This window comes from Coregonus clupeaformis, chromosome 34, assembly GCF_020615455.1.
Source record: "Coregonus clupeaformis isolate EN_2021a chromosome 34, ASM2061545v1, whole genome shotgun sequence".
NCBI classification, from domain to species: domain Eukaryota; kingdom Metazoa; phylum Chordata; class Actinopteri; order Salmoniformes; family Salmonidae; genus Coregonus; species Coregonus clupeaformis.
The window spans coordinates 26,565,650-26,709,828 of record NC_059225.1 but is presented as its reverse complement, the minus strand read 5'-3'; the positions used below and the strand labels follow the sequence as shown (position 1 = coordinate 26,709,828).

Below are 144,179 nucleotides of genomic sequence, written 5' to 3'. Positions count from 1 at the left end.
ACTAACTTCACAGAGAAAGTTGAAGACACCACAAAAAACAACCACAACTGGGCTAGAAAACAAGATTAATTAATATTGTGTGTGTGTCTCTCTCTCTCTCTCTCTCTCTCTCTCTCTCTCTCTCTCTCTCTCTCTCTCTCTCTCTCTCTCTCTCTCTCTCTCTCTCTCTCTCTCTCTCTCTCTCTCTCTCTCTCTCTCTCTCTCTCTCTCTCTCTCTCTCTCTCTCTCTCTCTCTCTCTCTCTCTCTCTCTCTCTCTCTCTCTCTCTCTCTCCACATATATATATATATACAGTTGAAGCCGGAAGTTTACATACACCTTAGCCAAATACAATTCAATTCAGTTTTTCACAATTCTTGACATTTAATCCTAGTAAAAATTCCCTGTTTTAGGTCAGTTAGGATCACCACTTTATTTTAAGAATGTGAATTGTCAGAAAAATAGTAGAGAGAATTATTTATTTCAGCTTTTATTTCTTTCATCACATTCCTAGTGGGTCAGAAGTTTACATGCACTCAAAAAGTATTTGGTAGCATTGCCTTTAAATTGTTTAACTTGGATCAAACGTTTCGGGTAACCTTCCACAAGCTTCCCACAATAAGTTGGGTGAATTTTGGCCCATTCCTCCTGACAGAGCTGGTGTAACTGAGTCAGGTTTGTAGGCCTCCTTGCTCGCTACACGCTTTTTCAGTTCTGCCCACAAATGTTCTATAGGATTGAGGTCAGGGCTTTGTGATGGCCACTCCAATACCTAGACTTTGTTGTCCTTAAGCCATTTTGCCACAACTTTGGAAGTATGCTTGGGGTCATTGTCCATTTGGAAGACCCATTTGTGACCAAGCTTTAACTTCCTGACTGATGTCTTGGGATGTTGCTTCAATATATCCACATAATTTTCCTTCCTCATGATGCCATCTATTTTGTGAAGTGCACCAGTACCTCCTGCAGCAAAGCACCCCACAGCATGATGCTGCCACCCCCCGTGCTTCACGGTTGGGATGGTGTTCTTCGGCTTGCAAGCGACCCCCCTTTTTCCTCCAAACATAACAATGGTCATTATGGCCAAACAGTTCTATTTTTGTTTCATCAGACCAGAGGACATTTCTCCAAAAAGTACGATCTTTGTCCCCATGTGCAGTGGCAAACCGTAGTCTGGCTTTTTTATGGTGGTTTTGGAGCAGTTGCTTCTTCCTTGCTGAGCGGCCTTTCAGGTTATGTTGATATTGTCACGAGTTACAAAGCCAGAACCCAGAAGCAGACCAGGACAAGGTAAGTTGAAACGAAGGTGAGTGTTTATTTACAAGTTCAAGAGTGATGCTGAATAATCCAGGGAACAGAGCGGGCGGCGTTGATTAGTTGTTGGGGGTGCAGTGGTTGATCCAATCATGGCTCGGCAGCCGCCGACCACCAGGCAGAGGTTGGATGAAGGTTCCGGGACGAGTGACTGCAGATGGAACAAAACGGAGGTAAGTAAACAACAAACCAACAAGGTGCAAAACAACAAAACTAACGCTAGAAGCTCTACGACTGATACTCTGGTAAACCTACTGTTCATGGCTAACGATCCGGCAGGGAATGGATGTTAGGCCAGAGCCTAAGAAGGGTGATGATCAGGACCAGGTGTGCAGATTGCTGATGGGATGCAGGTGCGGAAATCAAGAGAGCTCCCCGGAGCGTTCCAGAACCCTCGGGAAACTGGAGATCACGAGCAGAAAAACTAGTCCACAGACAGGACCCGACTCAGACTGCCGGGATCGTTACAGTACCCCCCTCCGGCAACGCCACCGGGCGGACTCCCCGGAGCGCCAGGATGGAGGCGGTAGAAGTCACGGATGAGGTCAGCATCTAGGATCTGTCGCTCGCGGAATCCAACTCCTCTCTTCAGGACCATACCCCTCCCAGTCCACGAGATACTGGAAACCCCGGCCCCGCCGTCTGGAATCCATGATGCGTCGCACCGTGTAGGCAGGACCACCTCCGATCATCCGAGGAGGAGGAGGAGGAGGCGGAGGAGGCAACAGAGGACTGAGGAAAACAGGCTTGAGGCAGGAGACATGAAAGGTGGGATGGACTCTGAGCGTCCTCGGGAGTTTGAGTCGAACTGCCACCGGATTGATCACCTTCTCCACCACAAACGGACCAATGAACTTCGGTAACAACTTCCTAGACTCAGTCCGTAAAGGAAGATCCCGTGTGGCCAACCAGACCCTATCTCCGATGGTATAGGTGGGAGGCGGGGATCCGGCGACGATTCGCCTGGAGCTGATACCGGTCCGAAACTCTAAGGAGTGCCTTTCTGGCCCGATGCCAGGTCCGGTGGCAACGACCGAATATGGGCCTGAACAGAAGGCACTGAGAGCTCCTTCTCCTGAGAAGGGAACAAGGGGAGGTTGGTAGCCATACAGGCACTGGAAGGGAGACATCCCAGTGGCAGATGTAGGGGAGAGTATTGTGGGCATACTCAACCCAAGGCAACTGAGAGACCCAGGAGGTGGGGTTGGAAGAGGCCAGGCAGCGTAGCGTGGATTCCATCTTCTGGTTGGCTCTCTCCGCCTGACCATTAGATTGGGGGTGAAAACCAGATGTGAGACTGACTGTAGCTCCAATGGCCAAACAGAAGGACTTCCAGACAGCAGAGGTAAACTGAGGGGCCACGGTCGGAAACGATATCACTGGGCAAACCGTGGACCCTGAAAACCTCCCTAACCAGGATCTCGGACGTCTCCGAGGCAGAGGGAAGCTTGGCAATTGGCACAAAGTGGGCGAACTTGCTGAATCTGTCCACGATAGTCAGAACGACCGTGTTCCCCTCAGAAGCGGGCAACCCAGTGACAAAGTCCAGGGCCAGATGCGACCATGGTCGCCGGGAATAGGAAGGGGGTGAAGTAGTCCAGAGCTGGGCCGATTGGTACTCTTATTCTGCGCACACACTGGACAGGCAGCAACATAACCCCGAGTATCCTCGGCCATGGCAGGCCACCAAAAGCGTCTGCGAAGAAACGCCATCGTCCGAGCCACGCCAGGGTGACAAGCCATCTTGCTGGCGTGGGACCATTTGAGGACCGCAGGACGAACCGACTCAGGCACAAACAACCGACCGGGTGGACCGTTACCGGGACCGGGCTGCGTCCGAAGGGCCGCCATCACCTCCTCCTCAATCTTCCACCTAACAGCTCCCACGACGCAGTTCCGGGGGAGAATTGTCTCGGTCTTGGACCCACTCTCCTCCGTCTTGGAGAACATCCGAGACAAGGCGTCCGCCTTGCCGTTCTTAGATCCAGGTCGGAACGTCAGGGAAAAATTGAATCGTCCGAAAAACAACGACCACCTGGCCTGACGGGAGTTGAGAACGTCTAGCCGATTGCACGTAAGCAAGATTCTTGTGGTCAGTCCAGACAATAAACGGTTGCTCCGCCCTCCAACCAGTGGCGCCACTCCTCCAAGGCAAGTTTCACCGCGAGAAGCTCCCGGTTACCCACATCGTAATTCCTCTCCAGGCGAAAGGCGACGAGTAGTAGGCGCAGGGATGGAGTTTACTGTCCGTGGAGCATCGCTGCGACAGGATGGCGCCAACTCCCACATCAGACGCGTCCACTTCAACGACGAACTGACGGGCCGTGTCCGGTTGAGAGAGAATCGGTGCGTTGGTGAATCGCCTCTTCAAATCCAGAAACGCTCGATCCGCCTCCAGATTCCACTTGAAGCTCCTGATACTGGAAGTCAAGGCAGTTAACGGAGCGGCCACACGGCTGTAATCCCGGATGAATCTGCGGTAGAAATTCGCAAACCCCAAAAATCTCTGGAGCTGCAATCTCGTACCGGGCTGGGCCCATTCCAGAACCGCTCTAACCTTCTCCTGGTCCATCCTAATCTCTCCCCTGGAGATGATGTACCCGAGAAAAGGATGTCGTGTGGGCGTGAAACTCGCACTTCTCGGCCTTCACGAACAGGCGATTCTCCAACAATCGCTGCAGAACCTGCCGGACATGCTGGACGTGGTCGGAAGGTTCCTTCGAGAAGATCAGAATGTCATCCAGATAAACAAACACAAAGAGACCCGATCATATCTCTCAGGACGTGCGTTCACCATACTCTGGAATACCGCTGGAGCATTGGTCAGTCCAAACGGCATCACCTGATACTCGAAGTGACCCATCGGTGTATTGAAACCCGTCAACCACTCGTCTCCCTCTCTGATCCGGACCATGTGATACGCATTGCGTAGGTCTAGCTTGGTGAACACCGTAGCACCCTGTAAGGAGTCGAAGGCAGAACTCATCAAGGGCAGGGGATACTTGTTCTTGACCGTGATGTCATTCAACCCCCGATAATCAATACACGGTCGAAGAGAGCCATCCTTCTTACCCACAAAGAAGAATCCTGCCCCCAGGGGTGATGACGAGGGACGAACGAGACCAGCAGCTAGGGACTCCTTGATGTAGGTCTCCAAAGCCTCACGTTCAGGGCGGGAGATACTGTATAACCTTCCCTTGGGGTAGACAGCTCCAGGGAACAGGTTGATGGCACAATCATATGGTCGGTGGGGAGGGAGTGACAGAGCCTTCTGCTTACTGAACACTTCCCCAAATCGTGATATGTCTCGGGGACCAGGGACAAATCTGGGGGGTTTAGCCTCAATCACCTGACTGGGAACCGAATGGGGACAGGCAGTCTTGAGACAGTTAGCATGACAATCAAGGCTCCAACTCGTTACCTTGCCCGTCACCCAATCGAACGTGGGATTGTGTTCCTTCAGCCAGGGGTATCCAAGGACCAGAGGAACATGGGAAGACGGCAGAATGAAGAATGAAATCATCTCCGAATGATTCCCCGACAACAGCATCTTAACCGGTTCAGTCCTCATCGTGATACGTGCCAGACTACTGCCGTTCAGAGTGGTCGCTTCAATGGCTTCCGGCAATTGCTCCTTGGAAAGCCCCAGCTGTTCCACCAACTCGGCATCAAGAAAGCTTCCATCGGCACCTGAATCGATAAAGCGTTAATCGCTAAGCTCTGATTCCTGTTCACAAGGGTAGCCGGAAACGGGGGTCTGACAGAGGTATTGAGAGGTCGAAACTGGCTCGCTAAAAGTCCTCCCAACTTTAGCGAGCCGCGCGAGTTTGACGACCGCCGGGAACAGGTGGCGAGGTAATGTCCCGAACCACCACAGTAGAGGCAACAGTTAGTCCTACGTCTGAGTTGGCGTTCCTCCTTGGTTAACCCGTGCCGCCCTACTTGCATTGGTTCCGAATCGGGAGACAGGACCTCTCCACTAATCCTGTGTGGTGGACGATGATCGACGTATTCTGGTCCAATCCCCGACCCGACTGGAACCTGAGAAGCTGATCGATTGGACGGACCCCATTGCTTCTCCCTCCTTCGCTCTCGGACTCGATTATCCACCCGAATAGACAAGGCTACCAAGCTGTCCAGGTCACTAGGCTCCGGATAGGAGATCAACTCATCCTTGAGCTGCTCCGACAGACCCTGGTAAAAGGCCGCTTGCAGAGACTCCTCATTCCACCCACTCTCCACAGCCAACGTCTTGAACTCGATCACGAAGTCGGCCACGCTGCGAGTTCCTTGGTGAAGCGAAAACAGGCGCCTAGCTGCGTCCCTCCCTCGGACGGAATGGTCGAAAAGCTTCCTCATCTCGGCCGTGAACCCCTGGTATGAAGCCATGCAGGGGTCTTGTCGTTCCCAAACGGCTGAAGCCCACTCCAGCGCTCGACCACGCAGCAACTCAATCACAAAGGCTATCCCTAGCCTTGTCTGTGGCATAAGAGTAGGGCTGTAGATCGAACACTAACCCACACTGCATAAGGAAAGAACGGCATCTTCCCAGCTCCCCTCATATTTATCCGGCGTCGGAACCTTGGGCTCACGGAAGGACACCGCTCCAGACGCGGCAGGCGAGATGGGTGAAACCGGTAGTGGATCTTCCACCGGAAACTTGCGCTGGTTCTGGACCTCCGTCAGACCGGTAGAAAGGTTCGAACTGCCAACGCGATCTCCTGTAGCTCCGTGCTATGATGGCCCAACATCTTCTCCTGATGGGTAATGGCATGGCGAACAGAGTCCAGGTCCGCTGGGTTCATTACTGGCCGGATCGTTCTGTCACGAGTTACAAAGCCAGAACCCAGAAGCAGACCAGGACAAGGTAAGTTGAAACGAAGGTGAGTGTTTATTTACAAGTTCAAGAGTGATGCTGAATAATCCAGGAACAGAGCGGGCGGCGTTGATTAGTTGTTGGGGGTGCAGTGGTTGATCCAATCATGGCTCGGCAGCCGCCGACCACCAGGCAGAGGTTGGATGAAGGTTCCGGACGAGTGACTGCAGATGGAACAAAACGGAGGTAAGTAAACAACAAACCAACAAGGTGCAAAACAACAAAACTAACGCTAGAAGCTCTACGACTGATACTCTGGTAAACCTACTGTTCATGGCTAACGATCCGGCAGGGAATGGATGTTAGGCCAGAGCCTAAGAAGGGTGATGATCAGGACCAGGTGTGCAGATTGCTGATGGGATGCAGGTGCGGAAATCAAGAGAGCTCCCCGGAGCGTTCCAGAACCCTCGGGAAACTGGAGATCACGAGCAGAAAAACTAGTCCACAGACAGGACCCGACTCAGACTGCCGGGATCGTTACAGATATAGGACTCGTTTTACTGTGGATATAGATACTTTTGTACCTGTTTCCTCCAGCATCTTCACAAGGTCCTTTGCTGTTGTTCTGGGATTGATTTGCACTTTTTGCATCAAAGTACGTTCATCTCTAGGAGACAGAACGCGTCTCCTTCCTGAGCGGTATGACGGCTGTGTGGTCCCATGGTGTTTATACTTGCGTACTATTGTTTGTACAGATGAAAGTGGTACCTTCAGGCATTTGGAAATTGCTCCCAAGGATGAACCTTTTTTGAGGTCTTGGCTGATTTCTTTGATTTTCCTATGATGTCAAGCAACGAGGCACTGAGTTTGAAGGTAGGCCTTGAAATACATCCACAGGTACACCTCCAATTGACTCAAAGTATGTCAATTCGCCTATCAGAATCTTCTAAAGCCATGACATCAATTTCTGGAATTTTCCAAGCTGTTTAAAGGCACAGTCAACTTAGTGTATGTAAACTTCTGACCCCACTGGAATTGTGATACAGTGAATTAGAAGTGAAATAATCTGTCTGTAAACAATTGTTGGGAAAATTACTTGTGTCATGCATAAAGTAGATGTCCTAACCGACTTGCCAAAACTATAGTTTGTTAACAAGAAATTTGTGGAGTGGTTGAAAAACAAGTTTTAATGACTCCAACCTAAGTGTATGTAAACTTCCTCTCTATATATATTTTACTTTGTGTGTGGTTTGTGGTGTGTTCACTTATGACATTAGATCAGTGTTGGCTGCTAACTTGACCCTTATCTTAAATAGTTCACTTCATAGCATTTTGTATGTTTTCTACAGTTATGTCCTTGAAAATGTTTCAATTTACCAATTAGCCCACTTGGAGGCCGCTTGGGAACATTTGGACAAATTCGAAAGGGACACCTGGGTAACTTCATACTAAATGTTATGTAGCTTCCTCATTCTTGAAGGTATCAGTCTGAAACTTTGCGCAAACACTGTTGCCCTGTTGTAGACAACATCTACATTACCTCCAGCTTCCTATCTGAATGTATGGCTTTTCTTTGTTTTATCTTTTACCAGATCTATTGTGTTATGTTCTCCTACATTAATTTCACATTTCCACAAACTTCAAAGTGTTTCCTTTCAAATGGTAACAAGAATATGCATGTCCTTGCTTCAGGTCCTGAGCTACAGGCAGTTAGATTTGGGGATGTCATTTTAGGCAGAAATGGAAAAAGAATGGTTGGATCCTTACGAGGTGAAGACAATTGAGTGTGTTGTTGGTGCCATGCTCTCGTCCCCTGATCTCTGCTAACATTCTTTACGATTCTTCACAGATAAATAATAGATCCCAGATTGACCGTAGCAAGCACCATACAAGCATTTCTGGTCAGGAGGCACTTGAGGCAACTACTCTAAGAGAGACTGTCTACTGCTTCCTTTTGCTGCTTTGAGCAATTGTCCTTTGAGTTCCTCCTTGATACTGTAGCCCACATGAAGACCTCCTCCTCCTGCCCCTTAGACGTGGTCCCTACTAGACTACTAAGAGGTTATACCTACTGTTGGCCCTGCCCCTTAGACGTGGTCCCTACTAGACTACTAAGAGGTTATACCTACTGTTGGCCCTGCCCCTTAGACGTGGTCCCTACTAGACTACTAAGAGGTTATACCTACTGTTGGCCCTGCCCCTTAGACGTGGTCCCTACTAGACTACTAAGAGGTTATCCCTACTGTTGGCCCTGCCCCTTAGACGTGGTCCCTACTAGACTACTAAGAGGTTATACCTACTGTTGGCCCCTTAGACGTGGTCCCTACTAGACTACTAAGAGGTTATCCCTACTGTTGGCCCTGCCCCTTAGACGTGGTCCCTACTAGACTACTAAGAGGTTATACCTACTGTTGGCCCCGCCCCTTAGACGTGGTCCCTACTAGACTACTAAGAGGTTATACCTACTGTTGGCCCCTTAGACGTGGTCCCTACTAGACTACTAAGAGGTTATCCCTACTGTTGGCCCTGCCCCTTAGACGTGGTCCCTACTAGACTACTAAGAGGTTATCCCTACTGTTGGCCCTGCCCCTTAGACGTGGTCCCTACTAGACTACTAAGAGGTTATCCCTACTGTTGGCCCTGCCCCTTAGACGTGGTCCCTACTAGACTACTAAGAGGTTATACCTACTGTTGGCCCCTTAGACGTGGTCCCTACTAGACTACTAAGAGGTTATCCCTACTGTTGGCCCTGCCCCTTAGACGTGGTCCCTACTAGACTACTAAGAGGTTATACCTACTGTTGGCCCCGCCCCTTAGACGTGGTCCCTACTAGACTACTAAGAGGTTATCCCTACTGTTGGCCCTGCCCCTTAGACGTGGTCCCTACTAGACTACTAAGAGGTTATACCTACTGTTGGCCCTGCCCCTTAGACGTGGTCCCTACTAGACTACTAAGAGGTTATCCCTACTGTTGGCCCTGCCCCTTAGACGTGGTCCCTACTAGACTACTAAGAGGTTATACCTACTGTTGGCCCTGCCCCTTAGACGTGGTCCCTACTAGACTACTAAGAGGTTATCCCTACTGTTGGCCCTGCCCCTTAGACGTGGTCCCTACTAGACTACTAAGAGGTTATACCTACTGTTGGCCCTGCCCCTTAGACGTGGTCCCTACTAGACTACTAAGAGGTTATCCCTACTGTTGGCCCTGCCCCTTAGACGTGGTCCCTACTAGACTACTAAGAGGTTATCCCTACTGTTGGCCCTGCCCCCTTAGACGTGGTCCCTACTAGACTACTAAGAGGTTATACCTACTGTTGGCCCTGCCCCTTAGACGTGGTCCCTACTAGACTACTAAGAGGTTATCCCTACTGTTGGCCCTGCCCCTTAGACGTGGTCCCTACTAGACTACTAAGAGGTTATCCCTACTGTTGGCCCTGCCCCTTAGACGTGGTCCCTACTAGACTACTAAGAGGTTATACCTACTGTTGGCCCCGCCCTTAGACGTGGTCCCTACTAGACTACTAAGAGGTTATACCTACTGTTGGCCCTGCCCCTTAGACGTGGTCCCTACTAGACTACTAAGAGGTTATACCTACTGTTGGCCCTGCCCCCTTAGACGTGGTCCCTACTAGACTACTAAGAGGTTATACCTACTGTTGGCCCCTTAGACGTGGTCCCTACTAGACTACTAAGAGGTTATCCCTACTGTTGGCCCTGCCCCTTAGACGTGGTCCCTACTAGACTACTAAGAGGTTATCCCTACTGTTGGCCCTGCCCTTAGACGTGGTCCCTACTAGACTACTAAGAGGTTATCCCTACTGTTGGCCCTGCCCCTTGGACGTGGTCCCTACTAGACTACTAAGAGGTTATACCTACTGTTGGCCCCTTAGACGTGGTCCCTACTAGACTACTAAGAGGTTATCCCTACTGTTGGCCCTGCCCCTTAGACGTGGTCCCTACTAGACTACTAAGAGGTTATACCTACTGTTGGCCCCGCCCCTTAGACGTGGTCCCTACTAGACTACTAAGAGGTTATCCCTACTGTTGGCCCTGCCCCTTAGACGTGGTCCCTACTAGACTACTAAGAGGTTATACCTACTGTTGGCCCTGCCCCTTAGACGTGGTCCCTACTAGACTACTAAGAGGTTATACCTACTGTTGGCCCTGCCCCTTAGACGTGGTCCCTACTAGACTACTAAGAGGTTATACCTACTGTTGGCCCTGCCCCTTAGACGTGGTCCCTACTAGACTACTAAGAGGTTATCCCTACTGTTGGCCCTGCCCCTTAGACGTGGTCCCTACTAGACTACTAAGAGGTTATACCTACTGTTGGCCCTGCCCCTTAGACGTGGTCCCTACTAGACTACTAAGAGGTTATACCTACTGTTGGCCCTGCCCCTTAGACGTGGTCCCTACTAGACTACTAAGAGGTTATCCCTACTGTTGGTCCTGCCCCTTAGACGTGGTCCCTACTAGACTACTAAGAGGTTATCCCTACTGTTGGCCCTGCCCCTTGGACGTGGTCCCTACTAGACTACTAAGAGGTTATACCTACTGTTGGCCCTGCCCCTTAGACGTGGTCCCTACTAGACTACTAAGAGGTTATCCCTACTGTTGGCCCTGCCCCTTAGACGTGGTCCCTACTAGACTACTAAGAGGTTATCCCTACTGTTGGCCCTGCCCCTTAGACGTGGTCCCTACTAGACTACTAAGAGGTTATACCTACTGTTGGCCCTGCCCCTTGGACGTGGTCCCTACTAGACTACTAAGAGGTTATCCCTACTGTTGGCCCTGCCCCTTGGACGTGGTCCCTACTAGACTACTAAGAGGTTATACCTACTGTTGGCCCTGCCCCTTAGACGTGGTCCCTACTAGACTACTAAGAGGTTATCCCTACTGTTGGCCCCTGCCCCTTGGGACGTGGTCCCTACTAGACTACTAAGAGGTTATCCCTACTGTTGGCCCTGCCCCTTAGACGTGGTCCCTACTAGACTACTAAGAGGTTATACCTACTGTTGGCCCTGCCCCTTAGACGTGGTCCCTACTAGACTACTAAGAGGTTATCCCTACTGTTGGCCCTGCCCCTTAGACGTGGTCCCTACTAGACTACTAAGAGGTTATCCCCTACTGTTGGCCCTGCCCCTTAGACGTGGTCCCTACTAGACTACTAAGAGGTTATACCTACTGTTGGCCCCGCCCCTTAGACGTGGTCCCTACTAGACTACTAAGAGGTTATACCTACTGTTGGCCCTGCCCCTTAGACGTGGTCCCTACTAGACTACTAAGAGGTTATACCTACTGTTGGCCCTGCCCCTTGGACGTGGTCCCTACTAGACTACTAAGAGGTTATACCTACTGTTGGCCCCTTAGACGTGGTCCCTACTAGACTACTAAGAGGTTATCCCTACTGTTGGCCCTGCCCCTTCAGACGTGGTCCCTACTAGACTACTAAGAGGTTATCCCTACTGTTGGCCCTGCCCCTTTGGACGTGGTCCCTACTAGACTACTAAGAGGTTATCCCTACTGTTGGCCCTGCCCCTTAGACGTGGTCCCTACTAGACTACTAAGAGGTTATACCTACTGTTGGCCCTTAGACGTGGTCCCTACTAGACTACTAAGAGGTTATCCCTACTGTTGGCCCTGCCCCTTGGGACGTGGTCCCTACTAGACTACTAAGAGGTTATACCCTACTGTTGGCCCCGCCCCTTAGACGTGGTCCCTACTAGACTACTAAGAGGTTATCCCTACTGTTGGCCCTGCCCCTTAGACGTGGTCCCTACTAGACTACTAAGAGGTTATACCTACTGTTGGCCCTGCCCCCTTAGACGTGGTCCCTACTAGACTACTAAGAGGTTATACCTACTGTTGGCCCTGCCCCTTAGACGTGGTCCCTACTAGACTACTAAGAGGTTATCCCTACTGTTGGCCCTGCCCCTTAGACGTGGTCCCTACTAGACTACTAAGAGGTTATCCCTACTGTTGGCCCTGCCCCTTAGACGTGGTCCCTACTAGACTACTAAGAGGTTATACTACTGTTGGCCCTGCCCCTTAGACGTGGTCCCTACTAGACTACTAAGAGGTTATCCCTACTGTTGGCCCTGCCCCTTAGACGTGGTCCCTACTAGACTACTAAGAGGTTATCCCTACTGTTGGCCCTGCCCCTTAGACGTGGTCCCTACTAGACTACTAAGAGGTTATACCTACTGTTGGCCCTGCCCCTTAGACGTGGTCCCTACTAGACTACTAAGAGGTTATCCCTACTGTTGGCCCTGCCCCCTTGGACGTGGTCCCTACTAGACTACTAAGAGGTTATCCCTACTGTTGGCCCTGCCCCTTAGACGTGGTCCCTACTAGACTACTAAGAGGTTATCCCTACTGTTGGCCCTGCCCCTTAGACGTGGTCCCTACTAGACTACTAAGAGGTTATACCTACTGTTGGCCCTGCCCCTTAGACGTGGTCCCTACTAGACTACTAAGAGGTTATACCTACTGTTGGCCCCGCCCCTTAGACGTGGTCCCTACTAGACTACTAAGAGGTTATACCTACTGTTGGCCCTGCCCCTTAGATGTGGTCCCTACTAGACTACTAAGAGGTTATCCCTACTGTTGGCCCTGCCCCTTAGACGTGGTCCCTACTAGACTACTAAGAGGTTATCCCTACTGTTGGCCCTGCCCCTTAGACGTGGTCCCTACTAGACTACTAAGAGGTTATCCCTACTGTTGGCCCTGCCCCTTAGACGTGGTCCCTACTAGACTACTAAGAGGTTATACCTACTGTTGGCCCTGCCCCTTAGACGTGGTCCCTACTGGACTACTAAGAGGTTATACCTACTGTTGGCCCTGCCCCTTAGACGTGGTCCCTACTAGACTACTAAGAGGTTATACCTACTGTTGGCCCCTTAGACGTGGTCCCTACTAGACTACTAAGAGGTTATCCCTACTGTTGGCCCTTCCCCTTAGACGTGGTCCCTACTAGACTACTAAGAGGTTATCCCTACTGTTGGCCCTGCCCCTTAGACGTGGTCCCTACTAGACTACTAAGAGGTTATACCTACTGTTGGCCCTGCCCCTTAGACGTGGTCCCTACTAGACTACTAAGAGGTTATCCCTACTGTTGGCCCTGCCCCTTAGACGTGGTCCCTACTAGACTACTAAGAGGTTATCCCTACTGTTGGCCCTGCCCCTTAGACGTGGTCCCTACTAGACTACTAAGAGGTTATACCTACTGTTGGCCCTGCCCCTTAGACGTGGTCCCTACTAGACTACTAAGAGGTTATCCCTACTGTTGGCCCTGCCCCTTAGACGTGGTCCCTACTAGACTACTAAGAGGTTATCCCTACTGTTGGCCCTGCCCCTTAGACGTGGTCCCTACTAGACTACTAAGAGGTTATCCCTACTGTTGGCCCTGCCCCTTAGACGTGGTCCCTACTAGACTACTAAGAGGTTATCCCTACTGTTGGCACTGCCCCTTAGACGTGGTCCCTACTAGACTACTAAGAGGTTATCCCTACTGTTGGCCCTGCCCCTTAGACGTGGTCCCTACTAGACTACTAAGAGGTTATACCTACTGTTGGCCCTGCCCCTTAGACGTGGTCCCTACTAGACTACTAAGAGGTTATCCCTACTGTTGGCCCTGCCCCTTAGACGTGGTCCCTACTAGACTACTAAGAGGTTATCCCTACTGTTGGCCCTGCCCCTTAGACGTGGTCCCTACTAGACTACTAAGAGGTTATACCTACTGTTGGCCCTGCCCCTTAGACGTGGTCCCTACTAGACTACTAAGAGGTTATCCCTACTGTTGGCCCTGCCCCTTGGACGTGGTCCCTGCTAGACTACTAAGAGGTTATACCTACTGTTGGCCCTGCCCCTTAGACGTGGTCCCTACTAGACTACTAAGAGGTTATCCCTACTGTTGGCCCCCGCCCCTTAGACGTGGTCCCTACTAGACTACTAAGAGGTTATCCCTACTGTTGGCCCTGCCCCTTAGACGTGGTCCCTACTAGACTACTAAGAGGTTATCCCTACTGTTGGCCCTGACCCTTAGAGGTGGTCCCTACTAGACTACTAACAGGTTATACCTACTGTTGGCCCTGCCCCTTAGACGTGGTCCCTACTAGACTACTAAGAGGTTATCCCTACTGTTGGCCCTGCCCCTTAGACGTGGTCCCTACTAGACTACTAAGAGGTTATACCTACTGTTGGCCCTGCCCCTTAGACGTGGTCCCTACTAGACTACTAAGAGGTTATCCCTACTGTTGGCCCTGCCCCTTAGACGTGGTCCCTACTAGACTACTAAGAGGTTATCCCTACTGTTGGCCCTGGCCCTTAGACGTGGTCCCTACTAGACTACTAAGAGGTTATACCTACTGTTGGCCCCGCCCCTTAGACGTGGTCCCTACTAGACTACTAAGAGGTTATCCCTACTGTTGGCCCTGCCCCTTAGACGTGGTCCCTACTAGACTACTAAGAGGTTATACCTACTGTTGGCCCTGCCCCTTAGACGTGGTCCCTACTAGACTACTAAGAGGTTATCCCTACTGTTGGCCCTGCCCCTTAGACGTGGTCCCTACTAGACTACTAAGAGGTTATCCCTACTGTTGGCCCTGCCCCTTAGACGTGGTCCCTACTAGACTACTAAGAGGTTATACCTACTGTTGGCCCTGCCCCTTAGACGTGGTCCCTACTAGACTACTAAGAGGTTATCCCTACTGTTGGCCCTGCCCCTTAGACGTGGTCCCTACTAGACTACTAAGAGGTTATACCTACTGTTGGCCCTGCCCCTTAGACGTGGTCCCTACTAGACTACTAAGAGGTTATCCCTACTGTTGGCCCTGCCCCTTAGACGTGGTCCCTAATAGACTACTAAGAGGTTATCCCTACTGTTGGTCCTGACCCTTAGAGGTGGTCCCTACTAGACTACTAACAGGTTATACCTACTGTTGGCCCTGCCCCTTAGACGTGGTCCCTACTAGACTACTAAGAGGTTATCCCTACTGTTGGCCCTGCCCCTTAGACGTGGTCCCTACTAGACTACTAAGAGGTTATACCTACTGTTGGCCCTGCCCCTTAGACGTGGTCCCTACTAGACTACTAAGAGGTTATCCCTACTGTTGGCCCTGCCCCTTAGACGTGGTCCCTACTAGACTACTAAGAGGTTATCCCTACTGTTGGCCCTGGCCCTTAGACGTGGTCCCTACTAGACTACTAAGAGGTTATACCTACTGTTGGCCCCGCCCCTTAGACGTGGTCCCTACTAGACTACTAAGAGGTTATCCCTACTGTTGGCCCTGCCCCTTAGACGTGGTCCCTACTAGACTACTAAGAGGTTATACCTACTGTTGGCCCTGCCCCCTTAGACGTGGTCCCTACTAGACTACTAAGAGGTTATCCCTACTGTTGGCCCTGCCCCTTAGACGTGGTCCCTACTAGACTACTAAGAGGTTATCCCTACTGTTGGCCCTGCCCCTTTGACGTGGTCCCTACTAGACTACTAAGAGGTTATACCTACTGTTGGCCCTGCCCCTTAGACGTGGTCCCTACTAGACTACTAAGAGGTTATCCCTACTGTTGGCCCTGCCCCTTAGACGTGGTCCCTACTAGACAACTAAGAGGTTATCCCTACTGTTGGCCCTGCCCCTTAGACGTGGTCCCTACTAGACTACTAAGAGGTTATCCCTACTGTTGGCCCTGCCCCTTAGACGTGGTCCCTACTAGACTACTAAGAGGTTATACCTACTGTTGGCCCTGCCCCTTAGACGTGGTCCCTACTAGACTACTAAGAGGTTATACCTACTGTTGGCCCTGCCCCTTAGACGTGGTCCCTACTAGACTACTAAGAGGTTATACCTACTGTTGGCCCCTTAGACGTGGTCCCTACTAGACTACTAAGAGGTTATCCCTACTGTTGGCCCTGCCCCTTAGACGTGGTCCCTACTAGAATACTAAGCGGTTATCCCTACTGTTGGCCCTGCCCCTTAGACGTGGTCCCTACTAGACTACTAAGAGGTTATACCTACTGTTGGCCCTGCCCCTTAGACGTGGTCCCTACTAGACTACTAAGAGGTTATCCCTACTGTTGGCCCTGCCCCCTTAGACGTGGTCCCTACTAAACTACTAAGAGGTTATCCCTACTGTTGGCCCTGCCCCTTAGACGTGGTCCCTACTAGACTACTAAGAGGTTATACCTACTGTTGGCCCCTTAGACGTGGTCCCTACTAGACTACTAAGAGGTTATCCCTACTGTTGGCCCTGCCCCTTAGACGTGGTCCCTACTAGACTACTAAGAGGTTATACCTACTGTTGGCCCCGCCCCTTAGACGTGGTCCCTACTAGACTACTAAGAGGTTATCCCTACTGTTGGCCCTGCCCCTTAGACGTGGTCCCTACTAGACTACTAAGAGGTTATACCTACTGTTGGCCCTGCCCCTTAGACGTGGTCCCTACTAGACTACTAAGAGGTTATACCTACTGTTGGCCCTGCCCCTTAGACGTGGTCCCTACTAGACTACTAAGAGGTTATCCCTACTGTTGGCCCTGCCCCTTAGACGTGGTCCCTACTAGACTACTAAGAGGTTATCCCTACTGTTGGCCCTGCCCCTTAGACGTGGTCCCTACTAGACTACTAAGAGGTTATACCTACTGTTGGCCCTGCCCCTTAGACGTGGTCCCTACTAGACTACTAAGAGGTTATCCCTACTGTTGGCCCTGCCCCTTAGACGTGGTCCCTACTAGACTACTAAGAGGTTATACCTACTGTTGGCCCTGCCCCTTAGACGTGGTCCCTACTAGACTACTAAGAGGTTATCCCTACTGTTGGCCCTGCCCCCTTAGACGTGGTCCCTACTAGACTACTAAGAGGTTATCCCTACTGTTGGCCCTGGCCCTTAGACGTGGTCCCTACTAGACTACTAAGAGGTTATACCTACTGTTGGCCCCGCCCCTTAGACGTGGTCCCTACTAGACTACTAAGAGGTTATCCCCTACTGTTGGCCCTGCCCCTTAGACGTGGTCCCTACTAGACTACTAAGAGGTTATACCTACTGTTGGCCCTGCCCCCTTAGACGTGGTCCCTACTAGACTACTAAGAGGTTATCCCTACTGTTGGCCCTGCCCCCTTAGACGTGGTCCCTACTAGACTACTAAGAGGTTATCCCTACTGTTGGCCCTGCCCCTTTGACGTGGTCCCTACTAGACTACTAAGAGGTTATACCTACTGTTGGCCCTGCCCCTTAGACGTGGTCCCTACTAGACTACTAAGAGGTTATCCCTACTGTTGGCCCTGCCCCTTAGACGTGGTCCCTACTAGACAACTAAGAGGTTATCCCTACTGTTGGCCCTGCCCCTTAGACGTGGTCCCTACTAGACTACTAAGAGGTTATCCCTACTGTTGGCCCTGCCCCTTAGACGTGGTCCCTACTAGACTACTAAGAGGTTATACCTACTGTTGGCCCTGCCCCTTAGACGTGGTCCCTACTAGACTACTAAGAGGTTATACCTACTGTTGGCCCTGCCCCTTAGACGTGGTCCCTACTAGACTACTAAGAGGTTATACCTACTGTTGGCCCTCTTTAGACGTGGTCCCTACTAGACTACTAAGAGGTTATCCCTACTGTTGGCCCTGCCCCTTAGACGTGGTCCCTACTAGAATACTAAGCGGTTATCCCTACTGTTGGCCCTGCCCCTTAGACGTGGTCCCTACTAGACTACTAAGAGGTTATACCTACTGTTGGCCCTGCCCCTTAGACGTGGTCCCTACTAGACTACTAAGAGGTTATCCCTACTGTTGGCCCTGCCCCTTAGACGTGGTCCCTACTAAACTACTAAGAGGTTATCCCTACTGTTGGCCCTGCCCCTTAGACGTGGTCCCTACTAGACTACTAAGAGGTTATACCTACTGTTGGCCCCTTAGACGTGGTCCCTACTAGACTACTAAGAGGTTATCCCTACTGTTGGCCCTGCCCCTTAGACGTGGTCCCTACTAGACTACTAAGAGGTTATACCTACTGTTGGCCCCGCCCCTTAGACGTGGTCCCTACTAGACTACTAAGAGGTTATCCCTACTGTTGGCCCTGCCCCTTAGACGTGGTCCCTACTAGACTACTAAGAGGTTATACCTACTGTTGGCCCTGCCCCTTAGACGTGGTCCCTACTAGACTACTAAGAGGTTATACCTACTGTTGGCCCTGCCCTTAGACGTGGTCCCTACTAGACTACTAAGAGGTTATCCCTACTGTTGGCCCTGCCCCTTAGACGTGGTCCCTACTAGACTACTAAGAGGTTATCCCTACTGTTGGCCCTGCCCCTTAGACGTGGTCCCTACTAGACTACTAAGAGGTTATACCTACTGTTGGCCCTGCCCCTTAGACGTGGTCCCTACTAGACTACTAAGAGGTTATCCCTACTGTTGGCCCTGCCCCTTAGACGTGGTCCCTACTAGACTACTAAGAGGTTATACCTACTGTTGGCCCTGCCCCTTAGACGTGGTCCCTACTAGACTACTAAGAGGTTATCCCTACTGTTGGCCCTGCCCCTTAGACGTGGTCCCTACTAGACTACTAAGAGGTTATCCCTACTGTTGGCCCTGCCCCTTAGACGTGGTCCCTACTAGACTACTAAGAGGTTATCCCTACTGTTGGCCCTGCCCCTTAGACGTGGTCCCTACTAGACTACTAAGAGGTTATCCCTACTGTTGGCCCTGCCCCTTAGACGTGGTCCCTACTAGACTACTAAGAGGTTATACCTACTGTTGGCCCTGCCCCTTAGACGTGGTCCCTACTAGACTACTAAGAGGTTATACCTACTGTTGGCCCCGCCCCTTAGACGTGGTCCCTACTAGACTACTAAGAGGTTATACCTACTGTTGGCCCTGCCCCTTAGACGTGGTCCCTACTAGACTACTAAGAGGTTATCCCTACTGTTGGCCCTGCCCCTTAGACGTGGTCCCTACTAGACTACTAAGAGGTTATCCCTACTGTTGGCCCTGCCCCTTAGACGTGGTCCCTACTAGACTACTAAGAGGTTATCCCTACTGTTGGCCCTGCCCCTTAGACGTGGTCCCTACTAGACTACTAAGAGGTTATACCTACTGTTGGCCCTGCCCCTTAGACGTGGTCCCTACTAGACTACTAAGAGGTTATACCTACTGTTGGCCCTGCCCCTTAGACGTGGTCCCTACTAGACTACTAAGAGGTTATACCTACTGTTGGCCCTTAGACGTGGTCCCTACTAGACTACTAAGAGGTTATCCCTACTGTTGGCCCTGCCCCTTAGACGTGGTCCCTACTAGACTACTAAGAGGTTATCCCTACTGTTGGCCCTGCCCCTTAGACGTGGTCCCTACTAGACTACTAAGAGGTTATACCTACTGTTGGCCCTGCCCCTTAGACGTGGTCCCTACTAGACTACTAAGAGGTTATCCCTACTGTTGGCCCTGCCCCTTAGACGTGGTCCCTACTAGACTACTAAGAGGTTATCCCTACTGTTGGCCCTGCCCCTTAGACGTGGTCCCTACTAGACTACTAAGAGGTTATACCTACTGTTGGCCCTGCCCCTTAGACGTGGTCCCTACTAGACTACTAAGAGGTTATCCCTACTGTTGGCCCTGCCCCTTAGACGTGGTCCCTACTAGACTACTAAGAGGTTATACCTACTGTTGGCCCTGCCCCTTAGACGTGGTCCCTACTAGACTACTAAGAGGTTATCCCTACTGTTGGCCCCGCCCCTTAGACGTGGTCCCTACTAGACTACTAAGAGGTTATCCCTACTGTTGGCCCTGCCCCTTAGACGTGGTCCCTACTAGACTACTAAGAGGTTATCCCTACTGTTGGCCCTGACCCTTAGACGTGGTCCCTACTAGACTACTAAGAGGTTATACCTACTGTTGGCCCTGCCCCTTAGACGTGGTCCCTACTAGACTACTAAGAGGTTATCCCTACTGTTGGCCCTGCCCCTTAGACGTGGTCCCTACTAGACTACTAAGAGGTTATACCTACTGTTGGCCCTGCCCCTTAGACGTGGTCCCTACTAGACTACTAAGAGGTTATCCCTACTGTTGGCCCTGCCCCTTAGACGTGGTCCCTACTAGACTACTAAGAGGTTATCCCTACTGTTGGCCCTGGCCCTTAGACGTGGTCCCTACTAGACTACTAAGAGGTTATACCTACTGTTGGCCCCGCCCCTTAGACGTGGTCCCTACTAGACTACTAAGAGGTTATCCCTACTGTTGGCCCTGCCCCTTAGACGTGGTCCCTACTAGACTACTAAGAGGTTATACCTACTGTTGGCCCTGCCCCTTAGACGTGGTCCCTACTAGACTACTAAGAGGTTATCCCTACTGTTGGCCCTGCCCCTTAGACGTGGTCCCTACTAGACTACTAAGAGGTTATCCCTACTGTTGGCCCTGCCCCTTAGACGTGGTCCCTACTAGACTACTAAGAGGTTATCCCTACTGTTGGCCCTGCCCCTTAGACGTGGTCCCTACTAGACTACTAAGAGGTTATACCTACTGTTGGCCCCCCCCTTAGACGTGGTCCCTACTAGACTACTAAGAGGTTATACCTACTGTTGGCCCTGCCCCTTAGACGTGGTCCCTACTAGACTACTAAGAGGTTATACCTACTGTTGGCCCTGCCCCTTAGACGTGGTCCCTACTAGACTACTAAGAGGTTATACCTACTGTTGGCCCTGCCCCTTAGACGTGGTCCCTACTAGACTACTAAGAGGTTATCCCTACTGTTGGCCCTGCCCCCTTAGACGTGGTCCCTACTAGACTACTAAGAGGTTATCCCTACTGTTGGCCCTGCCCCTTAGACGTGGTCCCTACTAGACTACTAAGAGGTTATACCTACTGTTGGCCCTGCCCCTTAGACGTGGTCCCTACTAGACTACTAAGAGGTTATACCTACTGTTGGCCCTGCCCCTTAGACGTGGTCCCTACTAGACTACTAAGAGGTTATACCTACTGTTGGCCCTGCCCCTTAGACGTGGTCCCTACTAGACTACTAAGAGGTTATCCCTACTGTTGGCCCTGCCCCTTAGACGTGGTCCCTACTAGACTACTAAGAGGTTATCCCTACTGTTGGCCCTGCCCCTTAGACGTGGTCCCTACTAGACTACTAAGAGGTTATACCTACTGTTGGCCCTGCCCCTTAGACGTGGTCCCTACTAGACTACTAAGAGGTTATCCCTACTGTTGGCCCTGCCCCTTAGACGTGGTCCCTACTAGACTACTAAGAGGTTATCCCTACTGTTGGCCCTGCCCCTTAGACGTGGTCCCTACTAGACTACTAAGAGGTTATACCTACTGTTGGCCCTGCCCCTTAGACGTGGTCCCTACTAGACTACTAAGAGGTTATCCCTACTGTTGGCCCTGCCCCTTAGACGTGGTCCCTACTAGACTACTAAGAGGTTATCCCTACTGTTGGCCCTGCCCCTTAGACGTGGTCCCTACTAGACTACTAAGAGGTTATCCCTACTGTTGGCCCTGCCCCTTAGACTTGGTCCCTACTAGACTACTAAGAGGTTATCCCTACTGTTGGCCCTGCCCCTTAGACGTGGTCCCTACTAGACTACTAAGAGGTTATACCTACTGTTGGCCCTGCCCCTTAGACGTGGTCCCTACTAGACTACTAAGAGGTTATACCTACTGTTGGCCCTGCCCCTTAGACGTGGTCCCTACTAGACTACTAAGAGGTTATCCCTACTGTTGGCCCTGCCCCTTAGACGTGGTCCCTACTAGACTACTAAGAGGTTATCCCTACTGTTGGCCCTGACGTTCTGTCTATTGTAAATAGCTCCCTGACCACTGGCTCCTTTCCAGCCTACTTTAAAACTGCTCTGGTCCAGCCTCTCCTTAAAAGCCCAATCTACACCGCTCCTCGCTGAGTAATTATAGACAAATCTCTAAACTGTGTTTTTTATCCAAGATTTTAGAAAAAGTTGTGATCAAGCAATTGGTGTCTTATTTGAGTATGAACAACTTATTCGAAAATGTCCAGTCGGGCTTCCGCTCACTTCACAGCACTAAAACTGCTTTATTGAAAGTCAGTAAGGACCTTCTGTTGGCTGCTGATGCCAGTGAACGCTCTATCCTAGTTCTTCTGGATCTCAGTGCAGTGTTTGATACTATTAATCATAACAAACGGCTGGAGAGGTGGGTGGGAATCTCCGGTGTTGCTCTCCGCTGGTTCACTTCATATCTATGTGGCAAACGTTTCTCAGTGAGTGTAGCTTCCCTACACACGTGTCTTGCTGACATCAAATGTTGGATGTCTGACCATTTTCTCCAGCTCATTGATACGAAATCAGAGGTTGTTATATTTGCCCTCCAGCTTGCTAAAACACAGATTGTAGATTACCTTGGTCAGTTGTCCACCAATGTAAAGCCTTCGGCAAGAAACCTTGGTGTCTTCTTTGACCCTGACCTAAACCTTGAGCTGCATGTAAAAAAGGTTGTCCAGTCCTGCGTTTATCATCGAAGAAATATAGATCAAGTCAAGTCTTTTATTTCAGTCACTGATCTGGAGAAAGTTATGCATGCTTTTATTTCCTCATGCCCAGATTACTGTAACAGTTTGTATACAGGTCTGCAGCTCACCTTGTCCAGGCAATGTAACCATATCACACCTGTTTTAGCTTCTCTACACTGGCTACCAGTCACTTTTAGAATAGATATTAAAATAGTATGAATCACGTTAAAGGCTTGGTTTAGCCCCGTCCTATATCGCTGATCTTTTATCTCCCTATGAGCCAGGACGCAGCCTGAGATCCGCTGGTAGGGCACTGTTGACCATTCCAAAGTCTAGGTTGAAAACTAAAGGACACCGGGCATTTGCCAAAGGGCCCCTAGACTTTGGAAGGGTCTGCCAGAGGAGGTCAGGCTGCAGATTCAGAGACTCTTTACATCCCTGCTGAAGACAAACTTTTAGAAAGATGCTTTTAATGTCTGATTTTAATGTCTGGTTTGAATGAGCTTATCTCTTTCATTCTCCTTCCTTAGGGGTTGACAGCACAGCATAGACATGGTCAGATAACTCCAGCATAGATTGGTCACTTGTTTTCTAATTTGGCACACAGAAACTAGAGCCCATGAGTAACTTGGTCAAAAAGAATGGCACAGATTGGCCTGTAGGTGGCGCTGTTATAAGCAGTCTCACTTAAACCCTCATATCCGTCTCCCCGTTTGACTTAGAGACTTGACGTTGTATGTAGGGGTCTTTCCTCATGCTGAACACATTTGCCTCAAGGACCCAGAAAGTCCGTCAAGACAGAATTTACTCCATCTTGGAAACTTTGAAAAACGTATTCTCATTAACCTCTTCTTTTCATGGACTAAAAGTCAGATTCACTCCAAAATGTGGTCTTTGGATTCATCACAATAACAAAGAGTTTGAGAAAGGAATGTTGATGCCACACTATGCCAGTAGACATATACACAAAAACATATACATAATATAATAATAATTTTATAATATGCTAAAACCATATGACACCATTGGGCTTGGAAGTGATGCAGACAGGTACATTGATGGAAGCTACAATCTATCTGCATTATTAAAGTTGATCTACCCCCTACATTTGTATTATATTTTTTATAACAAAAAGGACACCCGATGTACTGTAGGTGTCACGATCGTCAGGGAGAGACCAATGCGCAGCGTTGAAGGTGAACATATTTATATTTATTAAATGATCACACGATCAAAACAACAAACGAAAACGTGACGTCTACGGTTTAAACACAAACGAACACGAACAAGAAACCACAAACACAAAGTGAAAGACAGACAGTTAAATATGGCTCCCAATCAGAGACAACCAGCTGACACTCGTTGCCTCTGATTGGGAGTCACTCAGGCCAACATAGATAGACAACGACTAGAACCTAAACAAAATAAACACCCTGGCTCAACATACGAGAGTCCCCAGAGCCAGGGCGTGACAGTACCCCCCCCTAAAGGCGCGGACTCCGACCGCGCCAACCAACAACAACAGGGGAGGGACCGGGTGGGCACTCCGCCTCGGCGGCGGATCCGGCTCCGGACATGACCCAGGCACGGGTTGTGCTGGACTGACGACGCGTACCCTTGGCTTGGTGCGTGGAGGAGGAACGGGCCTTACCAGGCTGACAACGCACACCGTAGGCTTGGTGCGTGGAGCAGGGACAGGCCGGACTGGGCTGACGAAGCACACCACTGACTTGGTGCGGGGAGCAGGAATGGGCCGGACCGGGCTGACGACGCGCACCACTGACTTGGTGCGGGGAGCAGGAATGGGCCGGACCGGGCTGACGACGCGCACCACTGACTTGGTGCGGGGAGCAGGAATGGGCCGGACCGGGCTGACGACGCGCACCACTGACTTGGTGCGGGGAGCAGGAACGGGCCGCGCCGGGCTGACGAAACGCACCACTGACTTGGTGGGAGTGGCAGGAACAGGCCGGACCGTACTGGGAACACACACCACTGGCCCTACGTGGGGATCAGGAACAGGCCGGACCGGACTGGCAACACACGCCAGTACCTCTCGCCGTGCCTCTACAACCTCCTTCCCCCTGGTGACCAGTGACTCCCGTAACCTGGCGGCCTCCTCTGCCAACCCGCTGGACCGCTCTATCGCGGCCTCCTGCTGCCCCGACGTCGTGAGCCCCCCCCCTAAAAATTTTCTGGGGGTCTCTCCTCCCCGTGGGCCAGGCCTCCATCGTTCTCGCCCAACTCTCGCTCCTCTGTCTCCAACTCCCGCCATTCAGCTCCTCAATGGGCTTGACCCAGTCGAAGCTCTTCCTCAACTGGTCCCAAGTCCACCCTCTCTGCTCCTCACTAGGCTTGACCCAGTCGAGGTTGCCACGGAGATCTGCTAGCGACAGCTCCTGGACACGCTGCTTGGTCTGGTTTTGGTGGTTTCTTCTGTCACGATCGTCAGGGAGAGACCAATGCGCAGCGTTGAAGGTGAACATATTTATATTTATTAAATGATCACACGATCAAAACAACAAACGAAAACGTGACGTCTACGGTTTAAACACAAACGAACACGAACAAGAAACCACAAACACAAAGTGAAAGACAGACAGTTAAATATGGCTCCCAATCAGAGACAACCAGCTGACACTCGTTGCCTCTGATTGGGAGTCACTCAGGCCAACATAGATAGACAACGACTAGAACCTAAACAAAATAAACACCCTGGCTCAACATACGAGAGTCCCCAGAGCCAGGGCGTGACAGTAGGCCCACGGCACATGACTTGATTTAGTTTGAGAAAAGCTAAGGTATTGGTCAAACAATGATTTATTGACAAATATCAAATCTGATTTTATGTGTCCATTTAAACCACTTCAAATCTACTTCACAGTGACCACAGTGACCACAGTGACCAAAGAGACCACAGTGACCACAGTGACCTATCAACGTGAAACTTGACATCTCTATCATGGACGTTCTTAAGATGAACCACGCTGAATGTGGCATTGATATCTTAAACAACAAGGAAACTATTAACAACTAATTCTTTGCATACAGTGGCTTGCTAAAGTATTCATACCCCTTGGCATTTTTGGGGGGTTTGTATCATTTGATTTACACAACATGCCTACCACTTTGAAGATGCAAAATATTTCTATTGTGAAACAAACAAGAAATAAGACAATAAAACAGAAAACTTGAGCGTGCATAACTATTCACCCCCCCCAAAGTCAATATTTTGTAGAACCACCTTTTGCAGCAATTACAGCTGCAAGTCTCTTGGGGTATGTCTCTATAAGCTTGGCACATCTAGCCACTGGGATTTTTGCCCATTCTTCAAGGCAAAACTGCTCCAGCTCCTTCAAGTTGGATGGGTTACGCTGGTGTACAGCAATCTTTAAGTCATATCACAGATTCTCAATTAGATTGAGGTCTGGGCTTTGACTAGGCCATTCCAAGACATTTAAATGTGTCCCCTTAAACCACTCGAGTGTTGCTTAGCAGTATGCTTAGGGTCATTGTCCTGCTGGAAGGTGAACCTCCGTCCCAGTCTCAAATCTCTGGAAGACTGAAACAGGTTCCCCTCAAGAATTTCCCTGTATTTAGCACCATCCATCATTCCTTCAATTCTGACCAGTTTCCCAGTCCCTGCCGATGGAAAAACATCCCCACTGCATGATGCTGCCACCACCATGCTTCACTGTGGGGATGGTGTTCTCGGGGTGATGAGAGGTGTTGGGTTTGCGCCAGACATAGCGTTTTCCTTGATGGCCAAAAAGCTCAATTTTAGTCTTTGTCCCTGACCTGTATGGAGAGCCCTTAGTCTTCATGGTGCCCCTTGCTTAGTGGTGTTGCAGACTCTGGGGCCTTTCAGAACAGGTGTATACAGTATATACTGAGATCATGTGACACTTAGATTGCACACAGGTGGACTTTATTTAACTAATTATGTGACTTCTGAAGGTAAATGAAGGTAAATGGTTGCACCAGATCTTGGTTGCAAAGGGGGTGAATACATATGCATTTATCACTTTTCCGTTATTTTTTTAAAGAATTTTTGGAAAAAAGTTATTTCTTTCATTTCACTTCACCAATTTGGACTATTTTGTGTATGTCCATTACATGAAATACAAATAAAAATCCATTTAAATTACAGGTTGTAATGCAACAAAATAGGAAAAACACCAAGGGGGATGAATACTTTTGCAAGGAACTGTATGTAACGCTAATGCTCAGAATCATCTGCAATCTTCTGCTCCTCATGAACCATACGTCAGAATCATTCCAGATGTTGTATTTAGACTCATGACTGCACATAAAGGTTCCTACATGATGGAGTGCTTGGTTTGTTTGTTTCCAACTGATCTGGTTCTTTCTGTCATCCTGTGAACCCCGTCACATAAAGGAAGATAGTTCTGGTTCTTTCTGTCATCCTGTGAACCCCCGTCACATAAAGGAAGATAGTTCTGGTTCTTTCTGTCATCCTGTGAACCCCGTCACATAAAGGAAGATAGTTCTGGTTCTTTCTGTCATCCTGTGAACCCCGTCACATAAAGGAAGATAGTTCTGGTTCTTTCTGTCATCCTGTGAACCCCGTCACATAAAGGAAGATAGTTCTGGTTCTTTCTGTCATCCTGTGAACCCCGTCACATAAAGGAAGATAGTTCTGGTTCTTTCTGTCATCCTGTGAACCCCGTTCATTGCTGCTCTTGGCTATATTTTAATTAAATTATTTTATGACTTGAAACACCTTCTTACATGTATTGAAAAGCGCTTAACAAATAAAGTGTATTATTATTATTATTATTATTATTGTTAAGACACTTTGCTGGTGTTTCCTTTATTTTGGCAGTTACCGGTCTATTTCCACACTCTGAGGTTGGAATAACATTGTGAACATTATGATAATGCCCTTTTCGTGTAAGAGCTGTCTGAAAAGACCGCCTGAAATGTCAGCTTGATTGCCTGGTGACATTACCAATAGTTAATAGACCAATAACGAGAGTTTGCCCTCCTCTCTCCTCTCTGCCAATAACAGTATAGTCTTCAGGTTGCACATCCCTCCGATTAGGCCCCTCCGATTAGGCCCCTCCGATTAGGCCCCTCTCTCAGACCAGGACATCTGTAACAATGTGTTGACTCTTAAGACTTTTGCAGCCATCAAGAATACAGCAGGACAACAACAAGAAGTTAATTCCAGATTTATTCCAAAACAGAATGCACCCAAAGCTATCACTTTAACCTGGGGACAGGGCCCAGGGTCTTAGTTGAAGGATGTGACAAGAAGAACAGAAGGAAGTACAGTGTCTTACAGATAACTATCAACTTTATGATTACTCAAGATTACTTATCAATACTTATAACTAATTATTAAACTAATTTACGTCATTTAGCAGACGCTCTTATCCAGAGCGACTTACATGAGCAATTAGGGTTAAGTGCCTTGCTCAAGGGCACATCAGCAGATTTTTCACCTAGTCGGCTCGGGGATTAGAACCAGCGACCTTTCGATTACTGGCACAACGCTCTTATCCACTAAGCTACCTGCCGCCCCACTTATCAGTAATGACTTATTAAAAGTTAGTTGAAAGTTGACCTAGGTAGGTCTGAAGAGTCCTAGTAAGGAGTAGAAAAGCAGAAAGGAGCAGAGACAGTGAGTGAATGTCTGCTCTCCTCTACATATTGTTGTTGGTCCACTCTCTCATTCCATTGTAGGCGTCACTTTGTTGCTTGGCGTTGGCCCCTGTGGTATTTTTCAGATAGCCCTGGAACTGGCCTTGGTCTCGACCACTCACCAGGTACTGGCCCAACATCTGGTCAGCCCTTTGGAGAGACAAAACGGGGTAATTTACTGTTAAGTTCTGGTAAAGTTTTCTGAAACTATGTATAGCTCTTGTATAGGTATATTTTTGGGAAATGCTTAAACTTATTTTCAACAGCTTTAACTTCTGGTTGATCAAACCAACTTGTATTTGTTACATACTTCATAAACCACAGGTGTAGACTAACAGTGAAATGCTTACGGGCCCTTCCCAACGACGCAGAGAGAAAGAAAATAGAGGAAGAATGTCATGAGCCTCTCACTCCACCGGGTTACCACCTTAATTTTCTTCCACTCTGCTCACCACTCTCTCTACTCAGCCTAACTAGCTCCACCTGTCCCTGCTCTGCTCGGCTCTAATTACTCTGCCAGCTGCGCTGCATTACCCACTAACCTCTCCCAGTATTTATAGCCCTGTCTTTCAGCTCTCCTTTGTCAGATCGTCTGCAAAGCTCACACCCGGAACCTGTTTGCTCGCGCTTCTGGCTCACCCTGGTTTTGTGACCCCCGGACCTGCCTGGTTTTTGGATACTCTTCTGCCTCAGGAGATCCAGACCTGCTTCTGCCATTACGACTCCTGACTACTCTTCAATCCCGGTAACTCTGACCAGCCTTCTGCCTTGCTACTACGTATTTTGGATTTCCCTTGAACTGTACTGCTGCCTGGTTTCATTCCGCCCCCGTTGTGTCTGTGTTTCCTCCCCCCCAGGACTTCTGGACCACCAACCACCGGCGTCATCGGACGATCGCTGCCACTGGGGGAGGCACAGACCCAGCACATCGGACGGGATAACCCCTGGAGCCTTCACTCACTCCCTACATCCCTTTCCCCTTAAGTTTAAATAAACTTTCTGGTGTGACGCAATTGTGGTCCTCTTGTCGTCTGTCTGAACCGTGACAGTACGATCTGACCATCATGGACTCAGCGCACACTTCCCCCGACATGGAAACCGAAGAGCCTGAGCAACCCACCGCCATGCTACGCCTGGAACACACTGAGAGAGAGCTAGGCCGCATGAGCGGCGTCATCTCCTCTCTGCTTCAGGTCGGCCACCAACAGCATCAGCAGTTCCAGCAGCACCAGCAGCAGTCCCAGCAGCAGCAACAACAACTCGCCATGATCATTCAACTCCTCACCAACCTGACCCCAGCCAGTCTGCCCACCAGCCCTGCCCCCGAGTTACCTGCCCCGGTCATTGCAGCCGCTGCTCGGAACCCAAGATTGGAAACCCCGAGCGGTTCAACGGCGATTCAACCCAGGTCCGGCCATTCCTGACTAGCTGCCGACTTCAGTTCTCCTTGCAGCCAAGGACCTTCGCCACGGAGGGGCTAGAGTTGGGTATGCCATCACTCACCTGACGGGCCGAGCTCGACTCTGGGGAACAGCAGAGTTCGAACGTCAAACCCCGCATGTGCAACCTTCGACCTGTTTGCTGAGGAGATGCTGAAGGTGTTTGACCTGGATTCACCAACCGCAGAGGCGTCTCGTGAACTGTTCAGTATTCGACAAGGCAGACGTACAGTCGCAGACCATTCCATCGACTTCCGAACCCTGGCTAGACGAAGTTCTTGGAACACACCATCGTTGGTGGACGCGTTCTTCCATAGTTTGGCTGACTATATCAAGGACGAGTTGGTCTCCCATGAACTGCCTTCCACTCTTGATGAAGCTATCGCACTGACTGTCAGGATCGACAGAGGGATACAGACCCGTCGTCGTGAGAGGGGGCGCCAAGGTCCACCTACTACCGGCATTCGGAGAGATCCGACTGGGCTCCTGTCATCTACTGCCACTCACCCAGGTCAGCTTGATCAGTCTGAGCCTATGGAGATTGGGCGAGCCTCTCTCACTCCTGCAGAGCGCCAGCGACGCTTCACCTCAAACCTCTGTCTCTATTGTGGAGGTGACGGACATCGTGTGGTAACCTGCCCTTTAAAGGGCCGAAGCTCACCGGGCATAGGGGAGTCCGGTTGAGTTCAATGACCATCCAGTCCTCCGACCGCAAACCCCTGCTGCAAGTTCACCTCCGCCTCTCTGACTCAACTCACACCCTGGCTGCTCTGGTGGATTCTGGCGCGAAGCCAACATAATGGACATCAAGCTGGCACGCCAACTGGGACTGGAGAACCTCCGTTTGACACCTCCTATTCCTGCCCGGGCACTGGACGGACACTTACTCGGATCGGTCACTCATGTCACGGCCCCGGTCTCGATGGGTCTGTCCGGAAACCATCAAGAAACTATCCAGTTTCACCTGCTCCCCTCTCCAGGCCAACCCCTCATCCTGGGTTACCCATGGCTCCGCCGGCACAACCCTCAGCTCGACTGGGTGACCGGGGTGATCAGGGAGTGGGGAGAGGACTGCCACCGAACCTGCCTGCTTGCCGCCGCACTACCCCCTCGGCCAGTACCTACTAACTCCGCTCCTGACCCCTCCAAGGACCCTGTGTCGATTCTGCCAAGTCCCTGCATCGTTGCAGCTCTGACCTGGGCTGTTGAGGAACAGGTGCTGGAGGCTCTCCGTAACCAGCCAGGTCCCAGCACTTGCCCAGCTGACCGCCTTTTTGTCCCCGAAGACCTGAGGTCCCAGGTCGTTCAGTGGGGACATGACTCCCGCCTAGCTTGTCACCCTGGCTCCACCCGCACTTACAACCTGCTCGCCCAGAGGTTCTGGTGGCCCTCTCTGAGGAAGGATGTACGGGAATTCGTCCAAGCCTGCCCCATCTGCAACCAACACAAGTCGTCCTGCCAGCCCCCCAGCCGGATTGCTGCAGCCCCTGCCTGTGCCCAGGAGTCCGCTGGTCCCTGCTGCGCCTTGTCCTCCTCCTCCACGGCTCGTCGATGGTGGTCTGGTTTACACCGTCCGCCGCCTGCTTCGGTCCAGACGGAGGGGTAGGGGTCTCCCAGTACCTCATTGACTGGGAGGGCTATGGACCTGAGGAAAGGACCTGGGTGCCAGCTAGTCGGATTGTGGATAGGACTCTCATCACCGCTTTCCACCAACGGCATCCTGATCAACCTGCAATCCGTAGGGGCCGCCCCAGAGGGGTCTCTAACCGTCCTGCCCGCTCGGCTTCCTGTCCTGTGCCTGATCCGGTCTCGGGACCTGTCCCATCTCCCGACCACGGCCCTCCGGCTTCCTCCGAGGATGAGGACGTTCACTCGGGACCGTTCGGAGGAGTTCTAGCCCTCCTCCGGCTCCCCTCCTCCCGCCCGGCGTGGTGTTGCTCGTGGGACTTCTGGGGCCGTCCCTTGGGGGGTTCTGTCATGAGCCTCTCACTCCACCGGGTTACCACCTTAATTTTCTTCCACTCTGCTCACCACTCTCTCTACTCAGCCTAACTAGCTCCACCTGTCCCTGCTCTGCTCGGCTCTAATTACTCTGCCAGCTGCGCTGCATTACCCACTAACCTCTCCCAGTATTTATAGCCCTGTCTTTCAGCTCTCCTTTGTCAGATCGTCTGCAAAGCTCACACCCGGAACCTGTTTGCTCGCGCTTCTGGCTCACCCTGGTTTTGTGACCCCGGACCTGCCTGGTTTTTGGATACTCTTCTGCCTCAGGAGATCCAGACCTGCTTCTGCCATTACGACTCCTGACTACTCTTCAATCCCGGTAACTCTGACCAGCCTTCTGCCTTGCTACTACGTATTTTGGATTTCCCTTGAACTGTACTGCTGCCTGGTTTCATTCCGCCCCGTTGTGTCTGTGTTTCCTCCCCCCAGGACTTCTGGACCACCAACCACCGGCGTCATCGGACGCATCGCTGCCACTGGGGGAGGCACAGACCCAGCACATCGGACGGGATAACCCCTGGAGCCTTCACTCACTCCCTACATCCCTTTCCCCTTAAGTTTAAATAAACTTTCTGGTGTGACGCAATTGTGGTCCTCTTGTCGTCTGTCTGAACCGTGACAAAGAATAGAAAAGTAAAACACGTAATAATAAATACACAATGAGTAACGATAACTTGGCTATATACACGGGGTACCAGTACTGAGTCAATGATAACTTGGTTATATACACGGGGTACCACTACTGAGTCCATGTGCAGGGGTACGAGGTATTTGAGGTAGATATGTACATATTGGCAGGGATAAAGTGACTAGACAACAGGATAGATAATAGACAGTAGCAGCAGTATACTGTAGGTAGGGGTAAAGTGACTAGACAACAGGATAGATAATAGACAGTAGCAGCAGTATACTGTAGGTAGGGGTAAAGTGACTAGACAACAGGATAGATAATAGACAGTAGCAGCAGTATACTGTAGGTAGGGGTAAAGGGACTAGGCAACAGGATAGATAATAGACAGTAGCAGCAGTATACTGTAGGTAGGGGTAAAGGGACTAGACAACAGGATAGATAATAGACAGTAGCAGCAGTATACTGTAGGTAGGGGTAAAGTGACTAGACAACAGGATAGATAATAGACAGTAGAAGCAGTATACTGTAGGTAGGGGTAAAGTGACTAGGCAACAGGATAGATAATAGACAGTAGCAGCAGTATACTGTAGGTAGGGGTAAAGTGACTAGGCAACAGGATAGATAATAGACAGTAGCAGCAGTATACTGTAGGTAGGGGTAAAGTGACTAGGCAACAGGATAGATAATAGACAGTAGCAGCAGTATACTGTAGGTAGGGGTAAAGGGACTAGACAACAGGATAGATAATAGACAGTAGCAGCAGTATACTGTAGGTAGGGGTAAAGTGACTAGACAACAGGATAGATAATAGACAGTAGAAGCAGTATACTGTAGGTAGGGTTAAAGTGACTAGGCAACAGGATAGATAATAGACAGTAGCAGCAGTATACTGTAGGTAGGGGTAAAGTGACTAGACAACAGGATAGATAATAGACAGTAGCAGCAGTATACTGTAGGTAGGGGTAAAGTGACTAGACAACAGGATAGATAATAGACAGTAGCAGCAGTATACTGTAGGTAGGGGTAAAGTGACTAGGCAACAGGATAGATAATAGACAGTAGCAGCAGTATACTGTAGGTAGGGGTAAAGTGACTAGGCAACAGGATAGATAATAGACAGTAGCAGCAGTATACTGTAGGTAGGGGTAAAGGGACTAGGCAACAGGATAGATAATAGACAGTAGCAGCAGTATACTGTAGGTAGGGGTAAAGTGACTAGACAACAGGATAGATAATAGACAGTAGCAGCAGTATACTGTAGGTAGGGGTAAAGTGACTAGGCAACAGGATAGATAATAGACAGTAGCAGCAGTATACTGTAGGTAGGGGTAAAGTGACTAGGCAACAGGATAGATAATAGACAGTAGCAGCAGTATACTGTAGGTAGGGGTAAAGGGACTAGACAACAGGATAGATAATAGACAGTAGCAGCAGTATACTGTAGGTAGGGGGTAAAGTGACTAGACAACAGGATAGATAATAGACAGTAGAAGCAGTATACTGTAGGTAGGGGTAAAGTGACTAGGCAACAGGATAGATAATAGACAGTAGCAGCAGTATACTGTAGGTAGGGGTAAAGTGACTAGACAACAGGATAGATAATAGACAGTAGCAGCAGTATACTGTAGGTAGGGGTAAAGTGACTAGACAACAGGATAGATAATAGACAGTAGCAGCAGTATACTGTAGGTAGGGGTAAAGTGACTAGACAGCAGGATAGATAATAGACAGTAGCAGCAGTATAATGTAGGTAGGGGTAAAGTGACTAGACAACAGGATAGATAATAGACAGTAGCAGCAGTATACTGTAGGTAGGGGTAAAGTGACTAGACAACAGGATAGATAATAGACAGTAGCAGCAGTATACTGTAGGTAGGGGTAAAGTGACTAGGCAACAGGATAGATAATAGACAGTAGCAGCAGTATACTGTAGGTAGGGGGTAAAGGGACTAGACAACAGGATAGATAATAGACAGTAGCAGCAGTATACTGTAGGTAGGGGTAAAGTGACTAGACAACAGGATAGATAATAGACAGTAGCAGCAGTATACTGTAGGTAGGGGTAAAGTGACTAGACAACAGGATAGATAATAGACAGTAGCAGCAGTATACTGTAGGTAGGGGTAAAGTGACTAGGCAACAGGATAGATAATAGACAGTAGCAGCAGTATACTGTAGGTAGGGGTAAAGTGACTAGACAACAGGATAGATAATAGACAGTAGCAGCAGTATACTGTGGGTAGGGGGTAAAGTGACTAGACAACAGGATAGATAATAGACAGTAGCAGCAGTATACTGTAGGTAGGGGTAAAGGGACTAGACAACAGGATAGATAATAGACAGTAGCAGCAGTATACTGTAGGTAGGGGTAAAGTGACTAGACAACAGGATAGATAATAGACAGTAGCAGCAGTATACTGTAGGTAGGGGGTAAAGTGACTAGGCAACAGGATAGATAATAGACAGTAGCAGCAGTATACTGTAGGTAGGGGTAAAGTGACTAGACAACAGGATAGATAATAGACAGTAGCAGCAGTATACTGTAGGTAGGGGTAAAGTGACTAGACAACAGGATAGATAATAGACAGTAGCAGCAGTATACTGTAGGTAGGGGTAAAGTGACTAGACAACAGGATAGATAATAGACAGTAGCAGCAGTATACTGTAGGTAGGGGTAAAGTGACTAGGCAACAGGATAGATAATAGACAGTAGCAGCAGTGTATGTGATGAGTCAAAAAAGTTAGTGCAAAAGGGGTCAATGCAGATATTCCGGGTAGCTATTTGGTTAACTATTTAACTAACTATTTTGCAGACTTATGGCTTGGGGGTAGAAGCTGTTCAGGGTCCTGTTGGTTCCAGACTTGGTGCATCGGTACCGCTTGCCGTGCGGTAGCAGACAGAACAGTCTATGACTAGGGTGGCTGGAGTCTTTGACCATTTTTAGGGCCTTCCTCTGACATTGCTTGGTAAAGAGATCCTGGATGGCAGGAAGCTTGGCCCCAGGGATGTACTGGGCCATACACAATACCCTCTGTAGCGCCTTGTGGTCAGATGCTAAGCAGTTGCCATACCAAGCAGTGATCCAGCCAGTGAAGATGCTCTCAATGGTGCAGATGTAGAACTTTTTGAGGATGTGAGGACCCATACCAAATCTTTTCAGCCTCCTGAGGGGGAATAGGCTTTGTCGTGCCCTCTTCACAACTGTCTTGGTGTGTTTGGACCATGATAGATCCTTAGTGATCTGGACACCGAGGAACTTGAAGCTCTCGACCTGTTCCACTACAGCCCCGTCGGTGTTAATGGGGGCGTGCTCGGCCCTCCTTTTCCTGTAGTCCATGATCAGCTCCTTTGTCTTGATCACGTTGAGGGAGAGGTTGTTGTCCTGGCACCACACTAACAGGTCTCTGACCTCCTCCTTATAGGTTGTCTCATCATCGTTGGTGATTAGGCCTACCACCGTCATGTTTTCAGAAAACTTAATGAAGGTGTTTTAGTCGTGGGTGAACAGTGAGTACAGGAAGGGACTAAGCACGCACCCCTGAGGGGCCCTCGTGTTGAGGGTCAGCATGGCGGATGTGTTGTTGTCTACTCTCACCAGCTTGGGGCAGCCCATCAGTGATTGGTGGATTTACTCACATAAATTGACCAAAGTTCCCAGACATTTCAGAAACTATGGTTGGTTCTGATTTGGCACACTATTCCTACGTAGTGAACCTACCTGGTAACGCCCTTATCCTCTAGCCTGCGGCCCTGTACAGGTCCGATCCCGGGTACGTCTCTCACAGACCGGTTCCCCATCGGCTCAGAGACAAAGTTCCGGTGCTTCTGAGAGGTGGTGGAGTATCCTGGAGGAACAACACGATGATGAGTGTGTATTTATGACTGGGTCTTATCACTGGGTCAGTTGAGGTGAAACCTCAGATAACATTTCTCTGGGAGGGGAACCAGGAACCAGGAACCAGGAACTACCCTAATCTCTTATGGACAGACTACGTAAATATTTCAATTCTGGGTTAACCGAGATTAGGAACTACCCTAATCCCAACAGAGTTATACTCCTTGAGGTGACAATACAGCACAAACAGATCTGGGAAGAGGGAGCACTACAAAACCTGGGGACATGGAGGGGGGGGGAACTACAACACCTGGAGACATGGAGGGAGGAGGACTACAACACCTGGAGACATGGAGGGAGGAGCACTACAACACCTGGAGACATGGAGGAAGGAGCATTACAACACCTGGAGACATGGAGGAAGGAGCACTACAACACCTGGGGACATGGAGGAAGGGGCACTACAACACCTGGAGACATGGAGGGGGGGCACTACAACACCTGGAGACATGGAGGAAGGAGCACTACAACACCTGGAGACATGGAAGAAGGAGCACTACAACACCTGGAGACATGGAGGAAGGAGCACTACAACACCTGGAGACATGGAAGAAGGAGCACTACAACACCTGGAGACATGGAGGGAGGAGCACTACAACACCTGGGGACATGGAGGAAGGGGCACTACAACACCTGGAGACATGGAGGGGGGGCACTACAACACCTGGAGACATGGAGGGAGGGGCACTACAACACCTGGAGACATGGAGGAAGGAGCACTACAACACCTGGGGACATGGAAGAAGAAGCACTACAAAACCTGGGGACATGGAGGGAGGGGCACTACAACACCTGGAGACATGGAGGAAGGAGGACTACAACACCTGGAGACATGGAGGGGGGAGGACTACAACACCTGGAGACATGGAGGGAGGAGCACTACAACACCTGGAGACATGGAGGAAGGAGCATTACAACACCTGGAGACATGGAGGAAGGAGCACTACAACACCTGGGGACATGGAGGAAGGGGCACTACAACACCTGGAGACATGGAGGGGGGCACTACAACACCTGGAGACATGGAGGAAGGAGCACTACAACACCTGGAGACATGGAAGAAGGAGCACTACAACACCTGGAGACATGGAGGAAGGAGCACTACAACACCTGGAGACATGGAAGAAGGAGCACTACAACACCTGGAGACATGGAGGGAGGAGCACTACAACACCTGGGGACATGGAGGAAGGGGCACTACAACACCTGGAGACATGGAGGGGGGGCACTACAACACCTGGAGACATGGAGGAAGGGGCACTACAACACCTGGAGACAGGGAGGAAGGAGCACTACAACACCTGGGGACATGGAAGAAGAAGCATTACAAAACCTGGGGACATGGAGGGGGGGTCACTACAACACCTGGGGACATGGAGGGAGGAGCACTACAACACCTGGGGACACGGAGGAAGGAGCACTACAACACCTGGGGACATGGAGGGAGGGGCACTACAACACCTGGAGACATGGAGGGGGGGCACTACAACACCTGGAGACATGGAGGAAGGAGCACTACACCTGGGGACATGGAGGGAGGAGGACTACAACACCTGGAGACATGGAGGGAGGGGCACTACAACACCTGGAGACATGGAGGGGGGGCACTACAACACCTGGAGACATGGAGGGGGGGCACTACAACACCTGGAGACATGGAGGAAGAAGCACTACAAAACCTGGGGACATGGAGGGGTCACTACAACACCTGGGGACATGGAGGGAGGAGCACTACAACACCTGGGGACACGGAGGAAGGAGCACTACAACACCTGGGGACATGGAGGGAGGGGCACTACAACACCTGGAGACATGGAGGGGGCACTACAACACCTGGAGACATGGAGGAAGGAGCACTACACCTGGGGACATGGAGGGAGGAGGACTACAACACCTGGAGACATGGAGGGAGGGGCACTACAACACCTGGAGACATGGAGGGGGCACTACAACACCTGGAGACATGGAGGGGGGGCACTACAACACCTGGAGACATGGAGGGAGGGGCACTACAACACCTGGGGACATGGAGGAAGGAGCACTACAACACCTGGATACATGGAGGAAGGAGCACTACAACACCTGGATAAATGGAGGAAGGAGCACTACAACACCTGGAGACATGGAGGAAGGAGCACTACAACACCTGGAGACATGGAGGGGGGGCACTACAACACCTGGAGACATGGAGGGGGGGGCACTACAACACCTGGAGACATGGAGGAAGGAGCACTACAACACCTGGATACATGGAGGAAGGAGCACTACAACACCTGGATACATGGAGGAAGGAGCACTACAACACCTGGAGACATGGAGGAAGGAGCACTACAACACCTGGGAACATGGAGGGAGGGGCACTACAACACCTGGGGAATGGAGGGAGGGGCACTACAACACCTGGAGACATGGAGGAAGGAGCACTACAACACCTGGCGACATGGAGGAAGGAGGACTACAACACCTGGAGACATGGAGGGAGGGGCACTACAACACCTGGGGACATGGAGGGGGGGGGCACTAGGGTTATCCAGATGTGTTCCCCGCTTGTGCTGTCACATGTGCTCAAGCACGACAAGTGGGTGACGTGATATATTTGTCGAACACGATTCTATTCAGAGAGTGTGACCCAGAGGATAGTTCGGGTGCTACCTCTGGTAAGCTGGTGCAGTCTGACCAACAGCCCAGAGAAAGGAAGAAGGATGTGGAACTTGTTGCTGAGGCAATACAGTTACCAGTCACTCGTGAGCAGCTGATCGCTACCCAGAAGGTTGACATTAGCCTGGCTAAATGTTTTTCTAGTGTTGTCTCAGAGGAGGAGCTAAAGAAGAAAAACCTGGCATACTTTATTGTCACACCGTGTGTCAAGCGCATATCACCCAGAGTCTCAGGGTGCGCTTGAACGTTGGCATCAGACACTGAAGTCTATGCTCCGTAAATATTGCTTGGAATCTGAGAAGGATTGGGATGAGGGAGCTCCTCTAGTTTTGTTTGCTGTCCGTGAGACAGTACAGGAATCCTTAGGGTTCAGCCCAGCTGAACTGGTGTTTGGACACACCATGAGAGGACCTATGAAAGTCCTTAAGGATCAGTTTTTATCACAAGAGTTGTGTGTGAAAGAAAATGTGTTGGACTACGTTAGTCACTTTCGTGAGCGCCTACATGGTGCCTGTGCTCTAGCAAAGGAAGCGCTGTCTTCCTCACAGAGACGGATGAAACGGCACTATGACAACCAGGCTGTTTCTCGTTCACTGCAGCCAGGTGACCAAGTTCTTGTATTGTTGCCGGTGCCAGGAGCGTCATTGTCAGCACGTTTCTCTGGTCCTTATGTCATTGAAAAGAAACTAAGTGAAACTGACTACGTGATACAGACTCCTGATAGAAAACGCCAATCTCGTGTGTGCCACGTTAACATGTTGAAGACATACCACACCAGACCCGTCACTCAGATAGACAGTCCAGAGAAACTGGCCGAGACGGCTGTCTCTATTGTTGCTGCGGCTGTAGTGGGAAGTCATGTTAATGATGTGGACGGAGATGGTTTGGATTGCCCAATTCAAGATTGCCCAATTCAGAGATGCTGCTGTCTCTCCCATCAAGCCTGATTCATTTAACGGACGGACAGTCAGATGATATTGTGAGACTATTACACAGCTTTCCATGTCTTTTTAATGATGTTCCTACATGCACAAATGTGTTAGAACATGACATTAATGTTGGAAACGCTGCACCTATCAAGCAACATGCTTATCAACGTCTCTAAAAGAAAGATAATGAGGATGAGGTCGGTTATTTGCTGGAGAATAACCTGGCTATGCCAAGTTCAAGTCCTTGGAGTTCTCCGTGCATTCTGGTTCCTAAACCTGATGGGACATCCAGGTTATGTACGGACTATCGGAAGGTCAATGCTGTCACAGTGCCCGACTCGTTCCCGTTACCCAGACTAGATGACTGTATTGATACTGTTGGTGCTGCTACTTATGTAACCAAACTAGATCTTCTAAAAGGTTACTGGCAGGTGCCGTTAACCTCACGTGCCTCCGACATCTCTGCCTTTGTGACCCCAGATCACTTCCTACAATATGCTGTCATGGCATTTGGGATGCGGGAACGCACCAGCCACTTTCAATGCCTGGTTAACACAGTATTGGCTGGAGTTCCTAATTGTAGTGCTTACCTTGATGATCTGGTAATTTATTCGACTGAGTGGTCTGATCATATTACAACTCTAAGGGTAGTGTGTGAAAGTCTAGCAGCCGCTTCTCTAACCCTGAACTTAGCAAAGTGCGAGTTTGGGAAGGCCACTGTTACTTATCTCGGTAAACAGGTCGGCCATGGTCAGGTGCGCCCTGTAGATGCCAAGGTCTCAGCTATAAATGCATTTCCCGCACCTACCACCAGAAGAGAGCTACGCTGCTTTTTAGGGATGGTTGGCTACTACCGTAGTTTCTGTAAAAAATTCTCTGCAGTAGTTGCTCCATTAACGGATTTGCTCAGTCCGAGCGAGAAAATGTGTATGGTCTGAAGATTGTCGTACTGCTTTCAACACTGCTAAAGCACTCTTATGTAGTACTCCTGTTCTTGCTGCGCCAGATTTTGAACGACCGTTTAAACTGGAGGTAGATGCAAGTGCCAGAGGTGCTGGTGCTGTTCTACTGCAGCAGGACCAGAGTGGAGTGGACCATCCTGTCTGTTATTTTTCACGGAAATTTAACAAATGTCAGACAAACTATTCCACCATTGAACAAGACGCTCTAGCTTTGTTGTTAGCTCTTCAGTACTTTGAAGTTTATGTTGGTTCCAGTGCATTACCAGTGATAGTGTATACTGACCATAACCCCTTAGTTTTTCTCCACCGGATGTACAACCAGAACCAACGCCTTATGCGTTGGGCACTTGTAGTGTGTTTTTGGTCGAGGTCGTGTTTACTCTTTTGCACTTTGGACTATTAAAGACTGTTGGGACGAAACCTCTGTGTCCTGCGCCTGACTCCTCCACCACATCCACATCGGTTCCTCTGACAGAACAACACACCACTATGGAGTCAGCAGGAGCAGTGGTGGCACCCAAGTCGCTGGAAGAACGGATCAGCTATCAGGACACTATGATCCGGCAACTTGGGGCCGCCATGGACGAGGTGTCCAACACTCTGCGCCGGTTGGTGACTGGAGAGGTGCCCACGCCTTCTTACACCATCCCATCACCAACGGCCAGTCCTCCTCTCTCAGCACCGGAACCCAGTGGCATTCGGCTCTCGCTCCCGAGGGCATATAACGGTTCTGCAGCCGGGTGTCAGGGTTCCTCCTGCAGGTGGAACTCTACCTGGCTACTATACACCCAGCGCCCTCGGGATACGAGCGTCTCCGCCCTCATCTCCTGTCTATCCGGCAAGGCATTGGAGTGGGCCAACGCCCGAATGGAGGGAATAGACGCCGCCACCATCACCTACGCGGAGTTCTCCCGCCGCTTCAGAGCAGTCTTCGATCATCCACCTGAGGGGAAAGCGGCGGGAGAGCGTCTGTTCCACCTCCGACAGGGGAAGAGGAGCGCACAGGAGTTCGCACTGGAGTTCCGGACGCTAGCGGCGGATGCGGAGTGGAATGAGAGGGCCCTCATTGACCACTACCGGTGTAGCCTACGAGAGGACGTTCATCGTGAGCTGGCCTGCAGGGACACCAACCTGTCGTTCGACCAGTTGGTGGACATTTCCATCCGTCTAGACACCCTGCTGGCTACCCGCGGACGTCCCCGAGTGGGGGTCGTCCATTCCACCCTCCAGCACCTCCGAGCCGATTCCCATGGAGCTCGGGGTGCTGGCGCTAGAGAGGAGGAGAGAGAACCCGAGGGGCCAACCCCTGCACCAACTGTGGCCGTGGAGGACACACCGCGGCCAGGTGCTGGGGAGGGTCTCCTGGGAGAGGGGACAACAGGTCACGCACTGGGGGAGTCATTTCAGGTGAGTAGGCGCCCCACTTACCCAGAGCGCTCTGTTGGTCACATGAGTATTCCTGTGAGCTTTCCACAGGTGGCACCTCATTCCCAGCATAAGGCGCTAGTAGATTCAGGCGCAGCTGGGAATTTTATTGATCGGGCATTTTGTTATAGATTAGGAATTCCCCCTTTGGCGGTAGAAGCCCCTTTCCTGTCCACGCCTTAGACAGCCGGCCGTTGGGGTCGGGGCTGATCAGAGAAGTCACAGCACCACTTAAGATGACGACGCAGGGGGGTCATGAGGAGATCATTCAGTTTTATCTGATTGACTCTCCTGTGTACTCCGTGGTGCTGGGGCTTCCTTGGTTAGCGACATGATCCTACCATTGCGTGGCAACAGAGGGCTCTTATGGAGTGGTCTGCCCAGTGTGTAGGGAGATGTCTAGGGTGTTTCCTTAGGGCGACCTCGGTAGAGAGTCCGAACCAAGTGCCCGCAATGCGCATTCCCCCTGAGTATGAGGACTTAGCACTTGTGTTCAGCAAAGCGAGGGCAACACGGCTACCACCTCATAGACAGGGGGACTGTGCGATAAATCTCCAAACAGGAGCGGCTCTTCCACGGAGCCGTGTGTATCCCTTGTCTCAAGAGGAGACAGCGGCTATGGAGACTTACATAGCCGAGTCCTTGGCACAGGGATACATACGGTCCTCCACTTCCCGGTTTCCTCGAGTTTCTTCTTTGTGAAGAAGAAGGACGGGGTTTGCGCCCGTGTATTGATTACCGTAGTCTCAATCAGATCACGGTTAAGTATAGTTACCCTCTTCCACTGATTGCGACTATGACGGAGTCATTACGCGGAGCGCTGGTCCTTCACAAAGTTGGATCTCAGGAGCGCGTACAATCTGGTGCGCATTAGGGAGGGGATGAATGGAAAACGGCATTTAGCACCACCTCGGGTCATTACGAGTATCTCGTCATGCCATACGGGCTAATGAATGCTCCTTCAGTCTTCCAATCCTTTGTTGACGACATTTTCCGGGACATGCATGGGCAGGGTGTGGTAGTGTACATCGACGACATCCTAGTGTACTCTTCTACATGAGCCGAGCATGTAGCCCTGGTGCGCCGAGTGTTGAGAAGACTGTTGGAGCATGACCTGTATGTCAAGGCAGAGAAATGCCTGTTCTTCCAGGAGTCCGTCTCCTTTTTGGGTTATCAGTTGTCCGCGTCTGGTGTGGAGATAGAGGTAGACCGTGTGTCGGCTGTGCGTAATTGGCAAACTCCAACCACTGTAAAAGAGGTGCAGCAGTTCTTGGGTTTTGCTAATTACTACCGGAGGTTTATCCGGGGCTTTGGACAGGTTGCAGCTCCCATTACGTCCCTACTAAAGGGGGGTCCGGTTCGTTTGCAGTGGTCAGCTGAGGCGGACAGGGCATTTGTCAAACTGAAGAACCTGTTCACCTCGGCCCGGTGCTGGCGCATCCGGATCCCTCTTTACCATTCCAAGTTGAGGTAGACGCGTCCGAGACCGGTATTGGGGCAGTCCTGTCACAACGGTCCGGCACGCCACTAAGCTCCGCCCCTGTGCGTTCTACTCCAAGAAGCTCAGCTCGGCGGAGCGCAATTATGACGTTGGGGACAGGGAGCTGTTAGCTGTAGTCCAGGCCCTAAAGATGTGGAGGCATTGGCTTGAGGGGGCTCAACACCCTTTCCTCATTCTGACTGATCACCGTAACCTGGAGTACATCCGGGCAGCTAGGAGATTGAACCCTCGTCAGGCTAGGTGGAACATGTTCCTGACCCGGTTTGTTTTTAAGATCACATACATCCCAGGGTCCCAGAACGGTAAGGCAGACGCCCTGTCCCGGGCGGTATGACACAGAGGAGAGGTCCATTGAGCCTACTTCCATACTGCCGGAGTCTTGTCTGGTGGCTCCGGTGGTATGGGAGGTCGATCGCGGAAATCGAGCGGGCACTGCGTACCGACCCTACTCCCCCCGAGTGTCCTGTGGGGCGGACGTACGTTCCGCTCGAGGTTCGTGATCGTCTTATTTATTGGGCTCATACATCACCCTCCTCTGGACATCCAGGGATTGGCCGGACAGTGCACTGCCTTAGCGTGAAATACTGGTGGCCAACGTTAGCTAGGGATGTGAGGGTTTATGTCTCCTCTCTGCTCGGTGTGCGCCCAGTGTAAGGCGCCTAGACATTTGCCCAGGGGTAAGTTACATCCCCTGCCCGTTCCACAACGACCATGGTCCCACCTCTCGGTGGATTTTGTGACCGACCTACCCCCTTCCCAGGGGAATACCACCATTTTGGTCGTTGTGGATCGGTTTTCCAAGGCCTGTCGTCTCCTCCCAATGCCGGGTCTCCCTACTGCCCTACAAACCGCCGAGGCCCTATTTACCCACGTGTTCCGGCACTATGGGGTCCCCGAGGATATTGTGTCTGACCGAGGTCCCCAGTTCACCTCCAGAGTCTGGGGGTCGTTCATGGAACGCTTGGGGGTCTCGGTGAGCCTTACCTCGGGGTACCACCCGGAGAGCAATGGGCAGGTTGAACGAGTCAACCAGGATGTGGGTAGGTTTCTGAGGTCCTATTGCCGGGACCGGCCGGAGGAGTGGTCTAGGTATATCCCCTGGGCAGAGATGGCCCAGAACTCTCTCCGCCACTCCTCCACCAACTTAACACCTTTCCAGTGTGTTTTAGGGTATCAGCCGGTCCTGGCACCGTGGCACGAGAGCCAGATCGAGGCCCCTGCGGTGGACGAGTGGATTCGGCGCTCGGAGGAGACGTGGGACGCTGCCCATGTCCATCTGCAGCGGGCCATCCGTCAACAAAAGGCGTGCGCCGATCGCCACCGCAGTGAGGGACCGGTGTACGCACCGGGAGATCAAGTCTGGCTCTCGACTCGAAACCTGCCCCTCCGCCAGCCCTGCCGGAAGCTGGGTCGGCGGTTTGTGGGGCCCTTCAAAGTCCTGAGAAGATTGAACGAGGTGTGTTACAGGTTACAACTGCCTATTGAGTACAAAAATATTAACCCCTGCGTTCCATGTGTCTCTTCTCAGGCCGGTGGTAGCTGGCCCACTCAAGAAGATGAGATAGGAGAGACCCCTCCGCCCCCCTTGGACATCGAGGGGCCCCGGCGTACAGGGTCCGGACCATCTTGGACTCGAGGCGCCGGATGAGTGGTCTCCAGTATCTCGTGGAGTGGGAGGGAATGCGGTCCGGAGGAACGGTGCTGGGTGCCTAGGAGGGACATCCTCGATCCATCCCTCCTGACTGAGTTCCACCGTGGGCATCCCACGCGCCCGGGTCCGCATCCTCCTGGCCGTCCCCGAGGCCGGGGTCGGCGCACGGCTGGAGCCGCGCGTCAAGGGGGGTACTGTCACGAGTTTCGGCCGAGACTGCTCCTCCTCCTGGTTCGGGCAGGCTTCGGCGTTCGCCGTCCCCGAGTACTAGCTGCCACCGTTGTATGTTTCGTGGTGTGATTACTTTGGTCTGTCTTGTACACCTGTGTCTGTTTGTGTTCTGATTACGTGTCTTATAAGTTCCCTGTTTTGTATTGGTTAGTTTGTGTGTTGTTGTCTGCCTGTCTTTCGGAGCTACGTGTTTGCGCTCTGTTTGTTTTGTGTTTAGTGTTTTACGCTTGGTTGCGTAATTCCCTCGCCTCTGTTTTTGGTCGAGGTCGTGTTTACCTCTTTTGCACTTTGGACTATTAAAGACTGTTGGACGAAACCTCTGTGTCCTGCGCCTGACTCCTCCACCACATCCACATCGGTTCCTCTGACAGGCGTACATTACCCGTAGGAAGAAATCTGTCTAAAAACACTAGTTAGACCTGAGCGGACCACCCACTGTACTTTTGTATGATTAGCAGTAGCTTAGCGGTTCTTGAGGCAGGCAAGATCAGTTTAGGAGTGTTTTACACTATTGTTTCATTTCTTGGGTCCTGCTCAGCCCTTTCTCCCAAACCTTTACCGTGTGTTCAGCAATAAACCTTTTATGTTTGACGGTAGTTTATGGTTGTCGTGTAGTTTTTGTTCTCACTGTTCCATGTCACGATTCTAATTTGCATGATTCTAATTTGCATGAATTATGTTACGGGTCTCTTGTCCATCCACCTAGGCGTTTAAAGCCACGGGGTTTGTAACAACGATTCTACCCCGAGCCTGGACATGCACAATATGAAGGAATCCATTGGCAACTCTCCCACGGTGGAGCCGTCTCTGGCTGACCACCTCAGCCCCTCGCCCCATTTTACTAACGTCATTGGCACCTCACTCCCTAGGAAGACAGAGCACTTTACTGCCACTTTACTGCCTTCGTTTTTCACCCTGCCTTCGTTTTACACCCTAGATCCAGATGCTTGGGAGGAGATCTGTATGATTACAGACCTGAACCTCCCTGCCTCCACTTTTTGCCTCCAAATGCCATTACGCGAGCAGCTCTGAGATGCGGCGCTCCAGTTTTCCCATTAGATGCTACTCTATACAACAAGGCAGGGGAACCCTAACTATATTCACCACCCCGTTCTACGGGAGAACAGGTTTCCAGGGCTCCTTGCGGGACGTTTGGAGGGGAGAAGGTTAGTCTTTGTTTAGGTCCTTTTGATGCTTTCTGACCTGCCAAGGACCGCATCATTGATACAGTTTATCCAGTGATAAAGTTTAGCCAAGGCCAGGACAGTGAAACAGTGTATCTTGTGTTACTGTTTATCCATGGCCCCGATTGTGATACAGTTTATCCAAGGCCCTGACAGTTATAAAATGTATCCTCCAGTGATGCAGTTTATAGAAGACCAGGACAGTGATATAATTTATGCAGTGAAACAGTGTATCCATTGTTTATCCAAGGCCCCGATTGTGATACCGTTTATCCGGTGGTACAGTTTATCCAGTGATTCAGTTTATCCAAAGCCGGACAGTGATATAGTATTTACAGTGATAGTTTATCCAAGGCCCTACTGTTACAGTGCCTTCGGAAAGTATTCAGACCCCTTCCCCTTTTTCCACATTTTGTCACGTTACAGCCTTATTGTAAAATTGCTTAAATTATTTGTTGCCCTCATCAATCTACACACAATATCCCATAATGACAAAGCGAAAACAGGTTTCTATAACTTTTTGCAAATGTATTATAAATAAACAACTTTCACAGAGAAGTGGTAAGTGTCTTGATATAATCTGGTAAAGGGCAGTAATATGTTAGGAATTATATGACTGAATAATGTCCGGGATATACAGTTGGCCAGACACATCATGAAAACCAAAACCCAAAAGTGAGAAAATAGAAATGTTCAACTGTGCAACCATTGAAAATACATGTGCATGATGATAAATAAGGCTTCAAAATTATAAGCATTTTGTAAGTGCATTTGTAAATGGTTAATAACTGGAGGTAAATAGTGGCTCACTATTTGGCAAGCTCTGACTAGTTATCGCACTATTTGGACCAACGCAATATAACTATTTATTAATGGTTCATAATGCATTTATAAGTGATTCATTAACCGTTAGTAATTATATACCCTATGCAAATGTTACCTCTTGTAAAGTGTTACCAAATAATTACATTTACGTTTACATTTTAGTCATTTAGCAGACGCTCTTATCGGGAACATATAATGATACTAAGGTCACAATACAGGGTTGTATAACTAAAGCTACATCCTGCAAAGATCATTAGTCTTACCTTTCTTGTTTCCAGACATGGTTCAGGTGGAGGATGGAGAATTCAGTTCAATATAACTTGACGAGGTGTCTCTCTGTCTTCTGTTTTCTGTCTGCTAGAGCAGTCTTCCTCTACTGTTGTCAAGACACCGTAGCAAACAGTAGCAAAATATCTTCCAAAAAATAAAGTTTCTATTGGACAATCAGGTAGGTCCCTCCCCGCTTCAATATTCTGTCTCCTAGTGAACATTAGCTCCACCTCTGAACAGAAACGAAAGTTAGAGAGAAATGGAAAGTTTCGATTCCCTGAAGATGGGAACAACCAGTTGGTTTTAAACAACCAGCCAGGGTGATGTGTGGCATGCATGTGTCTGTTAAATCTGCCTACTCTTAGTGAGTCTTGGGAGGTGACAGCAACTCAGAGATGAGGGGAATAATTATTACTAACTTCACAGAGAAAGTTGAAGACACCACAAAAAACAACCACAACTGGGCTAGAAAACAAGATTAATTAATATTGTGTGTGTCTCTCTCTCTCTCTCTCTCTCTCTCTCTCTCTCTCTCTCTCTCTCTCTCCTCTCTCTCTCTCTCTCTCTCTCTCTCTCTCTCTCTCTCTCTCTCTCCACATATATATATATACAGTTGAAGCCGGAAGTTTACATACACCTTAGCCAAATACAATTCAATTCAGTTTTTCACAATTCTTGACATTTAATCCTAGTAAAAATTCCCTGTTTTAGGTCAGTTAGGATCACCACTTTATTTTAAGAATGTGAATTGTCAGAAAAATAGTAGAGAGAATTATTTATTTCAGCTTTTATTTCTTTCATCACATTCCTAGTGGGTCAGAAGTTTACATGCACTCAAAAAGTATTTGGTAGCATTGCCTTTAAATTGTTTAACTTGGATCAAACGTTTCGGGTAGCCTTCCACAAGCTTCCCACAATAAGTTGGGTGAATTTTGGCCCATTCCTCCTGACAGAGCTGGTGTAACTGAGTCAGGTTTGTAGGCCTCCTTGCTCGCACACGCTTTTTCAGTTCTGCCCACAAATGTTCTATAGGATTGAGGTCAGGGCTTTGTGATGGCCACTCCAATACCTAGACTTTGTTGTCCTTAAGCCATTTTGCCACAACTTTGGAAGTATGCTTGGGGTCATTGTCCATTTGGAAGACCCATTTGTGACCAAGCTTTAACTTCCTGACTGATGTCTTGGGATGTTGCTTCAATATATCCACATAATTTTCCTTCCTCATGATGCCATCTATTTTGTGAAGTGCACCAGTACCTCCTGCAGCAAAGCACCCCACAGCATGATGCTGCCACCCCCGTGCTTCACGGTTGGGATGGTGTTCTTCGACTTGCAAGCGACCCCCTTTTTCCTCCAAACATAACAATGGTCATTATGGCCAAACAGTTCTATTTTTGTTTCATCAGACCAGAGGACATTTCTCCAAAAAGTACGATCTTTGTCCCCATGTGCAGTGGCAAACCGTAGTCTGGCTTTTTTATGGTGGTTTTGGAGCAGTTGCTTCTTCCTTGCTGAGCGGCCTTTTAGGTTATGTTGATATAGGACTCGTTTTACTGTGGATATAGATACTTTTGTACCTGTTTCCTCCAGCATCTTCACAAGGTCCTTTGCTGTTGTTCTGGGATTGATTTGCACTTTTTGCATCAAAGTACGTTCATCTCTAGGAGACAGAACGCGTCTCCTTCCTGAGCGGTATGACGGCTGTGTGGTCCCATGGTGTTTATACTTGCGTACTATTGTTTGTACAGATGAAAGTGGTACCTTCAGGCGTTTGGAAATTGCTCCCAAGGATGAACCTTTTTGAGGTCTTGGCTGATTTCTTTGATTTTCCTATGATGTCAAGCAACGAGGCACTGAGTTTGAAGGTAGGCCTTGAAATACATCCACAGGTACACCTCCAATTGACTCAAATTATGTCAATTCGCCTATCAGAATCTTCTAAAGCCATGACATCAATTTCTGGAATTTTCCAAGCTGTTTAAAGGCACAGTCAACTTAGTGTATGTAAACTTCTGACCCCACTGGAATTGTGATACAGTGAATTAGAAGTGAAATAATCTGTCTGTAAACAATTGTTGGGAAAATTACTTGTGTCATGCATAAAGTAGATGTCCTAACCGACTTGCCAAAACTATAGTTTGTTAACAAGAAATTTGTGGAGTGGTTGAAAAACAAGTTTTAATGACTCCAACCTAAGTGTATGTAAACTTCCTCTCTATATATATTTTACTTTGTGTGTGGTTTGTGGTGTGTTCACTTATGACATTAGATCAGTGTTGGCTGCTAACTTGACCCTTATCTTAAATAGTTCACTTCATAGCATTTTTGTATGTTTTCTACAGTTATGTCCTTGAAAATGTTTCAATTTACCAATTCGCCCACTTGGAGGCCGCTTGGGAACATTTGGACAAATTCGAAAGGGACACCTGGGTAACTTCATACTAAATGTTATGTAAGCTTCCTCATTCTTGAAGGTATCAGTCTGAAACTTTGCGCAAACACTGTTGCCCTGTTGTAGACAACATCTACATTACCTCCAGCTTCCTATCTGAATGTATGGCTTTTCTTTGTTTTATCTTTTACCAGATCTATTGTGTTATGTTCTCCTACATTAATTTCACATTTCCACAAACTTCAAAGTGTTTCCTTTCAAATGGTAACAAGAATATGCATGTCCTTGCTTCAGGTCCTGAGCTACAGGCAGTTAGATTTGGGGATGTCATTTTAGGCAGAAATGGAAAAAGAATGGTTGGATCCTTACGAGGTGAAGACAATTGAGTGTGTTGTTGGTGCCATGCTCTCGTCCCCTGATCTCTGCTAACATTCTTTACGATTCTTCACAGATAAATAATAGATCCCAGATTGACGAGCAAGCACCATACAAGCATTTCTGGTCAGGAGGCACTTGAGGCAACTACTCTAAGAGAGACTGTCTACTGCTTCCTTTTGCTGCTTTGAGCAATTGTCCTTTGAGTTCCTCCTTGATACTGTAGCCAACATGAAGACCTCCTCCTCCTGCCCCTTAGACGTGGTCCCTACTAGACTACTAAGAGGTTATCCCTACTGTTGGCCCTGCCCCTTAGACGTGGTCCCTACTAGACTACTAAGAGGTTATCCCTACTGTTGGCCCTGCCCCTTAGACGTGGTCCCTACTAGACTACTAAGAGGTTATCCCTACTGTTGGCCCTGCCCCTTAGACGTGGTCCCTACTAGACTACTAAGAGGTTATACCTACTGTTGGCCCCCTTAGACGTGGTCCCTACTAGACTACTAAGAGGTTATCCCTACTGTTGGCCCTGCCCCCTTAGACGTGGTCCCTACTAGACTACTAAGAGGTTATACCTACTGTTGGCCCGCCCCTTAGACGTGGTCCCTACTAGACTACTAAGAGGTTATCCCTACTGTTGGCCCTGCCCCTTAGACGTGGTCCCTACTAGACTACTAAGAGGTTATACCTACTGTTGGCCCTGCCCCTTAGACGTGGTCCCTACTAGACTACTAAGAGGTTATCCTACTGTTGGCCCTGCCCCTTAGACGTGGTCCCTACTAGACTACTAAGAGGTTATCCCTACTGTTGGCCCTGCCCCTTAGACGTGGTCCCTACTAGACTACTAAGAGGTTATACCTACTGTTGGCCCTGCCCCTTAGACGTGGTCCCTACTAGACCACTAAGAGGTTATCCCTACTGTTGGCCCTGCCCCTTAGACGTGGTCCCTACTAGACTACTAAGAGGTTATCCCTACTGTTGGCCCTGCCCCTTAGACGTGGTCCCTACTAGACTACTAAGAGGTTATACCTACTGTTGGCCCCGCCCCTTAGACGTGGTCCCTACTAGACTACTAAGAGGTTATCCCTACTGTTGGCCCTGCCCCTTAGACGTGGTCCCTACTAGACTACTAAGAGGTTATCCCTACTGTTGGCCCTGCCCCTTAGACGTGGTCCCTACTAGACTACTAAGAGGTTATCCCTACTGTTGGCCCTGCCCCTAGACTTGGTCCCTACTAGACTACTAAGAGGTTATCCCTACTGTTGGCCCTGCCCCCTAGACGTGGTCCCTACTAGACTACTAAGAGGTTATACCTACTGTTGGCCCTGCCCCTTAGACGTGGTCCCTACTAGACTACTAAGAGAAGTTATACCTACTGTTGGCCCTGCCCCCTTAGACGTGGTCCCTACTAGACTACTAAGAGGTTATCCCTACTGTTGGCCCTGCCCCTTAGACGTGGTCCCTACTAGACTACTAAGAGGTTATCCCCTACTGTTGGCCCTGCCCCTTAGACGTGGTCCCTACTAGACTACTAAGAGGTTATCCCTACTGTTGGCCCTGCCCCTTAGACGTGGTCCTACTAGACTACTAAGAGGTTATCCCTACTGTTGGCCCTGCCCCTTAGACGTGGTCCCTACTAGACTACTAAGAGGTTATACCTACTGTTGGCCCTGCCCCTTAGACGTGGTCCCTACTAGACTACTAAGAGGTTATACCTACTGTTGGCCCCCCCCTTAGACGTGGTCCCTACTAGACTACTAAGAGGTTATCCCTACTGTTGGCCCTGCCCCTTAGACGTGGTCCCTACTAGACTACTAAGAGGTTATCCCTACTGTTGGCCCTGCCCCTTAGACGTGGTCCCTACTAGACTACTAAGAGGTTATACCTACTGTTTGCCCCTTAGACGTGGTCCCTACCAGACTACCAAGAGGTTATCCCTACTGTTGGCCCTGCCTCTTAGGACGTGGTCCCTACTAGACTACTAAGAGGTTATCCCTACTGTTGGCCCTGCCTCTTAGACGTGGTCCCTACTAGACTACTAAGAGGTTATACCTACCGTTGGCCCTGCCCCTTAGGACGTGGTCCCTACTAGACTACTAAGAGGTTATACCACTGTTGGCCCCGCCCTTAGACGTGGTCCCTACTAGACCACTACGAGGTTATACCTACTGCTGGCCCTGCCTCTTAGGACGTGGTCCCTACTAGACTACTAAGAGGTTATCCCTACTGTTGGCTCCTGTCCCCTTAGACGTGGTCCCTACCAGACTACTAAGAGGTTCCCTACTGTTGGCCTGCCCCAGTGACGTGGTCCCTACTAGACTACTAACAGGTTATACCTACTGCTGGCCCTGCCCCTCTTAGACGTGGTCCCTTACTAGACTACCAAGAGGTTATCCCTACTGTTGGCCCTGCTCCCTTAGACGTGTCCCTACTAGGACTACTAAGAGGTTATCCCTACTGTGGCCCCTGCCTCTTAGGACGCGATCCCTACTAGACTACTAAGAGGTTATACCTACTGTTGGCCCTGACCCTTAGACGTGGTCCCCACTAGACTACTAAGAGGTTATCCCTACTGCTGGCCCCCTTAGACGTGGGTCCCTACTAGACTACTAAGAGGTTATCATACTGTTGGCCCTGCCCCATAGACGTGGTCCCTACTAGACTACCAAGAGGTTATCCCTACTGTTGGCCCTCCATAGGACGTGGTCCCTACTAGACTACTAAGAGGTTATACCTACTGTTGGCCCTGCCCCCATAGACATGGGTCCCTACTAGACTACTAAGAGGTTATACCTACTGTTGGCCCTGCCCCTTGGACGTGGTCCCTACTAGACTACTAAGAGGTTATACCTACTGTTGGCCCCTTAGAGCAGGGTCCCTACTAGACTACTAAGAGGTTATCCCTACTGTTGGCCCTCCTCTAGACGGTCCCTACTAGACTACTAAGAGGTTAATCCCTACTGTTGGCCCTGCCTCTCAGGGACGTGGTCCCTACTAGACTACTAAGAGGTTATACCTACTGTTGGCCCTGCCCCTTAGACGTGGTCCCTACTAGACTACTAAGAGGCTATACCTACTGCTGGCCCTGCCCCTTAGACGTGGTCCCTACTAGACTACTAAGAGGTTGTCCCTACTGTGGCCCTGCCTTAGACGTGGTCCCTACTAGACCACTAAGAGGTTATCCCTACTGTTGGCCCTGCCCCTCAGACGTGGGTCCCGACTAGACTACTAAGAGGTTATACCTACTGTGGCCCTCCCCTTAGACTGGTCCCCACAGACTCACTAAGAGGTATAATCCCTACTTCGTTGGCCCTGACCCAGACGTGGTCCCTACTAGACTACTAAGAGGTTATACACTGTTGGCCCTGCCTCTTAGACGTGGTCCCTACTAGACTACTAAGAGGTTATCTCTACTGTTGGCCCTGCCTCTTAGGACGTGGTCCCTACTAGGACTACTAAAGAGGTTATACCTACTGTTGGCCCCGCCCCTTAGACGCGGTCCCTACCAGACTACTAAGAGGTTATACTACCGCTGGCCTCCGCCTTCAGACGTGGTCCCTACGAGACTACGAAGACGTTGTCCCTACTGTTGGCCCTGCCCCCTTAGACGTGGGTCCCTACTAGACTACTAAGAGGTTATAATCCTACTGTGCCCCGCCTAGACGGGGTCCCCACTAGACTACTAAGAGGTTATCCCTACTGTGGCTCAGACGCGGTCCCTACTAGACCACAAGAGTTATCCCTACTGTTGCCCCCCCAGACTGGGTCCCTACCAGACTGGCAAGAGGTTGGTCCCTACTGTTGGCCCTGCCTCTTAGACGTGGTCCCTACTAGACTACTAAGAGGCTAACCTACTGGCTGGCCCTGCCCCCTTAGACGTGGTCCCTACTAGACTACTAAGAGGTTATCCTACTGTGCCCTAGAGTCACCTAACTATGACTACTAAGAGGTTATACCTACTGTTGGACCCTGCCCCTTAGACGTGGTCCCTACTTAGACTACTAAGAGGTTATCCCTACTGTTGGCCCTGCCCCTTAGACGTGGTCCCTACTAGACTACGAAGAGGTTATCCCTACTGTTGGCCCCACCTAGAGTGTCCCTACTAGACTACTACAAGAGTAAGTTATCCCTAATGTTGGCCCCTTAGACGTGGGTCCCTACTAGACTACTGTAAGAGGTTATCCCTACTAGTTGGCTCTGCCCCCTTAGACGTGGTCCCTACTAGACCACAAGAGGCTATCCCTACTGCTGGGCCCTGCCCCCTAGACGTGGGTCCCTACTAGACTACTAAGAGGTTATACCTACTGTTGGCCCTGCCCCTTAGACGTGGTCCCTACTAGACTACTAAGAGGTTATACCTGACTGTTGGCCCTGCTTTTAGACGTGGTCCCTACCAGACTACTAAGAGGGTATCCCTACTAAAGCTGGCCCTGCTTCTTAGACGCGGTCCCTACTAGACTACTAAGAGGCTATCTCTACTGTTGGCCCTGCCCCCTAGACGGGTCCCTACAGACTACAAGAGTATACCTGCAGTGGCCCTCCTCTTAGAACGTGGTCCCTACCAGACTACTAAGAGGTTATCTCACTGTTGGCCCCGCCTCATAGACGTGGTCCCTACTAGACTACTAAGAGGTTATACCCACTGTTGGCCCTGCCCCTTAGACGTGGTCCCGACTAGGACTACTAAGAGGTTATCCCTACTGTTGGCCCTGCCTCTTAGAGACGCGTCCCTACTAGACTACTAAGAGGCTATACCTACTGTTGGCCCCGCCCTAGACGTGGTCCCTACTAGACTTCTAAGAGGTTATACTACTATTGGCCCTCCCCCATAGACGTGGTCCCTACTAGACTACTAAGAGGTTATCCCTGTTGGCCCCGCCTTTAGACGCGGTCCCTACTAGACTACTTAATCAATCAATTTTCAATCAATTTTATTTTATATAGCCCTTCTTACATCAGCTAATATCTCGAGTCGCTGCACGGAAACCCAGCCTAAAACCCCAAAACAGCCAGTAATGCAGGTAAAAGCACGGTGGCTAGGAAAACTCCCTAGAAAGTGCGAAAACCTAGGAAGAAACCTAGAGAGGAACCAGGCTATGAGGGGTGGCAGTCCTCTTCTGGTTGTAAGCCGGGTGAAGATTATAACAGAACCATGCCAAGATGCTCAAAATGTTCATGAAGTGACAAGCATGGTCAAATAATAATCAGGAATAACTCTAGCTGGCTTTTCATAGCCGTATCATTAAGAGTTGAAAACAGCAGGTCTGGGACAGGTAGGGGGTTCCATAACCGCAGGCAGAACAGTTGAAACTGGAATAGCAGGCAAGGCCAGGCGGACTGGGGACAGCAAGGAGTCACCACGGCCGGTAGTCCCGACAGCATGGTCCTAGGTCGGGTCTCTCAGTTGGCTTTTCATAGCCGATCTGAAGAGTTGAAAACAGCAGGTCTGGGACAGGTAGGGGTTTCGTAACCGCAGGCAGAACACAGTTGAAACTGGAATAGCAGCAAGGCCAGGCGGACTGGGGACAGCAAAGGTGTCATCATGCCCGGTAGTCCTGACGTATGGTCCTAGGGCTCAGGTTCTCAGAGAGAAAGAGAGAGAAACGAGAGAATTAGAGAGAGCATACTTAAAATTCACACAGGACACTAGATAAGACAGGAGAAGTACTCCAGGTATAACCAACTAACCCCAGCCCCCCGACACATAAACTACTGCAGCATAAATACTGGAGGCTGAGACAGGAGCGGTCCGAGACACTGTGGCCCCATCCGAAGAAACCCGGACAGGGCCAAACAGGAAGGATATAACCCCACCCACTCTGCCAAAGCACAGCCCCGCACTCACTAGAGGGATATCCTCAACCACCAACTTACAATCCTGAGACAAGGCCGAGTATAGCCCACAGAGATCTCCACCACAGCACAAACCAAGGGGGGCGCCAACCCAGACAGGAAGATCACGTCAGTAACTCAACCCACTCAAGTGACGCACCCCTCCCAGGGACGGCATGAAAGAGCACCAGCAAGCCAGTGACTCAGCCCCTGCAACAGGGTTAGAGGCAGAGAACCCCAGTGGAGAGGGGAACCGGCCCGGCAGAGACAGCAAAAAGGGCTGTTCGTTATCCAGAGCCTTTCCGTTCACCTTCACACTCCTGGGCCAGACCACACTCAATCATATGACCTACTGAAGAGATAAGTCTTCCAGTAAAGACTAAAGGTTGAGACCGAGTCTGCTCTCTCACATGGGTAGCGTAGACTGTTCCATAAAAAATGGAGATCTATAGGAGAAAGCCCTGCCTCCCGCTTTTTGCTTAGAAATTCTAGGGACAATTAGAGGCCTGCGTCTTGCTGACCGTAGCGTACGTATTGTTATGTACGGCAGGACCAACTCGAAAGATAGGTAGGAGCAAGCCCATGTAACGCTTTTTATAGGTTAACAGTAAAACCTTGAAATCAGCCCTTGCCTTAACAGGAAGCCAGTGTAGGAAGCTAGCACTGGAGTAATATGATCAAATTTCTTGGTTCTAGTCAGGATTCTAGCAGCCGCGTAATTTAGCACTAACTGGAAGTTTATTTAGTGCTTTATCCGGGTAGCCGGAAAATCAGAGCATTGCAGTAGTCTAACCTAGAAGTAACAAATGCATGGATTAATTTTTTCTGCATCATTTTTGGACAGAAAATTTCTAATTTTTGCAATGTTACGTAGATGGAAAAAAGCTGTCCTTGGAAACAGTCTTGATATGTTCGTCAAAAGAGAGATCAGGTCAAGAGTAACGCCGAGGTCCTTCACAGTTTTATTTGGGAGACGACTTTACAACCATCAAGGTGAATTGTCAGATTTAACAGAAGAATCTCTTTGTTTCTTGGGACCTAGAACAAGCATCTCTGTTTTGTCCGAGTTTAAAAGTGGCAAAACGTTTTCCAAGCCATCCACTTCCTTATGTCTGAAACACAGGCTTCTAGCGAGGGCAATTTTTGGGGCTACTAAGAGGTTATCCCTACTGTTGGCCCTGCCCCTTAGACGTGGTCCCTACTAGACTACTAAGAGGTTATACCTACTGTTGGCCCTGCCCCTTAGACGTGGTCCCTACTAGACTACTAAGAGGTTATCCCTACTGTTGGCCCTGCCCCTTAGACGTGGTCCCTACTAGACTACTAAGAGGTTATCCCTACTGTTGGCCCTGCCCCTTAGACGTGGTCCCTACTAGACTACTAAGAGGTTATCCCTACTGTTGGCCCCGCCCCTTAGACGTGGTCCCTACTAGACTACTAAGAGGTTATCCCTACTGTTGGCCCTGCCCCTTAGACGTGGTCCCTACTAGACTACTAAGAGGTTATACCTACTGTTGGCCCTGCCCCTTAGACGTGGTCCCTACTAGACTACTAAGAGGTTATCCCTACTGTTGGCCCTGCCCCTTAGACGTGGTCCCTACTAGACTACTAAGAGGTTATCCCTACTGTTGGCCCTGCCCCTTAGACTTGGTCCCTACTAGACTACTAAGAGGTTATCCCTACTGTTGGCCCTGCCCCTTAGACGTGGTCCCTACTAGACTACTAAGAGGTTATCCCTACTGTTGGCCCTGCCCCTTAGACGTGGTCCCTACTAGACTACTAAGAGGTTATACCTACTGTTGGCCCTGCCCCTTAGACGTGGTCCCTACTAGACTACTAAGAGGTTATCCCTACTGTTGGCCCTGCCCCTTAGACGTGGTCCCTACTAGACTACTAAGAGGTTATCCCTACTGTTGGCCCTGACGTTCTGTCTATTGTAAATAGCTCCCTGACCACTGGCTCCTTTCCAGCCTACTTTAAAACTGCTCTGGTCCAGCCTCTCCTTAAAAAGCCCAATCTACACCGCTCCTCGCTGAGTAATTATAGACAAATCTCTAAACTGTGTTTTTTATCCAAGATTTTAGAAAAAGTTGTGATCAAGCAATTGGTGTCTTATTTGAGTATGAACAACTTATTCGAAAATGTCCAGTCGGGCTTCGCTCACTTCACAGCACTAAAACTGCTTTATTGAAAGTCAGTAAGGACCTTCTGTTGGCTGCTGATGCCAGTGAACGCTCTATCCTAGTTCTTCTGGATCTCAGTGCAGTGTTTGATACTATTAATCATAACAAACGGCTGGAGAGGTGGGTGGGAATCTCCGGTGTTGCTCTCCGCTGGTTCACTTCATATCTATGTGGCAAACGTTTCTCAGTGAGTGTAGCTTCCCTACACACGTGTCTTGCTGACATCAAATGTTGGATGTCTGACCATTTTCTCCAGCTCATTGATACGAAATCAGAGGTTGTTATATTTGCCCTCCAGCTTGCTAAAACACAGATTGTAGATTACCTTGGTCAGTTGTCCACCAATGTAAAGCCTTCGGCAAGAAACCTTGGTGTCTTCTTTGACCCTGACCTAAACCTTGAGCTGCATGTAAAAAAGGTTGTCCAGTCCTGCGTTTATCATCGAAGAAATATAGATCAAGTCAAGTCTTTTATTTCAGTCACTGATCTGGAGAAAGTTATGCATGCTTTTATTTCCTCATGCCCAGATTACTGTAACAGTTTGTATACAGGTCTGCAGCTCACCTTGTCCAGGCAATGTAACCATATCACACCTGTTTTAGCTTCTCTACACTGGCTACCAGTCACTTTTAGAATAGATATTAAAATAGTATGAATCACGTTAAAGGCTTGGTTTAGCCCCGTCCTATATCGCTGATCTTTTATCTCCCTATGAGCCAGGACGCAGCCAGAGATCCGCTGGCAGGGCACTGTTGACCATTCCAAAGTCTAGGTTGAAAACTAAAGGACACCGGGCATTTGCCAAAGGGCCCTAGACTTTGGAAGGGTCTGCCAGAGGAGGTCAGGCTGCAGATTCAGAGACTCTTTACATCCCTGCTGAAGACAAACTTTTAGAAAGATGCTTTTAATGTCTGATTTTAATGTCTGGTTTGAATGAGCTATCTCTTTCATTCTCCTTCCTTAGGGGTTGACAGCACAGCATAGACATGGTCAGATAACTCCAGCATAGATTGGTCACTTGTTTTCTAATTTGGCACACAGAAACTAGAGGCCATGAGTAACTTGGTCAAAAAGAATGGCACAGATTGGCCTGTAGGTGGCGCTGTTATAAGCAGTCTCACTTAAACCCTCATATCCGTCTCCCCGTTTGACTTAGAGACTTGACGTTGTATGTAGGGGTCTTTCCTCATGCTGAACACATTTGCCTCAAGGACCCAGAAAGTCCGTCAAGACAGAATTTACTCCATCTTGGAAACTTTGAAAAACGTATTCTCATTAACCTCTTCTTTTCATGGACTAAAAGTCAGATTCACTCCAAAATGTGGTCTTTGGATTCATCACAATAACAAAGAGTTTGAGAAAGGAATGTTGATGCCACACTATGCCAGTAGACATATACACAAAAACATATACATAATATAATAATAATTTTATAATATGCTAAAACCATATGACACCATTGGGCTTGGAAGTGATGCAGACAGGTACATTGATGGAAGCTACAATCTATCTGCATTATTAAAGTTGATCTACCCCCTACATTTGTATTATATTTTTTATAACAAAAAGGACACCCGATGTACTGTAGGTGTCACGATCGTCGGGAGAGACCAATGCGCAGCGTTGAAGGTGAACATATTTATATTTATTAAATGATCACACGATCAAAACAACAAACGAAAACGTGACGTCTACGGTTTAAACACAAACGAACACGAACAAGAAACCACAAACACAAAGTGAAAGACAGACAGTTAAATATGGCTCCCAATCAGAGACAACCAGCTGACACTCGTTGCCTCTGATTGGGAGTCACTCAGGCCAACATAGATAGACAACGACTAGAACCTAAACAAAATAAACACCCTGGCTCAACATACGAGAGTCCCCAGAGCCAGGGCGTGACAGCACCCCCCAAAGGCGCGGACTCCGACCGCGCCAACCAACCACAACAGGGGAGGGACCGGGTGGGCACTCCGCCTCGGCGGCGGATCCGGCTCCGGACATGACCCAGGCACGGGTTGTGCTTGACTGACGACGCGTACCCCTGGCTTGGTGCGTGGAGGAGGAACGGGCCTTACCAGGCTGACGACGCACACCGTAGGCTTGGTGCGTGGAGCAGGGACAGGCCGGACTGGGCTGACGAAGCACACCACTGACTTGGTGCGGGGAGCAGGAATGGGCCGAGACCGGGCTGACGACGCGCACCACTGCCTTGGTGCGGGGAGCAGGAATGGGCCGGACCGGGCTGACGGGCGCCTGACTTGGTGCGCGGGGAGCAGGAATGGGCCGGACCGGGCTGACGACGCGCACCACTGACTTGGTGCGGGGAGCAGGAATGGGCCGGACCGGGCTGACGACGCGCACCACTGACTTGGTGCGGGGAGCAGGAATGGGCCGGACCGGGCTGACGACGCGCACCACTGACTTGGTGCGGGGAGCAGGAACGGGCCGCGCCGGGCTGACGAAACGCACCACTGACTTGGTGGGAGTGGCAGGAACAGGCCGGACCGTACTGGGAACACACACCACTGGCCCTACGTGGGGATCAGGAACAGGCCGGACCGGACTGGCAACACACGCCAGTACCTCTGCCGTGCCTCTACAACCTCCTTCCCCCCTGGTGACCAGTGACTCCCGTAACCTGGCGGCCTCCTCTGCCAACCCGCTGGACCGCTCTATCGCGGCCTCCTGCTGCCCCGACGTCGTGAGCCCCCCTAAAATTTTTCTGGGGGTCTCTCCTCCCCGTGGGCCAGGCCTCCATCGTTCTCGCCCCACTCTCGCTCCTCTGTCTCCCAACTCCCGCCATTCAGCTCCTCAATGGGCTTGACCCAGTCGAAGCTCTTCCTCAACTGGTCCCAAGTCCACCCTCTCTGCTCCTCACTAGGCTTGACCCAGTCGAGGTTGCCACGGAGATCTGCTAGCGACAGCTCCTGGACACGCTGCTTGGTCTGGTTTTGGTGGTTTCTTCTGTCACGATCGTCAGGGAGAGACCAATGCGCAGCGTTGAAGGTGAACATATTTATATTTATTAAATGATCACACGATCAAAACAACAAACGAAAACGTGACGTCTACGGTTTAAACACAAACGAACACGAACAAGAAACCACAAACACAAAGTGAAAGACAGACAGTTAAATATGGCTCCCAATCAGAGACAACCAGCTGACACTCGTTGCCTCTGATTGGGAGTCACTCAGGCCAACATAGATAGACAACGACTAGAACCTAAACAAAATAAACACCCTGGCTCAACATACGAGAGTCCCCAGAGCCAGGGCGTGACAGTAGGCCCACGGCACATGACTTGATTTAGTTTGAGAAAAGCTAAGGTATTGGTCAAACAATGATTTATTGACAAATATCAAATCTGATTTTATGTGTCCATTTAAACCACTTCAAATCTACTTCACAGAGACCACAGAGTGACCACAGTGACCACAGAGACCACAAGACAGTAACCACGCACCAACCACAGACCACCGGGTGACCACAGTGACCACAGAGACCACAGCAGACCACAGAGACCACAGAGCCACAGTGACCTGACATCCAATGACGTTCTTAAGATGAACCACGCTGAATGTGGCATTGATATCTTAAACAACAAGGAAACTATTAACAACTAATTCTTTGCATACAGTGGCTTGCTAAAGTATTCATACCCCTTGGCATTTTTGGGGGGTTTGTATCATTTGATTTACACAACATGCCTACCACTTTGAAGATGCAAAATATTTCTATTGTGAAACAAACAAGAAATAAGACAATAAAACAGAAAACTTGAGCGTGCATAACTATTCACCCCCCCCCAAAGTCAATATTTTGTAGAACCACCTTTTGCAGCAATTACAGCTGCAAGTCTCTTGGGGTATGTCTCTATAAGCTTGGCACATCTAGCCACTGGGATTTTTGCCCATTCTTCAAGGCAAAACTGCTCCAGCTCCTTCAAGTTGGATGGGTTACGCTGGTGTACAGCAATCTTTAAGTCATATCACAGATTCTCAATTAGATTGAGGTCTGGGCTTTGACTAGGCCATTCAAGACATTTAAATGTGTCCCCTTAAACCACTCGAGTGTTGCTTAGCAGTATGCTTAGGGTCATTGTCCTGCTGGAAGGTGAACCTCCGTCCCAGTCTCAAATCTCTGGAAGACTGAAACAGGTTCCCCTCAAGAATTTCCCTGTATTTAGCGCCATCCATCATTCCTTCAATTCTGACCAGTTTCCCAGTCCCTGCCGATGGAAAAACATCCCCACTGCATGATGCTGCCACCACCATGCTTCACTGTGGGGATGGTGTTCTCGGGGTGATGAGAGGTGTTGGGTTTGCGCCAGACATAGCGTTTTCCTTGATGGCCAAAAAGCTCAATTTTAGTCTTTGTCCCTGACCTGTATGGAGAGCCCTTAGTCTTCATGGTGCCCCTTGCTTAGTGGTGTTGCAGACTCTGGGGCCTTTCAGAACAGGTGTATACAGTATATACTGAGATCATGTGACAGATCATGTGACACTTAGATTGCACACAGGTGGACTTTATTTAACTAATTATGTGACTTCTGAAGGTAAATGAAGGTAAATGGTTGCACCAGATCTTGGTTGCAAAGGTGGTGAATACATATGCATTTATCACTTTTCCGTTATTTTCTTAAAGAATATTTGGAAAAAAGTTATTTATTTCATTTCACTTCACCAATTTGGACTATTTTGTGTATGTCCATTACATGAAATACAAATAAAAATCCATTTAAATTACAGGTTGTAATGCAACAAAATAGGAAAAACACCAAGGGGGATGAATACTTTTGCAAGGAACTGTATGTAACGCTAATGCTCAGAATCATCTGCAATCTTCTGCTCCTCATGAACCATACGTCAGAATCATTCCAGATGTTGTATTTAGACTCATGACTGCACATAAAGGAAGATAGTTCCTACATGATGGAGTGCTTGGTTTGTTTGTTTCCAACTGTTCTGGTTCTTTCTGTCATCCTGTGAACCCCGTCACATAAAGGAAGATAGTTCTGGTTCTTTCTGTCATCCTGTGAACCCCGTCACATAAAGGAAGATAGTTCTGGTTCTTTCTGTCATCCTGTGAACCCCGTCACATAAAGGAAGATAGTTCTGGTTCTTTCTGTCATCCTGTGAACCCCGTTCATTGCTGCTCTTGGCTATATTTTAATTAAATTATTTTATGACTTGAAACACCTTCTTACATGTATTGAAAAGCGCTTAACAAATAAAGTGTATTATTATTATTATTATTATTATTATTATTATTATTATTATTGTTAAGACACTTTGCTGGTGTTTCCTTTATTTTGGCAGTTACCGGTCTATTTCCACACTCTGAGGTTGGAATAATACTTTGACATTGTGAACATTATGATAATGCCCTTTTCGTGTAAGAGCTGTCTGAAAAGACCGCCTGAAATGTCAGCTTGATTGCCTGGTGACATTACCAATAGTTAATAGACCAATAACGAGAGTTTGCCCTCCTCTCTCCTCTCTGCCAATAACAGTATAGTCTTCAGGTTGCACATCCCTCCGATTAGGCTCCTCCGATTAGGCTCCTCCGATTAGGCCCTTCGTTAGGCCCCTCCGATTAGGCCCCCTCAGATTAGGCTCCTCCGATTAGGCCCCTCCGATTAGGCCCCTAATATTAGGCTCCTCCGATTAGGCTCGTTTAGCTCGATTAGGCCCCTCGATTAGAGCCCCTCCGATTAGGCTCCTCCCGATTAGGCTCCTCCCGATTAGGCCCCTCTGATTAGGGCCCCTCCGATTGAACCCTGTGGCCTCTCTCAGACCACTCTCAGACATCTAGCTAAATTCTTGCTTGAGAAATGTCATTTGTTTTTCTTCTTTTTTAATTGAAAATCACAGTAAGGTATTTAATTGTTAACCAGAAATTATGTATATTATATAACAAAATTCAAAACGTCTTCATTGGGCTTTTATAATTTTAGTATTAAGAGTCGTTCAGACCAGGACATCTGTAACAATGTGTTGACTCTTAAGACTTTTGCAGCCATCAAGAATACAGCAGGACAACAACAAGAAGTTAATTCCAGATTTATTCCAAAACAGAATGCACCCAAAGCTATCACTTTAACCTGGGGACAGGGCCCAGGGTCTTAGTTGAAGGATGTGACAAGAAGAACAGAAGGAAGTACAGTGTCTTATAGATAACTATCAACTTTATGATTACTCAAGATTACTTATCAATACTTATAACTAATTATTGAACTAATTTACGTCATTTAGCAGACGCTCTTATCCAGAGCGACTTACATGAGCAATTAGGGTTAAGTGCCTTGCTCAAGGGCACATCAGCAGATTTTTCACCTAGTCGGCTCGGGGATTAGAACCAGCGACCTTTCGATTACTGGCACAACGCTCTTATCCACTAAGCTACCTGCCGCCCCACTTATCAATAATGACTTCTTAATAGTTAGTTGAAAGTTGACCTAGGTAGGTCTGAAGAGTCCTAGTAAGGAGTAGAAAAGCAGAAAGGAGCAGAGACAGTGAGTGAATGTCTGCTCTCCTCTACATATTGTTGTTGGTCCACTCTCTCATTCCATTGTAGGCGTCACTTTGTTGCTTGGCGTTGGCCCCTGTGGTATTTTTCAGATAGCCCTGGAACTGGCCTTGGTCTCGACCACTCACCAGGTACTGGCCCAACATCTGGTCAGCCCTTTGGAGAGACAAAATGGGGTAATTTACTGTTAAGTTCTGGTAAAGTTTTCTGAAACTATGTATAGCTCTAGTATAGGTATATTTTTGGGAAATGCTTAAACTTATTTTCAACAGCTTTAACTTCTGGTTGATCAAACCAACTTGTATTCGTTACATACTTCGTAAACCACAGGTGTAGACTAACAGTGAAATGCTTACGGGCCCTTCCCAACGACGCAGAGAGAAAGAAAATAGAGGAAGAATAGAAAAGTAAAACACGTAATAATAAATAGACAATGAGTAACGATAACTTGGCTATATACACGGGGTACCAGTACTGAGTCAATGATAACTTGGTTATATACACGGGGTACCACTACTGAGTCCATGTGCAGGGGTACGAGGTATTTGAGGTAGATATGTACATATTGGCAGGGATAAAGTGACTAGACAACAGGATAGATAATAGACAGTAGCAGCAGTATACTGTAGGTAGGGGTAAAGTGACTAGGCAACAGGATAGATAATAGACAGTAGCAGCAGTATACTGTAGGTAGGGGTAAAGTGACTAGGCAACAGGATAGATAATAGACAGTAGCAGCAGTATACTGTAGGTAGGGGTAAAGTGACTAGGCAACAGGATAGATAATAGACAGTAGCAGCAGTATACTGTAAGTAGGGGTAAAGTGACTAGACAACAGGATAGATAATAGACAGTAGCAGCAGTATACTGTAGGTAGGGGTAAAGTGACTAGACAACAGGATAGATAATAGACAGTAGCAGCAGTATACTGTAGGTAGGGGTAAAGTGACTAGACAACAGGATAGATAATAGACAGTAGCAGCAGTATACTGTAGGTAGGGGTAAAGTGACTAGACAACAGGATAGATAATAGACAGTAGCAGCAGTATACTGTAGGTAGGGGTAAAGTGACTAGACAACAGGATAGATAATAGACAGTAGCAGCAGTATACTGTAGGTAGGGGTAAAGTGACTAGACAACAGGATAGATAATAGACAGTAGCAGCAGTATACTGTAGGTAGGGGGTAAAGTGACTAGGCAACAGGATAGATAATAGACAGTAGCAGCAGTATACTGTAGGTAGGGGTAAAGTGACTAGGCAACAGGATAGATAATAGACAGTAGCAGCAGTATACTGTAGGTAGGGGTAAAGTGACTAGACAACAGGATAGATAATAGACAGTAGCAGCAGTATACTGTAGGTAGGGGTAAAGTGACTAGACAACAGGATAGATAATAGACAGTAGCAGCAGTATACTGTAGGTCGGGGTAAAGTGACTAGGCAACAGGATAGATAATAGACAGTAGCAGCAGTATACTGTAGGTAGGGGGTAAAGTGACTAGACAACAGGATAGATAATAGACAGTAGCAGCAGTATACTGTAGGTAGGGGGTAAAGTGACTAGACAACAGGATAGATAATAGACAGTAGCAGCAGTATACTGTAGGTAGGGGTAAAGTGACTAGGCAACAGGATAGATAATAGACAGTAGCAGCAGTATACTGTAGGTAGGGGTAAAGTGACTAGGCAACAGGATAGATAATAGACAGTAGCAGCAGTATACTGTAGGTAGGGGTAAAGTGACTAGACAACAGGATAGATAATAGACAGTAGCAGCAGTATACTGTAGGTAGGGGTAAAGTGACTAGACAACAGGATAGATAATAGACAGTAGCAGCAGTATACTGTAGGTAGGGGTAAAGGGACTAGGCAACAGGATAGATAATAGACAGTAGCAGCAGTATACTGTAGGTAGGGGTAAAGTGACTAGACAACAGGATAGATAATAGACAGTAGCAGCAGTATACTGTAGGTAGGGGTAAAGTGACTAGAGCAACAGGATAGATAATAGACAGTAGCAGCAGTATACTGTAGGTAGGGGTAAAGTGACTAGGCAACAGGATAGATAATAGACAGTAGCAGCAGTATACTGTAGGTAGGGGTAAAGTGACTAGACAACAGGATAGATAATAGACAGTAGCAGCAGTATACTGTAGGTAGGGGTAAAGTGACTAGACAACAGGATAGATAATAGACAGTAGCAGCAGTATACTGTAGGTAGGGGTAAAGTGACTAGGCAACAGGATAGATAATAGACAGTAGCAGCAGTATACTGTAGGTAGGGGTAAAGTGACTAGACAACAGGATAGATAATAGACAGTAGCAGCAGTATACTGTAGGTAGGGGTAAAGTGACTAGACAACAGGATAGATAATAGACAGTAGCAGCAGTATACTGTAGGTAGGGAGTAAAGTGACTAGACAACAGGATAGATAATAGACAGTAGCAGCAGTATACTGTAGGTAGGGGTAAAGTGACTAGGCAACAGGATAGATAATAGACAGTAGCAGCAGTATACTGTAGGTAGGGGTAAAGTGACTAGACAACAGGATAGATAATAGACAGTAGCAGCAGTATACTGTAGGTAGGGGGTAAAGTGACTAGGCAACAGGATAGATAATAGACAGTAGCAGCAGTATACTGTAGGTAGGGGTAAAGTGACTAGGCAACAGGATAGATAATAGACAGTAGCAGCAGTATACTGTAGGTAGGGGTAAAGTGACTAGACAACAGGATAGATAATAGACAGTAGCAGCAGTATACTGTAGGTAGGGGTAAAGTGACTAGACAACAGGATAGATAATAGACAGTAGCAGCAGTATACTGTAGGTAGGGGTAAAGTGACTAGGCAACAGGATAGATAATACAGACTGTGATATAGACAGTAGCAGCAGTATACTGTAGGTAGGGGTAAAGTGACTAGGCAACAGGATAGATAATAGACAGTAGCAGCAGTATACTGTAGGTAGGGGTAAAGTGACTAGACAACAGGATAGATAATAGACAGTAGCAGCAGTATACTGTAGGTAGGGGGTAAAGTGACTAGACAACAGGATAGATAATAGACAGTAGCAGCAGTATACTGTAGGTAGGGGGTAAAGTGACTAGGCAACAGGATAGATAATAGACAGTAGCAGCAGTATACTGTAGGTAGGGGTAAAGTGACTAGACAACAGGATAGATAATAGACAGTAGCAGCAGTATACTGTAGGTAGGGGTAAAGTGACTAGACAACAGGATAGATAATAGACAGTAGCAGCAGTATACTGTAGGTAGGGGTAAAGTGACTAGACAACAGGATAGATAATAGACAGTAGCAGCAGTATACTGTAGGTAGGGGTAAAGTGACTAGGCAACAGGATAGATAATAGACAGTAGCAGCAGTATACTGTAGGTGGGGTAAAGGGACTAGACAACAGGATAGATAATAGACAGTAGCAGCAGTATACTGTAGGTAGGGGTAAAGTGAATAGACAACAGGATAGATAATAGACAGTAGCAGCAGTATACTGTAGGTAGGGGTAAAGTGACTAGACAACAGGATAGATAATAGACAGTAGCAGCAGTATACTGTAGGTAGGGGTAAAGTGACTAGGCAACAGGATAGATAATAGACAGTAGCAGCAGTATACTGTAGGTAGGGGTAAAGTGACTAGACAACAGGATAGATAATAGACAGTAGCAGCAGTATACTGTAGGTAGGGGTAAAGTGACTAGACAACAGGATAGATAATAGACAGTAGCAGCAGTATACTGTAGGTAGGGGTAAAGTGACTAGACAACAGGATAGATAATAGACAGTAGCAGCAGTATACTGTAGGTAGGGGTAAAGTGACTAGACAACAGGATAGATAATAGACAGTAGCAGCAGTATACTGTAGGTAGGGGTAAAGTGACTAGACAACAGGATAGATAATAGACAGTAGCAGCAGTATACTGTAGGTAGGGGTAAAGTGACTAGACAACAGGATAGATAATAGACAGTAGCAGCAGTATACTGTAGGTAGGGGTAAAGTGACTAGGCAACAGGATAGATAATAGACAGTAGCAGCAGTGTATGTGATGAGTCAAAAAAGTTAGTGCAAAAGGGGTCAATGCAGATATTCCGGGTAGCTATTTGGTTAACTATTTAACTAACTATTTTGCAGACTTATGGCTTGGGGGTAGAAGCTGTTCAGGGTCCTGTTGGTTCCAGACTTGGTGCATCGGTACCGCTTGCCGTGCGGTAGCAGACAGAACAGTCTATGACTAGGGTGGCTGGAGTCTTTGACAATTTTTAGGGCCTTCCTCTGACATTGCTTGGTAAAGAGATCCTGGATGGCAGGAAGCTTGGCCCCAGGGATGTACTGGGCCATACACAATACCCTCTGTAGCGCCTTGTGGTCAGATGCTAAGCAGTTGCCATACCAAGCAGTGATCCAGCCAGTGAAGATGCTCTCAATGGTGCAGATGTAGAACTTTTTGAGGATGTGAGGACCCATACCAAATCTTTTCAGCCTCCTGAGGGGAATAGGCTTTGTCGTGCCCTCTTCACAACTGTCTTGGTGTGTTTGGACCATGATAGATCCTTAGTGATCTGGACACCGAGGAACTTGAAGCTCTCGACCTGCTCCACTACAGCCCCGTCGGTGTTAATGGGGGCGTGCTCGGCCCTCCTTTTCCTGTAGTCCATGATCAGCTCCTTTGTCTTGATCACGTTGAGGGAGAGGTTGTTGTCCTGGCACCACACTAACAGGTCTCTGACCTCCTCCTTATAGGTTGTCTCATCATCGTTGGTGATTAGGCCTACCACCGTCATGTTTTCAGAAAACTTAATGAAGGTGTTTTAGTCGTGGGTGAACAGTGAGTACAGGAAGGGACTAAGCACGCACCCTGAGGGCCCTCGTGTTGAGGGTCAGCATGGCGGATGTGTTGTTGTCTACTCTCACCAGCTTGGGGCAGCCCATCAGTGATTGGTGGATTTACTCACATAAATTGACCAAAGTTCCCAGACATTTCAGAAACTATGGTTGGTTCTGATTTGGCACACTATTCCTACGTAGTGAACCTACCTGGTAACGCCCTTATCCTCTAGCCTGCGGCCCCTGTACAGGTCCGATCCCGGGTACGTCTCTCACAGACCGGTTCCCCATCGGCTCAGAGACAAAGTTCCGGTGCTTCTGAGAGGTGGTGGAGTATCCTGGAGGAACAACACGATGATGAGTGTGTATTTATGACTGGGTCTTATCACTGGGTCAGTTGAGGTGAAACCTCAGATAACATTTCTCTGGGAGGGAACCAGGAACCAGGAACCAGGAACTACCCTAATCTCTTATGGACAGACTACGTAAATATTTCAATTCTGGGTTAACCGAGATTAGGAACTACCCTAATCCCAACAGAGTTATACTCCTTGAGGTGACAATACAGCACAAACAGATCTGGGGAAGAGGGATCACTACAAACCTGGGGACATGGAGGGAACTACAACACCTGGAGACATGGAGGGAGGAGGACTACAACACCTGGAGACATGGAGGGAGGGAGCACTACAACACCTGGAGACATGGAGGGAGGAGGACTACAAAACCTGTGGACATGGAGGGGGCACTACAACACCTGGGGACATGGAGGGAGGAGGACTACAAAACCTGGAGACATGGTGGAAGGAGCACTACAACACCTGGAGACATGGAGGGAGGGGCACTACAACACCTGGAGACATGGAGGAAGGAGGACTACAACACCTGGAGACATGGAGGGGGACTACAACACCTGGAGACATGGAGGGGGGCACTACAACACCTGGAGACATGGAGGAAGGAGCACTACAACACCTGGAGACATGGAGGAAGGAGCACTACAACACCTGGGGACATGGAGGAAGGGGCACTACAACACCTGGAGACATGGAGGGGGCACTACAACACCTGGAGACATGGAGGAAGGAGGACTACAACACCTGGAGACATGGAAGAAGGAGCACTACAACACCTGGAGACATGGAGGAAGGAGCACTACAACACCTGGAGACATGGAAGAAGGAGCACTACAACACCTGGAGACATGGAGGGAGGAGCACTACAACACCTGGGGACATGGAGGAATGGGCACTACAACACCTGGAGACATGGAGGGGGCACTACAACACCTGGAGACATGGAGGAGAGGGGCACTACAACACCTGGAGACATGGAGGAAGGAGCACTACAACACCTGGGGACATGGAAGAAGAAGCACTACAAAACCTGGGGACATGGAGGGGGCACTACAACACCTTGGGACATGGAGGAGGAGCACTACAACACCTGGGACACGGAGGAAGGAGCACTACAACACCTGGGGACATGGAGGAAGGAGCACTACAACACCTGGGGACATGGAGGGGGGGCACTACAACACCTGGAGACATGGAGGAAGGAGCACTACAACACCTGGGGACATGGAGGGAGGAGCACTACAACACCTGGGACATGGAGGGAGGCACTACAACACCTGGGGACACGGAGGGGGGCACTACAACACCTGGAGACATGGAGGGGGGCACTACAACACCTGGAGACATGGAGGGAGGGGCACTACAACACCTGGGGACATGGAGGAAGGAGCACTACAACACCTGGATACATGGAGGAGGGAGCACTACAACACCTGGATACATGGAGGAGGAGCACTACAACACCTGGAGACATGGAGGGGAGCACTACAACACCTGGAGACATGGAGGGAGGGCACTACAACACCTGGGGCATGGAGGAAGGGCACTACAACACCTGGAGACATGGAGGAAGGAGCACTACAACACCTGGATACATGGAGGAAGGAGCACTACAACACCTGGATACATGGAGGAAGGAGCACTACAACACCTGGAGACATGGAGGAAGGAGCACTACAACACCTGGGAACATGGAGGGAGGGGGCACTACAACACCTGGAGACATGGAGGGGGGGGCACTACAACACCTGGAGACATGGAGGAAGGAGCACTACAACACCTGGATACATGGAGGAAGGAGCACTACAACACCTGGAGACATGGAGGAAGGGCACTACAACACCTGGGGACATGGAGGAAGGAGCACTACAACACCTGGGACGGAGTGGAGGGAGGGGCACTACAACACCTGGAGACATGGAGGAAGGAGCACTACAACACCTGGAGACATGGAGGAAGGAGGACTACAACACCTGGAGACATGGAGGGAGGGGCACTACAACACCTGGGGACATGGAGGGGGGGGGCACTAGGGTTATCCAGATGTGTTCCCCGCTTGTGCTGTCACATGTGCTCAAGCACGACAAGTGGGTGACGTGATATATTTGTCGAACACGATTCTATTCAGAGAGTGTGACCCAGAGGATAGTTCGGGTGCTACCTCTGGTAAGCTGGTGCAGTCTGACCAACAGCCCAGAGAAAGGAAGAAGGATGTGGAACTTGTTGCTGAGGCAATACAGTTACCAGTCACTCGTGAGCAGCTGATCGCTACCCAGAAGGTTGACATTAGCCTGGCTAAATGTTTTTCTAGTGTTGTCTCAGAGGAGGAGCTAAAGAAGAAAAACCTGGCATACTTTATCGTCACACCGTGTGTCAAGCGCATATCACCCAGAGTCTCAGGGTGCGCTTGAACGTTGGCATCAGACACTGAAGTCTATGCTCCGTAAATATTGCTTGGAATCTGAGAAGGATTGGGATGAGGGAGCTCCTCTAGTTTTGTTTGCTGTCCGTGAGACAGTACAGGAATCCTTAGGGTTCAGCCCAGCTGAACTGGTGTTTGGACACACCATGAGAGGACCTATGAAAGTCCTTAAGGATCAGTTTTTATCACAAGAGTTGTGTGTGAAAGAAAATGTGTTGGACTACGTTAGTCACTTTCGTGAGCGCCTACATGGTGCCTGTGCTCTAGCAAAGGAAGCGCTGTCTTCCTCACAGAGACGGATGAAACGGCACTATGACAACCAGGCTGTTTCTCGTTCACTGCAGCCAGGTGACCAAGTTCTTGTATTGTTGCCGGTGCCAGGAGCGTCATTGTCAGCACGTTTCTCTGGTCCTTATGTCATTGAAAAGAAACTAAGTGAAACTGACTACGTGATACAGACTCCTGATAGAAAACGCCAATCTCGTGTGTGCCACGTTAACATGTTGAAGACATACCACACCAGACCCGTCACTCAGATAGACAGTCCAGAGAAACTGGCCGAGACGGCTGTCTCTATTGTTGCTGCGGCTGTAGTGGGAAGTCATGTTAATGATGTGGACGGAGATGGTTTGGATTGCCCAATTCAAGATTGCCCAATTCAGAGATGCTGCTGTCTCTCCCATCAAGCCTGATTCATTTAACGGACGGACAGTCAGATGATATTGTGAGACTATTACACAGCTTTCCATGTCTTTTTAATGATGTTCCTACATGCACAAATGTGTTAGAACATGACATTAATGTTGGAAACGCTGCACCTATCAAGCAACATGCTTATCAACGTCTCTAAAAGAAAGATAATGAGGGATGAGGTCGGTTATTTGCTGGAGAATAACCTGGCTATGCCAAGTTCAAGTCCTTGGAGTTCTCCGTGCATTCTGGTTCCTAAACCTGATGGGACATCCAGGTTATGTACGGACTATCGGAAGGTCAATGCTGTCACAGTGCCCGACTCGTTCCCGTTACCCAGACTAGATGACTGTATTGATACTGTTGGTGCTGCTACTTATGTAACCAAACTAGATCTTCTAAAAGTGTCACAGTTCCCTCAGCCAGAACCCAGAAGCAGACCAGGACAAGGAGAGTTGAACGAAAGTGAGGGTTTATTCGGATAACAACAAAAGGTGCAGAGTAATCCAGGGACAGAGCGGGCGGCGTGGATGAGTAGTTGGGGGTGCAGCACTAGGTCCAGTGATGGCTCGGCAGCCGCCGACCATCAGGCAGAGGTGGGGTGAAGGTTCCGGACGTGTGACTGCAGGTGGAACAAAAACGGAGGTAAGGACACAAAAACTCAACAAAGTACAAAACAACAAACTCACGCAAGATACTCTAAACTGATACACAGTACACCTACTGTTCATGGCTAACGATCCGGCAGGAACTGGATGTTGGGCCAGAGCCTAAGAAAGGTGCTGATTAGGCCCAGGTGTGCAGATTGCTAATGGGAAGCAGGTGCGGAAACCAGAGCGCTCCCCGGAGCGTTCCCGAACCCTCGGGAAACTGGAGATTACGACCAGGACCCGACTCAGACAGCCGGGATCGTTACAGTACCCCCCCTCCGACCGAACGCCACCGGGCGGACTCCCGGAGCGCCAGGATGGAGGCGGTAAAAGTCCCTGATGAGATCCGCATCTAGGACCTGTCGCCGCGGAATCCAACTCCTCTCTTCAGGACCATACCCCTCCCAGTCCACGAGATACTGGAAACCCCGGCCCCGCCGTCTGGAATCCATAATGCGACGCACCGTGTAGGCAGGACCACCTCCGATCATCCGAGGAGGAGGAGGAGGAGGCGGAGGAGGCAACAGAGGACTGAGGAAGACAGGCTTGAGGCAGGAGACATGAAAGGTGGGATGGACTCTGAGCGTCCTCGGTAGTTTGAGTCGCACTGCCACTGGATTGATCACCTTCTCCACCACAAACGGACCAATAAACTTCGGTAACAACTTCCTAGACTCAGTCCGTAACGGAAGATCCCGTGTGGCCAACCAAACCCTATCTCCGATGGTATAGGTGGGAGCGGGGGTCCGGCGACGGTCGCCTGGAGCTGATACCGGTCCGAACCTCTAAGGAGTGCCTTTCTGGCCCGATGCCAGGTCCGGTGGCAACGGCGAATATGGGCCTGAACAGAAGGCACAGAGAGCTCCTTCTCCTGAGAAGGGAACAGGGGAGGTTGGTAGCCATACAGGCACTGGAAGGGAGACATCCCAGTGGCAGATGTAGGGAGAGTATTGTGGGCATACTCAACCCAAGGCAACTGAGAGGCCCAGGAGGTGGGGTTGGAAGAGACCAGACAGCGTAGCGTGGATTCCATCTTCTGGTTGGCTCTCTCCGCCTGACCATTGGATTGGGGGTGAAAACCAGATGTGAGACTGACTGTAGCTCCAATGGCCAAACAGAAGGACTTCCAGACCGCAGAGGTAAACTGAGGGCCACGGTCGGAAAACGATATCACTGGGCAAACCGTGGACCCTGAAAACCTCCCTAACCAGGATCTCGGACGTCTCCGAGGCAGAGGGAAGCTTGGCAATAGGCACAAAGTGGGCGAACTTGCTGAATCTGTCCACGATAGTCAGAACGACCGTGTTCCCCTCAGAAGCGGGCAACCCCGTGACGAAGTCCAGGGCCAGATGCGACCATGGACGCCGGGGAATAGGAAGGGGGTGAAGTAGTCCAGCGCTGGGCCGATTGGTACTCTTATTCTGCGCACACACTGGACAGGCAGCAACAAAACCCCGAGTATCCTCGGCCATGGCAGGCCACCAAAAACGTCTGCGAAGAAACGCCATTGTCCGAGCCACGCCAGGGTGACAAGCCATCTTGCTGGCGTGGGACCATTTGAGGACAGCAGGACGAACCGACTCAGGCACAAACAACCGACCGGGTGGACCGTTACCGGGACCGGGCTGAGTCCGAAGGGCCGCCAGCACCTCCTCCTCAATCTTCCACATCACTGCTCCCACGACGCAGTTCCGGGGGAGAATAGTCTCGGTCTTGGACCCACTCTCCTCCGTCTTGGAGAACATCCGGGACAAGGCGTCCGCCTTGCCGTTCTTAGATCCAGGTCGGAACGTCAGGGCAAACTTGAATCGTCCGAAAAACAACGCCCACCTGGCCTGGCGGGAGTTGAGAACGTTTAGCCGATTGCACGTAAGCAAGATTCTTGTGGTCAGTCCAGACAATAAACGGTTGCTCCGCCCCCCTCCAACCAGTGGCGCCACTCCTCCAAGGCAAGTTTCACCGCGAGAAGCTCCCGGTTACCCACATCGTAATTCCTCTCTGCAGGCGAAAGCGGCGAGAGTAGTAGGCGCAGGGATGGAGTTTACTGTCCGTGGAGCATCGCTGCGACAGGATGGCGCCAACTCCCACATCAGACGCGTCCACTTCAACGACGAACTGACGGGCCGTGTCCGGTTGAGAGAGAATCGGTGCGTTGGTGAATCGCCTCTTCAAATCCAGAAACGCTCGATCCGCCTCCGGATTCCACTTGAAGGTCCTGATACTGGAAGTCAAGGCAGTTAATGGAGCGGCCACACGGCTGTAATCCCGGATGAATCTGCGGTAGAAATTCGCAAACCCCAAAAATCTCTGGAGTTGCAATCTCGTACCGGGCTGGGCCCATTCCAGAACCGCTCTAACCTTCTCCTGATCCATCCTAATCTCACCCCTGGAGATGATGTACCCGAGAAAGGATGTAGTGTGGGCGTGAAACTCGCACTTCTCGGCCTTCACGAACAGGCGATTCTCCAACAATCGCTGCAGAACCTGCCGGACATGCTGGACGTGGTCGGAAGGTTCCTTCGAGAAGATCAGAATGTCATCCAGGTAAACAAACACGAAGAGACCGATCATATCTCTCAGGACGTCGTTCACCATACTCTGGAATACCGCTGGAGCATTGGTCAGTCCAAACGGCATCACCTGATACTCGAAGTGACCCATCGGTGTATTGAAACCCGTCAACCACTCGTCCCCCTCTCTGATCCGGACCAGGTGATACGCATTGCGTAGGTCTAGCTTGGTGAACACCGTAGCACCCTGTAAGGAGTCGAAGGCAGAACTCATCAAGGGCAGGGGATACTTGTTCTTGACCGTGATGTCATTCAACCCCCGATAATCAATACACGGTCGAAGAGAGCCATCCTTCTTTCCCACAAAGAAGAATCCTGCCCCCAGGGGGTGATGACGAGGGACGAACGAGACCAGCAGCTAGGGACTCCTTGATGTAGGTCTCCAACGCCTCACGTTCAGGTCGGGAGATACTGTATAACCTTCCCTTGGGGTAGACAGCTCCAGGAACCAGGTTGATGGCACAATCATATGGTCGGTGGGGAGGGAGTGACAGAGCCTTCTGCTTACTGAAAACTTCCCCAAATCGTGATATGTCTCGGGAACCAGGGACAAATCTGGAGGTTTAGCCTCAATCACCTGACTGGGAACCGAATGGGGGCAGGCAGTCTTGAGACAGTTAGCATGACAATCCAGGCTCCAACTCGTTACCTTGCCCGTCACCCAATCGAACGTGGGATTGTGTTCCTTCAGCCAGGGGTAACCAAGGACCAGAGGAACATGGGAAGACGGCAGAATGAAAAATGAAATCATCTCAGAATGATTCCCTGACAACCGCATCTTAACCGGTTCAGTCCTCATCGTGATACGTGCCAGACTACTGCCGTTCAGAGTGGTCGCTTCAATGGCTTCCGGCAATTGCTCCTTGGAAAGCCCCAGCTGTTCCACCAACTCGGCATCAAGAAAGCTTCCATCGGCACCTGAATCGATAAAAGCGTTAAGCGCTAAGCTCTGATTCCTGTTCACAAGGGTAGCCGGAAGCGGGGGTCTGACAGAGGTACTGAGAGGTTGAAACTGGCTCGCTAAAAGTCCTCCCAACTTTAGCGAGCCGGGCAGTTTGACGACCGCCGGGAGCAAGTGGAGATGTAATGTCCCGAGCGACCACAGTAGAGGCAGCAGTTGGTCCTACGTCTATGTTGACGCTCCTCCTTGGTTAACCCGTGCCGCCCCACTTGCATGGGTTCAGAATCGGGAGTGAGGTCCTCTCCACTAATCCTTTGTGGTGGAGAATGATCGACGTGTTCTGGTCCACCACCCGACCCGACTGGGAACTGAGAAGCTGATCGATTGGACGGACCCCATTGCTTCTCCCTCCTTCGCTCTCGGACTCGATTATCCACCCGAATAGACAAGGCTACCAAGCTGTCCAGGTCACTAGGCTCCGGATAGGAGATCAACTCATCCTTGAGCTGCTCCGACAGACCCTGGTAAAAGGCCGCTTGCAAAGACTCCTCGTTCCACCCACTCTCCACAGCCAACGTCTTGAACTCGATCACGAAGTCGGCCACGCTGCGAGTTCCTTGGTGAAGAGAAAACAGGCGCCTAGCTGCGTCCCTCCCTCGGACGGAATGGTCGAAGAGCTTCCTCATCTCGGCCGTGAACCCCTGGTATGACGCCATGCAGGGATCCTGTCGTTCCCAAACGGCTGAAGCCCACTCCAGCGCTCGACCACGCAGCAACTCAATCACAAAGGCTATCCTAGCCTTGTCTGTGGCATAAGAGTAGGGCTGTAGATCGAACACTAATCCACACTGCATAAGGAAGGAACGGCATCCTCCCAGCTCCCCCTCATATTTATCCGGCGTCGGAACCTTGGGCTCACGGAGGGACACAACTTCAGAAGCGGCAGGCGAGATGGGTGAAACCGGTAGTGGATCCTCCACCGGACACTGGCGTTGGTTCTGGACCTCCATCAGGCCGGTAGAAAGGTTCCGAACTGACAACGCGATCTCCTGTAGTACCGTGCTATGATGGCCCAACATCTTCTCCTGCTGGGTAATGGCATGGCGAACTGAGTCCAGGTCCGCTGGGTTCATAATTGGCCGGATCGTTCTGTCACAGTTCCCTCAGCCAGAACCCAGAAGCAGACCAGGACAAGGAGAGTTGAACGAAAGTGAGGGTTTATTCGGATAACAACAAAAGGTGCAGAGTAATCCAGGGACAGAGCGGGCGGCGTGGATGAGTAGTTGGGGGTGCAGCACTAGGTCCAGTGATGGCTCGGCAGCCGCCGACCATCAGGCAGAGGTGGGGTGAAGGTTCCGGACGTGTGACTGCAGGTGGAACAAAAACGGAGGTAAGGACACAAAAACTCAACAAAGTACAAAACAACAAACTCACGCAAGATACTCTAAACTGATACACAGTACACCTACTGTTCATGGCTAACGATCCGGCAGGAACTGGATGTTGGGCCAGAGCCTAAGAAAGGTGCTGATTAGGCCCAGGTGTGCAGATTGCTAATGGGAAGCAGGTGCGGAAACCAGAGCGCTCCCCGGAGCGTTCCCGAACCCTCGGGAAACTGGAGATTACGACCAGGACCCGACTCAGACAGCCGGGATCGTTACAAAAAGGTTACTGGCAGGTGCCGTTAACCTCACGTGCCTCCGACATCTCTGCCTTTGTGACCCCAGATCACTTCCTACAATATGCTGTCATGGCATTTGGGATGCGGAACGCACCAGCCACTTTCCAATGCCTGGTTAACACAGTATTGGCTGGAGTTCCTAATTGTAGTGCTTACCTTGATGATCTGGTAATTTATTCGACTGAGTGGTCTGATCATATTACAACTCTAAGGGTAGTGTGTGAAAGTCTAGCAGCCGCTTCTCTAACCCTGAACTTAGCAAAGTGCGAGTTTGGGAAGGCCACTGTTACTTATCTCGGTAAACAGGTCGGCCATGGTCAGGTGCGCCCTGTAGATGCCAAGGTCTCAGCTATAAATGCATTTCCCGCACCTACCACCAGAAGAGAGCTACGCCGCTTTTTAGGGATGGTTGGCTACTACCGTAGTTTCTGTAAAAAATTCTCTGCAGTAGTTGCTCCATTAACGGATTTGCTCAGTCCGGCGAGAAAATGTGTATGGTCTGAAGATTGTCGTACTGCTTTCAACACTGCTAAAGCACTCTTATGTAGTACTCCTGTTCTTGCTGCGCCAGATTTTGAACGACCGTTTAAACTGGAGGTAGATGCAAGTGCCAGAGGTGCTGGTGCTGTTCTACTGCAGCAGGACCAGAGTGGAGTGGACCATCCTGTCTGTTATTTTTCACGGAAATTTAACAAATGTCAGACAAACTATTCCACCATTGAACAAGACGCTCTAGCTTTGTTGTTAGCTCTTCAGTACTTTGAAGTTTATGTTGGTTCCAGTGCATTACCAGTGATAGTGTATACTGACCATAACCCCTTAGTTTTTCTCCACCGGATGTACAACCAGAACCAACGCCTTATGCGTTGGGCACTTGTAGTGTGTTTTTGGTCGAGGTCGTGTTTACTCTTTTGCACTTTGGACTATTAAAGACTGTTGGACGAAACCTCTGTGTCCTGCGCCTGACTCCTCCACCACATCCACATCGGTTCCTCTGACAGAACAACACACCACTATGGAGTCAGCAGGAGCAGTGGTGGCACCCAAGTCGCTGGAAGAACGGATCAGCTATCAGGACACTATGATCCGGCAACTTGGGGCCGCCATGGACGAGGTGTCCAACACTCTGCGCCGGTTGGTGACTGGAGAGGTGCCCACGCCTTCTTACACCATCCCATCACCAACGGCCAGTCCTCCTCTCTCAGCACCGGAACCCAGTGGCATTCGGCTCTCGCTCCCGAGGGCATATAACGGTTCTGCAGCCGGGTGTCAGGGGTTCCTCCTGCAGGTGGAACTCTACCTGGCTACTATACACCCAGCGCCCTCGGGATACGAGAGCGTCTCCGCCCTCATCTCCTGTCTATCCGGCAAGGCATTGGAGTGGGCCAACGCCGAATGGAGGGGAATAGACGCCGCCACCATCACCTACGCGGAGTTCTCCCGCCGCTTCAGAGCAGTCTTCGATCATCCACCTGAGGGGAAAGCGGCGGGAGAGCGTCTGTTCCACCTCCGACAGGGGAAGAGGAGCGCACAGGAGTTCGCACTGGAGTTCCGGACGCTAGCGGCGGATGCGGGGTGGAATGAGAGGGCCCTCATTGACCACTACCGGTGTAGCCTACGAGAGGACGTTCATCGTGAGCTGGCCTGCAGGGACACCAACCTGTCGTTCGACCAGTTGGTGGACATTTCCATCCGTCTAGACACCCTGCTGGCTACCCGCGGACGTCCCGAGTGGGGGTCGTCCATTCCACCCTCCAGCACCTCCGAGCCGATTCCCATGGAGCTCGGGGTGCTGGCGCTAGAGAGGAGGAGAGAGAACCCGAGGGGGGCCAACCCCTGCACCAACTGTGGCCGTGGAGGACACACCGCGGCCAGGTGCTGGGGAGGGTCTCCTGGGAGAGGGGACAACAGGTCACGCACTGGGGAGTCATTTCAGGTGAGTAGGCGCCCCACTTACCCAGAGCTCTCTGTTGGTCACATGAGTATTCCTGTGAGCTTTCCACAGGTGGCACCTCATTCCCAGCATAAGGCGCTAGTAGATTCAGGCGCAGCTGGGAATTTTATTGATCGGGCATTTTGTTATAGATTAGGAATTCCCCTTTGGCCGGTAGAAGCCCCCTTTCCTGTCCACGCCTTAGACAGCCGGCCGTTGGGGTCGGGGCTGATCAGAGAAGTCACAGCACCACTTAAGATGACGACGCAGGGGGGTCATGAGGAGATCATTCAGTTTTATCTGATTGACTCTCCTGTGTACTCCGTGGTGCTGGGGCTTCCTTGGTTAAGCGACATGATCCTACCATTGCGTGGCAACAGAGGGCTCTTATGGAGTGGTCTGCCCAGTGTGTAGGGAGATGTCTAGGTGTTTCCTTAGGGGCGACCTCGGTAGAGAGTCCGAACCAAGTGCCCGCAATGCGCATTCCCCCTGAGTATGAGGACTTAGCACTTGTGTTCAGCAAAGCGAGGGCAACACGGCTACCACCTCATAGACAGGGGGACTGTGCGATAAATATCCAAACAGGAGCGGCTCTTCCACGGAGCCGTGTGTATCCCTTGTCTCAAGAGGAGACAGCGGCTATGGAGACTTACATAGCCGAGTCCTTGGCACAGGGATACATACGGTCCTCCACTTCCCCGGTTTCCTCGAGTTTCTTCTTTGTGAAGAAGAAGGACGGGGGTTTGCGCCCGTGTATTGATTACCGTAGTCTCAATCAGATCACGGTTAAGTATAGTTACCCTCTTCCACTGATTGCGACTATGACGGAGTCATTACGCGGAGCGCGGTCCTTCACAAAGTTGGATCTCAGGAGCGCGTACAATCTGGTGCGCATTAGGGAGGGGGATGAATGGAAAACGGCATTTAGCACCACCTCGGGTCATTACGAGTATCTCGTCATGCCATACGGGCTAATGAATGCTCCTTCAGTCTTCCAATCCTTTGTTGACGACATTTTCCGGGACATGCATGGGCAGGGTGTGGTAGTGTACATCGACGACATCCTAGTGTACTCTTCTACATGAGCCGAGCATGTAGCCCTGGTGCGCCGAGTGTTGAGAAGACTGTTGGAGCATGACCTGTATGTCAAGGCAGAGAAATGCCTGTTCTTCCAGGAGTCCGTCTCCTTTTTGGGTTATCGGTTGTCCGCGTCTGGTGTGGAGATAGAGGTAGACCGTGTGTCGGCTGTGCGTAATTGGCAAACTCCAACCACTGTAAAAGAGGTGCAGCAGTTCTTGGGTTTTGCTAATTACTACCGGAGGTTTATCCGGGGCTTTGGACAGGTTGCAGCTCCCATTACGTCCCTACTAAAGGGGGGTCCGGTTCGTTTGCAGTGGTCAGCTGAGGCGGACAGGGCATTTGTCAAACTGAAGAACCTGTTCACCTCGGCCCCGGTGCTGGCGCATCCGGATCCCTCTTTACCATTCCAAGTTGAGGTAGACGCGTCCGAGACCGGTATTGGGGCAGTCCTGTCACAACGGTCCGGCACGCCACCTAAGCTCCGCCCCTGTGCGTTCTACTCCAAGAAGCTCAGCTCGGCGGAGCGCAATTATGACGTTGGGGACAGGGAGCTGTTAGCTGTAGTCCAGGCCCTAAAGATGTGGAGGCATTGGCTTGAGGGGGCTCAACACCCTTTCCTCATTCTGACTGATCACCGTAACCTGGAGTACATCCGGGCAGCTAGGAGATTGAACCCTCGTCAGGCTAGGTGGAACATGTTCCTGACCCGGTTTGTTTTTAAGATCACATACATCCCAGGGTCCCAGAACGGTAAGGCAGACGCCCTGTCCCGCGGTATGACACAGAGGAGAGGTCCATTGAGCCTACTTCCATACTGCCGGAGTCTTGTCTGGTGGCTCCGGTGGTATGGGAGGTCGATGCGGAAATCGAGCGGGCACTGCGTACCCGACCCTACTCCCCCCGAGTGTCCTGTGGGGCGGACGTACGTTCCGCTCGAGGTTCGTGATCGTCTTATTTATTGGGCTCATACATCACCCTCCTCTGGACATCCAGGGATTGGCCGGACAGTGCACTGCCTTAGCGTGAAATACTGGTGGCCAACGTTAGCTAGGGATGTGAGGGTTTATGTCTCCTCCTGCTCGGTGTGCGCCCAGTGTAAGGCGCCTAGACATTTGCCCAGGGGTAAGTTACATCCCCTGCCCGTTCCACAACGACCATGGTCCCACCTCTCGGTGGATTTTGTGACCGACCTACCCCCTTCCCAGGGGAATACCACCATTTTGGTCGTTGTGGATCGGTTTTCCAAGGCCTGTCGTCTCCTCCCAATGCCGGGTCTCCCTACTGCCCTACAAACCGCCGAGGCCCTATTTACCCACGTGTTCCGGCACTATGGGGTCCCCGAGGATATTGTGTCTGACCGAGGTCCCCAGTTCACCTCCAGAGTCTGGGGGTCGTTCATGGAACGCTTGGGGGTCTCGGTGAGCCTTACCTCGGGGTACCACCCGGAGAGCAATGGGCAGGTTGAACGAGTCAACCAGGATGTGGGTAGGTTTCTGAGGTCCTATTGCCGGGACCGGCCGGAGGAGTGGTCTAGGTATATCCCCTGGGCAGAGATGGCCCAGAACTCTCTCCGCCACTCCTCCACCAACTTAACACCTTTCCAGTGTGTTTTAGGGTATCAGCCGGTCCTGGCACCGTGGCACGAGAGCCAGATCGAGGCCCCTGCGGTGGACGAGTGGATTCGGCGCTCGGAGGAGACGTGGGACGCTGCCCATGTCCATCTGCAGCGGGCCATCCGTCAACAAAAGGCGTGCGCCGATCGCCACCGCAGTGAGGGACCGGTGTACGCACCGGGAGATCAAGTCTGGCTCTCGACTCGAAACCTGCCCCTCCGCCAGCCCTGCCGGAAGCTGGGTCGGCGGTTTGTGGGGCCCTTCAAAGTCCTGAGAAGATTGAACGAGGTGTGTTACAGGTTACAACTGCCTATTGAGTACAAAAATATTAACCCCTCGTTCCATGTGTCTCTTCTCAGGCCGGTGGTAGCTGGCCCACTCCAAGAAGATGAGATAGGAGAGACCCCTCCGCCCCCCTTGGACATCGAGGGGGCCCCGGCGTACAGGGTCCGGACCATCTTGGACTCGAGGCGCCGGATGAGTGGTCTCCAGTATCTCGTGGAGTGGGAGGGGTACGGTCCGGAGGAACGGTGCTGGGTGCCTAGGAGGGACATCCTCGATCCATCCCTCCTGACTGAGTTCCACCGTGGGCATCCCACGCGCCCGGGTCCGCATCCTCCTGGCCGTCCCCGAGGCCGGGGTTCGGCGCACGGCTGGAGCCGCGCGTCAAGGGGGGGTACTGTCACGGTTTCGGCCGAGACTGCTCCTCCTCCTGGTTCGGGCAGGCTTCGGCGTTCGCCGTCCCGAGTACTAGCTGCCACCGTTGTATGTTTCATGGTGTGATTACTTTGGTCTGTCTTGTACACCTGTGTCTGTTTGTGTTCTGATTACGTGTCTTATAAGTTCCCTGTTTTGTATTGGTTAGTTTGTGTGTTGTTGTCTGCCTGTCTTTCGGAGCTACGTGTTTGCGCTCTGTTTGTTTTGTGTTTAGTGTTTACGCTTGGTTGCGTAATTCCCTCGCCTCTGTTTTTGGTCGAGGTCGTGTTTACTCTTTTGCACTTTGGACTATTAAAGACTGTTGGACGAAACCTCTGTGTCCTGCGCCTGACTCCTCCACCACATCCACATCGGTTCCTCTGACAGGCGTACATTACCCGTAGGAAGAAATCTGTCTAAAAACACTAGTTAGACCTGAGCGGACCACCCACTGTACTTTTGTATGATTAGCAGTAGCTTAGCGGTTCTTGAGGCAGGCAAGATCAGTTTAGGAGTGTTTTACACTATTGTTTCATTTCTTGGGTCCTGCTCAGCCCTTTCTCCCAAACCTTTACCGTGTGTTCAGCAATAAACCTTTTATGTTTGACGGTAGTTTATGGTTGTCGTGTAGTTTTTGTTCTCACTGTTCCATGTCACGATTCTAATTTGCATGATTCTAATTTGCATGAATTATGTTACGGGTCTCTTGTCCATCCACCCTAGGCGTTTAAAGCCACGGGGTTTGTAACAACGATTCTACCCCGAGCCTGGACATGCACAATATGAAGGAATCCATTGGCAACTCTCCCACGGTGGAGCCGTCTCTGGCTGACCACCTCAGCCCCCTCGCCCCCATTTTACTAACGTCATTGGCACCTCACTCCCTAGGAAGACAGAGCACTTTACTGCCACTTTACTGCCTTCGTTTTTCACCCTGCCTTCGTTTTACACCCTAGATCCAGATGCTTGGGAGGAGATCTGTATGATTACAGACCTGAACCTCCCTGCCTCCACTTTTTGCCTCCAAATGCCATTACGCGAGCAGCTCTGAGATGCGGCGCTCCAGTTTTCCCATTAGATGCTACTCTATACAACAAGGCAGGGGAACCCTAACTATATTCACCACCCCGTTCTACCGGAGAACAGGTTTCCAGGGCTCCTTGCGGGACGTTTGGAGGGGAGAAGGTTAGTCTTTGTTTAGGTCCTTTTGATGCTTTCTCGACCTGCCAAGGACCGCATCATTGATACAGTTTATCCAGTGATAAAGTTTAGCCAAGGCCAGGACAGTGAAACAGTGTATCTTGTGTTACTGTTTATCCATGGCCCCGATTGTGATACAGTTTATCCAAGGCCCTGACAGTTATAAAATGTATCCTCCAGTGATGCAGTTTATAGAAGACCAGGACAGTGATATAATTTATGCAGTGAAACAGTGTATCCATTGTTTATCCAAGGCCCCGATTGTGATACCGTTTATCCGGTGGTACAGTTTATCCAGTGATTCAGTTTATCCAAAGCCGGACAGTGATATAGTATTTACAGTGATAGTTTATCCAAGGCCCTACTGTTACAGTGCCTTCGGAAAGTATTCAGACCCCTTCCCCTTTTCCACATTTTGTCACGTTACAGCCTTATTGTAAAATTGCTTAAATTATTTGTTGCCCTCATCAATCTACACACAATACCCCATAATGACAAAGCGAAAACAGGTTTCTATAACTTTTTGCAAATGTATTATAAATAAACAACTTTCACAGAGAAGTGGTAAGTGTCTTGATATAATCTGGTAAAGGGCAGTAATATGTTAGGAATTATATGACTGAATAATGTCCGGGATATACAGTTGGCCAGACACATCATGAAAACCAAAACCCAAAAGTGAGAAAATAGAAATGTTCAACTGTGCAACCATTGAAAATACATGTGCATGATGATAAATAAGGCTTCAAAATTATAAGCATTTTGTAAGTGCATTTGTAAATGGTTAATAACTGGAGGTAAATAGTGGCTCACTATTTGGCAAGCTCTGACTAGTTATCGCACTATTTGGACCAACGCAATATAACTATTTATTAATGGTTCATAATGCATTTATAAGTGATTCATTAACCGTTAGTAATTATATACCCTATGCAAATGTTACCTCTTGTAAAGTGTTACCAAATAATTACATTTACGTTTACATTTTAGTCATTTAGCAGACGCTCTTATCGGGAACATATAATGATACTAAGGTCACAATACAGGGTTGTATAACTAAAGCTACATCCTGCAAAGATCATTAGTCTTACCTTTCTTGTTTCCAGACATGGTTCAGGTGGAGGATGGAGAATTCAGTTCAATATAACTTGACGAGGTGTCTCTCTGTCTTCTGTTTTCTGTCTGCTAGAGCAGTCTTCCTCTACTGTTGTCAAGACACCGTAGCAAACAGTAGCAAAATATCTTCCAAAAAATAAAGTTTCTATTGGACAATCAGGTAGGTCCCTCCCCGCTTCAATATTCTGTCTCCTAGTGAACATTAGCTCCACCTCTGAACAGAAACGAAAGTTAGAGAGAAATGGAAAGTTTCGATTCCCTGAAGATGGGAACAACCAGTTTGTTTAAAACAACCTGCCAGGGTGATGTGTGTGCATGCATGTGTCTGTTAAATCTGCCTACTCTTAGTGAGGTGACAGCAACTCAGAGATGGGGGAAGAATTAAATCTAACTTCACAGAGAAAGTTGAAGACACCACAAAAAACAACCACAACTGGGCTAGAAAACAAGATTAATTAATATTGTGTGTCTCTCTCTCTCTCTCTCTCTCTCTCTCTCTCTCTCTCTCTCTCTCTCTCTCTCTCTCTCTCTCTCTCTCTCTCTCTCTCTCTCTCTCTCTCTCTCTCTCTCTCTCTCTCTCTCTCTCTCTCTCTCTCTCTCTCTCTCTCTCTCTCTCTCTCTCTCTCTCTCTCTCTCTCTCTCTCTCTCTCTCTCTCTCTCTCTCTCTCTCTCTCTCTCTCTCTCTCTCTCTCTCTCTCTCTCTCTCTCTCTCTCTCTCTCTCTCTCTCTCTCTCTCTCTCTCTCTTCTCTCTCTCTCTCTCTCTTCTCTCTCTCTCTCTCTCTCTCTCTCTCTCTCTCTCTCTCTCTCTCCACATATATATATATATACAGTTGAAGCCGGAAGTTTACATACACCTTAGCCAAATACAATTCAATTCAGTTTTTCACAATTCTTGACATTTAATCCTAGTAAAAATTCCCTGTTTTAGGTCAGTTAGGATCACCACTTTATTTTAAGAATGTGAATTGTCAGAAAAATAGTAGAGAGAATTATTTATTTCAGCTTTTATTCCTTTCATCACATTCCTAGTGGGTCAGAAGTTTACATGCACTCAAAAAGTATTTGGTAGCATTGCCTTTAAATTGTTTAACTTGGATCAAACGTTTCGGGTAACCTTCCACAAGCTTCCCACAATAAGTTGGGTGAATTTTGGCCCATTCCTCCTGACAGAGCTGGTGTAACTGAGTCAGGTTTGTAGGCCTCCTTGCTCGCACACGCTTTTTCAGTTCTGCCCACAAATGTTCTATAGGATTGAGGTCAGGGCTTTGTGATGGCCACTCCAATACCTAGACTTTGTTGTCCTTAAGCCATTTTGCCACAACTTTGGAAGTATGCTTGGGGTCATTGTCCATTTGGAAGACCCATTTGTGACCAAGCTTTAACTTCCTGACTGATGTCTTGGGATGTTGCTTCAATATATCCACATAATTTTCCTTCCTCATGATGCCATCTATTTTGTGAAGTGCACCAGTACCTCCTGCAGCAAAGCACCCCACAGCATGATGCTGCCACCCCCGTGCTTCACGGTTGGGATGGTGTTCTTCGGCTTGCAAGCGACCCCCTTTTTCCTCCAAACATAACAATGGTCATTATGGCCAAACAGTTCTATTTTTGTTTCATCAGACCAGAGGACATTTCTCCAAAAAGTACGATCTTTGTCCCCATGTGCAGTGGCAAACCGTAGTCTGGCTTTTTTATGGTGGTTTTGGAGCAGTTGCTTCTTCCTTGCTGAGCGGCCTTTCAGGTTATGTTGATATAGGACTCGTTTTACTGTGGATATAGATACTTTTGTACCTGTTTCCTCCAGCATCTTCACAAGGTCCTTTGCTGTTGTTCTGGGATTGATTTGCACTTTTTGCATCAAAGTACGTTCATCTCTAGGGAGACAGAGCAGCGTCTCCTTCCTGAGCGGTATGACGGCTGTGTGGTCCCATGGTGTTTATACTTGCGTACTATTGTTTGTACAGATGAAAGTGGTACCTTCAGGCGTTTGGAAATTGCTCCCAAGGATGAACCTTTTTTGAGGTCTTGGCTGATTTCTTTGATTTTCCTATGATGTCAAGCAACGAGGCACTGAGTTTGAAGGTAGGCCTTGAAATACATCCACAGGTACACCTCCAATTGACTCAAATTATGTCAATTCGCCTATCAGAATCTTCTAAAGCCATGACATCAATTTCTGGAATTTTCCAAGCTGTTTAAAGGCACAGTCAACTTAGTGTATGTAAACTTCTGACCCCACTGGAATTGTGATACAGTGAATTAGAAGTGAAATAATCTGTCTGTAAACAATTGTTGGGAAAATTACTTGTGTCATGCATAAAGTAGATGTCCTAACCGACTTGCCAAAACTATAGTTTGTTAACAAGAAATTTGTGGAGTGGTTGAAAAACAAGTTTTAATGACTCCAACCTAAGTGTATGTAAACTTCCTCTCTATATATATTTTACTTTGTGTGTGGTTTGTGGTGTGTTCACTTATGACATTAGATCAGTGTTGGCTGCTAACTTGACCCTTATCTTAAATAGTTCACTTCATAGCATTTTTGTATGTTTTCTACAGTTATGTCCTTGAAAATGTTTCAATTTACCAATTCGCCCACTTGGAGGCCGCTTGGGAACATTTGGACAAATTCGAAAGGGACACCTGGGTAACTTCATACTAAATGTTATGTAGCTTCCTCATTCTTGAAGGTATCAGTCTGAAACTTTGCGCAAACACTGTTGCCCTGTTGTAGACAACATCTACATTACCTCCAGCTTCCTATCTGAATGTATGGCTTTTCTTTGTTTTATCTTTTACCAGATCTATTGTGTTATGTTCTCCTACATTAATTTCACATTTCCACAAACTTCAAAGTGTTTCCTTTCAAATGGTAACAAGAATATGCATGTCCTTGCTTCAGGTCCTGAGCTACAGGCAGTTAGATTTGGGGATGTCATTTTAGGCAGAAATGGAAAAAGAATGGTTGGATCCTTACGAGGTGAAGACAATTGAGTGTGTTGTTGGTGCCATGCTCTCGTCCCCTGATCTCTGCTAACATTCTTTACGATTCTTCACAGATAAATAATAGATCCCAGATTGACCGTAGCAAGCACCATACAAGCATTTCTGGTCAGGAGGCACTTGAGGCAACTACTCTAAGAGAGACTGTCTACTGCTTCCTTTTGCTGCTTTGAGCAATTGTCCTTTGAGTTCCTCCTTGATACTGTAGCCAACATGAAGACCTCCTCCTCCTGCCCCTTAGACGTGGTCCCTACTAGACTACTAAGAGGTTATCCCTACTGTTGGCCCTGCCCCTTAGACGTGGTCCCTACTAGACTACTAAGAGGTTATCCCTACTGTTGGCCCTGCCCCTTAGACGTGGTCCCTACTAGACTACTAAGAGGTTATACCTACTGTTGGCCCTGCCCCTTAGACGTGGTCCCTACTAGACTACTAAGAGGTTATACCTACTGTTGGCCCCGCCCCTTAGACGTGGTCCCTACTAGACTACTAAGAGGTTATACCTACTGTTGGCCCTGCCCCTTAGACGTGGTCCCTACTAGACTACTAAGAGGTTATACCTACTGTTGGCCCTGCCCCTTAGACGTGGTCCCTACTAGACTACTAAGAGGTTATCCCTACTGTTGGCCCTGCCCCTTAGACGTGGTCCCTACTAGACTACTAAGAGGTTATCCCTACTGTTGGCCCTGCCCCTTAGACGTGGTCCCTACTAGACTACTAAGAGGTTATACCTACTGTTGGCCCTGCCCCTTAGACGTGGTCCCTACTAGACTACTAAGAGGTTATCCCTACTGTTGGCCCTGCCCCTTAGACATGGTCCCTACTAGACTACTAAGAGGTTATACCTACTGTTGGCCCTGCCCCTTAGACGTGGTCCCTACTAGACCACTAAGAGGTTATCCCTACTGTTGGCCCTGCCCCTTAGACGTGGTCCCTACTAGACTACTAAGAGGTTATACCTACTGTTGGCCCCTTAGACGTGGTCCCTACTAGACTACTAAGAGGTTATACCTACTGTTGGCCCCGCCCCTTAGACGTGGTCCCTACTAGACTACTAAGAGGTTATACCTACTGTTGGCCCTGCCCCTTAGACGTGGTCCCTACTAGACTACTAAGAGGTTATACCTACTGTTGGCCCTGCCCCTTAGACGTGGTCCCTACTAGACTACTAAGAGGTTATCCCTACTGTTGGCCCTGCCCCCTTAGACGTGGTCCCTACTAGACTACTAAGAGGTTATCCCTACTGTTGGCCCTGCCCCCTTAGACGTGGTCCCTACTAGACTACTAAGAGGTTATACCTACTGTTGGCCCTGCCCCTTAGACGTGGTCCCTACTAGACTACTAAGAGGTTATACCTACTGTTGGCCCTGCCCCTTAGACGTGGTCCCTACTAGACTACTAAGAGGTTATCCCTACTGTTGGCCCTGCCCCTTAGACGTGGTCCCTACTAGACTACTAAGAGGTTATCCCTACTGTTGGCCCTGCCCCTTAGACGTGGTCCCTACTAGACTACTAAGAGGTTATACCTACTGTTGGCCCTGCCCCTTAGACGTGGTCCCTACTAGACTACTAAGAGGTTATCCCTACTGTTGGCCCTGCCCCTTAGACGTGGTCCCTACTAGACTACTAAGAGGTTATACCTACTGTTGGCCCTGCCCCTTAGACGTGGTCCCTACTAGACTACTAAGAGGTTATACCTACTGTTGGCCCCTTAGACGTGGTCCCTACTAGACTACTAAGAGGTTATCCCTACTGTTGGCCCTGCCCCTTAGACGTGGTCCCTACTAGACTACTAAGAGGTTATCCCTACTGTTGGCCCTGCCCCTTAGACGTGGTCCCTACTAGACTACTAAGAGGTTATACCTACTGTTTGCCCCTTAGACGTGGTCCCTACTAGACTACTAAGAGGTTATCCCTACTGTTGGCCCTGCCCCTTAGACGTGGTCCCTACTAGACTACTAAGAGGTTATCCCTACTGTTGGCCCTGCCCCTTAGACGTGGTCCCTACTAGACTACTAAGAGGTTATACCTACTGTTGGCCCTGCCCCTTAGACGTGGTCCCTACTAGACTACTAAGAGGTTATACCTACTGTTGGCCCCGCCCCTTAGACGTGGTCCCTACTAGACTACTAAGAGGTTATACCTACTGTTGGCCCTGCCCCTTAGACGTGGTCCCTACTAGACTACTAAGAGGTTATCCCTACTGTTGGCCCTGCCCCTTAGACGTGGTCCCTACTAGACTACTAAGAGGTTATCCCTACTGTTGGCCCTGCCCCTTAGACGTGGTCCCTACTAGACTACTAAGAGGTTATACCTACTGTTGGCCCTGCCCCTTAGACGTGGTCCCTACTAGACTACTAAGAGGTTATCCCTACTGTTGGCCCTGCCCCTTAGACGTGTCCCTACTAGACTACTAAGAGGTTATCCCTACTGTTGGCCCTGCCCCTTAGACGTGGTCCCTACTAGACTACTAAGAGGTTATACCTACTGTTGGCCCTGACCCTTAGACGTGGTCCCTACTAGACTACTAAGAGGTTATCCCTACTGTTGGCCCCTTAGACGTGGTCCCTACTAGACTACTAAGAGGTTATCATACTGTTGGCCCTGCCCCATAGACGTGGTCCCTACTAGACTACTAAGAGGTTATCCCTACTGTTGGCCCTGCCCCTTAGACGTGGTCCCTACTAGACTACTAAGAGGTTATACCTACTGTTGGCCCTGCCCCTTAGACATGGTCCCTACTAGACTACTAAGAGGTTATACCTACTGTTGGCCCTGCCCCTTAGACGTGGTCCCTACTAGACTACTAAGAGGTTATACCTACTGTTGGCCCCTTAGAGCAGGGGTCCCTACTAGACTACTAAGAGGTTATCCCTACTGTTGGCCCTGCCCCTTAGACGTGGTCCCTACTAGACTACTAAGAGGTTATCCCTACTGTTGGCCCTGCCCCTTAGACGTGGTCCCTACTAGACTACTAAGAGGTTATACCTACTGTTGGCCCTGCCCCTTAGACGTGGTCCCTACTAGACTACTAAGAGGTTATACCTACTGTTGGCCCTGCCCCCTTAGACGTGGTCCCTACTAGACTACTAAGAGGTTATCCCTACTGTTGGCCCTGCCCCTTAGGCGTGGTCCCTACTAGACTACTAAGAGGTTATCCCTACTGTTGGCCCTGCCCCTTAGACGTGGTCCCTACTAGACTACTAAGAGGTTATACCTACTGTTGGCCCTGCCCCTTAGACGTGGTCCCTACTAGACTACTAAGAGGGTTATCCCTACTGTTGGCCCTGACCCTTAGACGTGGTCCCTACTAGACTACTAAGAGGTTATACCTACTGTTGGCCCTGCCCCTTAGACGTGGTCCCTACTAGACTACTAAGAGGTTATCCCTACTGTTGGCCCTGCCCCTTAGACGTGGTCCCTACTAGACTACTAAGAGGTTATACCTACTGTTGGCCCCGCCCTTAGACGTGGTCCCTACTAGACTACTAAGAGGTTATACCTACTGTTGGCCCCGCCCCTTAGACGTGGTCCCTACTAGACTACTAAGAGGTTATCCCTACTGTTGGCCCTGCCCCTTAGACGTGGTCCCTACTAGACTACTAAGAGGTTATACCTACTGTTGGCCCCGCCCTTAGACGTGGTCCCTACTAGACTACTAAGAGGTTATCCCTACTGTTGGCCCTGCCCCTTAGACGTGGTCCCTACTAGACTACTAAGAGGTTATCCCTACTGTTGGCCCCGCCCTAGACGTGGTCCCTACTAGACTACTAAGAGGTTATCCCTACTGTTGGCCCTGCCCCTTAGACGTGGTCCCTACTAGACTACTAAGAGGTTATACCTACTGTTGGCCCTGCCCCTTAGACGTGGTCCCTACTAGACTACTAAGAGGTTATCCCTACTGTTGGCCCTGCCCCTTAGACGTGGTCCCTACTAGACTACTAAGAGGTTATACCTACTGTTGGCCCTGCCCCTTAGACGTGGTCCCTACTAGACTACTAAGAGGTTATCCCTACTGTTGGCCCTGCCCCTTAGACGTGGTCCCTACTAGACTACTAAGAGGTTATACCTACTGTTGGCCCTGACCCTTAGACGTGGTCCCTACTAGACTACTAAGAGGTTATCCCTACTGTTGGCCCCTTAGACGTGGTCCCTACTAGACTACTAAGAGGTTATCCCTACTGTTGGCCCTGCCCCTTAGACGTGGTCCCTACTAGACTACTAAGAGGTTATCCCTACTGTTGGCCCTGCCCCTTAGACGTGGTCCCTACTAGACTACTAAGAGGTTATACCTACTGTTGGCCCTGCCCCTTAGACGTGGTCCCTACTAGACTACTAAGAGGTTATACCTACTGTTGGCCCTGCCCCTTAGACGTGGTCCCTACTAGACTACTAAGAGGTTATCCCTACTGTTGGCCCTGCCCCTTAGACGTGGTCCCTACTAGACTACTAAGAGGTTATCCCTACTGTTGGCCCTGCCCCTTAGAGCGTGGTCCCTACTAGACTACTAAGAGGTTATACCTACTGTTGGCCCTGCCCCTTAGACGTGGTCCCTACTAGACTACTAAGAGGTTATCCCTACTGTTGGCCCCGCCCCTTAGACGTGGTCCCTACTAGACTACTAAGAGGTTATACCTACTGTTGGCCCTGCCCCTTAGACGTGGTCCCTACTAGACTACTAAGAGGTTATCCCTACTGTTGGCCCTGCCCCTTAGACGTGGTCCCTACTAGACTACTAAGAGGTTATACCTACTGTTGGCCCCGCCCCTTAGACGTGGTCCCTACTAGACTTCTAAGAGGTTATACCTACTGTTGGCCCTGCCCCTTAGACGTGGTCCCTACTAGACTACTAAGAGGTTATACCTACTGTTGGCCCCGCCCCTTAGACGTGGTCCCTACTAGACTACTAATCAATCAATTTTCAATCAATTTTATTTTATATAGCCCTTCTTACATCAGCTAATATCTCGAAGTGCTGTACAGAAACCCAGCCTAAAACCCCAAACAGCTAGTAATGCAGGTGTAAAAGCACGGTGGCTAGGAAAAACTCCCTAGAAAGGCGAAAACCTAGGAAGAAACCTAGAGAGGAACCAGGCTATGAGGGGTGGCCAGTCCTCTTCTGGCTGTGCCGGGTGAAGATTATAACAGAACCATGCCAAGATGTTCAAAAATGTTCATAAGTGACAAGCATGGTCAAATAATAATCAGGAATAAATCTCAGTTGGCTTTTCATAGCCGATCATTAAGAGTTGAAAACAGCAGGTCTGGGACAGGTAGGGGTTCCATAACCGCAGGCAGAACAGTTGAAACTGGAATAGCAGCAAGGCCAGGCGGACTGGGGACAGCAAGGAGTCACCACGGCCGGTAGTCCCGACGTATGGTCCTAGGGCTCAGGTCTCTCAGTTGGCTTTTCATAGCCGATCATTAAGAGTTGAAAACAGCAGGTCTGGGACAGGTAGGGGGTTTCGTAACCGCAGGCAGAACAGTTGAAACTGGAATAGCAGCAAGGCCAGGCGGACTGGGGACAGCAAGGTGTCATCATGCCCGGTAGTCTGACGTATGGTCCTAGGGCTCAGGTTCTCAGAGAGAAAGAGAGAAACGAGAGAATTAGAGAGAGCATACTTAAATTCACACAGGACACTAGATAAGACAGGAGAAGTACTCCAGGTATAACCAACTAACCCCAGCCCCCCGACACATAAACTACTGCAGCATAAATACTGGAGGCTGAGACAGGAGCGGTCCGAGACACTGTGGCCCCATCCGAAGAAACCCCGGACAGGGCCAAACAGGAAGGATATAACCCCACCCACTCTGCCAAAGCACAGCCCCCGCACCACTAGAGGGATATCCTCAACCACCAACTTACAATCCTGAGACAAGGCCGAGTATAGCCCACAGAGGTCTCCCACCACAGCACAAACCAAGGGGGGCGCCAACCCAGACAGGAAGATCACGTCAGTAACTCAACCCACTCAAGTGACGCACCCCCTCCCAGGGACGGCATGAAAGAGCACCAGCAAGCCAGTGACTCAGCCCCTGCAACAGGGTTAGAGGCAGAGAACCCCAGTGGAGAGGGGAACCGGCCCGGCAGAGACAGCAAGGGCTGTTCGTTATTCCAGAGCCTTTCCGTTCACCTTCACACTCCTGGGCCAGACTACACTCAATCATATGACCTACTGAAGAGATAAGTCTTCAGTAAAGACTTAAAGGTTGAGACCGAGTCTGCGTCTCTCTCACATGGGTAGGCAGACTGTTCCATAAAAATGGAGATCTATAGGAGAAAGCCCTGCCTCCCGCTGTTTGCTTAGAAATTCTAGGGACAATTAGGAGGCTCTCGTCTTGCGACCGTAGCGTACGTATTGGTATGTGCGGCAGGACCAACTCGGAAAGATAGGTAGGAGCAAGCCCATGTAACGCTTTATAGGTTAACAGTAAAACCTTGAAATCAGCCCTTGCCTTAACAGGAAGCCAGTGTAGGAAGCTAGCACTGGAGTAATATGATCAAATTTCTTGGTTCTAGTCAGGATTCTAGCAGCCGTATTTAGCACTAACTGAAGTTTATTTAGTGCTTTATCCGGGTAGCCGGAAAATAGAGCATTGCAGTAGTCTAACCTAGAAGTAACAAATGCATGGATTAATTTTTTCTGCATCATTTTTGGACAGAAAATTTCTAATTTTTGCAATGTTACGTAGATGGAAAAAAGCTGTCCTTGAAACAGTCTTGATATGTTCGTCAAAAGAGAGATCAGGGTCAAGAGTAACGCCGAGGTCCTTCACAGTTTTATTTGAGACGACTTTACAACCATCAAGGTGAATTGTCAGATTTAACAGAAGATCTCTTTGTTTCTTGGGACCTAGAACAAGCATCTCTGTTTTGTCCGAGTTTAAAAGTAAAACGTTTTCAGCCATCCACTTCCTTATGTCTGAAACACAGGCTTCTAGCGAGGGCAATTTTGGGGCTACTAAGAGGTTATCCCTACTGTTGGCCCTGCCCCTTAGACGTGGTCCCTACTAGACTACAAAGAGGTTATACCTACTGTTGGCCCTGCCCCTTAGACGTGGTCCCTACTAGACTACTAAGAGGTTATCCCTACTGTTGGCCCTGCCCCTTAGACGTGGTCCCTACTAGACTACTAAGAGGTTATCCCTACTGTTGGCCCTGGCCTTGACGTGGTCCCTACTAGACTACTAAGAGGTTATACCTACTGTTGGCCCCGCCCCTTAGACGTGGTCCCTACTAGACTACTAAGAGGTTATCCCTACTGTTGGCCCTGCCCCTAGACGTGGTCCCTACTAGACTACTAAGAGGTTATACCTACTGTTGGCCCTGCCCCTTAGACGTGGTCCCTACTAGACTACTAAGAGGTTATCCCTACTGTTGGCCCTGCCCCTTAGACGTGGTCCCTACTAGACTACTAAGAGGTTATCCCTACTGTTGGCCCTGCCCCTTAGACGTGGTCCCTACTAGACTACTAAGAGGTTATACCTACTGTTGGCCCTGCCCCTTAGACGTGGTCCCTACTAGACTACTAAGAGGTTATCCCTACTGTTGGCCCTGCCCCTTAGACGTGGTCCCTACTAGACTACTAAGAGGTTATACCTACTGTTGGCCCTGCCCCTTAGACGTGGTCCCTACTAGACTACTAAGAGGTTATCCCTACTGTTGGCCCTGCCCCTTAGACGTGGTCCCTACTAGACTACTAAGAGGTTATCCCTACTGTTGGCCCTGACGTTCTGTCTATTGTAAATAGCTCCCTGACCACTGGCTCCTTTCCAGCCTACTTTAAAACTGCTCTGGTCCAGCCTCTCCTTAAAAAGCCCAATCTACACCGCTCCTCGCTGAGTAATTATAGACAAATCTCTAAACTGTGTTTTTTATCCAAGATTTTAGAAAAAGTTGTGATCAAGCAATTGGTGTCTTATTTGAGTATGAACAACTTATTCGAAAATGTCCAGTCGGGCTTCCGCTCACTTCACAGCACTAAAACTGCTTTATTGAAAGTCAGTAAGGACCTTCTGTTGGCTGCTGATGCCAGTGAACGCTCTATCCTAGTTCTTCTGGATCTCAGTGCAGTGTTTGATACTATTAATCATAACAAACGGCTGGAGAGGTGGGTGGGAATCTCCGGTGTTGCTCTCCGCTGGTTCACTTCATATCTATGTGGCAAACGTTTCTCAGTGAGTGTAGCTTCCCTACACACGTGTCTTGCTGACATCAAATGTTGGATGTCTGACCATTTTCTCCAGCTCATTGATACGAAATCAGAGGTTGTTTTATTTGCCCTCCAGCTTGCTAAAACACAGATTGTAGATGACCTTGGTCAGTTGTCCACCAATGTAAAGCCTTCGGCAAGAAACCTTGGTGTCTTCTTTGACCCTGACCTAAACCTTGAGCTGCATGTAAAAAAGGTTGTCCAGTCCTGCGTTTATCATCTAAGAAATATAGATCAAGTCAAGTCTTTTATTTCAGTCACTGATCTGGAGAAAGTTATGCATGCTTTTATTTCCTCATGCCCAGATTACTGTAACAGTTTGTATACAGGTCTGTCAGATATCACTGCATCATCTACAGTTCATTCAACATGCTGCAGCTCACCTTGTCCAGGCAATGTAACCATATCACACCTGTTTTAGCTTCTCTACACTGGCTAGCAGTCACTTTTAGAATAGATATTAAAATAGTATGAATCACGTTAAAGGCTTGGTTTAGCCCCGTCCTATATCGCTGATCTTTTATCTCCCTATGAGCCAGGACGCAGCCAGAGATCCGCTGGCAGGGCACTGTTGACCATTCCAAAGTCTAGGTTGAAAACTAAAGGACACCGGGCATTTGCCAAAGGGCCCCTAGACTTTGGAAGGGTCTGCCAGAGGAGGTCAGGCTGCAGATTCAGAGACTCTTTACATCCCTGCTGAAGACAAACTTTTAGAAAGATGCTTTTAATGTCTGATTTTAATGTCTGGTTTGAATGAGCTTATCTCTTTCATTCTCCTTCCTTAGGGGTTGACAGCACAGCATAGACATGGTCAGATAACTCCAGCATAGATTGGTCACTTGTTTTCTAATTTGGCACACAGAAACTAGAGGCCATGAGTAACTTGGTCAAAAAGAATGGCACAGATTGGCCTGTAGGTGGCGATGTTATAAGCAGTCTCACTTAAACCCTCATATCCGTCTCCCCGTTTGACTTAGAGACTTGATGTTGTATGTAGGGGTCTTTCCTCATGCTGAACACATTTGCCTCAAGGACCCAGAAAGTCCGTCAAGACAGAATTTACTCCATCTTGGAAACTTTGAAAAACGTATTCTCATTAACCACTTCTTTTCATGGACTAAAAGTCAGATTCACTCCAAAATGTGGTCTTTGGATTCATCACAATAACAAAGAGTTTGAGAAAGGAATGTTGATGCCACACTATGCCAGTAGACATATACACAAAAAAATATACATAATATAATAATAATTTTATAATATGCTAAAACCATATGACACCATTGGGCTTGGAAGTGATGCAGACAGGTACATTGATGGAAGCTACAATCTATCTGCATTATTAAAGTTGATCTACCCCCTACATTTGTATTATATTTTTTATAACAAAAAGGACACCCGATGTACTGTAGGTGTCACGATCGTCAGGGAGAGACCAATGCGCAGCGTTGAAGGTGAACATATTTATATTTATTAAATGATCACACGATCAAAACAACAAACGAAACGTGGCGTCTACGGTTTAAACACAAACGAACACGAACAAGAAACCACAAACACAAAGTGAAAGACAGACAGTTAAATATGGCTCCCAATCAGAGACAACCAGCTGACACTCGTTGCCTCTGATTGGGAGTCACTCAGGCCAACATAGATAGACAACGACTAGAACCTAAACAAAATAAACACCCTGGCTCAACATACGAGAGTCCCCAGAGCCAGGGCGTGACAGTACCCCCCAAAGGCGCGGACTCCGACCGCGCCAACCAACCCACAACAGGGGAGGGACCGGGTGGGCACTCCGCCTCGGCGGCGGATCCGCTCCGGACACGACCCAGGCACGGGTTGTGCTTGACTGACGGCCCGCGTACCCCTGGCTTGAGTGCGTGGAGGAGGAACGGGCCTTACCAGGCTGACGACGCACACCGTAGGCTTGGTGCGTGGAGCAGGGACAGGCCGGACTGGGCTGACGAAGCACACCACCGACTTGGTGCGGGGAGCAGGAACGGGCCGAGCCGGGCTGACGAGCGCACCACTGCCTTGGTGCGGGGAGCAGGAATGGGCCGGACCGGGCTGACGGGCGCACCCCTGACTTGGTGCGGGGAGCAGGAATGGGCCGGACCGGGCTGACGACGCGCACCACTGACTTGGTGCGGGGAGCAGGAATGGGCCGGACCGGGCTGACGACGCGCACCACTGACTTGGTGCGGGGAGCAGGAATGGGCCGGACCGGGCTGACGGCAGCGCACCACTGACTTGGTGCGGGGAGCAGGAACGGGCCGCGCCGGGCTGACAAAACGCACCACTGACTTGGTGGGAGTGGCAGGAACAGGCCGGACCGTACTGGGAACACACACCACTGGCCCTACGTGGGGATCAGGAACAGGCCAGACCGGACTGGCAACACACGCCAGTACCTCTCGCCGTGCCTCTACAACCTCCTTCCCCCTGGTGACCAGTGACTCCCGTAACCTGGCGGCCTCCTCTGCCAACCCGCTGGACCGCTCTATCGCGGCCTCCTGCTGCCCCGACGTCGTGAGCCCCCCCCTAAAAATTTTCTGGGGGTCTCTCCTCCCCGTGGGCCAGGCCTCCATCGTTCTCGCCCTACTCTCGCTCCTCTGTCTCCAACTCCCGCCATTCAGCTCCTCAATGGGCTTGACCCAGTCGAAGCTCTTCCTCAACTGGTCCCAAGTCCATCCTCTCTGCTCCTCACTAGGCTTGACCCAGTCGAGGTTGCCACGGAGATCTGCTAGCGACGGCTCCTGGACACGCTGCTTGGTCTGGTTTTGGTGGTTTCTTCTGTCACGATCGTCAGGGAGAGACCAATGCGCAGCGTTGAAGGTGAACATATTTATATTTATTAAATGATCACACGATCAAAACAACAAACGAAAACGTGACGTCTACGGTTTAAACACAAACGAACACGAACAAGAAACCACAAACACAAAGTGAAAGACAGACAGTTAAATATGGCTCCCAATCAGAGACAACCAGCTGACACTCGTTGCCTCTGATTGGGAGTCACTCAGGCCAACATAGATAGACAACGACTAGAACCTAAACAAAATAAACACCCTGGCTCAACATACGAGAGTCCCCAGAGCCAGGGCGTGACAGTAGGCCCACGGCACATGACTTGATTTAGTTTGAGAAAAGCTAAGGTATTGGTCAAACAATGATTTATTGACAAATATCAAATCTGATTTTATGTGTCCATTTAAACCACTTCAAATCTACTTCACAGAGACCACAGAGACCACAGAGACCACAGAGACCACAGAGACCACAGTGACCACAGAGACCACAGAGACCACAGTGACCACAGAGACCACAGAGACCACAGTGACCACAGAGACCACAGAGACCACAGTGACCACAGTGACCACAGAGACCACAGTGACCACAGAGACCACAGAGACCACAGAGACCACAGTGACCACAGAGACCACAGAGACCACAGAGACCACAGAGACCACAGTGACCACAGTGACCACAGTGACCACAGTGACCACAGTGACCACAGAGACCACAGTGACCACAGAGACCACAGAGACCACAGAGACCACAGAGACCACAGAGACCACAGAGACCACAGAGACCACAGAGACCACAGTGACCACAGTGACCACAGTGACCACAGTGACCACAGTGACCACAGTGACCACAGAGACCACAGTGACCACAGAGACCACAGAGACCACAGAGACCACAGAGACCACAGAGACCACAGAGACCACAGAGACCACGGAGACCACAGAGACCACAGAGACCACAGTGACCACAGAGGACGTTCTTAAGATGAACCACGCTGAATGTGGCATTGATATCTTAAACAACAAGGAAACTATTAACAACTAATTCTTTGCATACAGTGGCTTGCTAAAGTATTCATACCCCTTGGCATTTTTGGGGGGTTTGTATCATTTGATTTACACAACATGCCTACCACTTTGAAGATGCAAAATATTTCTATTGTGAAACAAACAAGAAATAAGACAATAATACAGAAAACTTGAGCGTGCATAACTATTCACCCCCCCAAAGTCAATACTTTGTAGAACCACCTTTTGCAGCAATTACAGCTGCAAGTCTCTTGGGGTATGTCTCTATAAGCTTGGCACATCTAGCCACTGGGATTTTTGCCCATTCTTCAAGGCAAAACTGCTCCAGCTCCTTCAAGTTGGATGGGTTCCGCTGGTGTACAGCAATCTTAAAGTCATATCACAGATTCTCAATTGGATTGAGGTCTGGGCTTTGACTAGGCCATTCCAAGACATTTAAATGTGTCCCCTTAAACCACTCGAGTGTTGCTTAGCAGTATGCTTAGGGTCATTGTCCTGCTGGAAGGTGAACCTCCGTCCCAGTCTCAAATCTCTGGAAGACTGAAACAGGTTCCCCTCAAGAATTTCCCCTGTATTTAGCACCATCCATCATTCCTTCAATTCTGACCAGTTTCCCAGTCCCTGCCGATGGAAAAACATCCCCACTGCATGATGCTGCCACCACCATGCTTCACTGTGGGGATGGTGTTCTCGGGGTGATGAGAGGTGTTGGGTTTGCGCCAGACATAGCGTTTTCCTTGATGGCCAAAAAGCTCAATTTTAGTCTCTGTCCCTGACCTGTATGGAGAGCCCTTAGTCTTCATGGTGCCCCTTGCTTAGTGGTGTTGCAGACTCTGGGGCCTTTCAGAACAGGTGTATACAGTATATACTGAGATCATGTGACACTTAGATTGCACACAGGTGGACTTTATTTAACTAATTATGTGACTTCTGAAGGTTGCAAAGGGGGTGAATACATATGCACGTACCACTTTTCCGTTATTTGTTTAAATAATTTTTGGAAAAAAGTTATTTCTTTCATTTCACTTCACCAATTTGGACTATTTTGTGTATGTCCATTACATGAAATACAAATAAAAATCCATTTAAATTACAGGTTGTAATGCAACAAAATAGGAAAAACACCAAGGGGGATGAATACTTTTGCAAGGAACTGTATGTAACGCTAATGCTCAGAATCAAAATGCAATCTTCTGCTCCTCATGAACCATACGTCAGAATCATTCCAGATGTTGTATTTAGACTCATGACTGCACATAAAGGTTCCTACATGATGGAATGCTTGGTTTGTTTGTTTCCAACTGATCTGGTTCTTTCTGTCATCCTGTGAACCCCGTCACATAAAGGAAGATAGTTCTGGTTCTTTCTGTCATCCTGTGAACCCCGTCACATAAAGGAAGATAGTTCTGGTTCTTTCTGTCATCCTGTGAACCCCGTCACATAAAGGAAGATAGTTCTGGTTCTTTCTGTCATCCTGTGAACCCCGTTCATTGCTGCTCTTGGCTATATTTTAATTAAATTATTTTATGACTTGAAACACCTTCTTACATGTATTGAAAAGTGCTTAACAAATAAAGTGTATTATTATTATTATTATTATTATTATTATTATTATTGTTAAGACACTTTGCTGGTGTTTCCTTTATTTTGGCAGTTACCGGTCTATTTCCACACTCTGAGGTTGGAATAACATTGTGAACATTATGATAATGCCCTTTTCGTGTAAGAGCTGTCTGAAAAGACCGCCTGAAATGTCAGCTTGATTGCCTGGTGACATTACCAATAGTTAATAGACCAATAACGAGAGTTTGCCCTCCTCTCTCCTCTCTGCCAATAACAGTATAGTCTTCAGGTTGCACATCCCTCCGATTAGGCCCCTCCGATTAGGCTCCTCCGATTAGGCCCCTCCGATTAGGCCCCTCCGATTAGGCTCCTCCGATTAGGCTCCTCCGATTAGGCCCCTCCGATTAGGCCCCTCCGATTAGGCTCCTCCGATTAGGCCCCTCCGATTAGGCCCCTCCGATTAGGCCCCTCCGATTAGGCCCCTCCGATTAGGCTCCTCCGATTAGGCTCCTCCGATTAGGCCCCTCTGATTAGGCCCCTCCGATTAGGCCCCTCCGATTAGACCCCTCTCTCAGACCACTCTCAGACAGTCCTAGCTAAATTCTTGCTTGAGAAATGTCATTTGTTTTTCTTCTTTTTTAATTGAAAATCACAGTAAGGTATTTAATTGTTAACCAGAAATTATGTGATATTGATATAACAAAAATAAACGTCTTCATTGGGCTTTTATGATTTTAGTATTAAGAGAAGTCCCGGTTACAGCACCAGGACATCTGTAACAATGTGTTGACTCTTAAGACTTTTGCAGCCATCAAGAATACAGCAGGACAACAACAAGAAGTTAATTCCAGATTTATTCCAAAACAGAACGCACCCAAAGCTATCACTTTAACCTGGGGACAGGGCCCAGGGTCTTAGTTGAAGGATGTGACAAGAAGAACAGAAGGAAGTACAGTGTCTTACAGATAACTATCAACTTTATGATTACTCAAGATTACTTATCAATACTTATAACTAATTATTGAACTAATTTACGTCATTTAGCAGACGCTCTTATCCAGAGCGACTTACATGAGCAATTAGGGTTAAGTGCCTTGCTCAAGGGCACATCAGCAGATTTTTCACCTAGTCGGCTCGGGGATTAGAACCAGCGACCTTTCGATTACTGGCACAACGCTCTTATCCACTAAGCTACCTGCCGCCCACTTATCAGTAATGACTTATTAAAAGTTAGTTGAAAGTTGACCTAGGTAGGTCTGAAGAGTCCTAGTAAGGAGTAGAAAAGCAGAAAGGAGCAGAGACAGTGAGTGAATGTCTGCTCTCCTCTACATATTGTTGTTGGTCCACTCTCTCATTCCATTGTAGGCGTCACTTTGTTGCTTGGCGTTGGCCCCTGTGGTATTTTTCAGATAGCCCTGGAACTGGCCTTGGTCTCGACCACTCACCAGGTACTGGCCCAACATCTGGTCAGCCCTGGGAGAGACAAAACGGGGTAATTTACTGTTAAGTTCTGGTAAAGTTTTCTGAAACTATGTATAGCTCTAGTATAGGTATATTTTTGGGAAATGCTTAAACTTATTTTCAACAGCTTTAACTTCTGGTTGATCAAACCAACTTGTATTCGTTACATACTTCGTAAACCACAGGTGTAGACTAACAGTGAAATGCTTACGGGCCCTTCCCAGACGCAGAGAGAAAGAAAATAGAGGAAGAATAGAAAAGTAAAACACGTAATAATAAATAGACAATGAGTAACGATAACTTGGCTATATACACGGGGTACCAGTACTGAGTCAATGATAACTTGGTTATATACACGGGGTACCACTACTGAGTCCATGTGCAGGGGTACGAGGTATTTGAGGTAGATATGTACATATTGGCAGGGATAAAGTGACTAGACAACAGGATAGATAATAGACAGTAGCAGCAGTATACTGTAGGTAGGGGGTAAAGTGACTAGGCAACAGGATAGATAATAGACAGTAGCAGCAGTATACTGTAGGTAGGGGTAAAGTGACTAGGCAACAGGATAGATAATAGACAGTAGCAGCAGTATACTGTAGGTAGGGGGTAAAGTGACTAGGCAACAGGATAGATAATAGACAGTAGCAGCAGTATACTGTAGGTAGGGGTAAAGTGACTAGACAACAGGATAGATAATAGACAGTAGCAGCAGTATACTGTAGGTAGGGGTAAAGGGACTAGACAACAGGATAGATAATAGACAGTAGCAGCAGTATACTGTAGGTAGGGGTAAAGTGACTAGACAACAGGATAGATAATAGACAGTAGCAGCAGTATACTGTAGGTAGGGGTAAAGTGACTAGACAACAGGATAGATAATAGACAGTAGCAGCAGTATACTGTAGGTAGGGGTAAAGGGACTAGACAACAGGATAGATAATAGACAGTAGAAGCAGTATACTGTAGGTAGGGGTAAAGTGACTAGGCAACAGGATAGATAATAGACAGTAGCAGCAGTATACTGTAGGTAGGGGTAAAGTGACTAGGCAACAGGATAGATAATAGACAGTAGCAGCAGTATACTGTAGGTAGGGGTAAAGTGACTAGACAACAGGATAGATAATAGACAGTAGCAGCAGTATACTGTAGGTAGGGGTAAAGTGACTAGACAACAGGATAGATAATAGACAGTAGCAGCAGTATACTGTAGGGAGGGGTAAAGTGACTAGGCAACAGGATAGATAATAGACAGTAGCAGCAGTATACTGTAGGTAGGGGGTAAAGTGACTAGGCAACAGGATAGATAATAGACAGTAGCAGCAGTATACTGTAGGTAGGGGTAAAGGGACTAGACAACAGGATAGATAATAGACAGTAGCAGCAGTATACTGTAGGTAGGGGTAAAGTGACTAGGCAACAGGATAGATAATAGACAGTAGCAGCAGTATACTGTAGGTAGGGGTAAAGGGACTAGGCAACAGGATAGATAATAGACAGTAGCAGCAGTATACTGTAGGTAGGGGTAAAGTGACTAGACAACAGGATAGATAATAGACAGTAGCAGCAGTATACTGTAGGTAGGGGTAAAGTGACTAGGCAACAGGATAGATAATAGACAGTAGCAGCAGTATACTGTAGGTAGGGGTAAAGTGACTAGGCAACAGGATAGATAATAGACAGTAGCAGCAGTATACTGTAGGTAGGGGTAAAGGGACTAGACAACAGGATAGATAATAGACAGTAGCAGCAGTATACTGTAGGTAGGGGTAAAGTGACTAGACAACAGGATAGATAATAGACAGTAGCAGCAGTATACTGTAGGTAGGGGTAAAGTGACTAGACAACAGGATAGATAATAGACAGTAGAAGCAGTATACTGTAGGTAGGGGTAAAGTGACTAGGCAACAGGATAGATAATAGACAGTAGCAGCAGTATACTGTAGGTAGGGGTAAAGTGACTAGACAACAGGATAGATAATAGACAGTAGCAGCAGTATACTGTAGGTAGGGGTAAAGTGACTAGACAACAGGATAGATAATAGACAGTAGCAGCAGTATACTGTAGGTAGGGGTAAAGTGACTAGACAGCAGGATAGATAATAGACAGTAGCAGCAGTATACTGTAGGTAGGGGTAAAGTGACTAGACAACAGGATAGATAATAGACAGTAGCAGCAGTATACTGTAGGTAGGGGTAAAGTGACTAGACAACAGGATAGATAATAGACAGTAGCAGCAGTATACTGTAGGTAGGGGTAAAGTGACTAGGCAACAGGATAGATAATAGACAGTAGCAGCAGTATACTGTAGGTAGGGGTAAAGGGACTAGACAACAGGATAGATAATAGACAGTAGCAGCAGTATACTGTAGGTAGGGGGTAAAGTGACTAGACAACAGGATAGATAATAGACAGTAGCAGCAGTATACTGTAGGTAGGGGTAAAGTGACTAGACAACAGGATAGATAATAGACAGTAGCAGCAGTATACTGTAGGTAGGGTAAAGTGACTAGGCAACAGGATAGATAATAGACAGTAGCAGCAGTATACTGTAGGTAGGGGTAAAGTGAATAGACAACAGGATAGATAATAGACAGTAGCAGCAGTATACTGTAGGTAGGGGTAAAGTGACTAGACAACAGGATAGATAATAGACAGTAGCAGCAGTATACTGTAGGTAGGGGTAAAGTGACTAGGCAACAGGATAGATAATACAGCACTTCGAGATATTAGCTGATGTAAGAAGGGCTATATAAAATAAAATTGATTGATTGAAATTGATAATAGACAGTAGCAGCAGTATACTGTAGGTAGGGGTAAAGTGACTAGACAACAGGATAGATAATAGACAGTAGCAGCAGTATACTGTAGGTAGGGGTAAAGTGACTAGACAACAGGATAGATAATAGACAGTAGCAGCAGTATACTGTAGGTAGGGGTAAAGGGACTAGACAACATGATAGATAATAAACAGTAGCAGCAGTATACTGTAGGTAGGGGTAAAGGGACTAGACAACATGATAGATAATAAACAGTAGCAGCAGTATACTGTAGGTAGGGGTAAAGTGACTAGACAACAGGATAGATAATAGACAGTAGCAGCAGTATACTGTAGGTAGGGGTAAAGTGACTAGACAACAGGATAGATAATAGACAGTAGCAGCAGTATACTGTAGGTAGGGGTAAAGTGACTAGGCAACAGGATAGATAATAGACAGTAGCAGCAGTATACTGTAGGTAGGGGTAAAGTGACTAGACAACAGGATAGATAATAGACAGTAGCAGCAGTATACTGTAGGTAGGGGTAAAGTGACTAGACAACAGGATAGATAATAGACAGTAGCAGCAGTATACTGTAGGTAGGGGTAAAGTGACTAGACAACAGGATAGATAATAGACAGTAGCAGCAGTATACTGTAGGTAGGGGTAAAGGGACTAGACAACAGGATAGATAATAAACAGTAGCAGCAGTATACTGTAGGTAGGGGTAAAGTGAATAGGCAACAGGATAGATAATAGACAGTAGCAGCAGTATACTGTAGGTAGGGGTAAAGGGACTAGACAACATGATAGATAATAAACAGTAGCAGCAGTATACTGTAGGTAGGGGTAAAGTGACTAGACAACAGGATAGATAATAGACAGTAGCAGCAGTATACTGTAGGTAGGGGTAAAGTGACTAGACAACAGGATAGATAATAGACAGTAGCAGCAGTATACTGTAGGTAGGGGTAAAGTGACTAGACAACAGGATAGATAATAGACAGTAGCAGCAGTATACTGTAGGTAGGGGTAAAGTGACTAGACAACAGGATAGATAATAGACAGTAGCAGCAGTATACTGTAGGTAGGGGGTAAAGGGACTAGACAACAGGATAGATAATAGACAGTAGCAGCAGTATACTGTAGGTAGGGGTAAAGTGACTAGGCAACAGGATAGATAATAGACAGTAGCAGCAGTGTATGTGATGAGTCAAAAAGTTAGTGCAAAAGGGGTCAATGCAGATATTCCGGGTAGCTATTTGGTTAACTATTTAACTAACTATTTTGCAGACTTATGGCTTGGGGGTAGAAGCTGTTCAGGGTCCTGTTGGTTCCAGACTTGGTGCATCGGTACCGCTTGCCGTGCGGTAGCAGACAGAACAGTCTATGACTAGGGTGGCTGGAGTCTTTGACCATTTTTAGGGCCTTCCTCTGACATTGCTCGGTAAAGAGATCCTGGATGGCAGGAAGCTTGGCCCCAGGGATGTACTGGGCCATACACAATACCCTCTGTAGCGCCTTGTGGTCAGATGCTAAGCAGTTGCCATACCAAGCAGTGATCCAGCCAGTGAAGATGCTCTCAATGGTGCAGATGTAGAACTTTTTGAGGATGTGAGGACCCATACCAAATCTTTTCAGCCTCCTGAGGGGGAATAGGCTTTGTCGTGCCCTCTTCACAACTGTCTTGGTGTGTTTGGACCATGATAGATCCTTAGTGATCTGGACACCGAGGAACTTGAAGCTCTCGACCTGCTCCACTACAGCCCCGTCGGTGTTAATGGGGGCGTGCTCGGCCCTCCTTTTCCTGTAGTCCATGATCAGCTCCTTTGTCTTGATCACGTTGAGGGAGAGGTTGTTGTCCTGGCACCACACTAACAGGTCTCTGACCTCCTCCTTATAGGTTGTCTCATCATCGTTGGTGATTAGGCCTACCACCGTCATGTTTTCAGAAAACTTAATGAAGGTGTTTTAGTCGTGGGTGAACAGTGAGTACAGGAAGGGACTAAGCACGCACCCCTGAGGGGCCCTCGTGTTGAGGATCAGCATGGCGGATGTGTTGTTGTCTACTCTCACCAGCTTGGGGCAGCCCATCAGTGATTGGTGGATTTACTCACATAAATTGACCAAAGTTCCCAGACATTTCAGAAACTATGGTTGGTTCTGATTTGGCACACTATTTCTACGTAGTGAACCTACCTGGTAACGCCCTTATCCTCTAGCCTGCGGCCCTGTACAGGTCCGATCCCGGGTACGTCTCTCACAGAACGGTTCCCCATCGGCTCAGAGACAAAGTTACGGTGCTTCTGAGAGGTGGTGGAGTATCCTGGAGGAACATGGAGGAACAATACGATGATGAGCTGTGTGTATTTATGACTGGGTCTTATCACTGGGTCAGTTGAGGTGAAACCTCAGATAACATTTCTCTGGGAGGGGAACCAGGAACCAGGAAACAGGAACTACCCTACTCTCTTATGGACAGACTACGTAAATATTTCAATTCTGGGTTAACCGAGATTAGGAACTACCCTAATCCCAACAGAGTTATACTCCTTGAGGTGACAATACAGCACAAACAGATCTGGGAAGAGGGAGCACTACAACACCTGGAGACATGGAGGAAGGAGCACTACAACACCTGGGGACATGGAGGAAGGGGCACTACAACACCTGGGGACATGGAGGAAGGGGCACTACAACACCTGGGGACATGGAGGAAGGAGCACTACAACACCTGGAGACATGGAGGAAGGGGCACTACAACACCTGGAGACATGGAGGGGGGGGGCACTACAACACCTGGAGACATGGAGGGAGGAGGACTACAACACCTGAGGACATGGAGGGGGGGGGCACTACAACACCTGGAGACATGGAGGAAGGAGCACTACAACACCTGGGGACATGGAGGGGGGGCACTACAACACCTGGGGACACGGAGGGAGGGGCACTACAACACCTGGAGACATGGAGGAAGGAGCACTACAACACCTGGAGACATGGAGGAAGGAGCACTACAACACCTGGGGACATGGAGGAAGGAGCACTACAACACCTGGAGACATGGAGGAAGGAGCACTACAACACCTGGGGACATGGAGGGGGGGGGCACTACAACACCTGGAGACATGGAGGGAGGGGCACTACAACACCTGGGGACATGGAGGGAGGGGCACTACAACACCTGGAGACATGGAGGGGGCACTACAACACCTGGAGACATGGAGGGGGGCACCACAACACCTGGAGACATGGAGGGGGGGGCACTACAACACCTGGAGACATGGAGGGGGGCACTACAACACCTGGAGACATGGAGGGAGGAGCACTACAACACCTGGGGACATGGAGGGAGGAGCACTACAACACCTGGGGACATGGAGGGGGGGGGCACTACAACACCTGGAGACATGGAGGGGGGCACTACAACACCTGGAGACATGGAGGGGGGGGCACAACAACACCTGGAGACATGGAGGGGGGGCACTACAACACCTGGAGACATGGAGGGAGGAGCACTACAACACCTGGAGACATGGAGGGGGGGCACTACAACACCTGGAGACATGGAGGGAGGAGCACTACAACACCTGGAGACATGGAGGGGGGGGGCACTACAAAACCTGGAGACATGGAGGGGGGGCACTACAACACCTGGAGACATGGAGGGGGGGCACTACAACACCTGGAGACATGGAGGGGGGGCACTACAACACCTGGAGACATGGAGGGGGGGCACTACAACACCTGGGGACATGGAGGGAGGAGCACTACAACACCTGGAGACATGGAGGGAGGGGCACTACAACACCTGGAGACATGGAGGGAGGGGCACTACAACACCTGGAGACATGGAGGAAGGAGCACTACAACACCTGGAGACATGGAGGGGGGGACACTACAACACCTGGGGACATGGAGGGGGGCACTACAACACCTGGAGACATGGAGGAAGGAGCACTACAACACCTGGAAACATGGAGGGAGGGGCACTACAACACCTGGATACATGGAGGGGGGCACTACAACACCTGGAGACATGGAGGGAGGGGCACTACAACACCTGGGGACATGGAGGGGGGGCACTACAACACCTGGAGACATGGAGGGAGGAGGACTACAACACCTGGAGACATGGAGGAAGGAGCACTACAACACCTGGAGACATGGAGGGGGGGCACTACAACACCTGGAGACATGGAGGGAGGGGCACTACAACACCTGGAGACATGGAGGGAGGAGCACTACAACACCTGGGGACATGGAGGGAGGAGCACTACAACACCTGGAGACATGGAGGGAGGGGCACTACAACACCTGGGGACATGGAGGGGGGGGCACTACAACACCTGGAGACATGGAGGAAGGAGCACTACAACACCTGGGGACATGGAGGGGGGGGCACTACAACACCTGGAGACATGGAGGGAGGAGGACTACAACACCTGGAGACATGGAGGAAGGAGCACTACAACACCTGGAGACATGGAGGGGGGGGCACTACAACACCTGGAGACATGGAGGAAGGAGCACTACAACACCTGGGGACATGGAGGGGGGGCACTACAACACCTGGAGACATAGAGGGGGGGGCACTACAACACCTGGGGACATGGAGGAAGGAGCACTACAACACCTGGAGACATGGAGGAAGGAGCACTACAACACCTGGAGACATGGAGGGGGAACACTACAACACCTGGAGACATGGAGGGGGGGGGCACTACAACACCTGGAGACATGGAGGAAGGAGCACTACAACACCTGGGGACATGGAGGGGGGGGCACTACAACACCTGGAGACATGGAGGAAGGAGCACTACAACACCTGGGGACATGGAGGGGGGGGCACTACAACACCTGGGGACATGGAGGGAGGGGCACTACAACACCTGGAGACATGGAGGAAGGAGCACTACAACACCTGGAGACATGGAGGGGGGGGCACTACAACACCTGGAGACATGGAGGAAGGAGCACTACAACACCTGGAGACATGGAGGGGGGGACACTACAACACCTGGGGACATGGAGGGGGGGGGGCACCACAACACCTGGAGACATGGAGGAAGGAGCACTACAACACCTGGGGACATGGAGGGGGGGGCACTACAACACCTGGGGACATGGAGGGAGGGGCACTACAACACCTGGAGACATGGAGGAAGGAGCACTACAACACCTGGAGACATGGAGGAAGGGGCACTACAACACCTGGAGACATGGAGGGGGGGCACTACAACACCTGGGGACATGGAGGGAGGGAGACATTTTACTTCCATATAATTACACTAAGTAAAACAAAATAGCTTCATATGCTACTCATAATATTGTAACAGGAATGATCTTGGAACTTTTTTTATTTCATAATGTGAAAAAGAAGCCCTTATTTATGAGGCTGTTAATAATGTAATAAAGTAAAAATGCAGTGTTATACAAAGGCTTCTGACTGAACAAGAGGGAGGCGTTCCTGCCTGCCAGATCTCACAACACCTGGGTCAAACTGGACTACAAACTACGAATCTACATTTTTGGGTTATACTGTCGCTAGCTAATCTAGTTAGTTAGCTAGCTGGATGTTTGGCTGTTTGGATTTAAACAATGCAGCCCCAGCTTTTGTGTTTCATCTGTCGGGAAGAATAACAATCAAGGACTGCATGCTGTGTCCAGAGATAGCAGAGAGGACTGCATGCTGTGTCCAGAGATAGCAGAGAGGACTGCATGCTGTGTCCAGAGATAGCAGAGAGAAGGATCTTTAGCACTGCCAAGACCCAGGTGGGGGCTACCGGTTCGGCTATGGAGGAGCAGTACATATAGAGGACCAGTATCTATAGAGGAGCAGTATCTATAGAGGACCAGTATCTATAGAGGACCAGTACCTATAGAGGACCAGTACCTATAGAGGACCAGTACCTATAGAGGACCAGTACCTATAGAGGACCAGTATCTATAGAGGACCAGTACATATAGAGGAGCAGTACCTATAGAGGACCAGTATCTATAGAGGACCAGTGCATATAGAGGAGCAGTACATATAGAGGAGCAGTATCTATAGAGGACCAGTACCTATAGAGGACCAGTACCTATAGAGGACCAGTACCTATAGAGGACCAGTACCTATAGAGGACCAGTATCTATAGAGGACCAGTATCTATAGAGGACCAGTACCTATAGAGGACCAGTATCTATAGAGGAGCAGTATCTATAGAGGAGCAGTATCTATAGAGGAGCAGTACATATAGAGGAGCAGCACCTATAGAGGACCAGTATCTATAGAGGACCAGTATCTATAGAGGAGCAGTACATATAGAGGAGCAGTACCTATAGAGGAGCAGTATCTATAGAGGACCAGTACCTATAGAGGACCAGTATCTATAGAGGACCAGTACCTATAGAGGACCAGTACCTATAGAGGACCAGTACCTATAGAGGACCAGTACCTATACAGGACCAGTACCTATAGAGGACCAGTATCTATACAGGACCAGTACCTATAGAGGACCAGTATCTATACAGGACCAGTACCTATAGAGGACCAGTATCTATAGAGGACCAGTATCTATAGAGGAGCAGTACATATAGAGGAGCAGTACATATAGAGGAGCAGTACATATAGAGGACCAGTATCTATAGAGGACCAGTACCTATAGAGGAGCAGTACATATAGAGGACCAGTATCTATAGAGGACCAGTACCTATAGAGGACCAGTATCTATAGAGGACCAGTACCTATAGAGGACCAGTACCTATAGAGGACCAGTATCTATAGAGGACCAGTACCTATAGAGGACCAGTATCTATAGAGGACCAGTACCTATAGAGGACCAGTACCTATAGAGGACCAGTATCTATAGAGGACCAGTACCTATAGAGGAGCAGTACATATAGAGGACCAGTATCTATAGAGGACCAGTACCTATAGAGGACCAGTATCTATAGAGGACCAGTACCTATAGAGGACCAGTATCTATAGAGGACCAGTACCTATAGAGGACCAGTATCTATAGAGGACCAGTACCTATAGAGGACCAGTATCTATAGAGGACCAGTACCTATAGAGGACCAGTACCTATAGAGGACCAGTAACTATAGAGGACCAGTATCTATAGAGGACCAGTACCTATAGAGGACCAGTACCTATAGAGGAGCAGTACATATAGAGGACCAGTATCTATAGAGGACCAGTACCTATAGAGGACCAGTATCTATAGAGGACCAGTATCTATAGAGGACCAGTACCTATAGAGGACCAGTATCTATAGAGGACCAGTACCTATAGAGGACCAGTACCTATAGAGGACCAGTATCTATAGAGGACCAGTACCTATAGAGGAGCAGTACATATAGAGGACCAGTATCTATAGAGGACCAGTACCTATAGAGGAACCAGTATCTATAGAGGAACCAGTATCTATAGAGGACCAGTACCTATAGAGGACCAGTATCTATAGAGGACCAGTACCTATAGAGGACCAGTATCTATAGAGGACCAGTACCTATAGAGGACCAGTATCTATAGAGGACCAGTACCTATAGAGGACCAGTACCTATAGAGGACCAGTAACTATAGAGGACCAGTATCTATAGAGGACCAGTACCTATAGAGGACCAGTACCTATAGAGGACCAGTACCTATAGAGGACCAGTACCTATAGAGGACCAGTATCTATAGAGGACCAGTACCTATAGAGGACCAGTATCTATAGAGGACCAGTACCTATAGAGGACCAGTACCTATAGAGGACCAGTACCTATAGAGGACCAGTACATATAGAGGACCAGTATCTATACAGGACCAGTACCTATAGAGGAGCAGTACATATAGAGGACCAGTATCTATAGAGGACCAGTATCTATAGAGGACCAGTACCTATAGAGGACCAGTATCTATAGAGGACCAGTACCTATAGAGGACCAGTATCTATAGAGGACCAGTACCTATAGAGGACCAGAACCTATAGAGGACCAGTACCTATAGAGGACCAGTATCTATAGAGGACCAGTACCTATAGAGGACCAGTATCTATAGAGGACCAGTATCTATAGAGGACCAGAACCTATAGAGGACCAGTACCTATAGAGGACCAGTATCTATAGAGGACCAGTACCTATAGAGAACCAGTACCTATAGAGGACCAGTATCTATAGAGGACCAGTATCTATAGAGGACCAGTACCTATAGAGGAACCAGTATCTATAGAGGACCAGTACCTATAGAGGACCAGTATCTATAGAGGACCAGTACCTATAGAGGACCAGTATCTATAGAGGACCAGTACCTATAGAGGACCAGTATCTATAGAGGACCAGTACCTATAGAGGACCAGTACCTATAGAGGACCAGTAACTATAGAGGACCAGTATCTATAGAGGACCAGTACCTATAGAGGACCAGTACCTATAGAGGACCAGTACCTATAGAGGACCAGTACCTATAGAGGACCAGTATCTATAGAGGACCAGTACCTATAGAGGACCAGTATCTATAGAGGACCAGTACCTATAGAGGACCAGTACCTATAGAGGACCAGTACATATAGAGGACCAGTATCTATACAGGACCAGTACCTATAGAGGAGCAGTACATATAGAGGACCAGTATCTATAGAGGACCAGTATCTATAGAGGACCAGTACCTATAGAGGACCAGTATCTATAGAGGACCAGTACCTATAGAGGACCAGTATCTATAGAGGACCAGTACCTATAGAGGACCAGTACCTATAGAGGAGCAGTACATATAGAGGACCAGTATCTATAGAGGACCAGAACCTATAGAGGACCAGTACCTATAGAGGACCAGTATCTATAGAGGACCAGTACATATAGAGGACCAGTACCTATAGAGGACCAGTACCTATAGAGAAGCATCATCGTCTGAAGCCAACTGAAGACATTCAATCTCCATCTCCATCATCATAATTTAAATGTGTTTGTTTTGCTCCATGCACTTTAGGGACCACAATGGAAACAAGGCTGTGAATGTATTGTCTTGGCAAATAAAATCAATCAAGTTAAAGGTAAATATTAATTATTTCATTGGCAAGAATGCACTAGCTAAAATGACTGTGACTAAAACTAGACAGAAATTGTCCAGAGTTTTAGTCAACTGATAATAACAAAAAATGACAACAATGAAATGGATGACATTTCAAACAAAGAAATCCTATCTCCAACAAGTAAACCTATCAGGAATATATGTTTTCCCTGTGTACTGTCATTAACAGTCACATCTCAGTCAAATGTTTAGGAGAAAGTACTTGTCCATATTTTTACAATGAAAAACTGTTATACAAAGCAAATATTATGTGTAACACTTTACAATACGATACCTATATAAAGGGTTTTGTAATTGTGTTGTGAATGGTTATTTAATCATTTGTAGATGCATTATAAACCATTAATACATTGGTTATATCACATTGGTCAAAATAGTGCGATAACTAGTCAGGGCTTGCCAAATAGTGAGCCACTATTTAACTCCAGTTATTAACCATTTACAAATGCACTTACAAATGCTTATAATATTGAACCCTTATTTATCATCATGCAACCTTATTTCACAGTTGAACGATAGTTATCTTTTCACTTTTGGGTGGGTTTTCACTGTTACTCAGAGGATGGTGTTTGAGTTCGGAGCAGCATGTGACCCAGAACAAGTGCATCTACCGGTATTTCTTCTGATTTCATATGATAGAATAATTCACTTGGGAGAACATTAAATCAATTTCAACTCTCCGTTCTTGAATCCCTGGGAGCTATACCTGATAGCTGGCTGAAGAAACGAGGGGCTTTTGTTATTAGCCTAGTTATTAGACTATACCTTCATGGAAAAAATACATGAATTTGTGAACTCATGTGATCACGTGATCTTATGTGAAGTTAATGTGATAACATGAAACTAAACGTGAAAACATGCGAGTACGTGTGAATATCTAGTCCTTGGCCTATATCCTAATCTGACTTTGGTGCAGGTCACAAGGCTTCTAACTAGCAATTGTATCCATTGTTTATCCAAGGCCCCGATTGTGATACCGTTTATCCGGTGGTACAGTTTATCCAGTGATTCAGTTTATCCAAAGCCGGACAGTGATATAGTATTTACAGTGATAGTTTATCCAAGGCCCTACTGTTACAGTGCCTTCGGAAAGTATTCAGACCCCTTCCCCTTTTCCACATTTTGTCACGTTACAGCCTTATTGTAAAATTGCTTAAATTATTTGTTGCCCTCATCAATCTACACACAATACCCCATAATGACAAAGCGAAAACAGGTTTCTATAACTTTTTGCAAATGTATTATAAATAAACAACTTTCACAGAGAAGTGGTAAGTGTCTTGATATAATCTGGTAAAGGGCAGTAATATGTTAGGAATTATATGACTGAATAATGTCCGGGATATACAGTTGGCCAGACACATCATGAAAACCAAAACCCAAAAGTGAGAAAATAGAAATGTTCAACTGTGCAACCATTGAAAATACATGTGCATGATGATAAATAAGGCTTCAAAATTATAAGCATTTTGTAAGTGCATTTGTAAATGGTTAATAACTGGAGGTAAATAGTGGCTCACTATTTGGCAAGCTCTGACTAGTTATCGCACTATTTGGACCAACGCAATATAACTATTTATTAATGGTTCATAATGCATTTATAAGTGATTCATTAACCGTTAGTAATTATATACCCTATGCAAATGTTACCTCTTGTAAAGTGTTACCAAATAATTACATTTACGTTTACATTTTAGTCATTTAGCAGACGCTCTTATCGGGAACATATAATGATACTAAGGTCACAATACAGGGTTGTATAACTAAAGCTACATCCTGCAAAGATCATTAGTCTTACCTTTCTTGTTTCCAGACATGGTTCAGGTGGAGGATGGAGAATTCAGTTCAATATAACTTGACGAGGTGTCTCTCTGTCTTCTGTTTTCTGTCTGCTAGAGCAGTCTTCCTCTACTGTTGTCAAGACACCGTAGCAAACAGTAGCAAAATATCTTCCAAAAAATAAAGTTTCTATTGGACAATCAGGTAGGTCCCTCCCCGCTTCAATATTCTGTCTCCTAGTGAACATTAGCTCCACCTCTGAACAGAAACGAAAGTTAGAGAGAAATGGAAAGTTTCGATTCCCTGAAGATGGGAACAACCAGTTGGTTTTAAACAACAAGCCAGGGTGATGTGTGTGCATGCATGTGTCTGTTAAATCTGCCTACTCTTAGTGAGTCTTGGGAGGTGACAGCAACTCAGAGATGAGGGAATAATTATTACTAACTTCACAGAGAAAGTTGAAGACACCACAAAAAACAACCACAACTGGGCTAGAAAACAAGATTAATTAATCTTGTGTCTCTCTTTCTCTCTCTCTCTCTCTCTAGGTCAGTTAGGATCACCACTTAATTTTAAGAATGTGAAATGTCAGAATAATAGTAGAGAGAATGATTTATTTAAGCTTTTATTTCTTCCATCACATTCCCAGTGGGTCAGAAGTTTACATACACTCAATTAGTATTTGGTAGCATTGCCTTTAAATTGTTTAACTTGGGTCAAACGTTTCGGGTAGCCTTCCACAAGCTTCCCACAATAAGTTGGGTGAATTTTGGCCCATTCCTCCTGACAGAGCTGGTGTAACTGAGTCAGGTTTGTAGGCCTCCTTGCTCACACACGCTTTTTCAGTTCTGCCCACAAATGTTCTATAGGATTGAGGTCAGGGCTTTGTGACGGCCACGCCAATACCTTGACTTTGTTGTCCTTAAGCCATTTTGCCACAACTTTGGAAGTATGCTTGGGGTCATTGTCCATTTGGAAGACCCATTTGCGACCAAGCTTTAACTTCCTGACTGATATTTTGAGATGTTGCTTCAATATATACACATAGATTCCTTCCTCATGATTCTATCTATTTTGTGAAGTGCACCAGTCCCTCCTGCAGCAAAGCATCCCCACATCATGATACTGCCACCCCCGTGCTTCACGGTTGGGATGGTGTTCTTCGGCTTGCAAGTAACCCCCTTTTTCCTCCAAACATAACGATGGTCATTATGGCCAAACAGTTATATTTTTGTTTCTGCTGACATGAGGACATTTCTCCAAACAATACGATCTTTGTCCCCATGTGCAGTTGCAAACCGTAGTATGGCTTTTTTATGGCGGTTTTGGAGCAGTGGCTTCCTTCCTGAGCGGCCTTTCAGGTACCTGTTTCCTCCAGCATCTTCACAAGGTTCTTTGCTGTTGTTCTGGGATTGATTTGCACTTTTCGCACCAAAGTACGTTAATCTCTAGGAGACAGAACGCGTCTCCTTCTTGAGTGGTATGACGGCTGCGTGGTCCCATGGTGTTTATACTTGCGTACTATTGTTTGTACAGATGAACGTGGTACCTTCAGGTGTTTGGAAATTGCTCCCAAGGATGAACCAGATTTTTGGAGGTTTACATTTTTTTTTCTGAGGTCTTGGCTGATTTCTTTTGATTTTCCCATGATGTCAAGCAAAGAGGCACTGAGTTTGAAGGTAGGCCTTGAAATACATCCACAGGTACACCTCCAATTGACTCAAATGATGATCAATTAGCCTATCAGAAGCTTCTAAAGCAATGACATAATTTTCTGGAATTTTCCAAGCTGTTTAAAGGCACAGTCAACTTGTGTATGTAAACTTCTGACCCACTGGAATTGTGATACAGTGAATTATAAGTGAATTAATCTGTCTGTAAACAATTGTTGGAACAATTACTTGTGTCATACACATATATATATATATATATATATTTCTCTCTCTCTCTTCCCTCTATATATATATTCGCAAATGGAAGAAACACAAAATAACTGTCAATCTCCCTCGGCCTGGGGCTCCATGCAAGATCTCACCTCGTGGAGTTGCAATGATCATGAGAACGGTGAGAATTCAGCCCAGAACTACACCGGAGGATCTTGTCAATGATCTCAAGGCACCTGGGACCATAGTCACCAAGAAAACAATTGGTAACACACTATGCCGTGAAGGACTGAACTCCTCCATACAGACCTTCTCCAGATCCTTCAGGTTTCGGGGCTGTCGCTGGGCAATACGGACTTTCAGCTCCCTCCAAAGATTTTCTATTGGGATCAGGTCTGGAGACTGGCTATGCCACTCCAGGACCTTGAGATGCTTCTTAAGGAGCCACCCCTTAGTTGCCCTGGCTGTGTGTTTCGGGTCGTTGTCATGCTGGAAGACCCAGCCACGACCCATCTTCAATGCTCTTACTGAGGGAAGGAGGTTGTTGGCCAAGATCTCGCGATACATTGCCCCATCCATCCTCCCCTCAATACGGTGCAGTCGTCCTGTCCCCTTTGCAGAAAAGCATCCCCAAAGAATGATGTTTCCACCTCCATGCTTCACGGTTGGGATGGTGTTCTTGGGGTTGTACTCATCCTTCTTCTTCCTCCAAACACGGCGAGTGGAGTTTAGACCAAAAAGCTCTATTTCTGTCTCATCAGACCACATGACCTTCTCCCATTCCTGCTCTGGATCATCCAGATGGTCATTGGCAAACTTCAGACGGGCCTGGACATGCGCTGGCTTGAGCAGGGGGATCTTGCGTGCGCTGCAGGATTTTAATCCATGATGGCGTAGTGTGTTACTAATGGTTTTCTTTGAGACTGTGGTCCCAGCTCTCTTCAGGTCATTGACCAGGTCCTGCCGTGTAGTTCTGGGCTGATCCCTCACCTTCCTCATGATCATTGATGCCCCACGAGGTGAGATCTTGCATGGAGCCCCAGACCGAGGGTGATTGACCGTCATCTTGAACTTCTTCAATTTTCTAATAATTGCGCCAACAGTTGTTGCCTTCTCACCAAGCTGCTTGCCTATTGGCCTGTAGCCCATCCCAGCCTTGTGCAGATCTACAATTTTATCCCTGATGTCCTTACACAGCTCTCTGGTCTTGGCCATTGTGGAGAGGTTAGAGTCTGTTTGATTGAGTGTGTGGACAGGTGTCTTTTATACAGGTAACGAGTTCAAACAGGTGCAGTTAATACAGGTAATGAGTGGAGAACAGGAGGGCTTCTTAAAGAAAAACTAACAGGTCTGTGAGAGCCGGAATTCTTACTGGTTGGTAGGTGATCAAATACTTATGTCATGCAATAAAATGCAAATTAATTACTTAAAAATCATACAATGTGATTTTCTGGATTTTTGTTTTAGATTCCGTCTCTCACAGTTGAAGTGTACCTATGATAAAAATTACAGACCTCTACATGCTTTGTAAGTAGGAAAACCTGCAAAATCGGCAGTGTATCAAATACTTGTTCTCCCCACTGTATATATATATATCTTCCCTCTCTCTATATATATATATATATATTTCTATCTCTCTCTGTCTTTCTCTCTTAAATTCCCCTGCACTCTCGTGTCATGTAGCCACCTCCACTGCTAGCAGAACCCAATCATTAACAGCTATTTTCAAACACTTCTGGCCCTCTCGCTCCCTGTGTGTGTGAGAGAGAGAGACTTTTTAGAAGCCATTTTCGACTACTTCCATCTCAGCAGCTCTGTGTCTGTCTCTGACCCTGTGCTCTTTCTGGGGACTAATGCTATACTGGGAGTTGAGGGGGCTGTCAGAATGACTTTAGAAAATATTGACTTCAAATCCCCTAGGACTGTAGACCAGAGATGGGCAACTTTGATGGGGGTGGGGGCCACAAAAAATATGAACTCATCATGAGTTAATTTAGCGCAATTCTACCCATTTTGGCATGGGGTGTAGAGGAAATTTTGCGGTTTTAAAGCAAGTTTCCTGCAATTCTACTGATTTTGCCATTGGGCGGAGAGGAAAGTGAGCTGTTTTACAGTACATTTCCTGCAGTTCTATACATTTTGCCATAAGGGTGGAGAGATATGTTTGCAGTTTTTAATATGATATCTGAGTGAGAATAACTCACAAAATCAATAGGGGCCCCCTGGGTGGCAATTCGACCATGATTACTACACGTTTAGATAGCTGGTCGCTTGACAAACTTACTTAGTGTGTAAGAATGGTGCTGGGGGTTTACGTAAGCTACAGTAAGAATGGTGCTGGGGGTTTACGTAAGCTACAGTAAGAATGGTGCTGGGGGTTTACGTAAGCTACAGTAAGAATGGTGCTGGGGGTTTACGTAAGCTACAGTAAGAATGGTGCTGGGGGTTTACGTAAGCTACAGTAAGAATGGTGCTGGGGGTTTACGTAAGCTACAGTAAGAATGGTGCTGGGGGTTTACGTAAGCTACAGTAAGAATGGTGCTGGGGGTTTACGTAAGCTACAGTAAGAATGGTGCTGGGGGTTTACGTAAGCTACAGTAAGAATGGTGCTGGGGGTTTACGTAAGCTACAGTAAGAATGGTGCTGGGGGTTTACGTGGCTACAGTAAGAATGGTGCTGGGGGTTTTACGTAAGCTACAGTAAGAATGGTGCTGGGGGTTTACGTAAGCTACAGTAAGAATGGTGCTGGGGGTTTACGTAAGCTACAGTAAGAATGGTGCTGGGGGTTTACGTAAGCTACAGTAAGAATGGTGCTGGGGGTTTACGTAAGCTACAGTAAGAATGGTGCTGGGGGTTTACGTAAGCTACAGTAAGAATGGTGCTGGGGTTTACGTAAGCTACAGTAAGAATGGTGCTGGGGGTTTACGTAAGCTACAGTAAGAATGGTGCTGGGGGTTTACGTAAGCTACAGTAAGAATGGTGCTGGGGGTTTACGTAAGCTACAGTAAGAATGGTGCTGGGGGTTTACGTAAGCTACAGTAAGAATGGTGCTGGGGGTTTACGTAAGCTACAGTAAGAATGGTGCTGGGGGTTTACGTAAGCTACAGTAAGAATGGTGCTGGGGGTTTACGTAAGCTACAGTAAGAATGGTGCTGGGGGTTTACGTAAGCTACAGTAAGAATGGTGCTGGGGGTTTACGTAAGCTACAGTAAGAATGGTGCTGGGGGTTTACGTAAGCTACAGTAAGAATGGTGCTGGGGGTTTACGTAAGCTACAGTAAGAATGGTGCTGGGGGTTTACGTAAGCTACAGTAAGAATGGTGCTGGGGGGTTTACGTAAGCTACAGTAAGAATGGTGCTGGGGGTTTTACGTAGCTACAGTAAGAATGGTGCTGGGGGTTTACGTAAGCTACAGTAAGAATGGTGCTGGGGGTTTACGTAAGCTACAGTAAGAATGGTGCTGGGGGTTTTACGTAAGCTACAGTAAGAATGGTGCTGGGGGTTTACGTAAGCTACAGTAAGAATGGTGCTGGGGGTTTACGTAAGCTACTGTAAGAATGGTGCTGGGGGTTTACGTAAGCTACAGTAAGAATGGTGCTGGGGGTTTACGTAAGCTACAGTAAGAATGGTGCTGGGGGTTTACGTAAGCTACAGTAAGAATGGTGCTGGGGGTTTACGTAAGCTACAGTAAGAATGGTGCTGGGGGTTTACGTAAGCTACAGTAAGAATGGTGCTGGGGGTTTACGTAAGCTACAGTAAGAATGGTGCTGGGGGTTTACGTAAGCTACAGTAAGAATGGTGCTGGGGGTTTCACGTAAGCTACAGTAAGAATGGTGCTGGGGGTTTTACGTAAGCTACAGTAAGAATGGTGCTGGGGGTTTACGTAAGCTACAGTAAGAATGGTGCTGGGGGTTTACGTAAGCTACAGTAAGAATGGTGCTGGGGGTTTACGTAAGCTACAGTAAGAATGGTGCTGGGGGTTTACGTAAGCTACAGTAAGAATGGTGCTGGGGGGTTTACGTAAGCTACAGTAAGAATGGTGCTGGGGGTTTACGTAAGCTACAGTAAGAATGGTGCTGGGGGTTTACGTAAGCTACAGTAAGAATGGTGCTGGGGGTTTACGTAAGCTACAGTAAGAATGGTGCTGGGGGTTTACGTAAGCTACAGTAAGAATGGTGCTGGGGGTTTACGTAAGCTACAGTAAGAATGGTGCTGGGGGTTTACGTAAGCTACAGTAAGAATGGTGCTGGGGGTTTACGTAAGCTACAGTAAGAATGGTGCTGGGGGTTTACGTAAGCTACAGTAAGAATGGTGCTGGGGGTTTACGTAAGCTACAGTAAGAATGGTGCTGGGGGTTTTACGTAAGCTACAGTAAGAATGGTGCTGGGGGGTTTACGTAAGCTACAGTAAGAATGGTGCTGGGGGTTTACGTAAGCTACAGTAAGAATGGTGCTGGGGGTTTACGTAAGCTACAGTAAGAATGGTGCTGGGGGTTTACGTAAGCTACAGTAAGAATGGTGCTGGGGGTTTACGTAAGCTACAGTAAGAATGGTGCTGGGGGTTTACGTAAGCTACAGTAAGAATGGTGCTGGGGGTTTACGTAAGCTACAGTAAGAATGGTGCTGGGGGTTTACGTAAGCTACAGTAAGAATGGTGCTGGGGGTTTACGTAAGCTACAGTAAGAATGGTGCTGGGGGTTTACGTAAGCTACAGTAAGAATGGTGCTGGGGGTTTACGTAAGCTACAGTAAGAATGGTGCTGGGGGTTTACGTAAGCTACAGTAAGAATGGTGCTGGGGGTTTACGTAAGCTACAGTAAGAATGGTGCTGGGGGTTTACGTAAGCTACAGTAAGAATGGTGCTGGGGGTTTACGTAAGCTACAGTAAGAATGGTGCTGGGGGTTTACGTAAGCTACAGTAAGAATGGTGCTGGGGGTTTACGTAAGCTACAGTAAGAATGGTGCTGGGGGTTTACGTAAGCTACAGTAAGAATGGTGCTGGGGGTTTACGCTGATCTTAACCTTTTTGCACATAATGTTTCCACCATCGTTTCCTATGACTGAAAACAGCTTCTGGACATCAGAACAGCGATCACTAACCTAGATTTGGACGAAGAATACTTCTAAAATACATATTGATTATCCCAGACTAGCCCCAAATCCCCGACATTCGAAGAAGGAGGAGATGGCGCTATAGAAGCCGGCGTGTGGGATACCTGATGAGACTACGTCGGAGAGTGGATAAATTGCCTTTACCCTCCGTTCTATAGTCGAATGTGCAATCACTGGAGATTAAACTGGATGAGCTCCGTTCAAGACTGTCCTATCAACGTGATCTGAAGAACTGTAATATCCTGTTTCTCCGAGTCGTGGCTGAACAAGGACATGGTAAATATAAATATAGCTGGTTTTTCTATACATCGGCAGGACAGAACGGAAGCGTCAGGGAAGCTCCAGGGAGGGGGAGGGGGAGGGGGAGGGGGAGTGGGGGGGTGTCTCTTTGTGAACAGCAACTGGTGTGTGATGTCTACTATCAAGGAAATCTGGAGGTTCTGCTCGCCTGAGGTAGAATAGTTCATGATAAGCTGTAGACCACACTATTTACCAAGAGAGTTTTCATCTATATTTTTCGTAGCTGTCTATTTACCACCACAAACCGATGCTGGCACTAAGACAGCACTCAACGAGCTGTATAGGGCCATAAGCAAACAAGAAAATGCTCACTAATATGTGGCGCTCCTAGTGGCCTGTGACTTTAAATCAGGTGATCTAAAGTTTACATAATTTCTACCAGCATGTCAGCTGTGCAACTAGAGGCAAAAAAAAACTCTAGATCACCTTTACTCCACACTCAGAGATGTATACAAAGCTCTACGTGACATTGCATTTGGCAAATCTGAACATAACTCTATCCTCCTGATTCCTGCTAACAAGCAAAAACTCAAACAGGAAGTACCAGTGATGCGCTCAATACGGAAGTGGTCCGATGAAGTGGATGCTAAGCTAGACGACTGTTTCTCTAGCACAGACTGGAACATGTTCCGGGATTCAGCCAATGGCATTGAGGAGTACACCACATCAGTCACCGGCTTCATCAATAAGTGCATCGATGACGTCGTCCCCACAGTGACCGTACGTACATATCCCAACCAGAAGCCATGGATTACAGGCAACATCCGCACTGAGCTAAAGGCTAGAGCTGCAGCTCTCAAGGAGCGGGACACTAACCCGGACACTTATAAGGAATCCCTCTACGCCCTCCGACAAACCATCAAACAGGCAAAGCGTCAATACAGAATCAAGATCGAATCTTACTACACAAGGTCAGCGAGATGTAAAAATTGTCAAAGACTCCAGCCACCCAAGTCATAGACTGTTCTCTCTGCTACCGCATGGCAAGCGATGCCAAGTCTGGAACCAACAGGACCCTGAACAGCTTCTACCCCCAAGCCATAAAACTGCTAAATAGTTAGTTAAATAGTTAACCAATAGCTACCCAGACTATCTGCATTGACCCTTTTTGCACAAACTCTTTTGACTCATCACAGCTACTGTTTATTCTCCATCCTGTTGCCTAGTCACTTTATCCCTACTTATATGTACATATCTACCTCAATTACTATAATAATAATATGCCATTTAGCAGACGCTTTTTATCCAAAGCGACTTACAGTCATGCGTGCATACATTTTTGTGTATGGGTGGTCCCGGGGATCGAACCCACTACCTTGGCGTTACAAGCGCCATGCTCTACCAGCTGAGCTACAGAGAACTTGGCTATATTACCTCGTACCCCTGCACATCAACTCAGTACTGGTACCCTGTGTATATAGCCAAGTTATCATGGACTCAGTACTGGTACCCTGTGTATATAGCCTAGTTATCATGGACTCAGTACTGGAACCCTGTGTATATAGCCTAGTTATCATGGACTCAGTACTGGTACCCTGTGTATATAACCTAGTTATCATGGACTCAGTACTGGTACCCTGTGTATATAGCCTAGTTATCATGGACTCAGTACTGGTACCCTGTGTATATAGCCTAGTTATCATGGACTCAGTACTGGTACCCTGTGTATATAGCCTAGTTATCATGGACTCAGTACTGGTACCCTGTGTATATAGCCAAGTTAATACCTCTTACCCCTGCACATCGACTCAGTACTGGTACCCTGTGTATATAGCCTAGTTATCATGGACTCAGTACTGGTACCCTGTGTATATAGCCAAGTTATCATGGACTCAGTACTGGTACCATGTGTATATAGCCAAGTTAATACCTCGTACCCCTGCACCCGTGTATATAACCAAGTTATTGTTACTCATTGTGTATCTATTATTACTTTTATTATTACATGTTTTATTTTTCTATTATTTCTCTATTTTCTTTCTCTCTGCATTGTTGTGAAGAACCCGGAAGCATTTCACTGTTAGTCTACACCTGTGGTTTACAATGCAGGTGAAAAATAACATTTGATTTGACTCACCAATCAAAAAAAATTAGCTGACATGGGCTATCAGAGTAGCATAAATACTTCCTGTTGGGTAGTCATCTCTATGGAGCTGAGAGTAGCATATATACTTCCTGTTGGGTAGTCATCTCTATGGAGCTGAGAGTAGCATATATACTTCCTGTTGGGTAGTCATCTCTATGGAGCTGGAAGTAGCATATATACTTCCTGTTGGGTAGTCATCTCTATGGAGCTGAGAGTAGCATAAATACTTCCTGTTGGGTAGTCATCTCTATGGAGCTGAGAGTAGCATATATACTTCCTGTTGGGTAGTCATCTCTATGGAGCTGAGAGTAGCATATATACTTCCTGTTGGGTAGTCATCTCTATGGAGCTGGAAGTAGCATATATACTTCCTGTTGGGTAGTCATCTCTATGGAGCTGAGAGTAGCATAAATACTTCCTGTTGGGTAGTCATCTCTATGGAGCTGAGAGTAGCATATATACTTCCTGTTGGGTAGTCATCTCTATGGAGCTGAGAGTAGCATATATACTTCCTGTTGGGTAGTCATCTCTATGGAGCTGGAAGTAGCATATATACTTCCTGTTGGGTAGTCATCTCTATGGAGCTGAGAGTAGCATATATACTTCCTGTTGGGTAGTCATCTCTATGGAGCTGAGAGTAGCATATATACTTCCTGTTGGGTAGTCATCTCTATGGAGCTGGAAGTAGCATATATACTTCCTGTTGGGTAGTCATCTCTATGGAGCTGAGAGTATCATATATACTTCCTGTTGGGTAGTCATCTCTATGGAGCTGAGAGTATCATATATACTTCCTGTTGGGTAGTCATCTCTATGGAGCTGAGAGTATCATATATACTTCCTGTTGGGTAGTCATCTCTATGGAGCTGAGAGTAGCATATATACTTCCTTTTGGGAAGTCATCTCTATGGAGCTGAGAGTATCATATAGACTTCCTTATTTAATCTCATTCCTCCTCACCCCTCCCCACTTACCTCATCCTCCTGTCTCACATACATTGGGGAGAACAAGTATTTGATACACTGCCGATTTTGCAGGTTTCCCTACTTACAAAGCATGTAGGTACACTTCAACTGTGAGAGACGGAATCTAAAACAAAAATCCAGAAAATCACATTGTATGATTTTTAAGTAATTATTTAGCATTTTATTGCATGACATAAGTATTTGATACATCAGAAAAGCAGAACTTAATATTTGGTACAGAAACCTTTGTTTGCAATTACAGATATCATACGTTTCCTGTAGGTCTTGACCAGGTTTGCACACACTGCAGCAGGGATTTTGGCCCACTCCTCCATACAGACCTTCTCCAGATCCTTCAGGTTTCGGGGATGTCGCTGGGCAATACGGACATTCAGCTCCCTCCAAAGATTTTCTATTGGGTTCAGGTCTGGAGACTGGCTAGGCCACTCCAGGACCTTGAGATGCTTCTTACGGAGCCACTCCTTAGTTGCCCTGGCTGTGTGAGACCCAGCCACGACCCATCTTCAATGCTCTTACTGAGGGAAGGAGGTTGTTGGCCAAGATCTCGCGATACATTGCCCCATCTATCCTCCCCTCAATACGGTGCAGTCGTCCTGTCCCCTTTGCAGAAAAGCATCCCCAAAGAATTATGTTTCCACCTCCATGCTTCACGGTTGGGATGGTGTTCTTGGGGTTGTACTCATCCTTCTTCTTCCTCCAAACACGGTGAGTGGAGTTTAGACCAAAAAGCTCTATTTTTGTCTCATCAGACCACATGACCTTCTCCCATTCCTCCTCTGGATCATCCAGATGGTCATTGGCAAACTTCAGACGGGCCTGGACATGCGCTGGCTTGAGCAGGGGGACCTTGCGTGCGCTGCAGGATTTTAATCCATGACGGCGTAGTGTGTTACTAATGGTTTTCTTTGAGACTGTGGTCCCAGCTCTCTTCAGGTCGTTGACCAGGTCCTGCCGTGTAGTTCTGGGCTGATCCCTCACCTTCCTCATGATCATTGATGCCCCACGAGGTGAGATCTTGCATGGAGCCCCAGACTGAGGGTGATTGACCGTCATCTTGAACTTCTTCCATTTTCTAATAATTGCGCCAATTGTTGTTGCCTTCTCACAAAGCTGCTTGCCTATTGTCCTGTAGCCCATCCCAGCCTTGTGCAGGTCTACAATTTTATCCCTGATGTCCTTACACAGCTCTCTGGTCTTGGCCATTGTGGAGAGGTTGGAGTCTGTTTGATTGAGTGTGTGGACAGGTGTCTTTTATACAGGTAACGAGTTCAAACAGGTGCAGTTAATACAGGTAATGAGTGGGGAACAGGCGGACTTCTTAAAGAAAAACTAACATGTCTGTGAGAGCTGGAATTCTTACTGGTTGGTAGGTGATCAAATACTTATGTCATGCAATAAAATGCAAATTAATTACTTAAAAATCATACAATGTGATTTTCTGGATTTTTGTTTTAGATTCCGTCTCTCACAGTTGAAGTGTACCTATGATAAAAATTACAGACCTCTACATGCTTTGTAAGTAGGAAAACCTGCAAAATCGGCCGTGTATCAAATACTTCTTCTCCCCACTGTATGTTCTCTCCACCTCTGCTAAGCCCTTTAAGCCCTATCCCTCCCTCTACCCCCTGTATCTCTCTCCCCCTCCCTCTCCCCCTGCCTCTATCTCTCTCCCCCTCCCTCTCCCCCTCCCTCTATCTCTCTCCCCCTCCCTCTACCCTCCCTCTATCTCTCTCCCCCTCCCTCTACCCCCTCTATCTCTCTCCCCCTCCCTCTACCCCCCTCTATCTCTCTCCCCCTCCCTCTCCCCCTCCCTCTTTCTCTATCCTCCTCCCTCTACCCCCTTTATCTCTCTCCCCCCTCCCTCTACCCCCTGTATCTCTCTCCTCCTCCCTCTACCCCCTCTATCTCTCTCCCCCCTCCCTCTCCCCCTCCCTCTTTCTCTATCCTCCTCCCTCTACCCCCCCTCTATCTCTATCCTCCTCCCTCTACCCCCTCTATCTCTCTCCCCCTCCCTCTCCCCCTCCCTCTATCTCTATCCTCCTCCCTCTACCCCCTGTATCTCTCTCCCCCTCCCTCTACCCCCTCTATCTCTCTCCCCCTCCCTCTCCCCCTCCCTCTTTCTCTATCCTCCTCCCTCTACCCTCCCTCTATCTCTCCCCCCTCCCTCTACCCCCTCGATCTCTCTTCCCCTCCCTCTACCCCCCCTCTATCTTCCTCCCTCTACCCCCTGTATCTCTCTCCCCCTCCCTCTACCCCCTCTTTCTCTATCCTCCTCCCTCTACCCCCTCTATCTCTCTCCCCCTCCCTCTCCCCCTCCCTGTATCTCTCTCCCCCTCCCTCTACCCCCTGTATCTCTCTCCCCCTCCCTCTACCCCCTCGATCTCTCTTCCCCTCCCTCTACCCCCCTCTATCTTCCTCCCTCTACCCCCTGTATCTCTCTCCCCCTCCCTCTACCCCCCCACTATCTCTCTCCCCCTCCCTCTACCCCCTCACTATCTCTCTCTCTCACCCTCCCTCTACCCGAGAAAGCCAGTTTTATTGCTTCTTTAATCAGCACAACAGTTTTCAGCTGTGCTAACATAATTGCAAAAGGGTTTTCTAATGATCAATTAGCCTTTTAAAATTAGCAAACACAGCGTGCCATTGGAACACAGGACTGATGGTTGCTGGTAATGGGCCTCTGTACGCCTATGTAGATATTCCATAAAAAATCAGCCGTTTCCAGCTACAATAGCCATTCACAACATTAACAATGTCTACACTGTATTTCTGGTCAATTTGATGTTATTTTAATGGACACAAAAATAGTGTTTCTTTCAAAAACAAGGACATTTCTAAGTGACCCCAAACTTTTGAACGGTAGTGTATATATATAAATCTCTATCTCCCTCTCCCCCTCCCAGCACCCTCTCTCTCTCTCTCTCTCTCTCTCTGGGCTATAGTATATCAGGGGATAGTAAAGTGAGTGTTGTACTAACCCTAACCCTAACCCTTTACCCAACCCAGTGCCAGGTCTCCAGATTCCTGCTTCAACATGTGCCTCTGCCTGTCTCACCGGCCAATATAGATAGACAGACCCTTTTACACTATTTGTATTTGTATTTATTAAGGATCCCCATTAGTTCCTGCCAAGGCAGCAGCTACTCTTCCTGGGGTCCAGCAACATTAAGGCAGTTATACAATTTTAAAAACATTACAATACATTCACAAATTTCACAACACACTGTGTGCCCTCAGGCCCCTACTCCACTACCACATATCTACAGTACAGAATCCATGTGTACGTGTGTGTATAGTGTGTATGGTATCGTGTGTGTGTGCGTGTGTCTGTGCCTATGTTTGTGTTGCTTCACAGTCCCCGCTGTTCCATAAGGTGTATTTTTATCTGTTTTTTAAATCTACTTTTACTGCTGGCATGAGTTACCTGATGTGGAATAGAGTTCCATGTAGTCATGGCTCTATGTAGTACTGTGCACCTCCCATAGTCTGTTCTGGACTTGGGGACTGTGAAGAGACCTCTGGTGGCATGTCTTGTGGGGTATGCATGGGTGTCTGAGCTGTGTGCCAGTAGTTCAAACAGACAGCTCAGTGCATTCAACATGTCAATACCTCTCATAAATACAAGTAGTGATGAAGTCAATCTCTCCTCCACATTGAGCCAGGAGAGATTGACTTGCATATTATTAATGCTTGCTCTCTGTGTACATCCAAGGGGCCAGCCGTGCTGCCCTGTTCTGAGCCAATTGTAATTTTCCTAAGTCCCTCTTTGTGGCACCTGACCACACAACTGAACAGTAGTCCAGGTGCGACAAAACTAGGGCCTGTAGGACCTGCCTTGTTGATAGTGACCTGCCTTGTTGATAGTGACCTGCCTTGTTGATAGTGACCTGCCTTGTTGATAGTGACCTGCCTTGTTGATAGTGACCTGCCTTGTTGATAGTGACCTGCCTTGGTGATAGTTCTCTGCCTTGGTGATAGTGACCTGCCTTGTTGATAGTGACCTGCCTTGTTGATAGTGTTAAGAAGGCAGAGCAGCGCTTAATTATGGACAGACTTCTCCCCATCGTAGCTACTGTTGTATCAACATGTTTTGACCATGCTGTTAAGAATGCAGAGATATCACACTACCATGTTGACAGATATCTACCATGTTGACAGATATATCACACTACCATGTTGACAGATATATCACACTACCATGTTGACAGATATATCACACTACCATGTTGACAGATATCTACCATGTTGACAGAGATTTCACACTACCATGTTGACAGATATATCACACTACCATGTTGACAGAGATTTCACACTACCATGTTGACAGATATATCACACTACCATGTTGATAGAGAAATCACACTACCATGTTGACCTGACTGTCACCATGTTGACCTGACTCTGACCATGTTGACCTGACTGTCACTATGTTGACCTGACTGTCACCATGTTGACCTGACTGTCACCATGTTGACCTGACTGTCACTATGTTGACCTGACTGTCACTATGTTGACCTGACTGTCACCATGTTGACCTGACTGTCACCATGTTGACCTGACTGTCACCATGTTGACCTGACTGTCACTATGTTGACCTGACTGTCACTATGTTGACCTGACTGTCACCATGTTGACCTGACTGTCACCATGTTGACCTGACTGTCACCATGTTGACCTGACTGTCACCATGTTGACCTGACTGTCACCATGTTGACCTGACTGTCACCATGTTGACCTGACTGTCACCATGTTGACCTGACTGTCACCATGTTGACCTGACTGTCACCATGTTGACCTGACTGTCACCATGTTGACCTGACTGTCACTATGTTGACCTGACTGTCACCATGTTGACCTGACTGTCACTATGTTGACCTGACTGTCACCATGTTGACCTGACTGTCACTATGTTGACCTGACTCTGACCATGTTGACCTGACTGTCACTATGTTGACCTGACTGTCACCATGTTGACCTGACTGTCACCATGTTGACCTGACTGTCACCATGTTGACCTGACTGTCACCATGTTGACCTGACTGTCACCATGTTGACCTGACTCACATCTTTTCTTTTTGTCCTTTTCTGCTGGATGTGTAACCAGGCTGGAACCAGGCTGGCTCAAACAGCCCAGTAATGTGACAGACCGACACACTCTATATATAATAACATAAACTACATGGACAGCAGTATGTGGACACCCCTTCAAATTAGTGGATTCTATTTCAGCCATACCCGTTGCTGACAGGTGTATAAAAATGGAGCACACAGCCATGCGATCTCCATAGACAAACATTGGCAGTAGAATGGCCTTACTGAACAGCTCAGTGACATTCAACGTGGCACCGTCATAGAATGCCACCTTTCCAACAAGTCAGTTCGTCAAATTTCTACCCTGCTAGAGCTGCCCCGGTCAACTGTAAGTGCTGTTATTGTGAAGTGGAAACGTCTAGGAGCAACAACGGCTCAGCTGCGAAGTGGTAGGCAACACAAGCTCACAGAACAGGACCGCTGAGTGCTGAAGCGCTTAGCGCGTAAAAATCATCAGTCCTCGGTTGCAACACTCACTAATGAATTCCAAACTGCCCCTGTAAGCAACATCAGCACAAGAACTGTTCGTCGAGAGCTTCATGAAATGGGTTTCCATGGCCGAGCAGCCGCACACAAGCCTAAGATCACCATGCGCAATGCCAAGCGTCGGCTGGAGTGGTGTAAAGCTCGCCTCCATTGGACTCTGGAGCAGTGGAAACGCGTTCTCTGTAGTGATGAATCACGCTTCACCATCTGGCAGTCCGACGGACAAATCTGGGTTTGGCAGATGCCAGGAGAGTGCTACCTGCCCCAATGCATAGTGCCAACTGGAAAGTCTGGGAAGAAGGTGAGTCTGCGGCGCTTCCCTACTCCACCTTCCTCGCTTGGTTCAAGGCGTTGTTTGATCATCCCATGGAGGGAAAGGACGGGGGTGAGCGTCTACTCCGGCTACAACAGGCAGGGGGCCCGCGTCCGAGTACGCTCTGAGCTTTCGCACGGTGGCGGCGCCTTCCGGCTGGAATGAGCGTGCTCTGCGCACAGTCTTCAGGAGAGGCTTACTTATTTGTTAATGCCATCTTTATTGTGTTACATATCGCTGATGCCATCTTTGATTTGGTGTGCTGATCAATGCACAAGCACCTTTTTTTTCACTCCTATGGGTAAAATAATTTGATTAAGTCATACAAAGGTTTTACTGTGCATTCTGTCATTACTAAATGTGTAATGTGATAGCTATTTTAACATGACAATGTTTTAACACACAAAAACATTTGATTAATAAAATATTGAATCAGACGTCTTCCTCAAACAAAGGGATGATGATGCAATCTTTGCGAGAGGGAGGGGATCTGATTTAATTGGTCCTCAAATCGCGACTCAGAAACTTCATTCAGGATAAATGGAGTTAGCCCAGAGTTAGCCTGCCCCGGAACAGGTTAGTTCTGAAGGCTTCCTTACCATAGAAATGTACCTGGCTAAAAGGGGAGACACTTTCGTGGTACCGCTTATCCCAAGTTAAACTCAGAGTTGACCAAAATGACCAGGCTAACTCCTCAAACCTCATTCGTAGCATAGGGTTCTGGTGAATAGGTAAAGGTGTAAGGTTCTGGTGAATAGGTAAAGGTGAAAGGTTCTGGTGAATAGGTAAAGGTGAAAGGTTCTGGTGAATAGGTAATGGTGTAAGGTTCTGGTGAATAGGTAAAGGTGAAAGGTTCTGGTGAATAGGTAAAGGTGTAAGGTTCTGGTGAATAGGTAAAGGTGAAAGGTTCTGGTGAATAGGTAAAGGTGTAAGGTTCTGGTGAATAGGTAAAGGTGAAAGGTTCTGGTGAATAGGTAAAGGTGTAAGGTTCTGGTGAATAGGTAAAGGTGAAAGGTTCTGGTGAATAGGTAAAGGTGTAAGGTTCTGGTGAATAGGTAAAGGTGTAAGGTTCTGGTGAATAGGTAAAGGTGAAAGGTTCTGGTGAATAGGTAAAGGTGTAAGGTTCTGGTGAATAGGTAAAGGTGTAAGGTTCTGGTGAATAGGTAAAGGTGAAAGGTTCTGGTGAATAGGTAAAGGTGAAAGGTTCTGGTGAATAGGTAAAGGTGTAAGGTTCTGGTGAATAGGTAAAGGTGTAAGGTTCTGGTGAATAGGTAAAGGTTCTGGTCAGTGAGTCAGGGCTCTGGACTAACTTTTTCAGTTGAAGGCACCTGCACATGATTTTCTCACCAATTCTTTGCCACTGTGCAGCGATAATGACCTGGCCTGTGTCCCATATTGTATCTGAATCCCACACAGAACCAGGCTAATAATGACTAGCCATCTTTGTAATTAGCATGCCCTTGTAGGGCTCAGTGGTGTGTATTCAAGGGGTGCCAAGGGAAGCCAGGCTTCCCCCAAAAAAATGTACAAGAAAAAAACATACAAAATCATTTATCTTTCGTCTCTTTGTGTTTCATGTGTCTGATGCTGTCTGGTCAGAAAGAGTCATTGTTGTTGCCTGTAGCATTGAATGCAAGGGAAGCCAGCGAGCATTTGGCCTCCTTTAATTCATTAAACAAATTATAATAGCCAATCAGCGTTGAGCTAAACTGAGTGAGCTCAGCTGTGATTGGTCCTGGCGCACCATAGAAAAGTGTCAAGGGAAGCCAGTTTGGATTTGGCTTCAGACCAATCACATCACATCAGAAGCCAAACGTCATTGACAGAAAATAACTTGAATTGTTGCATCCCGTTGTGTTGTTAGTCAGCTAAAATCGTCCCTTTCCTAAATTAACCACGGATGGAAATAAGGATTTGGACTGGTGGTTTTACTTAATTCTCCGTACTGGCCAAAGATTATAACGGAGAATCTGATCCAACCATTAATTCATACATTGTGCCCCTGGCCTGAGAGGATGGAAGTTCAATATGTAGCTAGATGTAGAAGGCTAATGTTAACTAGCTAATGTTGCCCATGAATGGAAGTTAGGCTAGTGAGCTATCATTTTAGCCAGGTAGCCGAGGACAACAAAAACTAAAAGCGTGTACTGTATGACCAAGTCATAGACCGTTTAGGCAACAGGAAAGAGAGAAGGATATCATTGGTGTCAACATGTTTTTTATACTTGCACACACACACACACATATACACACAGAAATCAGTGCCATGGACAGCCACGTCATATTTAGTTTTACGTTGATTGGACTAAATTGTTTTTGGTATCTTTTAGTTGTCACTGTATTAGACTAAGCAGAGGTGATGTTGAAGTTGAAATGGTGCTGGAATAGTGGAGGCAGCTCCTGTTTTCTTTGTGACTTGCGGTAACTCTCTGTGGTTCTAAATCAATAGTTGTTTAGTAGTCCGAAAACGTCAGAAACATGAACTTGCTTGACCGTGCAGTAGGTCATATAACTGTTTGTTACATGTAATATGCTTTGTGGACTTCACCGGACAGAGGTTGCTCTCCGGTTTTGTGATGAACCAAAGGTGTGGTTGAATTTATTCTGCCACTGTGTCTTCTTATTGTCAGGGCCTTAGGCTTTTTTCAGGCTTTTTTTTCTGGCTTGGCTTCCCCAGTGATTTTACCCATGCACTGCTACTGGTAGGGCTTCACATTTAGCTAAATGGGCCAGTGGAAAAGGAAAGCTGCTGGCCCAAATGAAAAGGATACTGGCCCGGGAAAGCGGATGATGCGCGCCTCATTTAAATGTTCTCTTTCTGAGCAAGTAGCCCTATAATGACTCACCGTCCACACACAAATCATTACATTTTAACTTGACAATATCATATTTACATTGATTGTTTGGAGGGGAGAAATATAACCTTTGCGAAATCTGAAAAAGGGTGCTATTGTAAGAGAACAGTTAGTCTACAGTCGTATATAAAATCACTGTTATCTTTTAGCAAATTACATTTTTCCAGTTTTGTTTTTTTCAGGTTTTCACTCTAAAAATCACACTTCTTCAGGGTGCCTAGCGAAAAAGCCAATGTGTTTTTTACAGTACGATGTAGCGCCACAGTAGACGGGACTTGCCGCCAGAGTTCAAATATTTCAACTTTTGCCATCTGCAGTAGCGTTGTTTTCTACTGGTTGATGAGTTGTTTGTTTACTGAAATCACCTTAGCAATGCATGCCGTCGTACTGGCTTGCTTTTGCATCACAGTCTTTCTTGCTTTCTTGTCCCACCAACTGGTATGACGTTTTTTGCATCTGTCGTCTACACGCAGCATTAGAGGGATTGGGAAGAGTAGGGAGCACTTACGACAGCACACAGAATGTTTGTGTGTGTTTGAGTGCATCTGCTTTTATTTCTGTGAATGTAAGAAATGTGGGGCAGTGAGTGCGTTGTTGTCAGTGTAGCTGTGTGTGCTTATGCATGTGAGTGTGTGCATATCTGACAGTGTGTGTGTGTGTGTGTGTGTGTGTGTGTGTGTGTGTGTGTGAGTGTGAGTGTGTGTGTGTGTGTGTGTGTGTGTGTGTGTGTGTGTGTGTGTGTGTGTGTGTGTGTGTGTGTGTGTGTGTGTGTGTGGGTGTGGGTGTGTGTGTGTGTGTGTGTGTGTGTGTGTGTGTGTGTGTGTGTGTGTGTGTGTGTGTGTGTGTGTGTGTGTGTGTGTGTGTGTGTGTGTGTGTGTGTGTGTGTGTGTGTGTGTGTGTGTGTGTGTGTGTGTGTGTTCATAGAGACAGGACAGGAGTCTAGCAGTCAGAGGACCTAGCTAGCTGCCTGGAATAGCTGTGCTGCCATGTGATTCCTCAGGGTTCTATTTTAGAACGCTGCTGGTCCCTTCCACTGGAGGAATAGATTTAACAGATAGTCCTGCGAATACGCTCTCTGTCCATCTGTCTTCCTCTCTCTCTCCCTCTCCCTCTCTTCCTCTCGCTCTTCCCCTCTCTCTCTCTCTCTCTCACTCTCACTCTCACTCTCTTTCTCTCTCTCTACATACTCTTTTTCAAGTATAACTCCTGGCGTTTGGTTGTGAGTGAGTACATGCTTACCTTCTGTTAACCTGTGTGTTTAGGAATTTGTTCTGTTAACCCGTGTGTTTATGAATTTGTTATGTAAACCTGTTTGTGTGGGAACTTGATCTGTTAACCTGTTTGTTTAGGAACTTGTTGCATCTACCTTCAGAATAGTCACATGGACTCTTGTCATATATGTATGTCGCTCTAGCTAGCCCAAAGAGCTGTAATCCATGGTGTGACAGAGCTGTAATCCATGGTGTGACAGAGCTGTAATCCATGGTGTGACAGAGCTGTAATCCATGGTGTGACAGAGCTGTAATCCATGGTGTGACAGAGCTGTAATCCATGGTGTGACAGAGCTGTAATCCATGGTGTGACAGAGCTGTTGTCCATGGTGTGACAGAGCTGTAATCCATGGTGTGACAGAGCTGTAATCCATGGTGTGACAGAGCTGTAATCCATGGTGTGACTGAGCTGTAATCCATAGTGTGACAGAGCTGTAATCCATGGTGTGACAGAGCTGTTGTCCATGGTGTGACTGAGCTGTTGTCCATGGTGTGACTGAGCTGTTGTCCATGGTGTGACAGAGCTGTAATCCATGGTGTGACAGAGCTGTTGTCCATGGTGTGACAGAGCTGTTGTCCATGGTGTGACAGAGCTGTAATCCATGGTGTGACAGAGCTGTAATCCATGGTGTGACAGAGCTGTAATCCATGGTGTGACTGAGCTGTAATCCATAGTGTGACAGAGCTGTAATCCATGGTGTGACAGAGCTGTTGTCCATGGTGTGACTGAGCTGTTGTCCATGGTGTGACTGAGCTGTTGTCCATGGTGTGACAGAGCTGTAATCCATGGTTTGACTGAGCTGTAATCCATGGTGTGACTGAGCTGTAATCCATGGTGTGACTGAGCTGTTGTCCATGGTGTGACTGAGCTGTTGTCCATGGTGTGACTGAGCTGTTGTCCATGGTGTGACAGAGCTGTAATCCATAGTGTGACAGAGCTGTAATCCATGGTGTGACAGAGCTGTAATCCATGGTGTGACTGAGCTGTTGTCCATGGTGTGAAAGCTACCTATTATAATATAACACGTGTTAGTCTGTGGTTCTAGTCCTGCTGATAGCTATTGCTCAACCCTCTCTTGCTCGGGGAAAGGTCATTCAGTTCATATATGCAAACAAGTCTTGAGTGTGTGCGTATTGTACAGTGAGGGAAAAAAGTATTTGATCCCCTGCTGATTTTGTACGTTTGCCCACTGGCAAAGAAATGATCAGTCTATAATTTTAATGGTAGGTTTATTTGAACAGTGAGAGACAGAATAACAACAAACAAATCCAGAAACACGCATGTCAAAAATGATATAAATTGATTTGCATTTTAATGAGGGAAATAAGTATTTGACCCCCTCTCAATCAGAAAGATTTCTGGCTCCCAGGTGTCTTTTATACAGGTAACGAGCTGAGATTACGAGCACACTCTTAAAGGGAGTGCTCCTAATCTCGGCTTGTTACCAGTATAAAAGACACCTGTCCACAGAAGCAATCAATCAATCAGATTCCAAACTCTCCACCATGGCCAAGACCAATGAGCTCTCCAAGGTTGTCAGGGACAGGATTATAGACCTACGCAAGGCTGGAATGGGCTACAAGACCATCGCCAAGCAGCTTGGTGAGAAGGTGACAACAGTTGGTGCGATTATTCGCAAATGGAAGAAACACAAAAGAACTGTCAATCTCCCTCGGCCTGGGGCTCCATGTAAGATCTCACCTCTTGGAGTTGCAATGATCATGAGAACGGTGAGAAATCAGCCCAGAACTACACGGGAGGATCTTGTCAATGATCTCAAGGCAGCTGGTACGATAGTCACCAAGAAACCAATTGGTAACACACGCCGTGAAGGACTGAAATCCTGCAGCGCCTGCAAGGTCCCCCTGCTCAAGAAAGCACATATACATGCCCGTCTGAAGTTTGCCAATGAACATGTGAATGATTCAGAGGAGAACTGGGTGAAAGTGTTGTGGTCAGATGAGACCAAAATCGACCTCTTTGGCATCAACTCAACTCGCCGTGTTTGGAGGAGGAGGAATGCTGTCTATGACCCCAAGAACACCATCCCCACCGTCAAACATGGAGGTGGAAACATTATGCTTTGGTGGTGTTTTTCTGCTAAGGGGACAGGACAACTTCACCGCATCAAAGGGACGATGGACAGGGCCATGTACCGTCAAATCTTGGGTGAGAACCTCCTTCCCTCAGCCAGGGCATTGAAAATGGGTCGTGGATGGGTATTCCAGGATGACAATGACCCAAAACACACGGCCAAGGCAACAAAGGAGTGGCTCAAGAAGAAGCACATTAAGGTCCTGCAGTGGCCTAGCCAGTCTCCAGACCTTAATCCCATAGAAAATATGTGGAAGGAGCTGAAGGTTCGAGTTGTCAAACGTCAGACTCGAAACCTTAATGACTTGGAGAAGATCTGCATAGAGGAGTGGGACAAAATCCCTTCTGAGATTTGTGCAAACCTGGTGGCCAACTACAAGAAACGTCTGACCTCTGTGATTGCCAACAAGGGTTTTGCCACCAAGTACTAAGTCATGTTTTGCAGAGGGGTCAAATACTTATTTCTCTCATTTAAATGCAAATCATTTTATAAAATTTTTGACATGCGTTTTTCTGGATTTTGTTGTTGTTATTCTGTCTCTCACTGTTCAAATAAACCTACAATTAAAATGTTTGACTGATCATGTCTTTGTCAGTGGGCAAACTTACAAAATCAGCAGGGGATCAAATACTTTTTTCCCTCACTGTATGTAGGGTGTGTATGGTGTGGTGCAGGTTGTTTCCATGGCTTTTCCTTTTAGATTGTGTTCAATTCCATAATTCATATATTATTTTTTTTACATTTAATTGTAAAAATGATTGGGAGCACTAACTCTGGAGGATCTCCTAACCTCTGAGCCTGGGAGGGGTTGGATCAAAGCAGAAGACACATTTCTGTCTCCTATGGATCAATAAAGTAAAGTGTCACTAGCTGACAGTAGTTACTCATCTGGCAGTGAGATCTGATAGCCTCAACGGCAACGCTAGCCTGAACGCTCCATGGGAACAACTAAAAGGTCCCACATTCACCCCTCCCCCGTCGCCCTCTCCCTCCATTCCTCCTCACCCCTAACTGCTCCCCATACAACCAGCATTCCCTCCCCCACCCCTAGACCTCTTCTCACTCCTCCCCCTCTACCTTCACCTCTCCCTCTGTCACTCCTTCCCCTCCCCCTTCCCCCCTCCCTTAAACCTCTTCTCACTCCTCCCCCTCTACCTTCACCTCTCCCTCTGTCACTCCTTCCCCTCCCCCCTCCCCCCTCCCTTAAACCTCTTCTCACTCCTCCCCCTCTACCTTCACCTCTCCCTCTGTCACTCCTTCCCCTCCCCCACCCCTCCAGCTCTTCTTCCATCCCACCACCCAACCACACCTCCACTCCTACATCGTTCTTCGACAGAACTTTCCACTGAGGATCAGAGGAACGGCCAGACAAGCACCTCAGTTCCTGGGACACTTTCTGAACGCCAGCCAGGGGAGAGGTGGGTCAGGGTGGCGTGACCCCGAACATTTTATGGCTGCGATATCCCATTCTACCCCCCATAATTTCCTCTCCCCCCTCTCCCATCCTACACCCAGCATCCGCTCCATACCTCCCCTCCTACACCCAGCATCCGCTCCATACCTCCCCTCCTATACCCAGCATCCCCTCCATTCCTCCCCTCCTACACCCAGCATCCCCTCCATACCTCTCCTCCTCTACTCTCCTACACCCAGCATCCCCTCCATACCTCCCCTCCTACACCCAGCATCCCCTCCATTCCTCCCCCTCACACCCAGCATCCCCTCCATACCTCCCTCCTACACCCAGCATCCCCTCCATACCTCCCTCCTACACCCAGCATCCCCTCCATACCTCCCCTCCTACACCCAGCATCCCCTCCATACCTCCCCTCCTATACCCAGCATCCCCTCCATACCTCCCTCCTACACCCAGCATCCCCTCCATACCTCCCCTCCTACACCAAGCATCCCCTCCATTCCTCCCCTCCTACACCCAGCATCCCCTCCATACCTCCCCTCCTCTACTCTCCTACACCCAGCATCCCCTCCATACCTCCCCTCCTACACCCAGCATCCCCTCCATTCCTCCCCTCCTACACCCAGCATCCCCTCCATACCTCCCTCCTACACCCAGCATCCCCTCCATACCTCCCCTCCTACACCCAGCATCCCCTCCATACCTCCCCTCCTACACCCAGCATCCCCTCCATACCTCCCCTCCTATACCCAGCATCCCCTCCATACCTCCCCTCCTACACCCAGCATCCCCTCCATACCTCCCCTCCTACACCCAGCATCCCCTCCATACCTCCCCTCCTACACCCAGCATCCCCTCCATACCTCCCCTCCTACACCCAGCATCCCCATCATCCCTCCCCTCCTCTACCTTGTCCTCTGCCCAGCATCCAGCTGAGGGTGGAGAGGAGTTGGGTGAACCAGCATCTACTCCATACCTCCCTCCCTCTTTTCCCCTCCACCCACCCAACGCCTCTCTACCCCTCAGCTTCCCCTCCACCCACCCAACTCCTCTCCACCCCTCAGCTTCCCCTCCACCCACCCAACTCCTCTCCACCCCTCAGCTTCCCCTCCACCCACCCACCCAACTCCTCTCCACCCTCAGCTTCCCCTCCACCCACCCAACTCCTCTCCACCCCTCAGCTTCCCCTCCACCCACCCAACTCCTCTCCACCCCTCAGCTTCCCCTTCACCCACCCAACTCCTCTCCACCCCTCAGCTTCCCCTCCACCCACCCAACTCCTCTCCACCCCTCAGCTTCCCCTCCACCCACCCAACTCCTCTCCACCCCTCAGCTTCCCCTCCACCCACCCAACTCCTCTCCACCCCTCAGCTTCCCCTTCACCCACCCAACTCCTCTCCACCCCTCAGCTTCCCCTTCACCCACCCAACTCCTCTCCACCCCTCAGCTTCCCCTCCACCCACCCAACTCCTCTCCACCCCTCAGCTTCCCCTCCACCCACCCAACTCCTCTCCACCCCTCAGCTTCCCCTCCACCCACCCAACTCCTCTCCACCCCTCAGCTTCCCCTCCACCCACCCAACTCCTCTCCACCCCTCAGCTTCCCCTCCACCCACCCAACTCCTCTCCACCCCTCAGCTTCCCCTTCACCCACCCAACTCCTCTCCACCCCTCAGCTTC

The 144,179-nt window shown here is 48.5% G+C and overlaps 4 protein-coding genes across 4 annotated transcripts in view; 1 reads left to right on the top strand and 3 right to left on the bottom strand.

Moving 5' to 3' along the window:
* Positions 1-27,753: 27,753 nt before the first annotated feature.
* On the bottom strand, positions 27,754-47,985 carry LOC121557078 (barrier-to-autointegration factor-like). Its single transcript, XM_041870953.2, has 3 exons — positions 47,841-47,985; positions 36,035-36,161; positions 27,754-28,391 (listed from the first exon to the last, which is right to left on the bottom strand). The coding sequence occupies exons 1-3, from the start codon at positions 47,857-47,859 to the stop codon at positions 28,244-28,246; spliced, it is 294 nt and encodes a 97-aa protein (XP_041726887.1). The 5' UTR covers positions 47,860-47,985; the 3' UTR covers positions 27,754-28,243.
* A 16,699-nt stretch (positions 47,986-64,684) lies between these two features.
* Positions 64,685-87,042, bottom strand: LOC121557079 (barrier-to-autointegration factor). The gene is given in 4 exon segments (XM_045210350.1): positions 64,685-65,322; positions 70,220-70,251; positions 70,253-70,347; positions 86,893-87,042. Coding segments are annotated over 4 exon segments (294 nt in total). The 5' UTR covers positions 86,912-87,042; the 3' UTR covers positions 64,685-65,174.
* A 17,339-nt stretch (positions 87,043-104,381) lies between these two features.
* On the bottom strand, positions 104,382-118,768 carry LOC121557069 (barrier-to-autointegration factor-like). Its single transcript, XM_041870945.2, has 3 exons — positions 118,627-118,768; positions 109,970-110,096; positions 104,382-105,018 (listed from the first exon to the last, which is right to left on the bottom strand). The coding sequence occupies exons 1-3, from the start codon at positions 118,643-118,645 to the stop codon at positions 104,871-104,873; spliced, it is 294 nt and encodes a 97-aa protein (XP_041726879.1). The 5' UTR covers positions 118,646-118,768; the 3' UTR covers positions 104,382-104,870.
* Positions 118,769-138,709: 19,941 nt separating this feature from the next.
* Positions 138,710-144,179, top strand: part of LOC121557071 (high affinity cationic amino acid transporter 1) — a 59,070-nt gene continuing 53,600 nt past the window's right edge. The window contains exon 1 of the mRNA XM_041870947.2: positions 138,710-138,939. The gene's annotated coding sequence lies outside the window, so the exon portion shown is untranslated. The remainder of the gene's footprint in view (positions 138,940-144,179) is intronic.

Bases quoted from the DNA above. Each gene is read 5' to 3' on its own strand.
- LOC121557078 (XM_041870953.2), bottom strand. The intron at 28,392-36,034 runs GTAGGTTCACTA...GTCTCTCCAAAG, and splicing joins GAGGATAAGGGCGTTACCAG to GGCTGACCAGATGTTGGGCC.
- LOC121557069 (XM_041870945.2), bottom strand. The intron at 105,019-109,969 runs GTAGGTTCACTA...TGTCTCTCCCAG, and splicing joins GAGGATAAGGGCGTTACCAG to GGCTGACCAGATGTTGGGCC.